General features: G+C 40.9%; 9 protein-coding genes across 23 annotated transcripts in view; 6 read left to right on the top strand and 3 right to left on the bottom strand.

The window, feature by feature from the left end:
* The first annotated feature begins 209 nt into the window (after positions 1–209).
* On the top strand, positions 210–32,193 carry LOC128425962 (NEDD4-like E3 ubiquitin-protein ligase WWP1). 4 transcript variants are annotated; one of them, XM_053412796.1, is made up of 25 exons: positions 210–565; positions 7,823–7,879; positions 10,026–10,117; positions 10,369–10,507; positions 11,992–12,116; positions 12,624–12,776; positions 12,962–13,031; positions 15,050–15,231; positions 16,493–16,925; positions 17,048–17,143; positions 18,359–18,533; positions 21,071–21,125; positions 21,403–21,487; positions 22,455–22,583; positions 23,009–23,081; positions 23,188–23,259; positions 24,083–24,171; positions 24,399–24,558; positions 24,722–24,855; positions 26,137–26,277; positions 26,369–26,489; positions 27,265–27,369; positions 27,561–27,657; positions 29,015–29,087; positions 29,429–32,193. In XM_053412796.1, exons 3-25 carry the CDS (start codon positions 10,048–10,050, stop codon positions 29,526–29,528), a joined length of 2,877 nt encoding a protein of 958 aa, XP_053268771.1. In that variant the 5' UTR covers positions 210–565; positions 7,823–7,879; positions 10,026–10,047; the 3' UTR covers positions 29,529–32,193. The 4 variants fall into 4 exon arrangements, with proteins under 4 accessions (XP_053268771.1, XP_053268770.1, XP_053268772.1 ...); XM_053412795.1 differs by having other exon boundaries at positions 213–565; positions 12,959–13,031; XM_053412797.1 differs by having other exon boundaries at positions 215–565; positions 12,959–13,031; positions 16,721–16,925.
* Positions 32,194–32,874: 681 nt separating this feature from the next.
* On the bottom strand, positions 32,875–38,937 carry rmdn1 (regulator of microtubule dynamics 1). The gene is made up of 10 exons (XM_053412800.1): positions 38,776–38,937; positions 36,707–36,812; positions 36,057–36,141; positions 35,770–35,929; positions 35,534–35,623; positions 35,392–35,447; positions 33,914–34,001; positions 33,731–33,761; positions 33,431–33,564; positions 32,875–33,338 (listed from the first exon to the last, which is right to left on the bottom strand). The coding sequence occupies exons 1-10, from the start codon at positions 38,905–38,907 to the stop codon at positions 33,297–33,299; spliced, it is 924 nt and encodes a 307-aa protein (XP_053268775.1). The 5' UTR covers positions 38,908–38,937; the 3' UTR covers positions 32,875–33,296.
* Positions 38,938–39,389: 452 nt separating this feature from the next.
* LOC128425963 (copine-3) lies at positions 39,390–49,848 on the top strand. The gene is made up of 16 exons (XM_053412799.1): positions 39,390–39,653; positions 40,682–40,845; positions 41,713–41,892; positions 41,975–42,049; positions 43,169–43,240; positions 43,342–43,419; positions 43,503–43,592; positions 44,774–44,872; positions 44,972–45,055; positions 45,163–45,222; positions 45,332–45,465; positions 46,240–46,294; positions 46,661–46,712; positions 46,799–46,932; positions 47,315–47,548; positions 48,497–49,848. The coding sequence occupies exons 2-16, from the start codon at positions 40,687–40,689 to the stop codon at positions 48,614–48,616; spliced, it is 1,626 nt and encodes a 541-aa protein (XP_053268774.1). The 5' UTR covers positions 39,390–39,653; positions 40,682–40,686; the 3' UTR covers positions 48,617–49,848.
* A 2,425-nt stretch (positions 49,849–52,273) lies between these two features.
* On the top strand, positions 52,274–55,065 carry LOC128426171 (uncharacterized). The gene is made up of 3 exons (XM_053413042.1): positions 52,274–52,893; positions 52,985–53,207; positions 54,508–55,065. Exons 1-3 carry the CDS (start codon positions 52,394–52,396, stop codon positions 55,063–55,065), a joined length of 1,281 nt encoding a protein of 426 aa, XP_053269017.1. The 5' UTR covers positions 52,274–52,393.
* A 466-nt stretch (positions 55,066–55,531) lies between these two features.
* LOC128425578 (copine-3) lies at positions 55,532–69,033 on the top strand. 5 transcript variants are annotated; one of them, XM_053412253.1, is made up of 17 exons: positions 55,695–55,858; positions 58,027–58,213; positions 58,607–58,786; positions 58,936–59,010; positions 59,110–59,181; positions 59,739–59,819; positions 60,049–60,138; positions 62,479–62,577; positions 62,718–62,804; positions 62,940–62,999; positions 63,145–63,278; positions 63,889–63,943; positions 64,094–64,145; positions 64,682–64,815; positions 64,952–65,188; positions 65,274–65,388; positions 67,325–67,465. In XM_053412253.1, exons 1-16 carry the CDS (start codon positions 55,821–55,823, stop codon positions 65,382–65,384), a joined length of 1,692 nt encoding a protein of 563 aa, XP_053268228.1. In that variant the 5' UTR covers positions 55,695–55,820; the 3' UTR covers positions 65,385–65,388; positions 67,325–67,465. The 5 variants fall into 5 exon arrangements, with proteins under 5 accessions (XP_053268229.1, XP_053268231.1, XP_053268228.1 ...); XM_053412254.1 differs by lacking the exons at positions 55,695–55,858; positions 65,274–65,388 and adding an exon at positions 55,532–55,688 and having other exon boundaries at positions 67,325–69,033; XM_053412256.1 differs by lacking the exons at positions 55,695–55,858; positions 65,274–65,388 and adding an exon at positions 55,556–55,688 and having other exon boundaries at positions 58,049–58,213; positions 67,325–69,033.
* Positions 69,034–69,208: 175 nt separating this feature from the next.
* On the top strand, positions 69,209–81,540 carry LOC128426021 (copine-3). Of its 2 annotated transcripts, XM_053412873.1 has the most exons (17): positions 69,209–69,338; positions 69,878–70,026; positions 70,293–70,472; positions 70,838–70,912; positions 71,004–71,075; positions 71,179–71,259; positions 72,242–72,331; positions 73,394–73,492; positions 74,121–74,207; positions 74,330–74,389; positions 74,504–74,637; positions 75,785–75,839; positions 75,968–76,019; positions 76,142–76,275; positions 77,024–77,260; positions 78,373–78,485; positions 79,772–79,912. In XM_053412873.1, the coding sequence occupies exons 2-16, from the start codon at positions 69,895–69,897 to the stop codon at positions 78,481–78,483; spliced, it is 1,599 nt and encodes a 532-aa protein (XP_053268848.1). In that variant the 5' UTR covers positions 69,209–69,338; positions 69,878–69,894; the 3' UTR covers positions 78,484–78,485; positions 79,772–79,912. The 2 variants fall into 2 exon arrangements, with proteins under 2 accessions (XP_053268848.1, XP_053268847.1); XM_053412872.1 differs by lacking the exon at positions 78,373–78,485 and having other exon boundaries at positions 79,772–81,540.
* Positions 81,541–81,783: 243 nt separating this feature from the next.
* Positions 81,784–86,490, bottom strand: idi1 (isopentenyl-diphosphate delta isomerase 1). Of its 3 annotated transcripts, none has more exons than XM_053412879.1 (7): positions 86,344–86,490; positions 84,646–84,806; positions 83,638–83,924; positions 83,433–83,525; positions 83,194–83,324; positions 82,985–83,089; positions 81,784–82,430 (listed from the first exon to the last, which is right to left on the bottom strand). In XM_053412879.1, exons 2-7 carry the CDS (start codon positions 84,801–84,803, stop codon positions 82,218–82,220), a joined length of 987 nt encoding a protein of 328 aa, XP_053268854.1. In that variant the 5' UTR covers positions 84,804–84,806; positions 86,344–86,490; the 3' UTR covers positions 81,784–82,217. The 3 variants fall into 3 exon arrangements, with proteins under 3 accessions (XP_053268854.1, XP_053268856.1, XP_053268855.1); XM_053412881.1 differs by having other exon boundaries at positions 83,638–83,810; XM_053412880.1 differs by having other exon boundaries at positions 86,350–86,417.
* LOC128426022 (WD repeat-containing protein 37) lies at positions 86,197–103,841 on the top strand. 5 transcript variants are annotated; one of them, XM_053412876.1, is made up of 14 exons: positions 86,197–86,258; positions 87,672–87,960; positions 90,104–90,200; positions 90,322–90,417; positions 91,053–91,117; positions 93,291–93,429; positions 94,399–94,470; positions 94,615–94,659; positions 94,806–94,882; positions 95,738–95,972; positions 96,103–96,244; positions 100,163–100,297; positions 101,089–101,203; positions 101,284–103,841. In XM_053412876.1, the coding sequence occupies exons 2-14, from the start codon at positions 87,808–87,810 to the stop codon at positions 101,413–101,415; spliced, it is 1,503 nt and encodes a 500-aa protein (XP_053268851.1). In that variant the 5' UTR covers positions 86,197–86,258; positions 87,672–87,807; the 3' UTR covers positions 101,416–103,841. The 5 variants fall into 5 exon arrangements, with proteins under 5 accessions (XP_053268851.1, XP_053268852.1, XP_053268850.1 ...); XM_053412877.1 differs by lacking the exon at positions 86,197–86,258 and adding an exon at positions 86,481–86,619; XM_053412875.1 differs by lacking the exon at positions 86,197–86,258 and adding an exon at positions 86,628–86,774.
* A 5,863-nt stretch (positions 103,842–109,704) lies between these two features.
* The window catches only part of adarb2 (adenosine deaminase RNA specific B2 (inactive)), a 178,766-nt gene continuing 172,552 nt past the window's right edge, over positions 109,705–115,918 (bottom strand). The window contains exons 9-10 of the mRNA XM_053413064.1: positions 111,520–111,701; positions 109,705–109,881 (exon numbers count right to left, since the gene is read on the bottom strand). Of these exons, the coding sequence (XP_053269039.1) occupies positions 109,705–109,881; positions 111,520–111,701 (359 nt within the window). The remainder of the gene's footprint in view (positions 109,882–111,519; positions 111,702–115,918) is intronic.

Below are 115,918 nucleotides of genomic sequence, written 5' to 3'. Positions count from 1 at the left end.
TTAGATATTGACTTTCTTACTTTGCTGTCAAAGCAGAAAGATATTAATATTATTTATTTATTCCTTGTGACCCCTCAGATGCACTTTGAGACCCCCTGGGCTCCTGATCACTACGCCTGGAAACCACTATAATATGCTACAGGAGAAACTGAAAGTGTGAACTGTTGAATGATGAGAGATAAAAACAAGTCTTGAGATTTGAGACAAACATTGACAGTAAAACTTGATTCACTAATGGGAGATGCAAAGTGTCATAGTTTACACACTTGTTATTAAGCACTCCCATGATCCGACCGTGTTGTTTCTGTTGTTTTGCAGGAACAACACGACACACATAGATGTCCAGTGTTGACTGGGGCTGACTCGTGCCCCGTGTTATTACACAGCAGTATTTGGGGTGGCGCGCCTGTCGCCCGACGGTTCGCCGGTCGGAGGCTTCTGCATCAGAGATGGCAAGAGACCCGTAGCGGACTGTGGGGCCTGTCTGGTTGGGTACTTTACCGACAACAGTCACGTTGAGAGAGCCGCAGAGACACGCAGTGTGGGCAGGACGTGGGGCTCACGGGTAAGCTAACACACCACCGCTCGTCCGGCTCAAACAAACAACTTCCTCTCGGTGTCAGAAAGAATTGATGCCACGTCTGAGTTAACGTGAACCAAACTGACTAGCTCCGCGATGGCGGACAATTCGCACGGCTGCTAAGTAGCTAAGTCAGCTAGCACGTCGGCTAGCTGGCAGCAGTCGGATAATAGCTAAGTGTGTGACGTTCGCTTGCTAAACTAGCCGTGTCTGTTGTGTTCTCAAAGATTGAACCAACACATTGTGTTGTTTAATTTGTGTGAAGACGGTGTTATCTGGTTAGCCATCTGGATATCGTAACGCTAGTTGGGGCAGCTAGCGTTAAGCTAGGTACTCCAACAAACAACAGTGAACGGTTATTTTGCTCTGTAGCTAACTGGTAGTTTATTGATAGCTCAGCTAGCTGACTTCAGCTGTAGATGCTGGCTGGTGTCAGTACATGGCTACATGTAGTTAGCCTGCCTCATCTGACAGATGATGCACGTATGCGAACGCAAGTTTACAAAACACTGGCCAAGATTGTATACGTTTACCACACGGAGGCTAGTAGTTAGTTTATGAGCTAACATTAGCAAGTCGGTGGATTATCCAAAGTTAGTCGGTGTGCGTTAATCAAGCCTGAGTTAGTGTGTTTATGATCAGTGTTATCGTTTGAAATAACATGCTTTTGTAAGCTAGGGATAGTTTGAAGGTGTAGACAACCTACTCCCTTATTACTGAATTATCTATGCTGTTGTTTACCGGATTTTGACATGACGAAAAAAACATGGGACATCTTCTAACTTTTAGAGGCGTTGATATTTTGTGTCTGGTGTTTGTGCACAATACCTGAGATAAGACAGGTAAACCTAGGCCTGTGAAGAGGCTGGCATGCTGCTATTTAATACATCATTGCTACAACATATCAGTAGCGCCCCTTCTATAAATATTGGACAGGAACAATGTAACACTTGCACTGTAAGAGTCCCACAAATGCAAAGACGGGATAGCACAGTGGTAACCCAGTAAATATGGACTTAAACTGGGCTCAGATTACAGGAGGGCTAAAATCCAGGCCGATTTTCTGTCACACACTAGAGGGGAATCTTCGCAGTTATTCCTCTCTCTAATCACAAACATGCACACGCTACAAGAGTTGAAAATAATGCCACAACACCCACTACAGGATGTTGTTAAGCTCATCACTCCAGCCCATTAGTGACGCACCTCCTCATGTCACATATCTGACATGATCTCATGAAGAAAAGGGTGCAAAACAAACACAATGGTAACTGGCTTGTTGGGACTCCTTGCTCGGTTGCAGTGATATAAATCCAAAGCAGAACAATTTATGAAATATGAATGAGAAAATGGTTGGTGTGACTAGGTCAACATGGCCTGTCTTATTTTTTCAGTGAGAACTGGGGGGGGGGGGATTTTAATTGTCAGTTTAATATGTGTAGACGAACATCTCGACATGCCTTTCCTGCAACTGAGCTGTCCACTACACTTACAGTAGTTTGTTTTGTGGTCCCTGTTTCAAAAGCTTGGTTCCACTCTTAAACTACTGAGGTAATCATCCCAATTTGAAATCATGAATATCAACATTTTTGATAATTATCAGGGCGGCCCCTATGACTCTGTGGGCGGTTCACAGCCAAGAACGGCTAATATTTGGGTTGAACATCAGTAGCGACCAAGGATCCTCCTTTGACTCTCACAGAGACCTAGTCGCCTGAAATTCCTGCAGCCTGAGCCCAGCTTCAGTCAACACCTGATGGGAATCACCTTCAATAAAGGTTAAGCCCAGGCTGTCTCCATCCAGCTTTTGTGGATATGGGAAACAAAATGGTCAAACACTTATTTCAGTGGCTGAGGAGGGTTTCTGTACACTCCTCATTATTGTATTTTAGGACCAATAGTTAGCTTCCTGGTTGGTGTTTAGTTTGTTGCCACACTGGTAGGTAGATGCAAACAAGAAGCTTTCACTTAAGAAACAACTCTTGCTGGATGGCTCTTAAATTTGTTCCTTTCACCTTTTGAAAGGAAAGAGTAATAGCCTGCCACCACTGTGTGATACTGGTGTGTAATACCAACATAAGGAATAGTAATGTGTATCAAAAACCTAGGAGGAGAGCTCGGTGACAAACTGACACTTTCCCTTTATATAGAGACATTTAAAGGCACTATCCCTGTCTCTTTACTGAGGCTAAACTGTGAAGTAATCAGAAATTTGCTGTAGTGAAACTCTATGTGGGCTAGATGGACTGATGAAAACCTCCTGACGCCTTATATCATAACATTTATTGAGACCATGACTTGTTTTTCGTTAGTTTTTTCCATATTTTATCGATGTGTTGTGTATGCTTGAAAAGATATTTCAATCCTGTTCATGTAAGCGATGAAGTGGGGAACCCTGATATTATGTGTATAGGCCTGGTTGTGTGTGTTGGTGTGTAAATTGTTAAATATGTGGACACTTTAAGACCTTAATAATATTTATTGCAGTGCTGTCATGATACACACTTCTGACTTAGATAACTTTATACGATACTGAAACAATGCCATGGCAAAAAGCTAAATTTCAGGCTTCTGTGACGTCACCCACAGGTTTCCAAAGTGCAGTATTGAAGTTCAAAGTAGGGACCTCAGTGTGTGTGTAGCTGAGCTTGGTCAAATGAATGCTGGTTGCTGAAACAGACCCACCTAGCTTGACGCTACTTCGCTAACTGAGGCTGAGAAGTATGGCTGATTGCTACGCTGTGTTGCTAATCAGCTAGCGATGTGAATTACAGTCTACACAAGACGTCCTCGGATGTTACAACATCCCACATAAATTATGTCTCACAGGGGCCTGAATGAGCACTCAGTGAGCAGATCTAGTTTCTCATTGAATGACCTCCATAGGTTTTAAAGAATTGTCCAAAAAATCCTCACACGGAACGCTAGGTCCATTGAAGAATTTGATACATTAACAAATTCTTATCTTTCTAGGATGTACATTTAGTCTTAACAATTTTATATATCAAAAACTATTGATTAACACTCCACAAGCAACAGTTTAATCAAATCTTGCATTCATGAAACTATTAAAAATATTTAAGGTATGACTTTGATTGAATTGAGCTTTTATAATCATAACAACCCAGTGTTTATTTTTTCTTCTTTGCCACTGGAGACAGCACATGGTCGTCACATCTGTGTCCTTCAGGCTCATCCGCCCCTAATAAAAATAAGAAATAAGAAACATAAAATCATGATATAATTGCAGAGTTACAGGCTGTTACTTATGAAAGAAGTTTTTGTGTTTTGGTTCTTTAGATACTCAATTCTGTATTTGAATGTGGTTTTAAATTTAACTGTGTATTTTCAAGACAGTGAATATACAGTGTGCACTTCATTCGCATTAAAATTATTGTTGTTTGTAAAATAATATTTAACCAAAGGCTTACAGGCACCTTAGACTTGAAATATATTATTTTTAGAGCTGTGAAAAATAACGCGTTAACGCGTTATGATTAAATTACAGGATTAATTCGTTTTTTTTTTTTAACGCATTTAACGCATGCGCAGAAGGACCTTCCAATTCCGCCGCCTCTGCACTAGTCGCCGCTCTAATGCAGTCAGACGGCAGCTGCCATTCAAACAAACAAACAACATGGATAATTCTGATGAACCTGAGGACCTTCTGGACGGGAAGATCGTGTTCCAAAAAAACAAAGATCAAACATTCAGTAAAACCAAGGTGATATGCACACTCTGCGAGAAGACGTTATCGTTTCACCGTAGCAATACCCGCCTAACCACCGCAACGCGAAGCATGTGTTGGTCGGCGAGGGGCGTTCAAGTGGAATGCGCCAAACCAGACTCACTCGCCGGACACATTGTGCAAAAGAAGCGGTCAGCTTTACTGTCAGAGAATTTGAACAAGTTAGTTTGCCTCACCAACTGGCTAAAGACCGAGTAGCTAAGAGGGCCTTTAGAGGCATTAGATTGTATCATGGTGTGGTTAATGGTTGTGTGACAAAAAATATAAAAAATGTCAACCATCCTATGGCTAAGAAGCTCAAATAATTTCTGTTTAATTTAAAAAAAAAAGTTTTATTCAACCACACAATGGCTAAGGAGCCCGAGTTCTGTTTAGGATGAAGATTATATTAATGTTCCATATGGAAAAGCAATGATAACTGCTGAAGAACTGCTGAGTTGCAGCACAAAAGAAAAGTTAAATGTCATAAATCTTGTTTTCACACAAATATTCCGAAAAAATCGGTAATGTGATTAATCATGATTAATCCATAGAAACCTGTGATTAATTTGATTAAAAATTGTAATCATTTCACAGCCCTAATTATTTTTCATTAGGGGAATGTTCACTGTTGTATCAGTTAATTCACATTGTCAGTGACAACACAGAGCAAGCGGTGCCCAAATCAAGTATTAGTAATGTATTAGGGTCATTGCTTTACCAATATCAACCAGCATAACCAGTATAGTCAATCACTGGTGAAGCCTGCCTAGATCACTTAGAGGAAAACTTTACGTAAAGTCATTTAAGTTTAAGATAACCTACTTCAAACAATACATATTTAGACTACTTCAATGTTCAGCAGCGCATATTCAGATCATTTTAGCAAAAGAAAGACATTTGGCAAATTTTCCGTCTTTTTTCACTCGACAATCGAATATGACTCGAATCGACATATTCACTTATTTAACACTAAACTGACATGAATTCAGTAAGTTTTGGGTAAAGTGTAGTCAGCTGAGAATTTTGTGTGCGTAAAGGTCACGTCTCCCTTCCTGTCGAGGTAACTTTGTGAATAGCTTAATTTAGCAGTATCACTGTTACTAGCTGCTGTTTCTCATGTTTAGGGCTGCACCTATCGATTCTTTTTTTTACGATTAAACTAAAGATACATTTTTATTTCTTGGTTAATATAATAATGAATTCATCAAAAACAAAATTTCCTCAAGCAAACGTCCAAAATATCATAATTTCTGACATGCGTCCTGATTCAGTGCCAAATATTTGTTTGTCTCAATAATATTTCAACAATGATTATTCATTTTCACATTGAACTGGAGTTAGTATAATAACAAATATTCTTTTCTCGTTTCAAGTAAAATTATGTTTGCATTTAAAAACTATATAAAGAGCTTTTGAAAAGCCATTTTCTCTTGTTCAGTGAGAGAAGTAATCTTGACCATGTCCTGCCAGGATTTACTATCGTAAAAGACAAAAAAAGCCGCACAGTTTAAAATAAGACTACTGTAAATGTGAGAAAATGTGAAGTTGCGCAGGTCAAAATAGAAACGGCCCGTCCAAAATCTAATATCAATTCAAGAACGGCATCTGGGTCCGTTTACAGACTGCGATCTGCCTATTAGTGACATATGATAGATGATCAATGGCAACTTTTTCGTTTCAGGTTGCTCTTTGGGTGAATCCACGGGTTGACTTGGCACTGCCACCCTCCATTCGACGTGTCGACATACGTTGCGCAAACTATGTATTTACTTAATCGATGATGTAGATGCGTCGCTCCAGTCCTAGTCATGTTAGCTGCCAATTGTGCAATAAAGGTGTTCTGTGGTGAAAAAAGTTTCTGTGGTCAGAAATGTCTCCCCTAAGGTGTAGACTATTATTATATTTCAGCGTGGATGTACAATTAGTCATTTTTTACCAGCATTAGAACATTTTATAATAATGGAAAGGTTTCAGTGCAACAGAGTCCCAGAGCATCCCAGTAACAATAATAACGGCATTAGAAGAGAGTGAGCAGTTGTACTGCTGTAAACAGTGTTTCCTCTCAGTTGACAGCTTTTTTATTGCTTCTGTTGCAATTTGAAAAGCCAGCGAAATAAAGTAGAGATTGAGCTGTCACATAAATTAAGCAGGCAGGAAACTTCAGTAAAATATATTGTTTTTGTATATTTTTTGTGTCTTGGGTGATAGACCACCTGTTAAATATTATTGTGCAACTTACTTTTTACTCAAGAGTTCTTCTTTGCATGTTAATAACCTTTTGACTTGTGGCAATTTAATTTCTCCCCCAAGAAAATAAATTGTATTTAGTCCTTCATGTATAAATTTAGAACAATTGGCAAATTGCTTAAAAATAAACTGTTCAAATTGATCAATGTAAAAAAAAATGCTAGTTGAAACTGAACAATTCAAATTTCTTGTTTTGCTGAAACAGTCAAGATCCCAAGTATACTCACTTCATCATTGTTAAAAAAAGAACCTGCAAATATGAATTTTAAGAAATAGTACATTTTGTGCAGAGACCTAATCAAATTACCTATTAAGGTAATTGGTAACTAATTTTGTATTCATCTAATACATTCTGTGACTAATTATTGCATCTCACACATGCTGTGGCTGGCATGGAAGGATCCACTTGTCGTTTAGATTTGACTTAAACCCTGTTAAAAAATTATCCATATAGGTTAAAAGTATGACCGGTCTTTAGCCTACATGATGAGGTATAGCGTAGGTGTAGGACACCCCGACATGTCCTCCAAGTCCAACTGCAGTCTTGGAGAAGTTCCTCTCTTCAAACCACATGCAGTACATATTGCCGACTTGCAATGATTACGTTGCTGTCAGTTGTTGAGGGTTTCTTAACTATGAGCTAGTGCAATTAAACTTTTTTTCCGCAATATTTTATTTAATGGATACCATCATTTTTAAGAGTGATGTATGACTCTTGGGGGTCATGGTGAAATTTCCAGACTTATTTCATCCATTAACTTGTCACATCCCATCTTTCTACATTGTCGGCTGTCTTCACAAGATATTTTGGAGGAGGATGGCAAGGTTTTAGTTGTTTGACCATCTGCAATGCATTACTACACAAATGCACAGGGAGTTCAAATATCCGAGGAAGCCTCTTCTACTGTGCTGGTTATACAAATATTATGCTTATTGCATTAAATCGTAACTTTCTGCCTGTATAACTTTGTTGTCATCACACTGGGACTCTGACTTATGAGTTTACTTCTGGCATATTTACAATTTTCTGTTTTTTGCTTTCAGCAATTCATGTATTTCAAAGCATGAGGCTCTTCATTCAATATATGTCTCAGTCTTTTTGTAGTCATTTTGACTGCACAATCATGTGTAAGCCACATTTAATGACTTTGATTAGTGATGCCCCAAGTTGACCCAGATCAACATTTATAGAATGATTAACAAATCGGTGTTAGGTCCTTGTTGTGCCTGCTTTGTCCTAAGAGTTGCATCCTTTTTTGTTTCAGAGGAACCATGGGACACGGAGTAGGCTGAACCAGAGGGTCAAGCAGCACACACCAGTTGTAAGTATACAACATATTTTCTCAGCATTATGTTAAAGAAGAATTAATACATTACAAAATGATTTCGGTATTGGTAAATATAACGTGTGTTAAATCATTCAAAATAAACTCTCACAAATAGCTGAGGTCTGTTAGTCGACTAGATTAAAATGTGTTATTAAGAATGAATTGCCTGTTTTTTTTAAATAATTTAAGCGTACATTTTTACACTTGCATATCAAATCAAAAAACAATATAACTTGAGGATTCACTCATCATCACAGACCTGTAGAGCTGTTTATGAAACTTGATAAACAGGTTAAAAGGCCTCCACAGTGTTTTTTTCCATTAATTACCTACCTACATTAATATGGCCGCCATGGTTTAATATGTTCTGCCACAGTTTCATAATGTTCCCATGTTTAACACTTCTCAATAAGATCTCTAACTTAAAGTTTTTAAATGTTTTTTTTTCTCCATTGATTAGAGCATATGGATGCAACTCACACCACATAATGAAGTGTACTGATATATGAATATAACCACTGTGCCCGAAGTCAAATGAAGTATGTTAGTGTTTTCTGAGGACACTCAGGGTTTATGATTCCACTCATGCCAAGTTTTCAAAGGCTCTCGCTCGATCTCTCTCTTTCTCTCTCCCTACGCGTGACAGTGTAAACAGGAAGCAGATTGTCTATTTGCAGTTGGTTGCTTAGTTGAAAATGCTACTAGCAAGGAACGCAAATGGCAAAAAGTAGGGGATTCTTTCCTTGGACTAAGCAGTGGAACTGTTTCTGACAGTAAGTGTTAGCACTGTTTTTCATTCACTGCTGGTAGTTAAGATAAGATCTAAACAGTCAACAAATGTGGATGACTGCATCATCATTTCATCATTAAGTCTAAGTTTCTGCCTGTGTATACTAAAACAGTTACACCAGAGTTTTAAACTGATATTGGGCCAGCAGTGATTTAATTAGTTTTAGGGGCCAACCCTTAATCATTTGTAAAAGGGACGAACAACATATAATCATATCAATATCATTTTTACAGTATTATGGGTCAAGCTCAAACAGCAGTTGCTAGCATGTCCTCAGACTTCTCAAATGTCCTTGAGCCCTGGAAAGTTCACCTGTTTCTTATTTGTGAATTTACTGGCTATGTGCCCTTTGTGTTTGAAGTTTACTTATGATTTCAATCCATCTTTTTTAAACATGCAGGGCATTCTTCGGGTGTTCTAGTGAACTTCAAAAGATTTTAATGATCTTTAATTAGCAAGTGTCTCAAAGGATTTCACCATTCTTATGCTTTTAAATCTCACAGCTGCATTCGTCACAGTAAAAAATATGATCCTTACCTCTCGCCTAGAGCACCTTGTTAGGATGAAAGGCACCACTAGAATGATTCAGGTCTTACTTGTCTACCAGCCATTTTTCTGTCAGCATTGGTGACTCTGTGTCCTCCGTAGGGCCTCTCTATGGTGGAGTCCCTCAGGGTTCTATTCTCGGGCCAATACTGGTTTCTCTTTAAGAGCTTTCCTTAGAGCATGGCGTCTCGTTCCACTGTTTAGGAGGGGCTTGGCTTTTTAAACAAAAATACATCATAGCTTGGATGACTTTAAATGTTGTTATAGTAATTAGTTAAACTGACATCCGTATTTTTTGGTGGTACCCATGATGGACCTATGTACCACCTTCAAAATTTGGTATGATATCGAACAGTGATTTTAACTTGATCAAATTGAATTTGTTGATTAAATTCAGTTTTATCCAGCTGTGGCTCTTATCAAAGGTTACATTTTTATTGTTTAATGATTTGAAGAGGTCATACCTGCACTTACTTCATCTTGACTTGTATACTCTCATTCCACTTAATGTCACTGTTGGCCAGGCCTTCTCTGCACTGTCTGTTTTTTAAAACTCTTCTGTATACCTTTGCTTTTCATTCATATGAGTGTTGTTTTTTATATAATTGTTTATCGTCTTATTGCTTTTATTATTATAGTGTTTCTTGTCTTTTAAACCATTTTTTATGTTGAAATAGTAATTGCTATTTGATTACACAGCCCTTTGTTTAAGTCTTATGTTTTCGGTAATGCTGTGAAAATCAACTGAGACTTGAATTTACTTAACTTACTTTGTCTGTCGGGTTGTGTGTATGTTTTCTGAAGGTTTCCCACTGTGGTGTATGACATGGCCACAGCCTCATCCAGAGCAGAGTCTAGCCATAACCACAGAGGAACATCACAACTTCATGCCATTGGTGAGTCCAAACACAGCAGGCTGTGATGTGTGGGAGTCTCTAAACCGTATCAATCCCTTTAGTGCTCATGCTGACACACCATGTCAACAGGAATTACTGTGTGAAAAATATTTTTTTCTTTTAAACGGGATCCATAACATATATAACATGACACATGACTGTCTGAAAAAGTGCTTGCTATATAGTGAACATATAAAATGTTGAAAGTAAAGATCTCCACTTGTTTCTTTGCCTCCCTCATGTACTGCCAGTTTCCTGTGCCAAGATCAAGAGGAAGAAGAGCCTGTTTGGGACTTCCATTTATGTGGAGGTGACAGCGGAGGGGGAGTCGCGCCGTACAGTAAAGTCCCACAGCTCCTCCAGTCCTAAATGGGATGAGAGGCTAACTCTGTAAGATGCATCAATTTGCATACTGTGTGATTCTGACCGTCTGTGTGTGTCGGAAGCTGCTTTACCCAAAGCAGCTGTATGTGTGAACGCTAATGTCCAAATCAGATTACACGGACATCAAACAGACTTAACCTTGCCAGCTCCAGAGTACAAAGTCTGTGTCATGTCTGATTGAGCCCATATGTGAATGTGTGAATATAGAGAGGGTGAGTGAGTGAGCTGCTTCCTGCATTCTCTACATAAACACCACACCTATTGAGCATTTTCAGTTACCTGCTCAGAGAGAGACTTCAAATGTAAAACAGATCTTTGGTTATTTCCTTTTTTGAAATGTAGCTGTCCCGAACTGAGTGATGGAGAATAAGTAATGAAACCTCTTTACCCAACCTTTATTATTTAGCAGGGATAACATGAGGCACAATGTGAATCCACAGTAACACAAAAATACATCCTGTTTAATAGAATTTCCGTTGAAAAAGTTTGGAATCCCAAACAGCCTGCTTCCATGTAAAAAGCAGTTGAAAATAGAGCAACAGTTCTTTCCTCCTTCTGAGGAGTTATATTAGTGTGAACATGAACTGTATACTTTATGCAACAAACAGAAGGCATTTGAAACAAGTTTTAGGAAATGTATTCTTTTGAAATTCTTAATATGACCAGAAAATCCCTCGGGTGGCTCATCTGATAATTATTGGAACAAGGACAAATGCTGTACAACAACACACAGAGCTCTTTGTATCATTTGAGACACTATTGAGGCCTGCAGCCTGAACACAGCAGACATTTGCAGCTCGTTGACTTCTGAATGTTTTCCAAATGCCTAGGACATCTCCTTGTAAATGCTAATTATCTTGATTGGGTAATTATCACTGGCAAGCCAGAGTGCTGCTTTCTTCATGGTCTTAACTTCGCTCTGTGAATCTTTTGTATACTATGGCCTAAACCTGGCTTAGGGTGTTATCCTAGATATTTCTTTCTAGGCTGACGTGATCAACCATTAATACGGTGACTCTGCCTGTGTAGTGTAGTGCGAGAGGACAGAAAACCCAAAGAGGCAGCTTGTGTGAGTACATCAGTCGCTCAACATGCTAATTTTTTTTGAAGTGGGAACAGAGGTTAGAAAATGGAGAAACTGAAAGTATGAGCCATTATTTCAATTATGGCTCATATTACAACTATGACTACCTATGAATAGTCCAGCTATAAACTTGGTATTTAACTTATTTGGTTGTTTTGACCATATGATGCAAATGTAATTTAGAAGAACGAGAAGCATCTTAATATGTGTGTGGTTTATTTTTGTTATTTTATTCTTATTTGCATTATTTCTTTGTCAAACAAAATGTATTGTTGGGCTTTGCCAAACATCTGTAGAGTTCAGCAAGATGCTAGGAAACTTGTATATTCTATTTATATGTTCAAAAACGAGTCTGATGAATATATAGCCATTACTGCTGTTTGTTTTTGTGTTCCTGACCATCTAGGAATGTAACACCGCACACACAGGTGGATTTCAAAGTATGGAGTCACAACACCTTGAAAGCAGATGCTCTGCTGGGCAAAGCCACACTGGACCTAATGAAAGCACTGGAGCAGCATGACAGAAAATGTATGATCCAATATCCAACAAACTGAACTGTATTGTAATAGAATATTGCCATGTGTTACTACAGTACCAGAGAACAGCAAGTCCATAAAGATAGGATTTGATTAGACTAGTCAACATCAGAGCAATGCATTCTGAATTTGTTCTGTCTTTTTTTACTTTGCTCTTTGTACTTTGTTATCATATGTTCTGTTTACTCTACTATAGTCCAAACAGAATAAACATTCTAGATTAAATACAATAGAATTCTTGGAAAAGTCAGATCATATCATTAAAAAGATGGCACACAAGATTTGCTTTGGTTTTGCTGTTTGGCCTCCGGTTGAGTAATTGTGGCACCCTTAATCTATTAAACCAGTTTGTAGTCTATCAAACACTGCAGATCAGTGTGCTTTTGATTCTTATATTAACACAACAAATATTCTAATGAATTGCTTTGAGCTTTTTGTGGTTGTGTGTCATTCACATTATAATCCCTCATCCCATGACATCTCTGCTTTGGCTCTGCAGTGGAGAATGTGAAGGAGGTGCTGAAGCTGAGTGTGGAGCAGAAGGGAGCCATCGTGCCTGCGGGGGAGCTGACTGTCTACCTAGATGGACTGACCGTTACCGACCAGGAGGAACCAGCACAGCTTACCAACGGCAATACTGCAAATGGCACCAGTGAGCTCAGTACTTGTGTTTTGGATTGGTTGGGATTTCTTTTTTATGTACCATATATAACTAGTGAATGACAATCTGAGGGGAGACAAGAGAAATGAGAAGCGAGAAATGCCCCAAAAAACTTTGCAAAGGACACAAAATACTGTACACATTTTACATTGTTCTTCCAATTCTCTTCCCAGAAGTCCAGCAGAATGGTGATGCCATCCATGAAAATGGAGACTCATCGTCCACTTCCTCAAGGGCTGCTAACAGGTAAACAAACTAAATGAACTACAGATTTTTTATTTAGCTAACAGAAGGCCAACAGCCAGGTAAGAGTTGTATGTTAGCATGATTGTCTTACAATTTGCCCTAATGCATTATATGAAGGTCAATTTACTGATGATACTCATTTTCTTTTGTCGTGCATCTTTTTAAAAACATCTTTCAACTTTTTTTTGCCATCACAGAGGTCTGTCTTTTGTCTCTCTGTGTCCTCTCCATCTGGTTTATCCCCCTGCTCCTGCTTAAATTCATCCGGCTTTATTCTGTTATCAGTCACACTGTAAAAGTGCCCTTCAATGAGGCTAACAGGACTTTTATTTGAAAGCCACAAAGGAGGCGCGTCTGCTCGTAGCACCAGACGAGAGGTTGGTTGGGGGGGGTTAAGATGTTTGTGGCGGCCTGGCTCCTCTCCTCTCCTCTCCTCTGCATTGCAGTTGCTGAGAGGACTGCAAGGCACAAGCAGGGAAGTAGGAAAAACTTAGGGCCTGATCTACTAATGATTTGTGCGTGTAAAACGTTGGCCAAGTTGATTTCACCCGCAAAAAACATGCAAGCTGATCTACTAACGGTGCGCACTGAGGATTGCGTGCAGAATACCACCCACTGTCCATTTAGTGCGTTTGCCTTAATGAATATAGAGTATCTGGTTTTTCTACCCGAGTGTGCAATATATTGGGAGGAGTAAATGCAAATACTTAAATTTAGCACACGCATTGAGATTTACAAAGCCTGAAAATAATCGCGGCTATTGTGACTGCCTCTATATTTAATAAGTTTGGAAGGTAGGTGCTAATCAACACAGCGTTAAATCAGACCATTGAGGTCAGTGACAATTACAAAATTAAGTTAATTGAATAAAAGCTGCTACATTAGTTCACCACTCTTTCTCTACAACATGAAATATTTATGACCAAATTAAAAACAGTTTTTGAAGAAAAAAAGACACATTGTTGATATTATTCCAAGAGTTTAACACAGTGAAACCCAGTTGATCTGCATCGTCTTTGACCAGATTTGACTGACAGTGCCTGCAGCATAAGCAAATATAATAAAAAGTCATGCCAAAGTAGTGTAACCTGGCTCTGCACAACAGTTCGGCATCATCCAGCAGCCTACAGTGTTGTCTGAAAAATCGAGTTATAATTCTGCTGCAAATTTGAAGACAGGGGAAAACGATTTGTTAAAGTTATATCTAATATGGCAGGAGAATAAACCTCTGTGCATCTGATTTGCTTCAAAAACAGTTGCATCCGAATTCCAATTGTGAACGCAGCATGACGGCGGTAATATTTGGTGGGATTTCTTCTGGTATCACTTCCAATGCAGTGTGTCTTACCCAATCCTCAAAACTACTGTGCGAGCTTTTAAGATTTTCCTTCGTCGTACTGATATTGTCTCCCCTTGTGAACAGCTGGTCCTCTGTTATCACCCTGGCCTAGACTAAACCTCAATTTGACTCGTATGGCAGATCTTTTTTTTTTCCTAGTTCGGTCCCTTGACTGTATACAAAGATAAACATCGGTCAGCTCCCAAAGGTGAAGCCCACATCTCAATAGCCCCCTCAGGGCTGGCTGCAGAAGATCTCATAATCCCCCTTTATGTCAGCGGACAGGAAAGGGGCCAGCCCTAGAAAAATCAAACTACACACTGAATAAATATATCCCAAACATGTTTCCTTATCAACCTAATGTATTTCAAAACAGTTTTAGTTTGTAATTTGATGCTGTGAAGATGTGGGGGAGACTTTTATTATTGCCAGCTGTCTCAATTGGCCAGGCGGTTGTGTCGACGGGACCTCAGTACCGTGTCTGAACTCCTGCTCAGACTTTGGCTCCAAATTACGCCATCAGCTCAACATGGCAGCACTGATATCCAGGATAATATGGCTTCATAAATATACTTTTATTTAAGGAATTTACACCTTCATTTTAGCAAAACTGTATACAATGTCAATTATATCAAGTAAAGTATAGAGTTAATAAATGCTTGTGTTCTCTCACCTAAAGCACGGTGAATGGTACTGACTTGGACCCAAGGTCAGATTCTTGTTCGGCCTCCAACGGTGTGGATGCTCAGGTGCCTTCCACCTCCTGTAGCCCTGCCCTCGGTCACATTCTCAATGGAGACACCACACCCAACTCCACCCCAGTCCACCAGCCCTCAGACAGTGACACAGAAAGTAGGACCGGTGAGTTTGAATTATCACTGGTGTGAATTGCCGTAACTTAAATAAAACTCCTGTGTTTTAATTCAAACAGTTTGTTTGTGAGCTTTTCACTGCTTTGTGTGTTTTTTTTCTTCATTTATGACTATGATCACCTTCAGACTGATACTATCACTGAATATGAATCACTTAGGAACTGGACACAATACTTACTGAATGTATATGATAAAGTTCGGATGACCACTATCGGAGCATCTCGGTCTTGGACGTGCATATTTTCAGCCGGTAGTTATTGCGTTGCCTGGGCAGGGTGCTTCATGGTTCACTTAGTCAGCGCACAGAGCAGTACAGAAGAACAGTAGATTCATTTTCATTAAATGGGGCCTGTAATCTCTGCTGCTGTCAGCACCTCTGTGGAAAACTCCCTGGAGGGATAGACAGAAAGAAAGTGGAGAGAAAATAAGCCGAGTGCAGTGTGCTGAGGAGGACAGACAGAGCACCAAGAGCAGACTGGTAACACTGAGCTGAGTTTGGCTGAGGAATATCAATGCGTTATTCATAAAGCCAAAAATGGGTTGTCACATTTGTCAGGAGTCTAAAATACTTCGGATAGTTTGATTTCATGGTAAGTTTCTACATTATTTTGAGAAATTACCAGTTTGAATTTCAAATAAAAACATCCACTCAGTGGTTAAAACCAGTTTGCTCCATTGAGCACGGAGAGTTGTACAGGCTGACTTTTGGTGCGGAGACCAAGACATGCACTGACATACACAGTTTTATTTTAGACAACCGCTCAGAGTAAAGAAGTTTCACAGAGACACTAGCTGATCAATCTCTAAGCCCATCAGCTATTGTCTGACAAGGAATGCGCTTCTGGGGGCAGTGGGCAACATTTTGGGGCTTCCAGAGCTGACATCGGAAATATTCTTTTCAAACCTTCTGTCTTCTTTTCGCTGTACACTGGAAACAAGTATCAAATGTTTCTCCACACAAAACACAAAACTTTTTGTGGGTCTTTTAGGTCAAGAGAACATTTTGGCTAATCTCTATTAACATATATCTATTAAAAAAACGAGAGCCGATTTTGTGAATGTGTGATTAATACTTGCTAATAAGCCAGATGGTTTAATCCGAATGCATTGATATATACATGTATGTAGGTTCCTAGACTACTTGACTTGTTGTAAGATAGACAAATCACAGACATCAAGTCATGGATTTAGAAAGAGTTTATTCCATGCTTTCAAACTGCACCATTGTCTTCCTCTGAATTGCCCTGCAGTCAATGGGGAGTCCTGTGACGTGGCTCTCGGGCCATCATCTGCTACAACGGGTGATGTACTGTCTCATGCAGACGACCACGAAGACTGCAGTCAAGATGCTGTCCCGCCAGACTCTGTCACAGCACCAAACAGCACCTCTCAGCCTCAGCCACCCTCCGCACAGGCTCCAGCCCCCTCCTCTGCTGCTAAACCTCCTGATAGCAATGCTGTTGCTGCTTCCTCCACAGAAACCCCATCAACCACGGGGGCCACCACCGCTACCACCACCACAGCCACCTCATCATCTTCCTCTCCCTCCCCAGCACTTGGAGAAGCAAATGCTTCAGGAGCTGGTGGTGGTAGCCCTAGTAGCAGTGCCACCGAAACTACAGATGGGGCCAAGCCCCAACAACAGACCCCCAATGCTGGAGCTCCAGATCCTCTACCACCAGGGTAAAGATGACCAACACCAGTTTCATGTTAAATATCTATTTTATTTAATGATGATTTATTTACCTTGAAGTGACGATCTAGCCAAGATCATGTAAGTATCAAACAATTGTTGTATCCTTTAGATGGGAGCAGAGGAAAGACCCGCATGGGAGAACGTACTATGTAGACCACAACACCAGGACCACTACTTGGGAGAGACCACAGCCACTACCACCAGGGTGGGTATCTGGCCTTCACTCACTCTTTGTCCTTGGCACCTTTGAGATAAGAATCTGTAACTTTACCAGGTCAATCTCTCTTACTTTTTGCCGAAATAAACACATTCATTCATTCATGTTCACCTTAACACCCCCTCATACAAGATGGCTTCCTTTCAGTTTTTTTAGTCTCCATAGATTAAGACATATTTAATCAGCTGATACTATTTTCAGTGTTTCAAAAGATGCTGAAGGCAGAGTGTCCATTGTAATTGTAATGTAACCTTGAAGGACACTCAGGGTTATTTATTCCATTAATTCCAAGTCTACTGGAGGTTATGTACAAAGTTGATCTGTCTTTCACTCTCTTGCTTACATCCATCATCTTGGAATTTAGGCGGAAAGTTTTATTTTCAACCGCGGAAAAACAAACATTAACCTGATTAATGTAAACTTCCATGCTCTGCCTGCCCAAAACTCCCCCCCTGCGTTGCTGTATCAGCAGAACATCTACACACACCTACACACAACGGGGCAGTCAGAGTGGTGTATGTGCGTGTGTTTACGTATGAGGCATTACGAGTACTTTTAGTTGGGAATGCAGGTGTGAAACTAAAGCAGGTCAAATTTAAATTTAACAGAACAATTTATATTCATTGCAAGATGGTCCATCTATGATCATTACAAGAATCTTATATCATAAGATCACGGTGTAGCTGCTCAACCCTAGTAGGTATTGTATATCGTTGTAAGGGATGTCAGGATTAACCGTTTCATAACCTTATGGTTTCATAACCAAAAAACTCCATCTGAGGACTTTATTGAGACAATAATAGTGGACAAGTAGTACACAATAAACAATGATTAAGAGTGACATCATAATAATAATAATTTTAATATCAAAAATGTCTTTGCATGCTGTGATAATATTATCATGAATTTCATTAGCCATCATATTTATTAATTGAAAATCTAACAATTTGACAGGTAGTCTAGTTTTAGGTGAGTTTTAGTTTAGTGATTTGTTTTTTTAATTAAATGGCGTCAATTTACTAGAAGTTCACACCACATCTTTAATGTATTTGACTGAATGGCCCATAAATCAATGTCAGGTTGAAATAACCCCAGAACTTTTATTAAACCTGTGTAAAACATACATTTGCTTCTCCTGGCCACCTGCTTACAAGCCTGTTTTTGTTTGTCTTTGTCAATTGTCCTGCTCCTTCACTCTGCCAGCTGGGAGCGACGAGTGGATGACCGGGGCCGAATCTATTATGTGGACCACAACACCCGCACCACCACGTGGCAGCGTCCCACCATGGAGTCAGTCCGCAACTTTGAGCAGTGGCAGAGCCAACGCAGCCAACTGCAGGGAGCTATGCACCAGTTCAACCAGAGATACCTCTACTCTGTAAGTAATTCCTGACCATACCCATGTCCCCTCAATCACTGTTTTATTCATACCTGTGAAATGCAGATTCAATTTACAGTATATTAACTGAGTTTGTCATCATACCGTACACATTAACATGACTAATACTTATATTTAAGTGATGGAAACACTCTCTAATATAAAAGAGGGGACACACTACTTTCTGTTGATCTGTACATTTTGTAATGGTTAAGATTTTGGTTGTATTATTGCAATCCAGAACTCCGGTGCATATCTAGAGCTCAGAAATGGTTCCTACGACTTTTTATTATACATACTTGCCATAGGAAAGGTCACACAGGGTTCCCACGGTACCTGGAAACCATGGAAAACATGGAATTTATTTTTTCATTTTCCAGGTTTGGAAAAGTCATGGAAACTGAGCAAAAGTGAACACTTACATGGAAATTGAAACAGTTATCCTGGAAAATTGTATTGGATGATGTGTAAAATAGTAATAAAATGAAACTATTGAGCACAGAATTAAGATAAGTTTATAAAAACCCTTTACATGTGAACAGCTCTTACTGTAGATAGAAATGGATGATCCCATGTTGTAGAACATGCTCTTGGCATCCTATCTGGTGTATTGGATGTTGGAATTTGATGAGGCAACCTGGTGATATGGACTTTAAAAGTATAGTTTCGGATTGGTGGACTTCGGGAATAATAACCGAGAAACATTACTCGCGATCTCAATAGAAGGGTCAAATACATGCATTTCCCAGCCAACACAGGAGCCTTGACATCTACAGTGAAACTTCTTATGCAAGTTTATCCTCAAATGTAAGAAGCTGTGTTTCAACTGTGTGATAAACCTGGGTTTATCAACGTTAGCTAGTAACCTGTGCAATCTTGCTAGCTAGTAAGCTGCAACTTGCTAGCTTCAGCTTACACTAGAATTGTTGACGTAATTTTTACCTTGCTTTTAAAATACTAGAACTATGTTCGATCCCCATATGTATTTCACTCATTGACTTTTCCTAAAACCGTGTTATTCACCACATTTAGGGGAGTTTGTTTTGAATTTGGATTCATTAATGATGGTTAGCAAGCACATGCAGTGCAATCTTGCTAGCTTGCGTTGCTAGCTAACTACCAATACATTTTCACATTAGGCTGTGACATTACTTCTATACTAGTTGACATGACCAGTCTAGTCTTGATCAATTTTGTAACATTCATTCTTATATCTACTTTTAGCTATTTTGTGATTTTTCGTTTTTACTTTAAAAAAATGATACTACTAAATAGGAACATTTGGGGTGAGACATTTTTGAGGTTGCTGTACTGAGGAACCACAGGGGAACCAGCCTTATGTTTTTCCTTTTAGGTTCATTAGTTTGATTTACAAAAGCTTTTACAGAGTAAGGGTAGGCATATTACCTCTTCTACGTAAGACTCATAATCTCAAATGTGTGATGCATTACAGGAGTGAGTGACAATGACACACTGTAGATTCAGGATGAGGAAGAGAAGAGGGGAGAAGATGAAAGAGGAGGATACAAGAGTAGAGGATGACAGAGGAAAAGGGAGAAGAGTGGAGAGGAGTTGAGAAGAGTAGGAAGAGAAGACAGGAGCGGATACGAGAGGGGAGGTGTGGAGAGAAGAAGACAGGATAAGACAGGAGAGGAGTGGAAGAGAGAACAAATATCAATCCCAGTGCTTATGTGTCTCAAAGTTCCCGTTCAATAAATTGTTGGTCATCTACAGATTGTTGCATTATTTCATGCATTGATATACCAATAAGACATAATCTCTAAGCATTTACAATGTAGACTTGACTGGCACATCTTTTAAATCAAGTTAGTAGTCAGGTGTCCTAGGGGGTTGTGTTTGTGAGGGGAGGGGGGCGCGGAAAGCTTCAGGGGCCTATAGATCATTACTTAATATGGTACCTGGAAAATCAGGAGGTAGCATGGAATATTTTTTCAAGGCAAGCGTGGGAACCCTGTCACATACTGTGATGTTCAAAAGCAAGTTTCAGATGAGGAACTGGTGGTCATTTTATTTAGATGAGCCTGGAAATCATAGGACCAGCTTCTAATGATGGTTACAGATTCTGCACCCCTCACTCACTTCTCTATTTGGCATCTAGCTCAACTCATTTATCCCAAAAGTGAGAACTTTGTTCCTCCAGGATTTAAAATATCTGCAGGCCTTAATCTGCTTCTCTTTGTGAGGGTCCCTCTCCCACACCTTTGATCTGAGCAGTGATGTCATCTTCATTGATGATGATTAGCTTACAAAACAAATCAAAAGACAGGCAGCTGGGATTTATTGAGCAGTAACCAGTCACAGAGCCCTTTTTGTCAACACATCAAAACAACATTTTTGGATTATTTTTTGTTTTTCTTTTCGGAAACGTATCCACTTTTCCTGTGGAGGAATACCTATTTTTTATTTATATTTATTTGTTATAGATTTTTTGTTATATCTCACACATTTGGAATACTTTGTCCTCCTTTCCTGGTGTTTTCTGAATGGATGTCTGTTTGTGCATCCCTCATTTCCAGGCATCCATGATGTCTGCTGAGAATGATCCTCTTGGCCCGCTACCTCCTGGTTGGGGTGAGTTCAGATTCTCATACATGTCTCAGGTTGTACTGTACTTGAAGTCAGAAAGAAAAAGGACAGAATGTATCAGTTCACAGCACATTGAAAGTACAAATGCTATGTGATTATGTTTTGTTACTCACACTTCTCTCAACCTCCTTTGCTGAAAATCCTTCTGTTAGCTGTCACTGCTGATTACAGATAGAATCTTGTCATATAATCTGATGATAATCTGTCTAATCTGTCCATTCTGTCTGTTAAACTCACAATTCCTGTGTGTGTTTTATCTCAGAGAGACGTGTTGACTCGAATGACCGAGTGTACTTTGTGAACCATAGCACCAAGACAACGCAGTGGGAAGACCCCCGAACCCAAGGGTGAGCTCAAACCAACAAAATAGAAAGGATGGAAACACACACATTATACAATTTACAACATTAATGTATATTTTGTGAGTACAATGGAATTAAACAGGAAAATAAAATGAGTAATTAAAGATCAGAATTTTTAACATCCTGCACCATCAACCTGGTTTGCCAACATTTACTTTAAAAGTAAAGTTCCACCTGCTTAGACCAGCATCAACCAGTTCCAGGATGTTCTCACTGAAAATACTGGTTGGCTCATTCTACTTTTTATAGGTCTGTATTGATAAGAGTGAGCAGGATCATCACATTATTAAAAGTCACTAACAGTAATGTCTCAGCAATTTGACTAAGCTGTAGAATAAACCATTCAGATCAACAGGTAACCTAGTTTCAGTGAAACAATGATGTATGGTTACATTTAATCTACAAGAACAGGATGTGCAGATCACTGCAACTGTTTTCATTATCTCCACATTCAGATGAAAAAGATTTTTCTTTTACAATCTCTCTTGTTTTTTGCTTTGTCAAATCACATTCAAATCAATATCAGTAACAAAGCCAATGCATTTCACTGTGCAACAATTTTAGTTTTCATGACCTAATTCAGTTGCTATAGGATGCTAGATTTGGCCACATTCTCTTTTGAGGAAATACAAACATAATTATTGTGCCACTTAACCCCAAGGTAATGCTGAAGACAAATATTTATGTAAACTAACGGCATAATAATGATTTTTATTCTCGGCTGCCAGACTTTTTTACTAAGGTTTTATATAGTTGGTTTTCATTTACACAAGGTTTATACAAGGTCAGAACAGGGCCTTTCAGGGTTAAGAATTAGTTTACATTAGGAGTTTGGTTTAGATTAAACATTTAGTTGTGATGGTTAACATAATAATGAGGGGCCATGAAACACATAATGTCAATGAGTGTCCAACCGTGGATAGTTAAACACATATTTTTTGTGTGTGTGTAGGCTACAGAACGAAGACCCCTTGCCTGAAGGTTGGGAGATCCGATACACAAGGGAAGGGGTGCGCTACTTTGTGGATCACAACACCCGAACCACCACTTTCAGCGACCCACGCACTGGAAAGTCCTCCGTGTAAGAGCACAGTTGAAAATCAATTTATTCGTTCATGTGTTATACATTACATGTTACCTGAAGCCATGACAGGGGTTGTATTTGATCAGTAGCCTGTAGAGCTGCAGCCATGTACGTAGGCTGGTACATAAAACATGCTTAATAGGACCAGATGCTTTAATTTAGCCAACATTAATGTAGTTCAAGAAAAAATATATCCACTGGTATTTCATTTTAGGTTTGTATGTCACAAAGAGGCGTTCAGGGAAATCCATATGTCGGTTAGGAAAGTTTGACATGTGTGTTCCATGAAAACATACAAGAGCACATTCCACATGCGCCCCATTTTTCCATTATATGGTGGAGATTCATGTCTCTAGAAAAAAAACTTCTCTCAGCTTCTCTCCACTACATTTTGACCTTTTAAATATTTTTGTTTACCTCAGCACTAAAGGCCCTCAGATCGCTTATGAGCGCAGCTTCAGATGGAAGCTTGCTCATTTTCGCTACTTGTGCCAGGTAATTCATATATTTTTCTCACTCCATCAGTGTTTCTTACGCTCAGTCACACATTGAAATCCTATTTTTGCAGAATGCATTAATATTTCCTCTTGTCATTGTACAGTCCAATGCTCTCCCAAGCCATGTGAAGATCACTGTCTCCAGACAGACGTTGTTCGAAGACTCTTTCCAGCAGGTAGGAGGATCCCTCAACCACATTCCTGTTGTAATTTAAAATAAATAGTTTAGTGCCCGTTCTAAATGTGTTGATGCTCAGGATTCAACTTCAGAATTATTCCTTGTCATTAATGAATCCTCCTTAAACACTTCTTAGATACACTGTCCCTTTATATTGTTTGTGTGTTGATTGTTTTCTGGAAAACTGTCATTTGACCGGCTCTATCTGCAGTGAAGATTTTATGATCACTATTTATAATTACATGAAACAGAATCTGCTTCATTTTTGTTCACTTGTATGGGTCATATATAAGTTTGTATAAGGCTGTTTCAGAGGTCTGTTAAGCAATCTGCACAATCCTCAGACCCAAGATCACTACTTTTCAAAATATCAGCTCTGTAATTCAGCTTGATATTTTGCAGCACAGAACAATGTGCTTCACTTTGAAAAAAAATTGCTAAAGATGAAGTGATTTTATGAATGTTGTTGCCATGATAGAGATCAGCACCAGCGACTCCCATGAATAACTGTCTCAGTCCGATATGGTGAAATGAATATAATACTATTATAAAATGATATGGCGGTCAAATATTATTTCTAACAGGCCACATTTGGCCGAAGGGCCGCAAGTTTCCGGCCACTGCTTTAGATTATCCGAGGACAGGAGAGAAGACATGTTCACCTTGGTTCACAGGATGAAGGCATCCTGCCATCACACACTGACTGCAAGAACCTGTATATCTTTGATAACATAAATACTTTATGTTGAATAGATTTATATGCCTGTGTTATAGCTGAAGTTATGTTTTAACCATCATAGTGTGCGCTTTGTGTCATGTAGATCATGGCGCTCAAGCCCTACGACTTGAGGAGGAGACTGTACGTCATCTTCAGAGGCGAGGAGGGTCTCGACTATGGTGGCTTAGCCCGGTAACTAAAACAAAACAAATTGTTAAATGTGAAATTCACTGCAAACTACCTTTCGGAAAATGTAAGCAACAACTGATCATGTGCTCCTTCTGACCTTGTCCCTCGTCTCATCCTCCATATTTCCCTCTTTCTTTTCCTTGTCTGTTTCTGTTCTAATCCACATCCTGGTCATTCTCTCTTTCATCTTTGCCTTCTTGTCTCCATCTATCACGCACCTATTTTTTCAGAGAGTGGTTCTTCTTGTTGTCCCATGAAGTGCTGAACCCCATGTACTGTCTGTTTGAGTACGCCGGTAAGAGCAACTACTGTCTGCAGATCAACCCAGCGTCAGCTATCAACCCGGACCACCTCTCCTACTTCTGCTTCATAGGCCGCTTCATCGCAATGGCAAGTTCACATACTGGCCACACACACACAAACACATTAATTAAAGACATATGTATGGGTTTGTTATTTCAAACGCAAAATACGGAGAATGTTCATATCTGATTATATGTTATTTTCAGATTCACAGTCATCTAGCCTTATGCTCTTGTATTTATTTCCGCAGGCACTTTTTCATGGCAAGTTCATCGACACAGGCTTCTCTCTGCCTTTCTACAAACGCATGCTGAACAAGAAGCTCATCCTCAAAGATCTCGAGTCCATTGACCCAGAGTTCTACAACTCACTCATATGGATCAGGTAATTTGTCTCCATAACCTTCAGTGTGGCTAGAAAGTTAAGCTAAGCTGCTTTCAGACATGCAGTGATCTCCACAGATCCTTTGTATTATCTCCAGAGGAGGTGCATGTGTGAACTAAAAGTCTCAATAAGAGGCTCTGCCGACTTTCTCAAGCTGGCACCTAGAATAAAGTAGTAGAAATTCAGGAGAATTCTGTGTGAGAACACAGCGGGGGAGCCCTTGCTGAAGCCAGTTGGGGGGTTAATGATGCTTCTAAAATGCGACAAATCCAAAAATGAAAAATACTAAAAGAAAACAAATATCTACAGTGGAAAAAGCGGTGTCACACACATATAAGACACATGAAGATGTCTGGAGAGTTTGTATTGACAAAAGCTGACTCCTGTGTCTGTGTGTTGTAAAGAAAATCAAATGATCTATCGCAGAATTAATGGATTATAATGGTTAATGGTTATAAGCAGAGTTATTGCGGCACTTCCAGCCTCTGCCTGCTGCACCCGGCTGGTCCACCTCTCGTTTGAATAATGCGAAGGGTTTGTTGCTGTTGTGAATGCGTCTGTGCAAAGAACCTCCTGCTGTGTTAAGCATGTGTGAAAGGAAAACTCTGTAAAGTCTGTATCCAATTCCCTGGCTTTGACCCTTCTAAATTACCTTCAAAAAGCCAATTTATTCTTGTTGACTTGAGGGTTTTAAATATCACAGCACCTCACTCTGAAGCCTCTTGCCTCTGGAGCCTTTGATTAAAGAGCTAGTTTGTGAAGTCTTAATTCAATTAGCCATAGAGTTTTCCTCTTCTTATTCGCCTGGAAGACAAGACACTTTTGTCTTTAGTGTCTAGATCAAAATCTCAAATATATGTCAGGGGGTTTTAAGGGCTGTACACTATACAATGTTTTTTGACATGTGTTTTGAATAAAGAAAACCTTCACAATAAAAAACCTTCAGAAGGCTAAAAGGGATAAACCTCAGGAACAGAACCGAAGGACGGATCCTTCTTTCACATACGTGTCAGAAATGGAACAAAACTGTGCTGGAACAGGATTAAGGAAATCAAGTATATAACACCTAACATTAAGTAATAAGTCATAAGGTTTTTTGGGAGTGAAGAATGGTGGCCGAGGAAAACGCTGTGACACCAACCACAAAACCATATCAGTATCAGGTCCATAGCGGGATGAAAGACCAGAGAAACTAGAAGGAGGCGACTCCGATATCTGCAGATAACACTATATTGCCCTCTTATCATGGTGTGACAGCAGCATGATCTCATGTCTCCTCAGGGACAACAACATTGAAGAGTGTGGTCTGGAGATGTACTTCTCAGTGGACATGGAGATCTTGGGAAAGATCACCTCGCATGACCTCAAACCTGACGGCTCCGACGTCCTCGTCACTGAGGAAAACAAGGAGGAGTATATCGGGTACAAATGACAGTTTTACTGTAACAGCAGTAATTTATGTAACCTTTGATCTCAGTTTTAGTGAGTAATTGCCTCTTTTTTTTTTTCACAGTCTGATGGCAGAGTGGAGGTTCTCCCGTGGGGTCGAAGGTCAGACCAAAGCTTTCCTGGATGGCTTCAATGAGGTGGTTCCACTGCAGTGGCTCCAGTACTTTGATGAAAAGGAACTGGAGGTGAGTGGTGCTGTGTATTTTAATCCTCATAATCTACTCCTCTCCCCAGAGCTTTATCCAATTAATCAACATGGTTATTTAATTATGATTTTCACGAGGATAAAGGTTATCTTGCTGTGAAGGATATCGGTCTGTTGGATTCCTGAGAGGCCTTGTTGATGAAGGCAAACGAACAGTTTGTGTCCATAAAACTAATGTAGGCCTGGGGCATGTTCACACTTTTCCTCAGCTGACGCCATAAAAACATATGGAAAGTTAAAAAAAGCAGCTGCTCTGAGTTTGGCCTCCTCTATATACACAACATAAATGAGAGAATCGAGCACAACTAACTGTGGACCTGATGCAGCTGATCAAACTAATAACTGTTAATATCGATAATTCACAGGTGCTGCCTTTAAGTTTGTCTGTAGACCAAAAGTCAGTACTAATCACCAGGCAGCAGAGCCAAAACTCAATGTTATATTTATTATGTCCTACATATGATCTTTTCTTAAGTTTCTTTATTTTTTAAATGTAATAAGCTATATAGAAAAAAAACATTTTTGATTTAATCTTGTTTATGCCTCATTTGGTGTTGTGTAGATCTTTATTCTTAGAACAACAGATGTGGCTACCTGCCAGGACTGGGTGTCAGGTGGGTCCAGGTAGCAAATAGCTTTTCAGGTCAGTTAGGAGGGCCCCGTTAAAGGCCTCAAGGAGGCATTTGTGGGACAAATCCCGTTGTGCCCTGTTTTCTTCATGTCATCTTAGTACTTGCCTGTGTGTGTTTTTCCAGGTGATGCTGTGTGGCATGCAGGAGGTGGACCTTCAAGACTGGCAGAGGAACACAGTGTATCGTCACTACACCAGGAATAGCAAACAGATCATCTGGTTCTGGCAGGTAAAGTCAGATCAACACAAACACACTTTGTTTCTATAACTCTTACCCTCCTTAAGAGAGGAGCAGAACATGCAATGGAACTCCGGTTGATAGGGGTCCTAGTGTGTGAGTGAGTTTGACATTGTGTCTGTCTAGTCAGTATTGTGGGGATCGTAATTTACTGTGTTTTTTTTGTCACACCATGGCTGCAGCTGGTGAAAGAAGTGGACAACGAAGTGCGCCTGCGGCTCATGCAGTTTGTCACTGGAACCTGCAGGCTTCCTCTGGGCGGCTTCGCTGAACTCATGGGTCAGTGACACACACACACACACACAAAGATTAACATGCAACCACTCTACCATATACTACACACATACAGACTATAAGTCTGTGCAATATGTGCACTGTTAAACATGTTTGGAGCTTCAGCATTTACAGTTTACGACAGTAGAAACTACATTAAAGAGCCAAGTCTCAGCTTTAAATTGATTTGTTGGAGATACAGTTTTCTACACACATGCTGCCAAGCGTTAAGAGATCAAAATACACTGGACAAATAGATGAAGTGAAACTAAATCATTAAACTTAATATTTCATGTAAACCATCTGCAATCAATGAAATGTCATCCAATGAGTTTTGATGCATTTGATTGAATCTGACCACAGAATCAGTCCCGTATAACTCTACATCTATCCAGTTGTTTTTATCAGCATTGAAATCATCAATAATAACAAGTTTGTCAGCTCCACTGCAGCCAGAACAGAACCAGCTTAATATTTGACAGATGATGTGGCGGTTTAGGCTCATGAGCTGCTTCTTTTTTCTCTTTTTCCTGTCCATCATTTTTTAAGCCGCTGTTTTCTTTCTGTATTTGTGAATCGCAGCCCGGCCTCTTTGAGGTTTACCACTGGTTTGTATTTTGTGGTAAATCCTCTGAGGTTTTTCGTCATTGAATCTGTCTCTTGCTCATTGATGACGAAGCTTCTCTGTCTACATTCTGGAAAGCGTTCTTGACTTGTTGTGTAGTCATTATTTCTTCTCTCTCTGCCATGTTTTCCCTCTTTTGAGCCTCATTATTATGTTCTCCACCCATCCAGTCACTTCTTCACTCCTCATACTTGCAGACAATTCCAGCTCTATCTAAATGACAGCTGTCATTCAACTCTGAGACACTTCTGAGCTTCTTTCTCCCGGAACTAATGTTGAAACGACACGTCTGCCAAGGAAGTGTCCAGTTACTTTTGATCCCCTTAACTTTGGGCACAATGTGTTTAGAGTGCTGTACTGTATATCCCACACAGATGTAAACCTGTTGGATTTAAGCTGAGACTGAATCTGTCAGAGGTTGAAGTTCTGAAAAATTTCTTGAGACAATGTTCTGGAAAAAATGTGCAGAGCAAGCAGTAGGCAGGAAATGCATCAACAACGGCGTCAGGCCAAATCACCAAAAGTCCTTAATTCTTAGGGTTTTTCCAAGTTGACGTTTTCATTTGCGTCTTCTATTGGTGTGACACCTCATCACTCTGTGAATTGTCATTCTGTATTCTCACATGGGATCACTCTGACATTTTATGGACATTTTTACAGGAAAAGTTCCAAGAAAAAAGCTGCCGCAACTGACGCGGACGGCTGCGTTCTCACCTCATTTTTTCGTTTGCATTGCAGGAAGCAATGGGCCCCAGAAGTTCTGCATTGAGAAGGTGGGGAAGGACACGTGGCTTCCTCGGAGCCACACGTGGTGAGTGGAGCTCTCCACCTGTGATTCCTCCCACACACCGTTTTGCCCAGATGTTATTTAATTATATTACTTTTCACCAGGATTAACACAAATTAGGTTAACTATAATTCAATCAATGAAATAGATAATTAATGGGAGTGATGGCATGACGCAAGAGGAACAGTGGAAGCAATAAGCAGTAAGTTAGACACTGATTGGAGCTGCATCACAATTAATGAAGGAAGCTCTTAATATCCCTTTGCTAATATGCAATCAGGGTTTTGGAACACAGCTTATAACCAGTAAATGTTTCATTGTGCTTGTTCTTACTGATCGTTGGTCTTCACTTTTGGTCTTTTCAGTTTTAACCGTCTGGACTTGCCTCCCTACAAAAGCTTTGAACAGCTGAAAGAGAAGCTGCTCTTTGCCATCGAGGAGACGGAAGGATTTGGCCAAGAATAGAGGGCGGAGTCCTCGTCTCTTTCTCTCCTTCCCCCTTTGCTGTTTAATCATTCAAGTAAAACAAACTAAAAAAACATAATTGCACAAGAAACCCACCAATGTATATAAGCTATTTTCTCATTTAAAACCAAATTTTAATTTGCAGCATTGATTTTGCTGCGGTCCCTCATATATTATATGATAACCCATCGTGAAATATGCAAGAATTCAAGCATTTTATTTCCGCCTCTGATTGAAAACAGAAGTCTTGGATATTTTTTAATTTCCTCTCCACTGCTGACTGGCTTTTTAAAACGGACTGAACGCGTTTTTGAGAGGATTTTATTGTAGAAGCACATTCTACTTCTAAAGCTCTAGTTCTATAGAGCTTAAAAAATGTAAGAGTAGTATTGGGGTCTGGTGCCTGAATTTCTTTATTTCCCTGTTGGACCCATAGTAATTGTTAGTTGTTGTTTTTGTTTTGTTTTTGCGTGATTGCATGGCTGCCTGGGACGATGACCATCATCACCACCACAGATACAGACATGTAGAATGGAACGCTCTGTCTCTGAATGAGCTTTTTTAGCTTCCTCAGCTGAATGTGTTCAGGATGGACTGAAGCAAAGGAGACTAACCCTCAGTGGTTGTGAACACTATTGTCCTGTTCGGGATCAAAACATGAGTCGGGGGGGGAAAAGACTGCAGTGTAAAGCTCCTGCACAAAAGCTACTCTATCAAAAATGAATAGGAAAAGGAAAATCGTCTAAATTAAAATATGAAAGTGTGTTTTTCTGCTGGTGTGTCTGTGTGTGGGGTCAGTGGAGCCTGTGGTTTGGAGGTTAAAGCTAGAGACACTGGACTTTTTCAAGGCCACCTAGACAGCAGCCTGCTGCTTCAGCTTTGCAAACAATACACACAATGATAACAAGAAACGAGCCGAGAATCAATCAGAGGCTAAAAACTGATTGAGTGCCTCAATTGTTGAACACTTGGAGTCTGGATGTGTCTCCATTCTGTGGTTTACAGAGCACCAAACATAGAAATCACATTTACTTTAACATTTCCGCTGGAGGTATCATGCTAGATGATGTATTTAACCATTAATATAAAAGGAAACATGATTATTTTGGGATTAAGTCCAAAAAAAGGCCATCTATACATTCATTAGAATGTTTTCCTTTCTCTACATCTACATGTGTACTGAAAGGAGCTTTAGTCCCCTTCTTGGATGGGAACTCCTGGCATGATTACAAAAATAAGTCCTTATCAAGTCAGCTGATGTCCTCGATTGTCACTGTTTGTTTGATTAACCATTAAAGCGACACTAACGTGCCACAGACCAGACTGTGTGTGTGTGTGTGTGTGTGTGTGTGTGTGTGTGTGTGTGTGTGTGTGTGTGTGTGTGTGTGTGTGTGTGTGTGTGTGTGTGTGTGTGTGTGTGTGTGTGTGTGTGTGTGTGTGTGTGTGAGAGAGTGTGGAATCATTTCACAGTGGAAGCCTGAGGTCTGTCTGAAGCCTGAGGATGCACTGCATCAATGTGCATTGTGTGTTTTTTGTTCATGCTCCGCCTTTATACGGTGGCTGGGACGTCTCACACGAGGGAGCCGAATGCAAAAGCCACAACACAACTGCAAAAGTGACATTATTCATTCAGCCTGTTTCCTTGTCAACATCCATTGTCACTCACTTCTGATTTTTTTCGATGTGTAGCTTTTGTGGTTGTGTTGTGGGGTTTGCATTCCTGTTTTCCTTTTAATGTGCTTGTGTGAGACGTCTCGGCCACCATACCTTTCTCTGCCTGATCCTCTTTTCCACTAACGCTTCAGGGGACATGCTTTTTTTTCTTTCTAAATGTCAAGCCTGACTCCATTGTTTCTAAATGAGAACTCTGGTGTTTATTCTTTCTGTCAGCGGTCTAAAACAAAACGAAAAAACGGGTTTGTCAGTGGCAGGCCATTCTCCTTGTTTTCTACAGCATCGTGTTTCTCCGGATCACTGCGATCAGCAGCAAGCTGCTTTAATGCTTTTCTAGAAGGGGGCTTGTGATTAAAGTCAAGTTATCAGTCTTGTATATAACGTGATGATGAGCTGTCCCTGAGGAAGAGCAGCGAGGAGGACGAGGAGGGGACGCCTGTGTCAAGACAAACATTTACTGTAGCAAAAGGAGCCGACTTTTAAAGAGAATTCAAGCCGCATAACTTTGTGCTTCCTTTTGAACAGAAACCTGTAATCAAAGAAAATCAACTGTATGTGAATATTCATTGTATAAAGATAATGAAAGTAAATAAAGTACTTAAATATTATAATTAATTACACAGAGCCACCACTCCATTGATGGAAATCTGCGATGCCTTTGATCTTATCAGAAATAGATGGGACGTTTCAGGTCGCCTGATCACAGCCAGGAAGTAGGCGTCACATGACCTGGAGCGGTGCAGCTGTTTCAAGACGACTGTTTTATCGGCCGAGTGTGGGACAGTGCAGCAGGTCACCTGAAACTCGTCCAGACTGTAACATATCGCGTGTAGATACACACTGTAAACACCACCTACACTGTACAGAATGCCCCTTTACTGGAGACGATGTGTATAGAAGATTCATTTTTAATCTGCTTTCACCCATTTGAAATGAAGAGAGATGGATTTATGAGATACAAATAAATAAGTGAATAAACTCCCCTCAGTGAGCACGGCTGCTGTCTTTCTTCTTGGTGCGATGGGATAAGAGGCCTTCAGCTCAGGATTCACAAAAAAGGAAACAATGGAAAGTTTTTTCTATTCTGGTCTATAAAATAAATTATAACTGGTATTGTTCTGATTGGATTTTGCCTCTGGAAAAAAGCAGATTTAATAAATGTATCTGACCATCTTTACAGCTACTCTGAATTCATTTCTGAACAGTTTGTCCAGGACTGATGCCTTTAAGAGTCTGAGAGCTGCAGGCTCATCTTGAGTCCCTGGCCCATATCTGAAATCAGATTCCACTGATTAAGTTAACTTGGGGTTTATTGTTATAATTGTGCATTAACCTTCTCTGTTTTCATAAATCTGCCATGAACTCCAAAGCTTTTACCTTTACTAATTGGAAGGAGACATGTAGATGAAGAGCACTGAGTTTGAATATTTTTCCCCACTGGGCTCCACATGGGATTTATTGTATAATGTATAGACAAGATGTGTGTTTGTGTGTTAAGATTAATCGGATTTAAAGCAGCTTCAGTTACTGCTCAGTTTCCTCAAACCTGCTTGTTGCTGCTCACGGCTTCTTTCTTTCTAACACAAACAGATTACAACCCCATTGTATTGTTTGGATTGAAATTAGGCTACCTCATTATCTGGGGAATAAGATGCAGACCGACCAGACAAAACCACTTTAGAGTTAAAAACTTTAACTCTAATTTAATTATAAATTATCAGTTGCAGCAGAAGCAGTGACCAAGGAAATACATTCAGTAAAAGTAGATTTGAAGTCTTCACCAGTCAGGAACGAATTAAATGTTAAAATAGACAAAACAAGTCTGAGATAAGAGTGAAAACAAATAAAATCCAACTGGCAAAACAGCTTCTTGTTACAGTTTGGTTATTAAATATCTCCTAAATAAACATCCTCCAGTGAAAACAAAGTTTTTTAAAACCCAATAGATAGCTATCTTTATCAGATACAGTCTCTGGCTTATTTACTCAAAGGCATGATGGATTCCTGTGTGCAAGGTCACTTCTTCTTCTATTGGGAATTAACTACAATAATAATAATAAGAGGTAAAGGAATTATTAACAGTCCTGGTCTGCGTCATCCTAGTCGCTTCAGCAGGTCGACGGCTTCTTTATGGACCTGCAAAAAAGGAGCAGACCTGAATATTCCCAGAGGTACTTCAACATTTACCTGACGTTCACACAGTAAAATAATTTCATTATTGCACGCACATCTTTGTCTTCCAGTGTGTGAGCAGGGTATTCTTTAGCTTTGGTTAACCACATCAGAGCTTTCTCCTTGTCCTTCATGGCCGAGTAGGTCTTCCCCAGCATCAGCAGGTTTTTACTGTAGAAGTCAGGATCAACTGAGAAGAACAGAGAACACGCTCTTTGAGATTTATGTGCGTTTCAAACCTTTGAAGGCGTCATTTACAAGCATAATGCCGTCGTGTTTTTTCTAAAAGACTGAGTAGCAGCCAGTGGGAGAGCAAGCCGCCGCAGTGAGTCTGTTAGTATGCAGCTGTTCCCCACCTTCCTCAGCTTTCAGGAAGAATTCCAAAGCCTGAAAGAGAAAGACAGAAAAATGGAACTCTGTACAGCTTTGAGAAGATTGTTAATTCTAGTGACAGATCACTGATATGCTCTTCAGCCTCAAGCTGCTCCGACTTCGTGTAACCGGGACGTGACGAGTGATGAAGACAGATGAGGCCTCACCTCCTCGTAGGTGGACACAGGTGGCGAGGAAAAAAGGGCCGCCGCCACCTTGCGCTGATACCACGGCAGCTCGGCAAAAGCGAAGCACCTAAGAAAGACGAGACACGGGATAATTTTACCAGAATAATTAGAGTTCCGTTCACACACACTGAGGTACAATGTGTTTGACCTGAGCATCTCCTTCTAAACCGTTGTTTAAATGTATGGTTTGAGAACTTTTAAAGGTTCAGTGTGTAGAATTTAGTGACATCTAATGGTGAAGTTGCATTTGGCAGCTGAATACGACTCACCTCACCCTCCCCTTTTAAACATGAAAGAGAACCTGTGGTAGCCTTCACATGTCATGATAACAGGAACTCAAACTGTATATATAGTCAGATGACATGACAGCTCCTGGAAATCTAAGATAAAGTGTATTGATTGCCCCCTGTTGGCTGGCTGCAGTATAAATCATGAATCCAGCACCCTCCAAGTTCGCAGAATGGAACATGGACTAAACTTAAAAGTCAAAGTACACGTCCTATATATTTGCTTTGTATCATTTTTGGTAATTCATGTGTTTGTTTTTCCAGTAAATTATGTTTTAATTATTTCCACCAAGGAGGTTATGCCTCCACCTATGCCAGTTTGTTTGTAAGAAGGATTACGCAAAAGCTACCGGATGGATTAACATGAAACTTGGTGGAAGGATGCAGTATGAGCAGATCTGGATCCAGGTATTTTATCAATTTCTTAAAAATTGCTAGATATGGCGGTTTACAACATTTTCCCATAAAATAATGCATGGATCTTAATGAAATATCTTAATGAATATTTGCCATTCCAAATACTTGTTGGATGCTATGAGACTTGCTGGAACATGTGCTATCATGGGGACCTTGCTATACCGTAACAACACTGAGATGCAGTCACTGGCTCCAAATGCACAAGATTTTGTATTTTAGATATTTGGGAGGAAGTGGAGACTCCATCTTTATATACAGTCTATGTACAGGATCAATTTTAACTGGAGGACATGGAGTCTCCTGAACCTGGTTGAGAGTGGATTAAATATGGTTGACTATCATCCATGATCACTATAACGAAAAGGCAGCAGTTCGTGTGGAGTCCTTCCATTTGTGGTAGTGAACTATTGTCCACCACACAACACAGTCACGTCGCGTTCTTTAAACTCAGATTGGCAGACGAGGGGAAACACAACACTGAAGTGATGTTTTGGGGGTTTAGATTAAAACCAGCAGCAGTATATTCCCCTTCGAAAGAACATTTTGTTTTTGTTGGGGGGTGGGGGGTTAACAAACTTTATTTTCTTTTAATTCTTTCCATCCTTTGGGCATCAAATGGTGTCAAATGCTTCACTTTTGTTGACTGAAGAGTCTCCACTTCTGCCAGAGTCAGTTCCTTAAACCTGCCTGTCAAATCTAAAACAGACATGGCCGTTCCGAACTTTAAATCCCCCAAAATAAAGACTAACTCACCAGTAACCCAAGATGTGTAAGGAAGTTGCGTCTTTGGGATTGAGCTCGACGGCCCTCTGGGAAAAAGACACACGTTTCACTTCAGGATATATTCAGTCGGGATACAGTGATGTAATACCGCGCGGGCTCGCTGCCCTCTCACCTCTAGATGTTCCCTGATGATGTACGAGTTCCCGATTTTCACTTTGATTCCCTCGTAATCCCCGACGTCACTGAGGCACACGGCATACCACTGTGTCAGGAGAGGAACATAGCAGAGTTTGAAAGCCCTTATTAAAAATATAACAAACTTTCTCATAAAGGAGTGATAAACATTCTGCTGCCGAAGTTGAATCTGTCCGTGAAGAATATAAGGGGAAACTGAAACCACCGCCTTACTTTGTGGGCAGCGAAACACTGGTCGTCTTTCTCCATTGCCCTCCTGGCGTATTCAAAGGCCTCGAATATCAGCTGCTTCTTCCGCTTGGCCTCCATGTCCGGCAGGAGGGACAGGTCCCGAGACGCCCGGGCCAGCCTCCACAGGACCTCTGCCTCATCACTGGGTGGACATGAGGGTATACAGATGGAGTGTGCGTGTGACAGAGCAGTTAATCACTGTGGTCTGATATTAGATGTAGTGAGTTTTTGAAATCTTTTGCTTTGGTGCCCCCTAGTGGCCTCCTCACCTGTCTTTGTACTGCAGTAGCAGCTGGTAGAGCTTCTCCGTGTCTGCACAGCTGTACAGGTAGTCGGCCTGCTCCAAAACCTCCTCTGCACAAACACACAACAGTTAATTCAGTAGAAAGGAAATCACACGTTTATTTAAAGTAAACCATTAAAGGTATGAAGTCTTCACATCTGTCAAAACTCCAACTCTTCACTCATTCAGACTCGACCGACATCAAACATCTTTTTGATTTGTTTAAGCAAATCAACTTCTTAAAATGTGAATATTTGGTAGTTTCTTGCGGTGGCCCTGAAGTGCAATTTACAACAACAAATCACAACACCAAAAAGGAAAACACAACAACAAATCAATAAAAAACAACAAATTATAAAACACAACAACAAATGACAAATAATAAAACAAAAACATATTCACAAAACACAACAGCAATTAAGGACAAACACCAATAAATCGTGAAAAACAACAACAAATGACAAAACACAAATAAGTAACCACACCAATGTATCATCAAACCACCACATCGACAGAGTGTGTTTTCTATTCGTTATTTGTGATTTGCACTTCAGGGCCACCACAGTTGCCCCATTCTCTGTGATGATGCCAGAATCCATGTTTGAACAATGTGCCAGTTAGCAGTTTGCCAACTACCTTTTCCTGCTGCATGGAGCACGGCTGAACTCTGCACCCAGTGGAAGGCTTCATACCCCAGGCAGGAGAGAGCAGGCAGCCCGAGGACGAGCGCAACACTTCTGCTCTGTGCGTACAAGAAGGTGGTCACAGGTTAAAGCAGTTCTCTGGTGTTATTTATGAGGATCAGTTTGAGTTGACCACGACGTAACCTGAGTCTGCGGGTGACTGCTCTCTTTACAGTAGAGTTTGATAAACTACAGTTAAACCATCAACTGAACCTGCTCTGATGACAGAGCTGCTGCTGACCTCTCACCTACTAAATGACAGCAGCAGCTTTACAAAGTCCTCAGCAGTTAGAACTGTTTGTTCGGTTTATTTACAGGTTGCAAACAAACATCAAGGTGCATAACCGTCATCTACTGTATCTTCTGTATACTCCTTGGTGGGAGTCTTCAAGGGGCATTCTATCATAATAATAAAAACTTTATTTATATAGTAACTTAAAAAAAAAGCTATTACAAAGTTCTATTAAAGAAAAAAAAAGGCGACAACTAAAATAATACATTATTTTAAGTCAAAGACAAGTTGAATAACACAATAAAAAACTGTACAAAGCGATGGTGAAAGAAAGAGATTAAAGAAACACCCAATAAATCAGATTATGTAAGAGCCATCTACTAGAAGTAAGGTTTGAGAGATGATAAAAGCGAACACTGATGTTTCTAGAATGAGTTCCTCATGTTAACTATGCCAGACAATTATTGGGCCAGAACAGCAAATGGAACCAGTCTCCCTCGGTCTGAGGAATTTCTAACACGGTCTTATCTCTCAAGCTACAGGCTGGTGAGGACTGATTAAGAAGCTTAGCCCACTAGCTCCATGTTAACCCATGAAGAGCCTTGGACGTCAAGAACAATATTTTAAAGTCAATTCTTAGTACACACAGTGACCGGAAGCTAAAATAAGATATGATCATGCTTTCATGATATGGCTAGAAGTATGATGACTTCATTTTAAACACACAAAAGCTGGGCAGTCATGTTTTGGCTGAAGCATGTAGTAGCTGCGTTAATAAAAGGCACGAATCCCTCTTTCAAGATTGGAAAAAAGTAACAAAATAGATTATCTAATTCTGGAGTTATACCTAAAAGTTGCAGGGTGTAGAATTTAGTGACATAAAGTGGGCTACTACAAGAAACAAGGTGGCCTCCATAGAGAGACCCCCCCCCCCCCCCCCCCCACCCCGATGTAAATATAAAGCATTTAAACATAAAGGGCCCATTCTAGGGAATATTAAACAACAATTTGTGTAATTTAGATGAAACACACTTGTGAAAACTTGCGAAATTAAATTTCTGTCATTAGATCCCTTTCACCTAAATCTTACACACTGGACCTTTTATTGGCGTAATTGTGTTAAAACTTGCGGGTGAGGTTTTGGTTTAAATCAGCTGAGGGGTTTTAACAGTGGGTACCACATGCTGAGCTTGAGAGGCAAGAGCCGAACTTGTTCTCAGGGCCTGTCAAGCTGGACGACATTCGCTGCCACCCGATCCTTTACGGCAGCTTGGCAATAATAGTACAGAAGAGATCATGTGGCTGATTCGGATGGTTTAAAGGACAAATACACCAGAGTGTCATGCATGCATGCAATACCCCCCCCCCCCCCCCACAGGAAAGGGAACCTGGGGTAGCCTTCCGTTGTCATGACAACTCTTAAGGTGTCTAGTTTGTCCAGTCTGGGCTACTGTCAAAACATGGTGGCCTCTGTTGACAGAACTAGCTCCCTATGTCAATATTAAGTATTTAAATATAAACGGCCCATTCTAGGGTAAAGAAAGCATAGATCCCTACAATATAGATGATACACATGTTCATTTTGCACCAATAGATCCCTTTGACCTAAATCTTACACACTGGACCTTTAAGAAACTGTCATTTAATAGGTGCTGGGTTGATGTGGTCACATGTTTCTCAATGATAACAATATATCATCATATCATTGTCTTATATCGCTGTTATAAACCGCGACACTCGCACAGGTGACAAAACAACAGTGTGATAGAGTGAAGCCGGGTGTTATTTACGGTGAGAGCAGCAGCGGTCTTCCTAGAGGCGGTCCAGTAACACCGGTGTGTTCTCCGGACCCCGGCGCCTTTAGCACCGGACACCTGAGGTAAAGCCCTGCTCACGAACCGCGTCAACACCCGAGCCGCCATCGGGTCCAAGTTCCAAACGTTCGAACCCCTGGTTGTTTATATATACAGTTGTAGCAAGGAGCATTCAAGAGCACGGAGGGAAAACGTTGCTGAATGACGTACCTGCTTCTCGTTTCAGTGTCTTAACAGTGTGACCTGTTGAGTTAAATTCACATAACTTCTCTCTACCGTTGTTTATGTTTTCCAGATTGTAATTTCACGTAGTTTTTAATCAGAATTTCACATCAATATTACGTACAGATTGAGTTCGGGAGATGTATTAGCATTTATAAATGTTATTTCCTAATGACCAGAAAATTAGGCGGTTTATAAAGTCACTAATATCAAACAGCTACAGTTCAACCATAAACGATCAATGAGTTCAACACAGTTAAACAACGGGGGGTCTTTTAGCGGCTAGAATCAATGTTACTCTTGAACGCAGCCCGGGGAACTCTGTGCCGCCTGCTTATGAAGTCGACGGGAAACAAGCACCACTCTTCAAAGTTCCGCTGTACCACTATCCAGGCTGTTGTGCGCACTGGTGCCAGTGGAACATGTCAGTCGCGCAGTCTGAAGTCAGCAGAGACACAATAGCTGCGGGTGTAGCCCCGGAGGAAGAGAACGGGCCGCTGGGAGACTGAGGCCGGAAGAGGAGGAGGGATCTCTGGGCGGCTCCGCTCCCGCTGCTCAGCTGTTCCTGTCAGACAAACGTGTCCGGAGCCACCGCAGGCGCTTCGGGATTCTACCTGTCAACAAGTAAACAGGTAAATAACTCCGAGTCACTTTATAGATCATGAGACAACATGTCAGTGTTTCACTGGTTTGGTTGGTGGTGTTAGTTCTGCTGCAGGAGCCCGCCCCACCCACCACAATGTTCCCGCATGTCACTGTCCAGACTCTTTGACTCTCTTATTATTCATGTAATAGCTGCTTGCACCGAAGCATTAAGCAACGTTAAATATATATTATATCTGAAATGTTGGGAAGTAATTATTATAACATTAATAATACATTTATATATATATAATATTTTGTTAGTCTTTTTGCATTATATTTATATTTCAATATAATGTGCCAGTGTCAGTACAATGTGCAAAACTTCAATATTATTGCAGTATTTCAATATTAGGTGCAATATTTCAATATTATTTGCAATATTTCAGTATTATTTGCTATATTTCAATATCAGGCGCAATATTTCTATATCAGGTGCAATATTTCAATATCAGGTGTAAAATCCCATATTACTTTCTCCTTTATCAGTTCTACTTAGTGCCTCTTTAGTCTATTATTAGTTTATCTGCCTCATGTAACTTGCTTATTTAATTGTTAACATTATTCTCATTTCTATTGTTATATACTACTAGGCACGTGTTTTCTTTTACTTACTTACTTAATAATAATAATAATAATAATAATAATATTAATAACAATAATCTATTATATTGTTGATACAATAACCTTGGAGCAAACTGGCACAACAAAAAGCCATTACAAGGTGCGTCACGAAGAAGACAACAGAAGAATACAAACATCTATTCAAGAGGAATTTCAAATTAAAGACAACAAATCAAGGAGAGCAGACAAAAAATGAAGAATTTAAAGGATTGGAAAAAGTAAAGGATAAAATAAGTATAGCAACCCCCCAAAAAACTTAAAAGAAATTAAAAGCCATTCCAAGTAGAAGTTGTAAGAGCAAAAATATTTAGCAAATGTACCTAAAACAAAAGTGCTTAAGTACAGTACATGACAGTTTCTAATTGAATCTCTCTGACATTATTTGTGTGATAAGCTGCCATGGCCTCAGGGGGAGCCTCAGCCCCAGGAGTCACCCAATGGGCCACTAAGGTGGAGCTGACCATCTCCTGTGAGAACCTCCTGGACATGGACGTCTTCTCCAAGTCCGATCCTCTGTGCGCCTTGTACATCAACACTTCAGGCTCCCACTGGTATGAGGTCTGTATTCGGTTGACTCACCCATGACTCCCAGCTTCCTACACCAGGAGAGCTGCTGCTAAAACAAATACACCAAACTCTCTTTAGAAGGCTTGATATTTTTTACATTTCCTCACTGAATGTTGGAGATAAACACTGGTTTTACCAACTTTTAAGTCTTTGTGACTGATGAACAGTTCAGCATTACTCTGGAACTCACTGGGCCTAAATCTTGAAACTTAAGCTTAGGAGATCAATGGATCTATCAGAGATGAACTCCACAAAATGTCCTTAAAACTGAACCCAGACATTATCTGGAGTTTGTCTTTCACATATATGGAATGTAGCAGGAGATTGTTGAGGTAACACACATTCCATTAAGAGGAAAACGTCCGGAACATTCAGGCTAGGAGTTGCCATGAGTAGAACATGAATGAGATGCGACATGATGTATACGTGTTTTTGTTTACAGCACATTAACACTGGTGTCAGACCTTACTGCCCAGAACTCTTGAATCTTAAGCATGGAACATCCTTTTCATCCCAAAATATTTATATTCTTGTTGTTTTTATCAGTTAGAAATGTCTCTGAAACATCCACTCGCTTTGACATTTTCAGATAATTTTCCTGCTGTACTCTCACATTGACTCAAGTAGACATTTTTTACGGATATTTGACCAGGAGGCCGGTAGGAAAAGTTCTAGAAAATGTCCAGAGCAACTGACTCTAACCTTTGCATTCTCACAAACGGACCCTCTGAAAAGTTTCATGAAAATGTCCTGATACTTTGCATGTTTGAAATCAGTTTTCCACACGTCTCACAGATTGTAGCCGAAGCCCTCTGACCGGAACTCACACTAGATGTTTGTTGTTTCTTTGTGATTCAGTTTGGACGCACCGAGATGATCCTGAACTGCCTGAATCCAAAGTTTGCCAAGAGGTTTGTCATTGACTACTATTTCGAGATGGTGCAGAAGCTGAAGTTTTGCGTGTATGACATCGACAACAGTACCTATGACCTGAGTGATGATGATTTTCTAGGGGAGCTTGAATGCACCCTGGGTCAGGTGAGCGTCACCTTGTACGGTTTTAACACAGATCTTTGCTCCTCCCTGCACATGTCTCTGACGCAGTGTCTTTTGTGTTCAGATTGTTTCCAGCAAGCAGCTGACTCGATCTCTGTTGCTGACAGACAAGAGGCCTGCAGGTCGGGGGACCATAACAGTGAGTGGGCTTATTCCTCCTCTCTAATAGACGTATGTAAGTGCTCAGCTGTGAATGAGACACTCTCCTCCTGCACACAGAGAAACTTGATAGAATAGAATAATAATAAACTTCTTATTGGTTATTAGGAACACTTTTTGGGAAAAAAATAATGAGATGTCAAGTATAAAGTCGCAGAGAAGAAAGAACCACACAGACTTGGAGGGAAGTGCCTCTGATGTGATGAATATGTTCAGTTGACTGCATTGTTGTGTACAGGGGCGTGATTGTCAAAGGCCTTTCGTTGTTTCTCAAGAAACAATGAGGTGGGTTCAAGATTTTGGATCCGAAAGAAGTGAGACTCTGGCGAGCACTGGGTCTCCTTGGTGCTTATTGACTTTTTTTCTCATGATATATAATGATATAATGATATAATATAATGATATAATTTTTTTTCTTAATTTCTTCACTGCGGCCCTAATATACCCTCATATGACACTGTACTTTTACTTACAGCACGTTTACTCGTCCTGTGGGTTTAACTTATGTCTCTAACACCTTTTACTTTGGTTGTACAGAAACTCAGTTTTAAATCTCACCTAAAACTTATATCAGACTTCTTATTTCTTCAATTTAACAAAACCCAAGTTTGAACCCCCAATGAAAAATGGCCCATGTGAAGTTTTAAGGGATTATCGCTGAAAATAGACATAGTGCCGTGCAAGGTTGTAAAAAATGAAAAAGTGGATAGCAAGAAAATTAAAATATGTACAGTACGGTACATTTTTTTATTCATTGGTTACAGTACATGTACAGTGGCTTCAGAAAGTAAACTCACTCTTTACTTAAATTTGTTGTAGATCTATTTTAAATGGATAAAAACGCAGTTTGATTTAATATAATAAAGTCTGGAAAGAGTGAAGGACAGAATATTTGCTGAAGCTACATGTAAATAGGAAGACATTTTATCCAAATTAATTTTTGACTATTCAATGCTTCTCTTAGTTGTTAGTACATGATATAATAACAGTTTTATGGCTGGATTTAAAATATGAACACGCTTTGAATGTGAGTTATCTCTCAATACTACATGCTCCAAAATATAAAACTGAAGGGTTTTAATTCCTTTTTTTACAATAGATCTGTGCTGAAGAAATAACAGACACCAGAGTGGCTGAGTTTGAGGTGTCGGGCCGCAGGATGGACAAAAAGGTACTGAAGCTCATTTTAGGTCTGACATTGTGGTTTCAACTGCCTTTTAATTTCCATTACCTATAAATGCTGTGTGGTATTAATCTGATTTGCTTGTTAAGTATTTGTGGTGGTCCGACCCTTTCCTGGAGTTCTACAAGCAGACAGAGACCGGCTGGCAGCTGGCTCACAGGACAGAGGTGCACACATTTACCAACGGCCCATTCACTTGCTCGCATTGAACTGTTGTGGACATGTGGTTCATTTTAACCTGTTTATGTAGGTTGTGTACGACAACCTAAACCCAATATGGAGACCCTTCCGCATCTCGATGCGATCGCTCTGTGGAGGAGATGTGGAGAAGCCCATTAAGGTAAAGTCTTTTGTCTTTGCTCTGTAAAATGCAGCCTATTAACATGATGTGTTTCCTTAAACTACCCCCACAGCAACGCTTCTTTTGTTGGCTTGATTCACTCTAACAAACTAATTATATATTTTTCTGATTGCATTTTTGTCCCCTTGTCCATTTTAAAGTGCTGCTTGCTACCCGGCTGGATGTGAGTGTGCATGCACGCTTAATGACGTCATCACAGAAAGGTGTGCATTTTTTGCTATGTTCTTTATACTCAGCTTAGTTACTGTGTTTACATCATAGACTGTAAAGATGGACGTCTACACTTCTTCTGAAATCAGTTACTAATCATGATATAGTCCCTATTTAGCGAGTTTGCCATTTTGTATTGCTGATCAAATGTTTAGCGAATTTTGTTCCAACCAATAAAGTGGACTTATTGTTTCCCAAAGGGTATCGTGAAAAGTAGTTTGCCACAGCTAGTTACTAACTGAGCAACATCATGCATTGCAGTCATGGCAGCCATCTTTATATTCGGTCTATGGTTTACACTGATAGTGAAAGGTAATTGGATATTTGTGCATGTGAAGTGGGACCTTTATAATTTAGCATAGGGTTTGACTAGTATTACTAAATGAGGAATCTCCCTTGCTGACCACAGATATGTATTATGTTATTATGATTTTAGAATTTAGGACTACATGGTGAATATCCCTTGTACGTTGGAAGGTAAGATAAGTTACCAGCTACCAGTATATGTAGGCAGGTACAGCAGGTCCAGTTGATGTTATTGGATGATAGTGAGCACCATGATTTTATTAGAGGCTCAGTGAGTAGTTAGGGACATCTAGTGTTGAAGTTGCATTTTGCGGTTGACTAATCCTCCAAGGATAATTTTATATCAAATTTCTGCTAATAGATCCTTTTCACCTAGATCTTACACACCTTTAAGTAAGCATTATATATTTCTGACTGAATTGAAGAGCTTGTTACTGAAGTACAGGTGGATTTTCTCTGGTAGTCTTAAAAATATGTAGGTAAACAGTTTTTTAACAACATTTTTTTAGCATTTACGTATTGAGACATATTCATATTAAATACAAATTGAAATCTATGTTAAGATGGATATAAGCAGCAGTGTTAGTAATGGCTGTAGAAAAGCTGCGTCATCTGTTTCAGTAAGTTTCTCTCGTCGTCCTCAGGTGGTCTGTTACGACCATCGCATCAGTGGCTCCCATGATCTCATCGGAAGCTTTCAAACCACACTGGCAGAGTTGCAAGTGGGAACACACATTTCCCCGGTGAGTCTTTTGTGTGTGTGTTGACTCCAGCCCCACCAATACAAGGCCTTGTTACTTATTAAAACGTGGCTTGAATATGACTTGTCTTCTCACTTGCAGGCTGAATTCGAGTGCATAAACCTGAAAAAGTTGAAGAAGAAAAAGTATAAAAACTCTGGGGTCATTTGCGTCAAGCGCTGCCAGGTAATGGGTTAAAGGTTGTGACTTTTAAGACGTCTACATTTTAACTTGATCTCTGTCAGTCAGTGAATTTTCTGCTGCTTGGGTCCACACACCTTTTGCTTTCTCAGTTGGTGAAGGACTACACCTTCCTGGATTATATCATGGGCGGTTGTCAGATCAACTTCACTGTGAGTTTGGAAACATTGGACACAAGATGTGACGTATTGCATGTTTGCATGTGATCACTGAGAGATTCAGGACGTCTTGACCCCCTAACCTCTCTCGGCTCTGGCCTAGATCGCCATTGACTTCACAGGCTCTAACGGGGATCCAAGCTCTCCACGCTCCCTCCACTACGTCAACCCTGATGGCTACAACGAATACCTGGCAGCCATCTGGGCAGTGGGTAATGTCATCCAGGACTATGACAGGTAAACCTTCAACTGAACTCTTATAGTATAAACAATGCAAAAAAGATGTGCATTTTGGTTTATAATTTACATAAAAATATTTCCTTAATTTAATTTCGATATATTGATTATATGCTGTATCTGTGTTTTCTTTTTCTTCATAGCTATTTATATTTCATTACATTACATATCATTTAGCTGAAGCTTTTAACCAAAGCAACTTACAATAAGTGCATTCAACTATTATTTATGAAAAAAAGATAATAGTTAAACTGTAAACTGTACTAAATCAAATTTCTTTTTCATAATGGTATTTATAATGATAGTATAAGAGTAATTGCCGATTTACATATATGTGTGTGTATTCAAAATGTTTTACCCCCCAATATCAGCATCTTTCTCAAAATCTATATCAGTCAAGATATTTAATCTTCATCTTTTTTACGACCATGCGGCAGAGAACTAAAAACAATTTTACAGACTAAAAGGGAACAAAAATGCTTGAGAAAAAAACGACTGAGATGAAACAAAACAAACTTTCAGAAGTGTTCAAGTGTTGGTATGTCAGTTTAACTGGTTTTAACTGGAACCTCATGTATTTCACTGCAAGACTAAGAATACTACTTGGTTGGATTATTTTATTGTATTAAAGACTAAACCAAACTTTACTAATCATTTACAGTATATCAAACAAGTTAGATACTATTTTTTGCAACAGTCAAACTCTTCTGCAGTTTGTTTAATATGTGCTGATGGTTTACTTATACCTTTTATTTTGTGTATCTTTTTGTGTAGTAACAAAATGTTTCCTGTCTTTGGTTTTGGAGCCAAGATCCCTCCCTCCTGGCAGGTGATAAAAACTCAAATTTAAGGACACGATGAGGTTTTACTTCCTGAGCTTTCACTTTTCTCCAATGAATCAGTTGGATATATTGAAGTAAATTAATGACGAATGGTTTAAATGTGATGTTATAAAGTATTTCTATGTTCCTAAGAGATAATGTTATTTCATTTACCTTGCCGGCAATCGCCTGTAATTTGAATATAGCTGAATTATTGTTATCTAGGTGATCTGAGACTTCTGCAGTTGGGAACACGCAAATTATGAGATGAAGTTGACACCGTTTCCCTGACTTGTTCTATTTTGAAAATCCGAGGTATAAAAGATGAAAAATTGTCACTGACTGTATTTCTAATGATTAATATCCTCACACAGGTTTCCCATGAGTTTCCCATCAATTTTAATCCAGCAAATCCATTCTGTGCAGGTAGGTGTACATTTGTGACAAGAGCACTACCTTTATCAATGCGGCACTGTGCTGCCATATGTACAGCATGTGTGTGCGTGTTGCAGGCATAGAGGGAGTGGTGCAGGCCTACCAGCAGTGTCTACCCCAGCTGAAGCTCTGGGGTCCCACCAACTTTTCTCCGGTTATTGACCACGTCACCTGCTTCGCCAAACAAGCTCTCCGGCAGAACACGGCCTCGGTGAGTAGCTCAAAATCTGCTGTTGAAGTACTCAGTGGTGAATGTGAAATCCAAGCTAACTGATAAATCACATCATTGTTAGAATCAGTTTTGAGAGCAGGACGTATTGGATAATTTCAGAATTTAAATATTATTAATATTTCAATAGTTTTTTCTAGAAGTCTGTAGATTGTGGAAGAGCATAGCAAATATATCAAATAATTTAAAATGGGGATAATACATCAAATTTATAACATTTACAGCAACTTGCCACAAGTATAATCTGAATGAAACCCACTAGTTATACGATTATATTTAAGGATCATGTGGAAACTAATGATGATATGAATGATTGGCTCTTTGTGCTCTTTATAGCTGTTCAGTTCTCTCTGTCCATCTGCAGCAATACTTCGTGCTACTCATCATCACAGACGGAGTGATCACAGACATGGATCAGACATGTGCTGCGATAGTAGAGGCCTCTCGTCTGCCCATGTCTATCATCATAGTGGGCGTGGGCGATGCTGACTTCAGCGCGATGGAGTTCCTCGACAGCGACGACAAGCTGCTGCGTTCGCCGACCGGTGACACCGCTGCGAGAGACATCGTCCAGTTTGTGCCCTTCAGGGATTTCCAAGTAAGCAGCAGCGCAAACCTTTGCATTGATGTAACAGAATTCCAGAGTTTATTAGAAAATATTTAATATTCCAATATCACTTTGAATAATTCTTATATACTGATTTACAAAATATCACTCTTCAACTTTGTTAGTTTAGTTCTTTACATCAGATAAGATAAGATACATTTATTAATCCCACACACATGCACAGACAGACTCATGCAAATAGGGGGAAATTTGTCCTCTGCTTTTGACCCATCTGGTGAACACAGCAGGACACACAGAGCAGTGGGCAGCCATGCACGGCGCCCGGGGAGCAGATGTTGGGGGAGTAAGGTGCCACTCAGGGCCACTTAGACAGTGGGTAGGGAGAGTCCTCTTGGACTTTTTTGGACAGATCCAGGTGGTTTCCATTCAGGTATATTTTTTTGGTTGTCACTCCATGGAGTCGAACCAGAGACCATCCAGCCTGATTTTCTGCCCATAGTCCAATTTTTCTGCCACTAGTCCACCGCCTCTCCTCAGTCTGTATTGCTCCTTGATGTGCGCAGTTAAATGTACGATATGTAGCCACAAGGGGTCTCACAATTAAAACAATACCAAAAGACCATAGTTTGATGACATCGTCAATCAGCGTGGTATCATGGGATTTATTGTCTTCACCCTCTGTCCTTATCCCATAATGATTGCCATTGGTTAACAAGCTACTGGCTAGCAGTGTATTTTTAGTTTTTCTAAGACCTATGTTGTTTGGCCTGGAAGTTACAGCATGGCTGAATCGAATATGACACTAATTAAAGGCGACCAAAATGGATTTTTATATGTGGAATTAAGAAAATGTCCCTATGAACCCAAGTGTGTCCCACTAAGCTACTTAAACCACACAAGTTGGCACAAACACTGTAAGTGTGGGAGTGTGGATGAAGACTAACCCTTGCACTTTCTCATGTGACATTGTCGTTGCAGGGAAACAGTGTGGCCCTCGCCCAGAGCGTCCTGGCAGAGCTGCCCGATCAAGTGTCCTCCTTCTTCAATTCTTACAAGCTAAAGCCCCCAAATATATCCAGTGTTTCTGAGCCGTCTTAGGAAGGTGGGGTAATTATCCCAAATACCTCATATCTACCACATGCCTGCATCTCGTGCACCCTCTTTACTAAGTTGCCTGTATGAATGGTGCAAAGCAACACCATGAATAGTTATTTTATAGCTTGTGCTGTCGCATGTAGAGGAAGAAAATTATGGTCAATCAAAGATTGTATATATTGAGTTTTGAAATTTGTTTTGAATTGTTGAAGATGAATTCCTGTGACATGATGCCTTGTAATGCATGAAATCACCAAGCAATCATAATAAAAGTAATCACACTTTGCACTACGAGCGTAGCACTGTGACATGCTCCGATGGCTCTGTTGATTAAATTGTTGTTTAAATGTTTTTCTGTCCTCTCTCTGTATGATCTTGTCTCTATTGTGACTGTTACTTTGCACACTCTCTAGTCTCTCACTGCTCTAACGTCTTTAAATTGTGTGGGAAAGCTGTGTGGTTGTTCAGTGTTTGTGCGGTGAATAATGTTTGTGTCCAGGCAGTGCGCTGCTGGGAAAGTCTTGTGTCAGCAGCCGCACCTTTCTACAGTCGCACTGAGAGTCATCACGTCTGTTCTCCAGCCACAAAGTAAATGTGATTCAATAAATGTTTGAATGATCAAGGAGAACCGAACATGAGGATCAAAGTAAAGGAGGAAGAGCTGGTTGAGACAGAGGAAATCCAAATTGAGCAGAAGGAGAAATTTGAATCTCTGCAGGAGAGCTGTGAGGAGAAGCCGGAGTTCAGGGTCCTCCTAAATTGGGCCAGCTCAGAGAAAAGGATCTGCAGAAACAGATGAGAAAGTCGGAGGAGAAGTAGTTCATCGAGCAGGTGCTGTCACTCAAGAGAGAAAACATGCAGGAGGAAGAAATATGTCCCCTGATCCAAGTTCCATCAGCTCATTATGATTTGAATCTCATAGATCGTAGGTTTGTTTGAGGTTTAGACTTTGAAAAAGAAAAAGAGTGAAACCTCCCGTCCCGTTAATTTCAGACATGCGGTATAGATAGTCGGAGCGCGTAAAAAGAACGAAAAGACAACTATATTTTAGTTATAGCCTCTCATTTTTTTTTTTTTTTTTTTTTTTTATCTTCATGGCGTATCTGCTCATGTCAATTATCATGTATTTTTAATGAAAATGAAAGGGCAAGCCTGTAAAAAAAAAAAAAAAAGTATACATAATGTAACCATATTTGGAAGCTGATTAAAAATATTCCTTGAGAGGTTATAAGTGACTTCAAGTGGATTCCTGTTCATGGTATTTTTGACTATGCTGAGATACATTTTTGTGTATTTTACTGCAGAATAACAGAAAATTAAAGAGCAAATCTGTGAAAGTGGCCCAATGTATTCCTTGAGATGTTATAAGTGACTTTGAGTGGATTCCTGTACTAAAGTTGCCAATAAATAGCTGTTTATACTTCAAAATGCATTTTTGCCAAGCGTTGAGAAGCCTCCAACACTGGATAGCTGTGATGTTGGCTGGGGGATCCTCCTCTTTGATGAACTGCAGGTCAGTACTGACATGTCAGTATATATCTGGGAGGGAGTGGAGAAATATAATCACTGATGTTCCATTGCTTGTACACCATTAATGGACAATAATCACATTTAGCTAAAACACGACTTAGCTACAATAATGGGAAATTGCAGTCACTGACTGTTCCATTTAGGCCCAATCCCATTTCACTCAGCTAGCGCGCTAGCGTGAGGATGCTAGCTAGCTTTAGCGTGATGTTACTGAGCTGAACGGTTCCTCTCATAACAAAGCATCCTGATAGGGTTGCATAGTATCTTTTCAATTTAAAATGTCATTGATTCACTTCAAGTCATTCACTTTAGTAAGTTGCAGTTTAGTAAGTGAAAACAATGGCATTGGTTAAATTAAGATTTCAACAATGTTCTTACAATGACATCCCAACAAAGTTGAAGCCCATAGAAACAGCTCAGCTAGCCCCTCAATGCACAACTTGGATAAAAGTCTGATTTAAAAAAATTGAGGGTTGTGGACCAGCCCAATTTTGCAGGTGATGGTGTTTTGCACAATGGGACTGGCTAACGCAGTCACTTCAAGTGACAGTCTGCTGCCCCCCACCAGTGAGTAGTGGTGGGGGGACTCTTCCGGCGGATTAAATTGAGAAAAAGATAGAAGACTTGGATAGTGAGGGATTAATACAGCATATGTGTAGGCTATTTTATTTAGTGACTTTATTTTGGAAGGTTTATGTGTAGTTCCTGTTATAAGCCGGTTGTTGGTTGGGACTCTTGTTTTGATAGGGGTTTTAAAGGAAAGGGGTGCTGTTGAGAAAATGTTCGAGAGTGTGGAAAACAAAGATGGAAAGGTAAGAAGCGAATCAGCCATGTCTGTTTTGTAAAAAGCTTTTTTTAACTTTTTGCTGTCTCAGAAAACATTTAACAGCGCCCACTCGAATCGCCATTGGGTCATGTTGGACGCCATTAGGTGATATACTGATGTTGTACATGGAAGCACTTGCTCCTCAGGTACAAAAAGTAACGTCTAATAAATTAAAAGAAAAAAGTAGCCGATTCGTTTTCTAAATGCTACCTGAGGATTCGGATGACGCTTCATCTAGATTCATACATAGCTTCTGGATGATTCAACCCTATTTCTTGTCTTCCGATTCCGTACTTTTACCACCTTTGGAAAGGCAAGTTTTAAAGCACAAAACATTCACACAATATAAAAAGTATTTACTTTTTATCTTACTTTTAATAATACTATAGCATTACAAGTCATTATGTTTGTAAATAGTTTATATTTCACAACATCCTTTACTGCTTCAAAACATTTTGTCATGCAAATGCTTTATCGCCTTATTTAATTTCAAAGGGAAGACACCTGAAAAGAAGCCTCCAAGAAATAGTATCAACTATCGATTCATTGTCTGAACCCCGTGGGAATATAAAGGACTACAGTGTGAACAGTGCAGCTGGATTTTGGAAAAATGTCTGCAGTTTTTTTGAGGTTTCCAACACACTGGTTAATCGCGTGAAGCTCGGTTAGGCATTGCTTGAGAACCAGAAGGTAAAACCTTTTAAATTTATCTATAGAAATTTTGATTAACACATTTTTCTAATGAAGTACCTAATACATGTTATTAACAATAACTGTGATGTGTAATATATGTCATTTTTTCATACAATTATTATGTTTTACATTCTATAGCGCACTTCAGGTGATACCCAAGTGACAAATGACAAGGTTGAGGAGAGACCCACTCCAGAGGAAACATCCGGGAATGAGCCCCAGCACACGGATGTCTTGCCCATACAAACGTAATTGCCAAAGGACTGAGGACCGTTCATCCTTACTGCAGCTTTGGCTTCAAGAGACACTGTGTGAAAAGCCTGTTGTCAAAGACCCAGGCAGCAATTTTCAAGTGCAGTGGCCACTGTTGTTTCTCGGATTGCCCAGTAACTGTGGATGTTATGGTCAAGGACGAAACCACCCTGAAGGCAACAGTTGTTTTCTCCGGGGGAGATGTTTGCCACAATGTCAATGACTTGAAAAGAAGGCCAATCCCTGCTGATGCAAGCAGGTCGGTTGGAGTAGTTCTGGAGACCAAACTGCCCAGGACTGTTTATCTAGAGTCTTTGGTTAGAATCCAGAAAAAGTCATTGAATCTGGATTCAGGGATGACGCCTAACAAAAGACGTTTTAAAAACTATATCTGCAAGCCAAAGAAAGCTGCGTAGACGTCACATAAAATCTTTGCGGATCAAATAAATACAGACAATCAGGTTTTGCAGAAGGTCCTCATGCAGCCTAAAGGAGTGATGTTATGGTCAAAGAAGACTCTTGCAATATTTTATAAAAGGTGTAGGGATGATTTTATCTACTTTGATGCAATAGGAAGTGTGATCCATAAGGAAACTTCGCAAAGTCATCCCTTCTATGTGTATGAGTTGGCGGTGAGAAACCCATTGAAGGGGGCGTCACCACTTCCTGTTGCATCGTATGTTACATGTGACCACACCACAGCATCTGTGACCTACTTCCTGCAGGCGTTTCAGACAGATCTTGTCAGGATGTACAGGGGGAGATCCAACAAAAGGCCTGTGATGATTGTCTGTGATGGCTCTATGGTACTTCTGCAATCACTTGCAATGACATTTTGCAAGTCAAGTCTGGAAAACTTATTGCAGAAGTACCGTCGAATTGTCACTGGACAACATCCCAGTGGAAAGATCGACCTGCCCATTCTTCATCGATGTCTCAGCCACATCATGAAGAATGCCAAGGACCTCTGCAAAAAACAGTATGTATTATTGTCTTATAAATAAGGACCAATACATTTATAACATAAATTACTGATGATAATAACTTTGTTATTTATACTGTGTTTCTAGGAATGCAAAACACTACAAGCTGGCAATGCACACCTTTGGCCTACTTGCATGTAGTTCAAGGCTTCAAGACTTGGATGAGGCTCTTCTCAGTATGACTGTACTCTTCTGCAGTTCTTGCACTGGGAAGAACATTCAAATGCACCTTGAAAACCTGCATGTCTGGATGGAAAAAAGGGGGACCTTGGAGATAGATGACGAACAAATCGTCCCGGAAGACTACAAGGTAATATTGACAAGTATATCTATGGTGCCACTGCACAGGCAGATAACCCATAGTAAGGATTTTATAAAATTCGATTTAGGTTATTCACTGTTGTAAGCACTTTCAATCATTATTTAGCTTTTATAAACAAGTATCAACACCATTTTCATACATTGCTGTGGGCTCACTATTTTGCAAGATGATTCACAGCTTACTTACCATTACTTTTACTAAATTTTCTGTCAAAACTATCAAAATGGAGACTTATGGAAATATGTCAAACATATTTTTACCTCTACATGATCACAAGAGAGCATCACTTAAGTGCCTACTGTGCATAACAAACTGAAACCAGATGTCATTTCAACACCTGTATTAATAATGGTATACCAAATCTCAGAAACGGCTGAGAATCCTACCCATTATTTAGACAGTTTCTCTCTGATCACCCGTGATCAGTTTACAAAAATAATCTCAGGTTCTAAACCATCTTAGATCCGATTCCGACAAAATTACTTAAAGAAATTCTGCCCCTAATAGATAGTTCGTTACTTAATACAATCAATCTGTCATCTGACACTATGAGACGAATTGTAATTTGTGAATATGGGCTATACAAATAAAATTTGATTGATTGATTGATTATCATCAGGTTATGTACCACAGTCTTATAAAATAGCTGTAATCAACCACTACTATCATGTTGAAGTGGAATGAGTGTGTGAAAACAGGAGGTTTCTTCAAAATTGTAATGTGGACATTGCATAGTCAGAGGCTCTATGAACAAGAATCCACTCGAAGTCACTTATAACCTCTCAAGGAATATTTTTAAACAGCTTCCAAATATGGCTACATTATGAAAACATTCGTCCTTTTTTACAGATTTTCCCTTTAATTTTCTCAGTTATTCTGCAGTAAAAATACACAAAAATGTGTCTCAGCATAGTCAGAGACACCACGAACAGGAATCCACTTGAAGTCACTTATAACCTCTCAAGGAATATTTTAATCAGCTTCCAAATATGGTTAAATTATGTAGACAATTTTTTTTTTTTTTACAGACTTGCCCTTTAATTTGCATAAAAAATACATGATAATTGACATGAGCAGATGCACCATGAAGATTTAAAGAAAAATCCAATACAATAGAGTTGGATTTTTCGTAATTTTTGAACGTTTCAGCCAACCATGCTGTTTTACCGTAAAGCCACAGGTAGACGCGCAATAAAAACAAACGGGGGCGGCTGGCTTCCCAGATGACGGCTCACTATACTGCAGTCGTCTTAGTGAGCTGGTGGATGAATACTCCGCCCTGAAGTAGCTGGAGGCTCAATTCACCTTCCTCATGAGGGAGCTGAAGGCTCAATTCACTGCCCTGAAGGAGCTGGTGGATGAAAACCCCCATCTGAGGAAGCAGGTGGATGAAAACCCCCGTCTGAGGAAGCTGGTTGATGAATACTTCACCCTGAAGGAGCGGGAGGCTGAATACTCCGCCCTGAAGGAGCAGACTGCCACCAACAACCTCACCTGGGAAACAGAGAGACATATGGTGGAGCAGATGGAGTCACCTGCCTCACTTTTGTTGAAGTGCCATATGGACTTGATCCCCTTGACTCAACGTGTGGAGTCTGCAAAGGCCAGAGAGAAGGAGCTGGAGGAGGAGCTTGGAGAGATGAACATGAGGATCAAAGTAAAAGAGGAAGAGCTGGTTGAGACAGAGGAAATCCAAATTGAGCAGAAGGAGAAATTGGAATCTCTGCTGGAGAGCTGTGAGGAGAAGCTGGAGTTCAGCATCCTCCAACATTGGGCCAGCTCCGAGAAAAGAGAGGAGCCCCCCCCTCTCCCCTCCCTCCCTTTCTTTCCCTCCACTCCAGACTAACTTTTGCAATGTGCCATATATAAGCACATGAAAAAATACATAAATAAATAGAAACATCAATATTCCATAGTTTTTTATGTATTAACTTATTTATTTCTGCATTTATTAACGCTGGGCAATTTTTGGGGGAATGCAGGATTTGGTGAATGTGCACAGGCGGTAATGCAATATATGATTCTGGTTACAACTGCTGTAATATGGACTATATGTGATGAGGTGGGAATAACTACAATCCCACTCTACCAACGAGGAACGAGACACAATACTTCCTCTGAGATTGTGAGGCTGAGTTTGTATTAGTCAGACTGAGGGATGGGATAAAATAACAACATAGGATTACAGTGTTTTGGGGATTTGAGACTGTAATATATACCCTTGTGTTCCCTGCATGACTTTATCCCACTGCCTCTCCACACATGCACCATTTAACCAAATGTCCATGTTTGTCCCCAAATACAAACTCTGGATAACATTTGTTTTACCAGGTCCAACACCTGTGTGTGCCTCCGCCTGCCGGGTGTCCCTGTTACTGGAAACGAACGCACCGGACACCGCCCACCATCGAAGCCCACTCCTGTCTCTTGATGTTGCTAACGACAGCTCGTTGATAGACGGCTAACCAGGTAGGACTAGTACAGATTCAAAGCTGCTTTTGACTTCACGTTGCTTTCAACGTGAAAACAGACGTCACGCTTTTGCGTCTAAATACCAACTTCCACCCCTGACACGGGGCTTCTGTTACTTTTCTTCTTAGCATGTCACCGTTAGCTGGAAAGAAAACAAGCGTTGACTCGTTAAGTAAACAACACTGAATGAAAGCTAACAACTGTTCTACTTCGTGTATGTGAATATACTTAGATATGTAGTTTAATGTCTCTTTACTGGCGGTCTGTGGTGAGTTCTGACGTTATTCAGCAGCAGCTCGGTCAGTCAGTGAAGTTAGCTTCAGGTTCGCTGGTCATGGGGAATGTTAAGGGAGACGTACACTGACATGTTGTCACTTTCTCTTTTATCAGTGAGAATGTGTTAAGATTCCACGTGTTTAAGCCACGACACCACCTGGACCTGTGTGTGTACGTGTCTGGCAACATCCGCGTGAGACTTGTCAAAAGTGAAGCTGAGTGTTTTTGGATAAGGACCAGGTCAGATGTGGTTTACATGTGGTTTAAGACAGTGATGCGGTTTACACGTGGTTTAAGATGTGCTGACCAGTGGTTTCACACAGTGAAGTGGTTTAGAACAAGTGGTTTAAACAGTGAAAGGTGCTAAAACAACGAGAGTCGGCGGCTGACTTCCCCTCAACCTCCCTCTCATCTCCTGAGTCAGAGGCGAACTTCACTGTGGCCGCGTCAGTAGTGATTTCGATTAACTAACGGTATATAACTAGCAATGTGTGAGTCTGATCTTTATAATGAAAGACTGTTGTTCTTCATCAATCATCGCTTTGATTTGACTTGTATAAACTACAGTCTTCACATTAAGAGAGACAGCAAGCTCAAATCGAGGCAGCGGCACTTCGTAGAGGCACTTCCGGTGGCCACAGAATCTGCCACTGATATGTTAAGGCAGTTACCGCCCTGTTTTGAGGCAGCTCCCTCTGTTGTTGGTTGTTTACTTACTTGTTGTTGTTTTCCGGGGCATGGATGATTCTGCGTAATGATCTTTATCCAGGTGTAATTTTTAGATGTTGATAGAGAATTGAGCTGTTGTTAAAACGATGTAGAATAATCTGCTATATTCGAATGAAAATGCTATAATTTAATGCTTTAATTTAGTTATTATGGTCTGCATTTTCACAAATTACTCAAACATGAACAAATAAAAGGCGATCATTTACACATTGTTACCTTGGTGGAGATGTACTTGAAATTACTGGTTAGCCAGGAAACTATAAATACCAGTTTTCTTCAATATCAGTCAATTTCACTTTATTTTAACAGGATCAACCAGCCTGTATCAATATTGCTGTCCATGGTGATATTGTCAGTTAACTAAATTCATTTAAATACTGAAGACATGACAATAAAACTTGGTTTAAATGTAGAAGATCAGTAGCTGTTTGTTGAGCACAGCTTCGTTAGTCATTTGTCTAGTATATGCACTGATACTTTTACACCATAGAAGTTCATAGCTCATAAAACATATTTTTCAAGTTGAAGCAGTAACAATTAGTCTATTTTAAATGTTCTTTTGGATGTAAGTGAATTTAACTAAGAGTCCTTGGAGAATGTATAAATAAATAAAAGTACAAATAAATACATAAATAAGGAAATAAATAAATAAGAGTTTGTAATTAAACAGGATTCAATGTCTTAAATTTATTTCCCTATTTATTTATTTATATTTAAGTCATTTTTCGTCCTCCATACCCAAGAGCTAACAAACTATCTAATACACTTTCATAAAAGTATATGTCTCATTGAATAAATCACAAACAGCTTTATTGCTCTCAGACAGTCTGGCAACTTTGACAGCTGCCTTTAAACAGTGTGGCAAAAAGGCAGCTGCCTTTACATATCAGTGGCAGTTTCTGTTGACAGTGGAAGTGCCTCTTGGAGCTGCAGATCTCACTATTTAAACTGGCCCTTATATTACTGCAGATTAACGTCATCTTGGCTCTGAGACTTGTGGTAAGTCAGCAGCTCCGGCAACTCTCCCTAAATAATCACAAGATCTTAAAAAAAAAGATCTGCTCTACCCTTAAAGCATATATATTTACATCCAGGAAGCTTAAAGCAGATCTGTTCAACCTATTACTGGGGGCAGACAAAATGTATTCAGATTTCTAGTATTATGTTGTAATAATAATATTTAATGAGGAAAAGTCTCTTTATTACAAGAAATAAGTTATAACTCAACAAGAATAAAGCTGTAATATTATGAGAATCAAGGTTTGGTGTGTTCAATGCTTGCTACTAGTTCTGTAATTTCTGTGGTACTTATTGTGTTTCTGTTTGTCAGTGCCTGTGTGTGTGTCCTTCAGTCTGTAATGGCGGCAGTTGGGAACCCAGGTCCGGGGGCCACACAGTGCGTGACCAAGGTGGCGCTGAGCATCTCCTGTCAGAATCTGCTCGACATGGACACCTTCTCCAAGTCCGACCCGCTGTGCGTGCTTTTTATGAACAGCTCTGGGCCCCACTGGTGTGAGGTAAGTGGGGTTAATAGGTTGTTAGTCCACACACCCACCCCCACACACACACACACACACACACACACACACACACACACACACACACACAAACACACAAACACACACCTCCAGCTGTTCAGTGAATCCTAAAATCAGTGCATGTGCGGGTACATGTAGTTCTCTTTCACTCACTGAAGTGGAGATTTGGATTTACATGATCATAATGCAGTGATATTCACACTTTGTCCATTCACCCAAATGTAAGTTAAAAAACCAAGTATCACTACTGATGTAAAACGCCTGTTGAAACCAAAGTTATTTAGGTCTTAGTTTGTAATTCAAACTTCCGGGTAAGGGTTTGGTTGGTCATAGTTATGCTGTGTCTGACTCTGTGACATGTATCTGTGTTAGATCGGCCGGACAGAGAAAATAAACAACAGCCTTAATCCAAGCTTCTCCAAGACCTTTGTCATCGACTACTACTTTGAGATGGTGCAGAAGCTGAAGTTCGAAGTGTACGACATCGACAGCGAGAACTGCAGTCTGCAAGAGGCTGACTTCCTGGGAGAAGTGGAGTGTACCTTGGGACAGGTGAACGCTCTTCGCTTGCTTCAACAGATCATTCATCACAGTAGTCTTCCAACCTGTTATTATTTTTCTTCACTGTTGTAAGTTCGTCCTGTGGCCTTTCTAGTGATAGCTACAATGACACAAGGTGATTTTATTTCATTTTTTTCTAGGTTGTGTCCTCAAAGAAAATTACACGACCACTTGTCATGAAGAACAAGTCTCCTGCAGGAAAAGGAACCATCACTGTGAGTTGCTTTCATTCAGATTGGAAGATAATTGTATTTGGTTTGAAGTGTAATTGCACTTATTTCACATTTTTAACAGTGTTTTTTCTTGGTTTGCAGATAAGCGGAGAGGAAAGAACAGACAACCGGGTGGTGGAATTTGATATGGCCGCTAGAAAACTGGATAAAAAGGTATTGATGACTACATATGAATATGATAAAGAATTTAGAAACATCAATACAGATGATTTTACTGGGGTTAAAACTTGCTGCTCTTGATATTTTAATAAGAGGAAAACATCAGGTATTTTTGATCAATCGTATAAACTACTACAACTTATCATGCTAATTCAGCTACAGTGAAACAGTGTGGAAAATGAAAGAACTGTGACCGGTCAGCTTGGCTTTCTTGGGTTTTCTCCTCCATTTCGATTGTCAACATTAGACAAGTTGAATGAGAAATATAAATCCTTGTGTATCAGGGATTAATAGAGAGATTGATAGAGTGACATGGATGTCAGTGCAGTCTGTAGTATTAGTAAATTAAAGAATGTAAACATAGCCACTATGGGGGATGTAACTTAAGTTCGATACAGCTTGATCATGTAGTTATCACCTCTACCTGGACATCTGTTAATTACTTTATACGTATACATATTCTGCACACGCTAAGATGTCCCATAACCAGTTGGTAGTAATAAATATTTTTGTTTGGTTCAGCTGTGTGTAACTTTCATGCCCATTTCTAGGATTTCTTTGGGAAGTCCGACCCTTTCCTGGAATTCTTCAAGCAGACAGAAACTGGATGGATGCTGGCTCACAGGACAGAGGTACAGATATATACTAGTTGTACAACATGATATTACTCTGACTCTATGACTTTGTTACTCTGTGAATATGTTACTATGTGGATCATCTACTCTGACTCTGTTATCTGACACACTTGTACCACATGTTGTAAAATTGAGTAGATGATCTGATAGGACTTTGTTGTCATGGAGATACTGGTGGGACATTAAGTGGTCGAAGTGCACCTTGTTAATCTGTGTCATTTTCCAGGTGGTGAAGAAAAACTTAAACCCAACGTGGAAACGATTCCGTGTCCCGCTGCAATCACTCTGCGGAGGAGATGTGGAGAAACCTATAAAGGTACACACACACGGACATTACTTAAACAAATAGCAGAATACAGAATAGTTGATAATTATATAAGTTATTTTGATTATTGATTAATCTGAAAAGTATTTCTCAATTAATTGATTAGTTTTTAGCTCTATACATTTTTTTTTAAATACAACACATTTCTATTGCATTTTTTATATTATTTAGAAAAAAAAAGAAAAGAAGAAGCAACTAAGCGATTATCAAAATATACACTGAAACATTATCTGGTTTTAAATTAACTAATCGTTACAGCTTCATCTGGAAACTAAAGTAAATTTACAATTCTCAGCTTCTCAGTCAGTCATAGTCACAATTATAATGATAATTTCCAAATATACATCAAATGTCTTTAGAGCTTATTTCATACATTAGGTATGATACAGGTAAGTATGAGGTGTTGATGATGTTGTCTCAGCGCAACTTATGCATATCAAAGGGTCAGATAATCTTGGTACAAATTAGGAAATGTGTTTAAGCACTAGTTTACGTGAGTTGTTTTTTGTGTCTGTCCTCTAACCCTGTTAAAGCACACTTATCAGGAACAGATGCTTTCCCATCAACAGTTCAAGTGAGTTTACTGTCAAAACCCTGAGTGCTCTTCATGTGACGGATTCAGTGTATGTGACACGTCAGGTCACACTCCTAGTCACACCTACTTAGATCTTGAGGATTATGCATAGTTAGGCAGAGTGTGACCCATCGGTGAACTTACCTGGTAAATGATCACTTTGTGTGTCTGTGTTTTTCTAGTTGATCAATGCCTAGTGCTCCTTGTCAGCAGTTTGACACAGGGGGAGCTGGGAAATGGGACTAAACATGAATTTAAAGTGAAGATAAATTGTAGGTTTTTGTCGATATCTGTAGTAATATATGCTAGTTATTGGTCGTTCTCCTGTTTCCTAATCATTTGAAGCTTATGTGTGACAGAAGAGTGTGATCTCTGCACAGACAGTATGTTGTTTATCCCAATACAAGGTGCTGACAGCGCAGTGGGTTTGGTGATACATGTACTGACTGTTCACACCCCTTCACAAAGAACCCAAATTATAATTCTGTGCAAACTGAAGCTACGTTCCGTTCAAGAAAGTTATTGCCTTCATGTGATGTCGAAATAATCGTAAAATTAAGTTCCCGACTTCACTTATAAACCAATCCGATTTTTTTCCACATTCTGACTTCAAAACACATGAACCCACTGAAGTAGGAGCAACTTAGGATATACTATATCATTTTCTTCATTGGGCCTCAAACACTTATTCTACATACACTTCATTTCTCCAGGGTTTAAAGAGGAAGTATTTTTCTTCGTCTTTGGCTGGACCAGCTACATCGCAGACCTTGGCATACACTGATAGTCTGATACAATGATTTTATCCTAAATAATAATAATTATTGGATATTGTCAAATATGTCAAATCTTAATCTGAAATCTAACTCGTCAAGTAAAATGAAGTGAGGTATAAAGTATTAAATGTTCAGCCGAAATGAAGAAAAAACATAAACAAATATTCTCCAGACTTCCAGTTGTTTCATTATTTACCTCTAGTGAAGTAAATGTAGACTCCTGCTCTCCACATCACTGCTGGGGGCGGTTAAGTACAATACTTGATTAAATGTACTTAGATACTGTCCACCACTGTCATCAGGTGAGTTCACCAATGGGTCAGGTTGGGGTTTTCCATTCTGACAGATCACTATCTGAACATAAGCTTTCCTAGTTGTTCATCTCGTAGACATATGGCCTTGTCTGTCCTGGCTGCTCCATTCTGTGTCCTGTCTCCTGTTTCCTCTCTCCACACTGAAGACCGGTCCAAAGGAGCGAGTCAGGGGCTGTACTCTCTCTCTTTGCCAGTCAAAAGGCTTGTGTGTGTGTTTTTGTTGTGCCTAGTTCACACTATACAATTAAGCCCAATATAGGATTATCCCAGCCAAATCCGCGTTGCTTTGTGTGTACTCTTCAAAGATGCCGGAGGCTCGCTGACAGTCAACTTTTTTCACTGCTCGCATGGGTTTTTGTAACCAAACGTAGATAGTGTAGTGTGTGACCCCCGTGTAATACAAATTCATGTCTGCAAGACTCCAATATAGTGTGAACAGCGCATTGATCCAATGGCTTACGAAGTCCTATAGACTGAACTTAGACGTTTGAGTAGTGGGGTGTTGCCTTTACATTTGAAGCTTCACACCCATAGCATGCTTTTTGTCTCACCATCTTTAATGTCCACACACTGATGCAAAGTTATCAGCTGAATCTTTTCTTTTTCACTCATGTAATGTCAAAGAGAGTGGACTGATTGTTTTCTCCTGAATGTCTGTGTTTCTCAGGTTGACTGTCTCGACTACAACAACAGCGGATCTCACGACTTCATCGGCTCCTTCCAGGCCACACTCTGCCAAATACAGCAGGCTTCCGAGACGTTCGCGGTGAGCTCTGTGTGCCAGCTCTGAAATTTAAACATGAACAAAACTGAAACATGAAATACAAACCAGATTTGTATTCTTTTAACAAGTGGTGGATATTTATTCCATAACTAACACCCGTGGTGTGTTTTTTGTACTCTCAGGCTGAGTTTGAATGCACCAACAGTAAGAAGAAACAGAAGAAGAAAGGATACAAAAACTCTGGTATCATCGTCATAAAACGGTGCAAGGTACTTTTAGTTTTTCATTTGGAGAACATATCCATATCTGGCGTCATGTTGCATCTTTTAAATCAAACTGAAGATTATTTTTTGTCTTTTCTTTTTAAAGGTTAAGTAATTTGTGTCATCAACATGTATTTGCAGGTTGTGAAGGAGTACACATTCCTGGATTACGTAATGGGTGGCTGCCAGATTAACTTCACTGTGCGTACTCAACATTTTCTGTCAATCTCCTTTTAAAAATAGTCTAAATATTAACCTCATGCTTAAATGTAATGGTATCTTCATTAATACTGTATAATATAATGACCGACTATTATTTGATTTGATGCTTGTATTCATTTACCAGATTGCTGTTGACTTCACTGGTTCCAATGGAGACCCCAAATTCCCTGTATCCCTCCACTACATCAACCCTCAGGGCTATAATGAATACCTGGCAGCCATCTGGGCAGTGGGCAATGTCATCCAGGACTATGACAGGTAAATACAGCAGATTGTTTTCTATGAGGCTTAATGAGCCACCAATATTCCAAACACAGCAAAGGTTGTGTTTTCCTTCCTTTTGAAAATGGATTGATTTAAAAGCAAAGATTTCAGTAAAACTACCAACAGTGAATGTGTTTTCTCTGTGTGTCCCAACACACCGAGAATTCATATCTATACGTCATCTGATTAATGCAGGAGTAGCGCAATCTTGTACCGCCCTCTAAGACTAAGATGTAATTAATGAATTATGTCAATCTCTCTCATGCACTATATCAGTTCCGTTGTAGTAAGTAGGAAAGAGTAGGAAACACTGTGAAAGAGCTGCATGGATGAAATATATGAATATCTAGCAGAATGCCTAATGCAGCATGTGAGTTAAATGGAATCAAACCTATAAAAAAAATCTGACCAAACTAAATTTGGAAAAGTGGGTTTAAAAGGGTGGGTCACTCTGCTCTTTCCATAAAGGTGTTGTATGTCAAATTGAAGCTATAGGTAACACTGATGAAATGTGTTACCTGTCTGAACATCTGAACCGGGCTCTAGACTCGTCCCGTGTTTGTATAAACTGTAACATCTACGCCGCTTTGCTTCCTGTGCACAGTGACAAGATGTTCCCTGCTTTTGGTTTCGGAGCCCAGATCCCTCCGACATGGCAGGTGATTGCTGACTTCAGTTGCAACATCATTGATGTTTATATGGGCCTTTCACTGTGTGACGTTAAGTCTTTGTTAGATGAATCTTTGCACTGATGTACCTCAGCTCACCTCAGATGACTTGGCTTGACTTATAATGGTTTGTGTTCCCAGGTCAGCCACGAGTTTCCCATCAACTTCAATCCATCGAATCCGTTTTGTGCAGGTAACAAGAGACGGATGTGAATTCCCGCTGTGTTTAATGAGATGACTCGATCAAGACTTTGACTTAAGATTCTTAGCAAAATTTCGAGGCACAACTTGAATTTGTTTTCTTTGTGATCAGTCACACAAATATATGTGCATTGGGATATTTGAAGCAAACATTTAACTTAATCAACAACAAATTGGAACAAGTGATCAGTGGGTCTTCAGAAATATGAAAACAACAATTCTGATCATCAAAATCTACTCAAGTGTTCAATATTTGACCAGGCGTAAATGGAATTGCTGTGCGTTTTACATTGTTTTAGATAAAATTAAGAATTTCCTGATGTTGATGATCAGTCATGGATGGCGTGTTTGTTTCAGCACCTCACAAGAAATTTTAATATCTGTGAAGATTGTCCTCGTCCCATAAACTGGAAAGCAATTGATCATCATGTTGTGATGTGCTGACCACTAAATCCACATGGAAATATGTTTTCTAAGTGTGTTTCTGTTCACTCATGTTTGTGTGTGTGCTTTCTTTTTTGCTCGTAGGGATAGAAGGTGTGGTGCAGGCCTACCGGCAGTGTCTGCCTCAGGTGAAGCTTTATGGCCCCACAAACTTTTCTCCAATCATCAACCATGTGGCCAACTTCGGCAGACAAGCCCTGCAGCAGCAAACTGCCTCTGTGAGTTACAGAGTTTAAATTCAATTAACAACAACTGTATTTGTTGTGTGCAAATGTTCATTACTATAGTTTTCCATAAACAACATCGATCAACAACATAATCTCAACCAGTTCTTCTTTCTGTGTTGTTTCCCAGCAATACTTTGTTTTGCTCATCATCACTGACGGAGTGATCACAGACATGGATGAGACCCGCAACGCCATCGTCAACGCCTCTCGTCTGCCAATATCTATCATCATAGTCGGGGTAGGGGGGGCGGACTTCACTAACATGGAGTTCCTGGATGGAGACGATGGAAATTTACGCTCGGCTACAGGCGAGGCTGCCATGAGGGACATTGTGCAGTTTGTGCCATTCCGGCAGTTCCAAAACGTAAGCTAATTTATTAAGTCTTTGTAGGCACGCACCACCTGATCTTCGTTTAATCCTTAAATATTGTCCTCACATCTTATTTCAGGCAGGGACTGCAGCCCTTGCCCAGAGCGTACTGGCAGAGTTGCCTGATCAAGTGGCCTCCTTCTTCAATATATTTGACCTGAAGCCTCCCAACGAATCCACTCCTTCCTAGAAATGTAGGCGTTACCCCTCCTGACTGACCAACCACATTCTCTTTCCCTCACTTGATCCTTAGCTGCATTACTTCAGCTATATAATGAAATCGATCCTCTTTGTGGTTTACACTGTGAAGGGCATTACAGGGCTACAGAGTGGGACCAAAATTCCATCCTTTAATTTGTCGCACAACTGAACCTGATATTTAGCAGATCTGCCTCTGGCCGTGGTCAGACGTGGCATAAACATGCATCTTTGGTGATCCGGTCACAAGTGGACACACGTTGAGATCTGATTCTTTTGGCAGTGTGTAAGCCAATGTGTCCTGGGGCTGATTCAGGCCTTGCCTTCTCAACTGATATCCACACTGGGTCAATTGAATTGTGTCAACTTGCTTTGTCCTGGTCAGAAAGTAAAGAAAATCCCAAAGAGATACTTTACAAGTGCGTCAAACATCGTTTGCCTGGAGGAATAGACCCACTATTCTTTATTTTTTTTATTCCTTTTGTGTTTTTTAATTCCCACGGATTAGGCATTGGAAGTGTGTCACTGGTATAAAATATGACATGTTTTGAAGATGGATATAATGTATATAAATGTACTGTATTAAATGTTTCCATAGTCTAGTACCGACAGTAGGGTGGCGGCGACAAGTCTCCTTTTAGCCTTGATAGAAAGACAGAAGAAGCTGAACATTAGATATAAAAAAGAGAGACTCATCAATTACAATATCTAGATCTGAGTATTGAGATTCATACTCAATGTCTGAACCCTGAAACATGGTGGTAGATAGAAGATTCAGTGGCTTTGATTTTGGATTTGAAAACATCACATTGGGTATATTGTACAGAATTAAAAGCAGTAGTGTACAAGTGATACACTTCTTTAGTTGCCTAGTGCCTACCAGGTAGCAAAGAGGTATGTTAATGACCCCACACCGTACGCAAGTGCAAATCTACACCTTGCATAGGTCAACCTAGGTAGTTGGTCCAGGGAGAGTTGCACTTACCTCCAGTGAAACCATGAGATGTGCCTGTTTTTCAAGAGTTCAATCGGCAGGTAACACACTGGTTGGTACGTTGAGCCACATGGATGGTCCTGCCCAGTATGAGTTACAATGTGACTCCCACATGGACACACTCCTCAGCAAGCTGCCATTAGCTACAGGGATAGCGTTCCTAAATACTGTCTGACAAAGGGCATTATCCTCAGTGCTTGTGATCAGACATACACACTGCCAGACGTAGCCGAACGGCTGGATAGGAAGGCTCAAGTGATCCAGGTTTAATTCCTGTGGCTGTTACTGTGTTGAGTTACTATTCCCTATGTCAAGTTATTATTCTTATTCCGTGTTACAGATATCACTGACAACAAACACACACACAACCAAACATTTACAACAAATACAAGCAAATCTATCACTAACTTTGCCAGGAAAAAAACCATCTCATGCATGGCATAAATGAATGTTCATCTGAGGAGGAGAAGTTGCTGCATTTTCTCTAACTGGACAATTTGGTCAGTTGTGCACAGCCAGAATGCCATCACCCACAGTGCCACTTACAGATACCATCAGCTTGCATGCACTGAGATCTGACTGGTTGTTCAATTCTTAATATAATAGCTGTTCTAACAATCCTATACTAACCTTTGCTTGAATTTTGCATGATCCACGGCATCAACAGATGCCAACAAAAATGCGCTGCTCAATGATGCTAGTATTGCCACTAAAACAAAACTTTGCACAATAATGACAAACTTAAGCATATTGGGGTAATTTAATAGCAGCTTATTATTTTAATGCAATCCCAATATACCTGTAGATACCTGGGGCTCATTTCTGCTGCCTCTCATGTTCGGTTGCTACAGTTCCCCTGCTGTTTCTCTTAAAATCTTGTATACATGCGGCATTTGTAACTCTCACATCTTTCCTCTGTCTCTGCCCCGACTCTTTAGGGTCCTCAAGAATTGCTCGCTCAGACTGTCTTGGCAGAAGTGCCAGGTCAGGTGACGGACTTCTTCAGAGCCACGGGTTTGAGGCCACCCCAGGGCGACACACCTCTCCCTGACCTCTCAACTTCAGCACCCCCCAGTGACGCATCCTGAGAGTCAGCTTTTCTCCTCAATATAACACTTAAAAAGGCTACTTAAACTCTGGAATGTGTGTTTACAGGTCGTTTTCTTTCAAGTGTAATAATTATCATAAGGTCATTAACATACAAGCATGTACAAAGATGTACTAATAATATCGATCTATAGTTGATGAAGCCATATTACCCAGATATTGTCAAATATTTCAATTTTGTAAATATCTCCTAACATTTGTTGACTTCCCTGTAACTTCGATATTTAATACGACACTTATATATGACTATGTGACTCAAGTGCCAGAATTGTTCAGGGCTTATGATTTCTTATTTTATCACTTTGCTTATGAATCAGTTGTAATATGTGTGACTTGGCTCAAGGTCTTTGGTTTCAGTAGAAATACTGAGGCAGCCTTAAACAGCCATCTGCTCAGTCCGAGTTCTTCATGTGTTTCTGCTTATGTGTGTCCATATTAAAGTGAACACACGAAGGCCCAATCCCATTTCGTTCCTATTGGCCCTCCCCCTCTTCCTTTTGCGCAGAGTTTTTTACACCCTCACTTTGAACCTAGGGGTACCGAGAATGCCTTGCAAATCACCGGCAAGCTGGGAGAGAGACCCACAACTGTAGTATTTTGTCCATTAATAAGATTATAAAAATTACAATAATGATTATAATATCCTGCTTTAATATCATTACAATGTATTATGGTAGCTTTTTTCACAACAACCTTAAAAAAAAGGATCCCTAGCGCGCTAGCCTTAGCATGCTAGCAAACTTTATTTCCCCATGATAATCCCGTATTCTAACTTCATATCGCAGCCCCTCCCTTGTGACTCTGTTTCAAGGGGCAAGATAGAACTAAAAATCAAGTGGTAGGGATAGGGCCAAGGGGTGAAATGGGATTGGCAGAAATGTAGCAGTTTACATTGTCATCACAGACCTCTATCAAAGCAATGGTTTTGACAAACCACAGGAAATCTTCCGTGATGTTTACGGATGAGAATTTAACAAATGAATAGATTTAATGTCTTTTGTAGATTTTTCACTACAGAAGTTGCTGCATTGTGTCCTCGCTGCTGTTTTGGCACGTCTCTCTTTCTATTTTTAAATTCACTTTCACATTTGGTTTGAGGTCATATTTGGTGCTTTTATATGATCGTTAAACTGAGAGAATCCCAAGGAGCCATTCTTTACAGTAGTGGACATCTTCATGTGGTAAAACACGTGTTTACATAACATAGTTCAATCTGTCTTAAGAGGAGAAAGTAAAACCTCTAACTTAAAGGACTGTTATGAAAACGACAGTGTATCTTTATATATGATTATGTTTAGTATCACTATGTTAAGTGTATGTTAAGTTTTTTGCACTGATTATCGTGCCAATGCCTTATGTATATCCTTTTGTTTGTCATTGATTTTATCAATATTTTATGTAAATGTTATTTGTAAATGAAGAAAAATCTCATTTCACTAACAAAATGTACTAGTATGAGAGTATTAGTTTTGTTTTATGTTTATGTGCCACCTCCTTAATGTCATGACATTAAAAACATACTTTATGTTTTTTCCCCTCAGATTAACAGCCTCTCGTGTGCATTCTTTGATAACAAATACAACTTTTATAACTAGCAGCAGAACTAGCCACATTAGCAACTCGCCTCCAGCTGACGGGGCAATGCAGCAAACCTCGGGTGGAGACTGTGAACACAAACCACTGACAGGAATCAGGGGGTGGGTTCGTTTAGTGGGCGGGCTTTAGTGCTCAGACCGGGCGGGGATCGATCTGCTGCTCTTCATCCGCTTCGCCCCCCTTCACTGTTTCACTATCACCGCCCGACTCCGTGTTTTCAACCTGTTTCGAACCTCAAAACCCTGAAAGGTGAGTTTTAAAGTAAATTAGTTCGCATGACGTTATCGCAAGTTGGAAACTAGCTAGCTGTCAAACACTAGCTCTGTTTACATGCTAACGTTAGCACCAGCCTCAGTCGCCTGTGGTCCGCACCCACTGGGCTTCGTTACAGCTCATCGAGTCGTATTTTCCATGAGAGTCAGTCCCTGTTTCTCCAGCCTGGGTGTGGGTGAAGCTCTCTTTATATACAGTGTATGGTTATGCTCCGTTAAGCTAAAAGTAGGAGCTAACCGCTACATCAGCATCATTGTATGTTCGTAGCGTGAAGTTAGCTCCCTGTTGTAGTTGTGTTGTTATATTTATGTGTTTGTTTTTCACTGTTATTCTAAGAGGAAGGACGAGGTTGTGTAAATGTCAGTGAGCCTTTTCCTCTTCAGTGTTAAATGTTACTTTTATCACCATTTCCCTGCGCTGGCTTTCACACTACCATGCTAACTTCTGGTAACAAACCGTGTGGCTAACCATCTCCCCACGTCCTCAACTGAACTTTCCCCGTGTGTCCTCTCCAGCTCGTTCCCTGTGAGACATGGCCGCCCAGTGTGTCACTAAGGTGGAGCTGACCGTGTCCTGCGAGCATCTGCTGGACAAAGACATCGGCTCCAAGTCGGACCCCCTGTGTGTCCTGATGATGAGCAGCTCGGACTCCAAGTGGTATGAGGTCAGTGAGGGGACTGGTGGTCAGATTAGTGAACTGGTGTAAAGCTGCTTAGGTGGATCTGAACATGTGTGTGTGTGCGTGTGACAGACTGTAGCTGCTCAGGTCTGCTTGACATGTTTTTTCCGAGGCGTGTCAGTGTAAATAGTTAACCTCATGATGGGAAAGTCCTTATGTAAAGCAGCAGCAGTCACATCATGTCCTGTTTCATCAAAGAAATCTTGCTCCTCTGGCTTCCCTCACTAAGAAAATCCAATCTTTCCTCACAGCTGGGACGCACGGAGCAGGTCCAGAACTGCCTCAGCCCGAAGTTTGCCAAAAAGTTTGTCGTCGACTACTACTTTGAAATAGTGCAGAAGCTGAAGTTTGGTGTTTACGACATCGACAACAAGACCATTGACCTGAGTGATGATGACTTCCTGGGGGAGCTGGAGTGCACCTTGGGCCAGGTGAAGTGTCCCCCCCCCCCCCCCACCCACTCTGTTTGTGGAGGAAGATTACTCACAGTGTTCATGTTTCAGATTTCAGCTCCTTACTACCACATCAGCAGTGGAAGGAACCTTATTATGGTGTAATAAGATGCCACTGTTTCTCCATGACGGACATGGAGCATTAACGTCCCTGATAAACAGTTGCTGTGTTTCCTTTCTCAGTGTAATCTGACCTCAGATGTTCATTCTGCCGGATTTGTTTTTCACTTGGTGTGGAAGGCTGCACTCTTGAACTCATCTGCAGACTAAGCTTGTTTATTCTGCTGCTTCTTCATTATTAAATATAAAATAATGTTTTTGTTTTTTTATTGACCTGTTTCTAGGTTGTCTCCAGTAAAAAGCTGACCCGACCGCTCATCTTGAAGAACAAGTCTCCTGCAGGAAAAGGGACCATCACAGTGAGTGGCAGAGCGCTGGAGAGATGTTTTTTCTATGTTTGGCTGTAATTACTTTTGTTCTGTCATTATACATTTTTTAATTCTGCCATAGATAAATGCAGAAGAAATAAAGGACAGCAGGGTGGCGAATTTCGAGGTGCAAGCAAGGAAACTAGATAACAAGGTCCGGGTGATTCCTTTCAACTCTTACATACTCAGATACATTTTCTTTTTCCGACATTCAGGTTTATCTTAATTGTATGTTTCTTTCTTTTGTTAATATCCAGGATTTCTTTGGGAAGTCTGACCCGTACCTGGAGTTCTACAAGCAGACACCAACTGGATGGCAGCTGGCTCACAGGACGGAGGTAGATACACACTAGCACTGCATGATGGTGCTGCCTCTGGCTGTTTAACAGCTGTATAGGGAGAGCTACAATTCGTATTCAAATATTGATGTGATGGCTGTCGTGGTGATTAAAACTGAATCTATTGACTGAAATGCTTAGTGATTAATGTAAATAATCGCATAATTCAATGTTTGCTGTTAAAAGCAGGTTAAATAGTGGACCAAATAATACATTAACATATGTAGGCATAAGGTAAATGGCTATATATCTATCCCTGCATAGCTCATGCTTTGTGCTTTTGTTTCAACAAACTTAGTTTCTCCCCTGATGCAGAGTGGGGAAGTAAAGACTGCAGACAGATGGATGATGTCCAACACAGAATTATCCCTACTTGAGGGAGACAAAGGGCATCATAAAATATCATGTACTATCATTAATTTCCTCTTCCTTGAAGGGACTAATAAAACTGTTGGGATAGATACAGTGACTTTGTTCCAACACTGATGTCTGTTTGTGTGAAAAGAGGAAGCCCTGATAGCTTGAGCGTTATTATACCACAACCTGTGTGTAATATGTGTGTTGTACCAAACTCACTTTTTTCCAATTAGGAAAGTCCTAACGTTGACATTTTTTTCAAATTTTGTAGATATGTTTGCTGGGTGTCATAAAATGATATGAATGGTTATTGAATTATCCATATTTGAGAAAAGGATTTTGAGGTTGTTGTGGTAGGTGGTTATCAGATGAGGTGGACTTTTCTTGCATAGTTAATTGCATTATTGTAAATAATTAGATTTGATATTAGCAATTAATGTATTTTTCTGTCCTCTTGTTGTTCCACATGTTCTCTTTTAAATTCAAGGGTTCACTCTTAAAACAATAAAAGTATAACAACATGCCCTTTCAGTTCGATTTTGAGAATCTGCCTGTGTTCCATATTATTTAGTTCCTGATATGAAGTATTATGTGTTTGTATAATCTTCACATATTTTGTCCTCAGGTGGTGAATAACAACCTGAATCCTACATGGAAACCCTTTAGAATCCCCCTGCAGTCTCTCTGTGGAGGCGAAATGGACAAATCCATAAAAGTAAGTAACACTTCTTTAACATCAACTCCTCACACAGCTGGAACGCGCACCTTCAACTAGCTCTTTATATTTTATATACGCGTTTAACATGATAAAAAAATTTGCGCCTCTGTTAGGATGCAAACAGTTATTAGTTCTTGTTTTTCTCTGTTGGATCTCCCTCGTAGACTTGTGAAAACGTATATGAGCCCACAGTGTATTCAGTAATAGCTTGATCATATATATTCTTTTAACCTCTTAAGCAAACATGTCACGAAGGAAGGCGTTTCGAAGCGTACGAGACATGTGAGTTACCCAGAGCGTTACAGTGTTTGTCTTTTGTCATCTCGCCATCACTTTAACGGGTGAAGTTTGTGAATGAAGTAGATGGGGATTAATACAAGACACCACCTCATACATGGTGTCCGGCCTGCCGAGTTTCCTTCATCCAACTCGAACCTCTTGTAGAAAACATCTGTCTCAGTGCAACTCGTCTTGTTTACATCGTGTCACTGCCAGCAACTGTGTAGTGCAGCTGTTTCACAGAGAGTCATGTCCTGGATCTCACTTTTGCATGTTTTTTGTTTCCTTTGTTTTCTACCTCTGCTGTGTTTAGTAAACATAAAGGTTCAGTTCACTCAAATGACCAAACTTTCACCTCTTAGCTTTAGAAGTATTTGACTGTGCAGATATGTTGTTATCTGGGATCTTTATTAAGAGTGTGGTAGTTCAGTTTAAGAGGAGGACTTACTGCTTTCACTTTCAGATTTTGTAATGTTCTCGCACAAGACCCTGCAATTGATCTTAAGTAACCCCTGCTTGTGCAAACTGTGCACTGACACTCAGGAAATTCTGTGAGTTGGACAGATTTCCTGCACTGCATCTTCAGCTCTTCTCCTTAATCACAGGAAATCCGTCCAAGTGCACAGCTTGAGCACAAGCAGAGCAAATCTAAGCACAAGTGCACAAGGGTTTTGAGTGACCGCTTTACAAATCGATGCACAAATCTCTGTGTGAACTTTTTTCTCTCTGTCTTGCCAGGTCTGTCACCTTACCATGTATTGTTTTTAAACCTGTTTCCAGGTTGAGTGTTATGACTATGACAACGATGGTTCTCATGATCTCATTGGAGCCTTTGAGACCACGATGACACGCCTCCAAGAAGCAACACAGTCTTCTCCGGTATGAGTGTGTGTGTGTGTGGGGGATGTGTTACATTGTTTTAACGTAGCAACCAAACACAAACAAACAACTAAACCACAGTTCAAATCAGGTTATTATTGCTCATGTTACTTTAATTGTACGTTGTTTTGATAAATATTTTTTTCATTATTAATTAAATATGAGTGGGCTTTGGTGGGTGAAACTTTTTTTTTTTAACTACAATTGCAACCTAGGTGACTTGTGTACTTAAATCATCCAAAGTGTTCCCAACAATTTCAAACCTGGAGAAATCCCCAATTATATTTATGGTATCTGGTCGCCATTTAATTGTATCCACTCTACCAGTGGTTTGCATCTCTGCTATTACTCGTGGAGGAAATTATGTATGACCCAGGAACAACCCACTATTAGCCAGTTAGCCGGCAGTGTTTTCCTTCCACCCTTTGCACCGGATCCATTACTTTACCCATTACTTGTATATGGATCACGATCATTCATTGCCGTCTGCTGCATTACGTGATAAAACTTTAATACATTACCTCATTCGTGAACATGAGTCTTATCAGGTAGAACCGACAATAACAAACCTGCTTTTAAATATTTAAAAGAAAGATCAATAACTTGAGCTGTTCTGTTTCCTCAACAGGCAGAGTTTGATTGCATCAACAGTAAGAAGAAACAGAAGAAGAAAGGCTACAAGAACTCTGGGGTTGTGAGCGTGAAGGTTTGCAAGGTATAGTTCTATGTTTGTCTTGTTGTCCTGTGTGTTAAAGGTGTTATTAGTCGTTGCATGTAGCCTGTGAGACTCCTCGTTCTACAGCATTCCTCTATACAACACCTCTTATATCTTTGTAGGTGGTGAAGGAGTATACGTTCCTGGATTACATCATGGGAGGCTGTCAAATAAACTTCACTGTGAGTCATGGCTTCGCTTTTAATGTCAGCTTTTGTTCACCCATGGCTGATGTCGACTGACTAATGATTTGTGCATTTGTTGTTTCGTTGCATCCCTTGTGCCTCTGTCGTCAGGTGGCTATCGACTTCACTGGCTCCAACGGGGATCCCAGGTCTCCTGACTCTCTCCACTACATCAGTCCTCAGGGAGTGAACGAGTACCTCTCTGCTATCTGGTCCGTGGGCAACGTCATCCAGGACTATGACAGGTACACATGACACGTACAACACAGGTTACATCCATCCTGATACATTATTGTATTAAACCATTTTAGAACACAAGCGTTTAAGCTCAGTATCAGCAACAACCCCCATCCAAACTAACACACCTAAAAATGTTCATTTTGTGACCATTTATTTACATTGGGAATGTGCGTTTCAGTGTAACCAGGAAGCAGCGTGTCTATTCTGCAGCTGGTTGCATACTTAAAGCAAATACTACGAACGAGAAACAACAAACGTGAAATACGGAAACCCTAAACAGAAATGGAATCATACATCATATCTCTTCTGTTTGCCCGAGATAACGGGATAATTAAATTAAGATCACAATCTAATATTTTGTCAATCACTCATATACGGGTAAGCCTATTTCTCCATTTGTTTTGTGCTTTATAAATGATTTATCCTAAATTAGATTTTGAGTAAAAAACTAAATGAATGTAGCTGTTCGGGTAACTTGTTCCTGTGTCAGGCCTTGATTGAAGAAAACTAACCTCTTGCTCATTTGACATTGCTCCACTGAATGAAACACATCCTGTAATCATAGGCTTTAAATACTTATCTCTAAGAAGTCATGAGTTATTTATCCCGTTATCGCTGGAAAACAAAGTTCTTTGTTTCGCTATCACGAGATAAAAACTAAAATGAAGTTATTATCAGGGGAAAACAGAGGAAATAAAATATATGATGCCATGTCCGTTTATGGCTTCCGTAGTGAAAAGTAAGAGCAGGGATTTTGTTTCTTTGGAGGGACGATGAGGTGGAACTGTACGTTTTTACACCTCACCGCTGGTAGTCGAGTTGGTGACCGCGACATCAGTTCCACATGTATCAGTTTCTGTCTTTCTATAGTAAAATACAGCCTTGAAACTTCTCTGTTATAGGCGCTAGAAAAACTCCAGAGGGGGTTGGACAGCAGGCGTGTTTTCAAACTGAAGTGTAGTTGTGTGGATGTAGCCGCAGTCTAGTATGTTTTTAACTCCACATACAGAATTATTGTCTGTGCCAATGAAAGTGATAGTTTCAAAATGACTTCAAAGTATTTTCTGAGACGTCTATGATAAACTATAAAAAAAAGACATCGACATGTACTTATGTTTTTTAAAGCACCACTTTGTTTTCTTTTCTGTGTAGTGACAAGATGTTTCCTGCCTTTGGCTTTGGAGCCCAGGTTCCTCCCACATGGCAGGTAAAGCTTCAATAAAAGATTAGAACTGCATGCAAAGTAAAGCTGATGTTTAAATGCAGTTTGAACGCTGAATTTGTAAAAGTGTGCTTTTACAGAGGAAGTGACACCTGATGGTGTTTGTGTTACAGGTTTCGCACCAGTTTCCTCTCAATTTCAAACCAGAAAATCCATTTTGTGCAGGTGTGTTCACAAATCATTGTATTATATACGAGCAGTTTAATACACATGAGTACTTTATTACTTACAGGAGCATTGTAGCATATTAAAACAAGTCTGGACCCTGTGTATGTGTGTGTGTTCAGGTGTTGAGGGGGTGGTGGAGGCCTACAGGGTCTGTCTGCCCCAGGTCAAACTCTACGGCCCCACCAACTTCTCCCCTATCATCAACCATGTGGCGTGCTTCGCTTCACAAGCCCTCCAGCAGACCACTGCATCTGTGAGTGTTTGTCTTTAGTGCCATTTCCATAAATATAACTGTAAACCTGCGTAACCAGCCCGTGTGGACATATTGTCGCTGTATTTAACAGATCAAGTCGTCCTCCAGCCATCAGATAACTACCTAGGTCACCCTCCTTACACATCCGCAGTTAGTCTTCTGGCTGAAAGACACTTTACTGATCAAACTAGAACAAGATGCTTCTGTTCGCCACATTCTTCTAAACTGAACATGTTCCTCTGGTACCAGCTGATATATTGGGCAGGTTGGAAGGGGGAGCCAGTTAGTACTCATTTCCTAATTCAGTTTCATTCTGTATAATAGAATGTGATTATCACTGGGGTGCAGGGAAATTTGATTATAGCTTGATCCACATCATCAGCTCTACGCTAATAGCATAGTGATAACCTTTGTACGCAATTTTCAGATGCTAGGCTCATAGTTATGGGATTTGTCTGCTCTACTCTATACTCTCTACTCGCCTATTTCTCCCAACCTTCAATTATGGGAAAGTGTATGAGGTGTTGAAGAATTCAGACCTCTGAATTTTGAAACTGATGTAAAAATGGCTTTTGAACAACCAGTTTAAAATGTGCAGGAGGAGGAATGTGAATAAATATGTAGGGATTTTTTGGGGAATATTTTACAGTAGCCAGTATCAGTGATAAAAACCTACATGTGGTGTTGTAAACAGTTCATAGAGCAGTCTAACTATTCTTCTTCTGCCTGTGTTGTTTTCCTCCTGAAGCAATACTTTGTTTTGCTCATCATCACCGACGGAGTGATCACAGACATGGACGACACCCGCAACGCCATCGTCAACGCCTCTCGTCTGCCCATGTCAATCATCATTATCGGAGTAGGGGGGGCGGACTTCAGTGCCATGGAGTTCCTGGATGGAGACGATGGGCGCCTGCGTTCTCAGACTGGCGAGACGGCCATGAGAGACATTGTCCAGTTTGTGCCGTTCAGGCAGTTCCAAAATGTAGGTTACATTCCTTTTAATGAAACATGGAAATGGGAGTGGACTTTTTTTCTTCTTAATAAGCCAACTCATTGCTATAAAACCTGCATGCAAATTTTTTGCTGAGCTCCTTACTGCAACATATCCAGTTTGACTGATTTCAAACTCACAAAAATCAAACCTGGTAGGTCATTTTTTTATCTGATCACAGATAAAATTACTTAATTTAAAAATGTGCTACTTTGGCACTAATGCAGTTGCCTCTCTTAGTCTGTATTTACTATTCTGTGGTCTGGAGCCATGTTCCGTCAACAGCACTCTCTGATTGGTTACACAACAGGGGTAATGGCCTTTCAGCACAGAAAAACACATAGATACGTTGAAGGTTAGCCAGACGATACATTTTCTTATAATGCTGTAATAAACAACACAATTATGAGCAAGTTTATTTGTTGATCCAAGACACTGAGAAAGACAGAGAGGGAAAGAAACCATCACTAACTGCTAAGCTAAGGTAACCATCAAATCCCAATCGTGTGTAAACAACTAGGTTTGGCTGGAAGGTTCCCTGAAATAAGAAGAGAGTTTACGTTTATATGTACAACAGTTATTAATAAGCTGTAATAAGTAATGCTGACATTGTCAACATTAACTGGGATGGGATAAAGAAGCAAAACATGTTAACACACAGAGACACTGAAACACGTTCACGGTCACTCACTAGTGTTACTAGTGACATTTTACTCAAGTAGAAAAGGAAATTACAAAGCAAATAAATAAAATATATTGGGAGTTAATGCTACTGCAGTATACTTTTAAAAGCAGAAAGGAGAGGGGTAAAATGTTGATTTAAGTAATGTTGATTGGAAAAAAGTAATTAAAACAAAACCCGAGTCCATCAACTTTAAGTGGTATTTTTGTGTTGGATTAAATGGTATTCTAAATTTTGATTTATATCTTTTACTAAGACTGTACATTAGTTCCAATTTATAGTCCTTCTCGATTAATAATAACTAGTATCTGTATCCCCTGAAGTAACCATACAAACACTGGCCACCCCACTCATTCTTAGCCACTCAACTTTAGACCTCCTTTAGCTTATTTGTTTGCCTTGTGTATTTATGTCTTTGCAGGCACCCAGCCAGGCTCTTGCCCAAAGTGTATTGGCCGAGTTACCTCAACAAGTGGCCTCCTTCTTCAGTATATTCAAACTGAAGCCTCCCCACGATCCCAGTCCTTCATAGGGGTACCCTGAATATTCTAAGTCGTTAAAGCACACCACAGTCCTAGTCTGTACTTGGCCCATATGCACTTTATTGGCTCATTCACTCACTGCATGAATCACCCCGTCTAATCATTCAAATTTTTTCCCTTCCCGCTTCTCCAACCCTGCTTTGCGCAAGATTCATATTCGTATAAAAGGGAAAACTCCTCTCTCGATCACAAGAGATACAAGTTTCAGTTTGACTATATTTTTCTATTGGATATTTCACAAATGCAATACATTTGCAGCACAGATCAAATAACAGCTTCAAATATTTGCCGTCGATCTCTGGTTGCAGAGTGAGTCAATAGATTCAAGGCTGATACTCATCCCTCAACCACGGCTGGTTTGTAAATGAAATGAGAAGAGCAAGGCTGCCTGAAGTAAAGTGTGTTTTACTACACAGTAGAGAGCATAGCTATGCCTCCAACACGGCCCAACTGCTGGATCCAGATTTTTATTGGGACATTTCCCCTAAATAAAACAAATTCATCAAGACCCATTAATTATTCTGAGAAATAAGGGAAAATGTTGAAATCACAAAAAAATCACAAAAAAAAAAGAAGGAAATCACGGATCTACCCCAATAATTAATAAGACCTCTTTTGATTCATACTTCACCCTTCTACCAAGTTCTAAAAAAACTGGTTCAGTCATTTTTGCGTAATCATGCCAACAAACCGCAAAAATAATTATCTCCTTAAGGGAGGTAACAAACTAAATCCTTTTCTGTCCAGACAAGCTCTTTAGCTCTGTACCAGAAATGTTCTCTGTCAATACAAACACACCTGGAAATGAACATCATGTGATCTCTTCTCGCACACTGGTAAAAAAGGTGTTGCTGTAAAACAGGAAGCAGATTGTCTACTGTAGTTGGATTTCTCTCCTTTAACTGACCATGAGTTGGAACTAAAAGTGAGTCTTAGCATCATTTTTCATTCACTGCTGGTAGTCGAGACTGGTAAGACCCAATCAGGAAGTGGGAAGCTGATGTCTGAGGTCTACGTTTCTGTCCGTCCAGATTAAAACAGGCACAGAGATTACAAATTACAACAGAAGTGATGGGTCTTAAAACTAAGACATTAGTGTGGACAAAGCCAAAGTCACTTCTGAAGTTTATACAAAGAGGTAGAAGTTTTCCTTTCAACTATTCTCATCCGCATGACTTTCTACCTTAACCATGCTCCCTTCATCTAATTAAATCTGTGCTGATAATGATGATAATGAATGCTTTATACCTTTTTAAAATCTCCCTTTTTGCAATACAGGGTCCGAAAGAGGCGCTAGCTAAGAGTGTGTTGGCAGAAGTTCCAGGTCAGCTGGTGGAGTTTTTCAAAGTCATGAAGCTGAGTCCACCCGTCTCCAAACCTGCACAAAACCCTGCACCGAATCCTGCACCAACCCCTGCAGGGACCATCTGACAGTACGAGGAGGAAACCAGAGACGGAGCAGTCCCCTCTCCAACAGATGAAAATCACATCATCAGCTTCATCTCATCAGGCAATTAGGAAAAAACAGCCACTCCTTAAATGACACACACACAAACACACACACACACACACATGCTTCGTGAACACTCCAATCTCCTGACCAGTCTCTCTTCTTAAAGGGTCACAATACATGTAGCTGTTATTAGACATTAACATCCATGTATGTTCATTTTTTAGCATTTATTTTCTCTTAAAAAATTTAAAATCATTAAATCATTCCACCAATTTCGAGGCAATAAGCAGCGAATTGCACATTTGAAGAACTATTTCTTGAAAAAAAAAAGTATGGAATTAGTGAAACCATCAAAGTTTCTATCGTATTTACTAAAACCAGACTCTTTGCAGTCACGTGCTCATTGGAAGGTCTTATTTCCTGATTTCTGTGTTCATGCTTAGAAGGCAGAATGTGAAAAAAATGCTTTAGAGCCTTTAAACATCCCTCTATTTCCAATATCTACATGCCGAAAATAAAAAGGATCAGGTGTGAGAGACGCATAAAAAGAAAACTATTTTCATTAGTTTATAGGTGATGACGTCAGCATATTGTGTAAAAAAAAATTGCCAACTTTCCAAGTTGTTGTCCCGATTTGAGATGACGTTTACAGGAATTGTCCTAGTCGGTAACTGACTGTTCCGGCATCGCATGAACGCAAAAGCACATTTTGTAAAAAGATATTGCATAAACTCCACCCTGGGTTATAAAATACCCTGCTGCTGGTTTTTAATGCTTTATAGGACTGTGCCATTTATATTTTATTTTTATATATTATGCCTATTGGGCTGCAGCATCCAGTTACAAAAGTTCAGTTAAAGAGTCAGTAAGCATAGATAGGTCGCAGTTGTAGATGCACATTTTTTACATACATACTATATGTAGCTTTGTAGTATCTGCTGTATTTGGCACATGGAATATGTATTTGCATACATGCCTCTTGCTGAATATGCTTGCCTATGCACTTACCCATAATAACATGATATTCTACAAAGGTCTAGTACTTTACTCAGTGAAGAGTGTGTGAGTTGTAAATCTCAAGGTGTTAAACCTTTAAGTATGAATCTGAAACATTTTGAGGACTGGGGAAAAAAGATCTCACGGACTGGTACGACCGTTTAACGATTTGATTTAGTTCAGGTTTAGTGTCTTTTCAGGAATCTGTCAGTTTACTAGAAACACCGTGTTAAAGATGTGTGTGATGTTTTTGGAGGCCTCTGTGCTGGTGAACACAAACTGAACATCCGAACCTTAAAAGAGGAGTTTTTATTACAGGACCGTTGGATTGGTTTTAGTAGGGCGTTCCTAATAAACTGACATCTGAGTGTATCAGTATTATGCAAGCTCACTGTAGAAAGGAGATACAGTACAGTTTTATATCCTTTCAATGTCATGTCCATTGTGATGTGAATTATTTTTGTCATGATGTATACCAAGAACTCTATAAAAAACATATGTGATGTTTTGTGCTGAACAGAAATGGATCATGTGCATAAGTGTCAACATCCAAAAAGTGCATCGAGCTTCAAATAAAGATATTCTTCTTCACTTCTAACTGAACTGTGTACTTATTTAACAGTTTTCCAAATCATTACTGAATAAGGTGATATAATTGTGTTGCAACCGAACTACCTGAAAATCTATTCACAGTATTCATTGCTAAAGCTTTATGTTAGCTGATGTGTCACCCAAAACCATTTAATCCTGCAATTGTCTTGTATTTTCCAAAATGTTGTTACCGTCTTTATGAGGCACTGTGAAAATGCTGCGTGATGCCGAGTCATCTACTGCCACCGACCACAATCGTAATTTTATTGTGTAAAAGGGTACAAAGATACAGAGTGTTACATGTTGTGACTGTTCACCTCATTCTAACGACCTGGCACTTGATATCTGATGTTAGGTGTCGTCCGTTCGGTCTGTGACTCCTGATCAGAATCCATTACTTGACAGACGTTCTTTATTAAAGACAAGAGACCTGCTCTACTGACATCATTTCTCATGATAAATGCAACTCAGAGCTACAAGCCTACTATAAACCGCATCCTCTATTATTTTTTACAAGGCTAAACATCCTCTGCCTCCATTTCTTGTGCGAGAACCCCACACGTGCTGCTACAACCCTAACACAACGTAGTCTGTGATGTTATTTTCTGACATCTGGAGGTCTGTGCTTGTGCGTCAGGTGCGGACTGGAATCACTCCGGTAGAGCCTGACCCCGGCTGTGTGTGTTACATGCGGTGGATTTTGTCGTGATCCATGAACTGTTTGAGGCTGTGCAGGTTGTCCCACCACTGGAAGAGGAAGGTCTCAGCGATGAGGCTGAACCAGGGCGTGATCAACAGCTCGTTGCGCTTGGCCTTGTTCAGCATCTCCTTCAGCTCCTCCTTGCTCACGTAGCAGTGGGTTTGGATCTCGTTGGGGTCGGGACTCAAATCCACATCCTTCAGAGAGACAAGAAATCAAAAGACACTGAGTCAGGGCAAAGATCTGTCGCCTAACTTTAAAAGCATCAATGACAAGATGACCGATATCTGCTCTCACATCTGAGAAAACTGACTTCCCACAGCTCAAGCCATGAATAGTCCCTCTGTAACAGACTGCACATAACTGGCTCACTTTTCAGTGTCACTGTTCTATCATCAGTTTGGGTTCGAGTGGTTTTTCGGATGCATTGGAAATGCAAAATAGACCTAGTTCGAGTGCCTTGGAAAGTGAGTAGGGTCCGAAATAATTCATAGCGATGCGGCAGTCGAGCTCGGAGAAAGTAGCTCGACTGCTGATCTTACTTTCTATCACTTTATATATTCATACAAATGCATGTGTAGAGGCTTTGTGTTGTTCAAATTGAATTTGCTGATTTTTTATTTGTGGCCACATGACAGGAAATAGAGTCCGAGTCTTGGAAGTGGTTGAAAACTAAACACCAACAGGGGCTTGGTACGTCACATGTCCTTATGTAACCAAAGTCTAAAACCAGTAGATGTCGCAGTGTCACCTTCTGCATGAAGAGGATGTAGTCGATCTCATGTTCTCCCCAAACACCGTCTGACTGGGCCTTGTAGTGGATTCTTGTTAGATACGTCATTTCTTCTGGTGTCACCTGAGGCACAGGAGATCAGATGTTCACTACAGCTCTCCATAATCCTCGTCCATCCAATGAAGAAGCCGGGACATGCATACAACCACTGCCCCACAGTATATTACCTGATCCATGGGAATACCCAGTTCAGCTTCAAGTCTCCTCTGAGCAGCTCTCCTCACTCCAATAGCATCTTTCTCTTCCACCTCGCTGTCGGTGTGTAAGGGATGACTGCAGCATGTGTTTGTGAAGCAGCCTACAAACAAACACACAGACAAAGACACAGGACATGGTTAAACTTCTAGTAATGCTGGTACTACTTGTGTGTGTGTCAACATAAGTGGTTTAGTGCTGTGCTGCTGACCTGGAAAGGTGATTTTGGCATCAGACCGCTGTTGTAAGAGCAGTTTCTCTTCACTGTTGAAGATGAAGACACTGAAAGCTCTGTGTAGTAAACCTGGTAAAACAAAAACACTGTTTACCACCAGTGCAGATTTAACAGTGGCTAAAAAAGAAGAAGAAGCATACTACAGGTGTGTTCGTGGCATTTCATCATGGAGGACACAGACCTTTATCAATGTTGGAGTTGAGGTGGCAGTTCTTCTTGGTATCGGCTCCGATCTTGCGGTCGTCCTCGTCGATGAGGATGCACTTTTCAGCCAGCAGCTGCACCTGCTTCTCATCCAGGTGATCTGTGGAGATCTCAGGCATCTTGACTGCAGACTGCAGGTGTCTCACCTCACTGCAGAGCGATGGGGAGCAGGGAAACAACAGGGTTTTCAGATCAGAACAGGAGCTGTGCACTTTGGTAATGACCTTCTGAACCCAGCAGGCACTGTGTGACCACTGTGTACCCCTGTACAAAAATGAACGTTCAGGCAAAAGTAAACAAACTAATCCAAACAGATGTTATGCTGTGTTATGGCTTCTCGGACCATTTGCCTACTTAAAAAAACAACCTCTCATCTCTACTATTAACAGTTCAATTTTAATAAGCATTATTGGCATGACATTCACACGTGTTGCCAAAGCGCAAATACAATATTAATTTACAGCTTATTTTTCAATACTATTATTTAAAAACATATACTTAGAAATGAACACAAATATCATAAGTATTTGGATCATCATTAAATAAGTTAAACGCAAATATTTAGATACAAAAAAAATATAAGTATAAATCAAAAAAGACGATTACAAATGTTGCTACTATACAATGAATTCAATAAGTTACAATATGAACATGTTGCACTTAAAGATAAGTTCCAAGGTTAGTCCAGCAGGCAACTTAAACTCCAAACTCCATAGTAATTAGTGCAGCCTTCCATGTGTTGTGTGAGCCGAATTAAAGAGAGCAGGTTCAGAGTCTGAGTTGATGTTCTTAAAGTGGGAACTTTAACCCACACACCAAGCCGCATCCAGTTGAAGATATATTTAAACGGAGTCTGGCAGAAGTGTTCGTGTTGATGTGGGACACCAGGCTATCAATAGCAGCTCAGCTCCGGGTCTCACAGATCTCAGACCTCCATGTCTCGACCTGAGCGGCGGTGAGCGCTGCACACAGAGGCCGGGCTCACCTGGATATCGTCCTGCGGCTGATGGTGGCTGTTAGTCCGGGTCCGCTCCTCAAGGCTGCGGCTCTAAAGGAGACAGGTACGTTTGGTTTGATAGCTGCAGCAGCCGCGCATCCCTGGTAGGACAATCTCCGGAGCACCGCCCACATGGACCGCACCATCACCTGACGAGGAGGAAAACCAATCACAATGAGTGACGCCACGGCTGACGGGGAAAACCGGAGAGGCGTCAAGTCAATCAGGACGGGACTCTGCACTGCTGATCGCACCAGGGGCATGATTGAGGACACATCAACTACTACTCCCAGAGAAAAAATCTGTAGTTTCAAAACGTGTAGTTTCTGACCAACAACAGGATATTGTGATGATTTGTGTGTAGACCGTTAAACTGTCACACATAAGCCTATCTTCTCAGCCGTAACTATGATTGTTACACTGATTATTGAAATATCTAATACCATTTGTTGAGGATCGTTTATTGATGGTTTGAAAAATAATGACACCAAATCTTTAAATTCCGGTCCCACAATCCTCAAAATCCCATAGATAATGCATTAACATTGATAAATCACAGCAAGATCTTGCATTTTAGAGGGTCTGTGTATTTTCTTGAAAACAGCTTGATAATGAAACATTATTCATTGTAGATCCTCAAATTGTCTCAGCACTATATTCATATTGAATGTTTTATTGCTTAGCAAGCGGCAAAGTGATTTTGTGTTGGGAGGTAACGGTGGTGCAATTGTAAAGCAAAGCAAAAAGGGTTTCTAGTTAGATTCCTAGTTTTGCCCACCTGTGACCATCAAAAGATAAAGTAACAAAGATTGACTACATTTTTGTCCATGAAAGTCAAAAATCCAAACAAGCTCAGTTTACTTTCATGTTTAACATAATAAAACCCTTTAATAATTGTGTTTACATTGATTTGTTTATTTATTCATTATTAAGTTAGGAAGGTCACACTGATAGAAAGAGCTTTTCCCAGGGAGTGAAGACTGCGGCACAAACAGCTTAAAACAAAAAATTACAAGCTGTCATTAACTGCTATTTACTACATCCTATGGATGTACTGAGCATTACTTCCCAAGTATTTTTGTTAAATTCTGGTCTGCACTACTCTCATCCTATCCACCATGTAAGTTATGACTGCATACTATGTTGTACTGTGTACAACAGTATGTTTTGAGTCCTTTACGCTGTGTATTTATATGTTCTGTCTGCATATATTTTTACACCGGGGGTCAGAGGGAAACAGCATTTAAATTCCAATTGTCCTGTACATATGGCAGATCTGACAATAAATTTGACTTTGACTGACTTTGATTTTGTAAATACTCAGAAACTACAGGTAAATGTATTAAACTAAGTATATATTTCCCACTGGATGATATTGTAGTTGAATTGTGAAGCATAGTCAAGGAGAAATACGCCAATTACGTAATGTTATATTAAAATAAATGTATTTACTCTCCATTGGATAATATTTTCAGTATGACCCCTACAGTGTTAGGGACCTTGTGATCCAGGTCCAGCAAAATCAGTTCCGGGTTTTGTAGTGAACACGTCATCGGACCACAGCTCAGCCCGCACCACCCAGACCTGACAGCTGAACATAAGTATGCTATGCACTGAGACACACACACAGACACGCAGACCCACTGCCTACACACAGACACACAGACACACAACACAAGCACTTACGCATACACGTATCGGCTGTGTCGCTGCACGATCCGCTTCTTTTCACCTCTTCCTGCTCACAGCGACATTTTAGCAACTCAACAATGACGTCCGAGCTTTCACTGCCTGTTTCTGACGTCACCGCGTCCCATTGGCTGCCGCCGCATTGGCGCGGCAGCTCATTGGCTCAAAGGGGTCCATGTGATGCAAAATAAAAAAAAATACATCGATGTGTCTGAAAAATTGGTTTTAAAATGTTTACTAGTTGTTACACTGAAGCCGGGCGCCCACAACATGGTGAATAATACAAGTTAATATTTCACATCGTCGTTGGGTCGCTCGTCAAGCTCCGCTCTGCTCGCTCCCGGGGGTTAGCCACGTTAGCATCGAGCTAGCCCAGCCTACAGAGCTTCATGCGGGGCGAGGGTGAAGTCAGAGAGGCAGTGACAGCGGTGAGTGTCGATGCTGCTCTGTGGGTGGAAGCCGTGGGATTAAGCGGCGAATAGGAATTTACCGTTTTGCTTTTCTCGGGCCGTTCTCGGGGAAATTGTACAGTCCATCCATGTAGGTATTGTTGCATGTTAATTTGCCTCCCTCAGTGTTTCGCTAACCTTAGCTAAAAAGCTATAGGTCTCTGCTACGTGCAGATGCTAATGACGTTACCGATGATGATAACGCGACCCTCTCATAGCCCCCCAAAACACGCTGTCCTCTTTTCGAGTGGGCTACAATTCACCAAGAAACGCACCTTTTATTCGACCGAATATTTAATATTCCAATAGCTATACTCAGTTTAGGAATAAGAGTTTCAAATGATGTGTCAACAACATTTGAGATTCTAAGTATGCAGCACATTTCTGCTTATATGTAAAGCAGCATTTAAAAAACAATGTGTGTAATAAACTCTCTGTTTACAGACCACTACTATACACTATGTTTGTATATGTGCATTTTATATTCATCAGTAAGTGCAATTTCATCCAATATGTGCATAATTCCTGTCTGTTCACATCATATTTATGTATTTATTCAATATGTGTAATTTAATTTACTCCCATGCAATATCCTAATGTCTGTTTGTGTCATTTTTAGATCTAGTTTTATGTATTTATTACAGTATCCCTACTCAGGGAACCCATACTATTTTAAATTACATCCATGAGCTGGATGCAACATAATTTCACTCTACTGTGAACTTGTCTTGTGTGTGTGGTCTGAAGGACTATACAATTAATCTTAAAATGCTAGATCTATGCAGCTATGAAGCCATGGCTGCACCAGCAAGCACCCTAAACCTATATATTTAGGTTATACCGCTTTACATGACATGACTTCCCTTTTCCCTGCAGGTAGGTGGTGGCAACACGTCGACCTAACCCACCCACCGCCCAACCGGCGAGCTTGGCCTTTGTTTACCTGCTTCACAGGTAGGACGTGAGCAGAGGGGAGGGGAAGAGGGGCAGGGCAACCCAGCAAGTAGGAGGGATGCCGGTGGAGGGCGGAAGCAGCAGCGGCTCTGCATCAGCCACCCGCCACCCCAAGCAGAAACGCAAGGCTCACAGTCTGTCCATCCGGCGCACCAACAGCACCGAGGACAGGCCCCAGGGCGTCCAAAGAGGAGACATGCTGGAGGGACAGGTGAGGGAGATGCATACACACTCACTCCTTTTCACACTCTCTCCCTCTTGCAAATGCACATGCAGCTTGTTAGGCAGGTATTAACATCTGTTGAGGCAAAGCCACAACATTTTTTGCATATTTTTAAATATGCATGCAGAAGTTCATTCAGTCACTCTGTTGTGTTGTAAGGCAGTTTCTATTTGTCATGGGAGCACAGTTCCAGCCGGTTGAGCAGCATTTCATTTTTTACCTGGTGTTACAAGCTCTTCAGCTTGCATTCAATTGTTCACATTTGTTCTTTTTCCTACTGAAAATTTCGTTTTTTTTAGCCCCAACGGAATAAACTTGGTTTGATAGGGGCCATTTAGATTTGACATCTAAACGTATCTTAACTGTCTGGTGTGGATGTGCATGTTGGTGATTGATTATTTCTGCTGAAACAAAAGAAGTGACTGTGAATTTTGAAGCAAACTTGTGCCAACAAGTTAGTGATTAACCATCCTCAAACATTTAAATTGGAGCCACAATTGATTTATTTCTGCCAGAAATGGAAGACTGCTCCACTGTTTGATTGCTCAACATTTTCTTGATGCAAACCAGTTGCAGCAAATAGCACGTCTGTGCTTCCAAGATAATAAAAACGGTGTCTGTTTGATCAAGACTCCATGGTTGTTAACTTTTGGGAGTTGGCTGAAACTCTGACCTCATTGACAGTCATCTCTCAGATAAGATGCACAAAGTCTTTGTGAGTGAATGTCAAGTGGTTTGGATTCTATCATTGCGTCTTCGGAGTTGTTTGGTTTTCAGAGTCAGAATCAGAAGCTCTGGCCGGGATCGCCACTGTGACTGTCCGAAAGGGTGAATTGGGTCCTCAATCAGCCCGATTATGCCCTAGTGTACATACATTTATACAGCATAGTGCTGGGATCTGGGGCTGTATTGATGGACAACCGATGTTCATTATCTAGATATTACATTAAACTATTATGTAAATAATGAATGTGATGCTTGATTTTTGTCTGTATCCAGTAGCCCGTGGAAGCCCTTTCGACTTTACTTTCTCTGCTTGACCCTGTCCTTGAATTATCAGTCTCTAAATCTAGAGCTCAGCTTGCACTGGCTGGTTGTCTCATCAAGTTTTAATATGGCCTGCTTGTCCTGGTCTGATTAGTCTTTTCACCAGGCCTTTTCCCCTCCATTGCTGAGCCATGCCGGCTCTGTTTATGTACCTAGTCCACCCTCCCTCCACACACAGCACAAGTTCCACTTACACAGAAAGCTTTACAATCCCATTAGCTGCACAAAGAATGCATTATCTTTCTCACTTTAAATGCTTTGAAACTAGAGGTTTAAAGGCCATAACTAAGCAGCTTTGAATTCACGAGGACTGCCCGTTGTTTGTTAATTAACGTATTTGGTTTTCCTTCAACAAATGTGTTGACATATGGAGCTGACAGAATGGTCAATTTGTAGGTTTGAGCATGTGCCAGAAGAAAGAGTGTTTAAGTATGCAGTTTCCTCATCTTTCAGATGGTTGTAGAAATTCGATTCAGCTCTCGAAGTGAGCTGTCAAAGGCAGGCTTTTGAGTCCATTGTGTTCAAGGCAGCCTTTACATCTCTTTACATGTCAGTCTGCTTCAGACTGGTGGTCATCTGATAACACGGTGCTTCCAGGAGTTCATCATGGAGGTGAGTCAGTGGAAATGTAGAGTTTGACTGGTTGGACTCCAGCTGGTGTGTAGTCAGATGATTGTTGGCCAGTTATGGTTCTGTTTTCCAACATGTAGTTGAGTATCAGGGCCGTTGGTGGCAGATGACAACGGTTAAATATACTGGATGTGTTTGACAAGAGATTTATGTGTTTTCTGTCTGTCTGTGTATTTTATGAGTCACCTCTCTTTGAACAGCGACTATGCAAGATGTTAGATTAACTGTTATTGATATAGAGACACTTTTTTTCAGTCGGAAGTTGTACTTGCTCAGGTCAGCCGCAGCATCTACAGGTTTGAATATATAATTTTGGGACATTTTGGGGAAATAATGTTAAAGTTCAGATTTATAAGCAAAACATATTACTCAATTTATTTTTGTGATACTGGATTTTAAGGCTAATATTAATCTGAGGATTCTAAAGGTGTTCTTTTTCTTGCCCGGTTTGCAGGATTCCAAGTTGCCTCTCCCCATACGAAGCAATCTTCTCGAACTTTTTGGCCAAATCGAGCGCGAGTTTGAAAACCTTTACATCGAAAACATTGAACGTGAGTAACTGACTTTTCTACCTCACCGTATTGAGCGTCGGGTGTTGATTGACTAACCAGATGGTTTGAGAGCTCAGGCAGTGTTTGCTTACTGATGCCTGTCACTGTGCTAACATTACAGTACGCCGGGAAATCGACTCCCTGAATGAGAGACTGACTGGAGATGGACAAACAATCGAGGGAGGAGATCCCACCAAGGGAGCGCTGAAAACAAAAGGTCCAGTATTTCTTACACACACTTTGTACTTCATAATACGTTTAACAAATGTTGCATTGTACACACACTTTGTACATCACAATACGTTTACCAAATGTGGCATTATACACACACTCTTCTTACCTCATAAAACGTTTTTACAAATGTGGCATTCAAATTAATGTGTTTATCTCTATTAATGTAAACGTGATTTTCTGCCTGGATGACTGACATCGAACATTTGCATCCCTTCAACATTTGAAGATGTGACCTGTAGGGATTTGAAACAAGAGAGCTAATTTATGATCTTTATGACTTAATAAAAGAGTACAGCAGTAAAGAGGAACTGATAACTGACCCTAACACTAAGTCAGGTTGATTGTAGGACTGGTTGAGCCTGACAGGAAGCTAAACCTTAAAAATAGCCTGACAAGGCCAATCTGTAGGGATATATTTCCATGGTAATCCTATTTAAATCTCCTTTACGAAAGAGAATTTCATGAAATAAGCCTGAATGGCTGAAGCAAACCTTTTTTAACTGGTAACTCTTAAAATTACATATTACATGCTAATGGTTCTGCTGCCACAAGTTTCCAGAAATGGTTAACAGTCGTGCACATCAGTGAACCCCTGTTGTTTGTGTCTCCATCACACAGCCAGCCACAGCACAAGTCAACTTTCACAGAAGCTGAAGACGACCTACAAAGCCTCTACCAGCAAGGTAATTGAACCCTGCTTGGTTAACCCATTCTATAGGGCCTGTAAAATACATATGTCATCATCTGTGTAATCATCTGAGATGCTGGGATTGATGGTAACAGATTGTCACAATTAAGGAAGGAAGTGGTTTTGGGCAAGCCATTGTTGTTGAACTTTTACATTTCTGATGTCATGATGGATCAATATGCAGATGTTTGGAAGTTAATTAATCAAACTGTGTCATATTTAGTCTTCTTCTGTTTTTTAAACTCTCATGTAGAGCTTGTACACTTTCCACGGCAAAATATGTGGACCTCGCAACTTCAGTTTGGCCACATGGGAGTTGTGGGGCGGAGATTCATGGGTAACTTCCTGAATGCTCTGTTTGTTTTCACTAAGCATTGTGGGGAAGCAGCTACGGGCCGAGTCTCTCTTTTAACTAAAGTCTGACCTTGACTCCTCATCTCTTCTCTGCTCTGCACTCTGGCATGAGGTCATTCGGGTGAACGGCTGCATTAGTTAAATCTATAAAATGTGTTTCTTTGAGAAATATACTGTTTTTGAAAGTGTCTAATCGGTCAAATGATTCATCACCGAGTCTCCTAGCCAGTAGAGTTGAAGCCTAATCAATTACAAAATATCGGACTGTTTTAACCAAATCCTAGACCTGATTATCAGGAGGAGGGATGGCTACCTCGAAAAGTTCATGTAGCTGAGGACAGAGACTGGGTACAAGGAAACCTACCTTGTCTTCATTTAAAGTGAAAAAAAATATTCAGCCGTAAGCAACTCCAAACTTAATGATTTAGAGTTTATATGAAGCTTTTTTTTATGTAATCTTTACTATAAATAACTATAAATAAATATATTATATTTATTTATAGTTATTTATAGTAAATAAATATATAATATTTATTTATAGTTATTTATAGTAAAGATCAAATATATACCAAATATATACAATTTGAAAACATAGTCTTAGATAAATGTAAACATGAATGCACATCGTTTCTGCATTGTTTACTCTAAATAATAATTAAAATGTTCCTCTCTTTCGCTGTCCCTTTTAAAGCAATTAAACAATATTAATTTAATGTCAATGCAGCCATAGTGTGAGCTGGATGAAGACTGGGACACAGAGATCCTCTCATTGAAAAGAAAGAAACAGAGGATACATGGGATCAAGGGAGGACTTCTTAGATTAACCTCCTGTCAGAACTAGCTGCTACATAATATACGGCTAACCCATCAGCTGGCAAAGAAACATGACCACAAACTAATTCTGTTCCGACTGAAGAGACCTGGAACTAATGATCTGCACTAACTATATCCTTAGTTTACTGCTGGGATGAGCTAATCCTCTTGTTGCTCACTGCTCATCAATGTCTTCTAATGACGAATAAGATGGTAGTATAGTGTAATGTGAGTGTAAACTCAGCAGACAGAATGAGAGAATACATTAACACAGCCTGACACACATGAACCAGATGCTTCGCTGCTGCATCTAACGACTTGCAGTGATCCGAGCTTATTGCAGTGGTCAGCGGTCCGCTTGCAGCAGCATGAACAGTGCAGGTTGTGATCGCTCTCTGACAAGTAAACAGACCAAAAGATCATCTGGTTTTACAGGTGCAAGTGCACAGTGCTTCCATCTACTGGTGCTTGAATTGGCGAATGAGCAGTCCTGATATTTATACTCCAATGACACAGTTTGGTGCAATTTGAAACTACAACCTAATGGCAGTTGCAGAGTCATGCTCTCATGTATAAACAATCCTTGTGTGTGTCATCTAGGATGAAAACACAAAGATTTTCCAGAGAGCTGTCTGGCTGTCGACAGGTCTTGATCTGATCCTTTGGGGATAAACCTGCAGTTAAAAGTGAATCGGCTTCATGATGCCAGAAAAACCTTGAGTTAAGCCCAAAGACATTGGCTAATCTCCCTCTGTGACACTGGCCCTCCGAAACTGTGCCTTATCTGTTCATCTGTTTGTCAGAGAGCAGCAGTAAACTGTGTGACGACTGTCAGAACTATTTCCTGTAGTCTGCGGGATTGTCATGAAGCCACATTTCAGTTAACAAACAAAACCCATAAACCTGTTTTCTGTAACTTTGTTCAGCCCTGTAAGTTAACCAGGATTGATACTCATGCCCCTCTCTTGTTGTCACTCTCTGTCTCACCCCCCACCGATCAGATTGTGTCCAGTTTCAAAGCCACCGCAGGGTCTCGGGCTGTGTGTCAGCTGCTCAAGGAGTATGTGGGTCACCGGGACGGGATCTGGGACCTCAGCGTCACTCGAACTCAACCGGTGGTACTGGGCACCGCCTCTGCAGGTACACCCACTTCACTGACTATTTACATTTACTGCATTCTGGATTTGCTTGGCCTATATGCTGCGTAGTGGCTTTCAATAGGGATAATAAGTCAAGATGAGATGTGCAGTGTTCACATCATTTTACATTACATTTTATAGAAAAAGAAAATCTTAATAGTCCATTTGTAAGTAAATTTGTCCTTGGCTACAAAGCGAAGCATATGGTTTGATAAATTGATTAGCAGAAAGACAAAAGGCAAATTAATTCTGACGCTTGGATGTAATGAGAGAAAAATAAAAGCACAGAGGAGATGATTGATGGGATCTTTTGCAAACAAATCGTCTTGATTGTGTTAATATTCGCGGGACCGCTCTCAAAAAGACTAAACTCAAATTTTTATCAAAATGTATTACTTCCACCAAGGAGGTTAGGTTTGTCTATCTGTCTCTTAGTTAGCAGGTTTCTGCAAAAACTACTGGACCGATTAGTATGAGATTTGGTGGAAGGGTGTGGTAGTGTTCAGGAAATAACCCATTACTTTGTGCAGATCCAGGCCCCTTTTTAACATTGTGAGGTTTTTTTCAACATTTACAATGATTTCTCAGATAATAATTCATGGATCTTGAAGATCAGCCATGCCTCGGGGGAATGATATTTTAAAGTGTGCGTAATTTGGTGCCGATCCAAATATAAATCTCGATCTAGTGAATTTGAATGTGGTTTCATAAGGGGTACTGTTCAGCCATGGCGGAGGTGTTTGATCTCTAAGTGCCATTTTACTTCTTTCCATGTAGCTCAGTTTTTTTCCTGCTTTTTCCTGTTTTTGTTTATTTTACTGAAATGTGCACAATCTCCCCGCGAAGTGGTCTAGAATCTTTTCACCAAATGGAACCACTATGTAAAAACAGCACATTACAACATTAATTAGCTAATATTACTCTAGAAATGTATAAGGCAGCCTCATGTTGTCCCCCTGCTCTCTCACAGACCACTCGGCTCTGCTTTGGAGCATAGAGACTGGGAAATGTCTTCTGAGATATGCTGGTCATGCTGGATCAGGTAAAGAGAAACTTTATTGATTTAAGATATGTAGCAAGTAGTGTTGTGTAATAGGTTTGTATCACAATGTGTGCTGCAAATTACTGTCAACATTTGCTCACAGGAGTCGTTGGTTGATATTTACTTCTCATCCTTTACCCACAGTCAACTCTATCAAGTTCCACCCCACAGAGCAGATGGCCATCACAGGTCAGTATGTGAACACGTGTGTTTATGAAGACGTACGTCATGACAGTTGGACTGACGTATTCCTGCCTCTGCTGCGTTACAGCCGTCCGTTTTGTGTGGATGTGAATTTGCTGCATGTTTGTTGATGTGCACTTCTGTTTGCACAGCCTCTGGGGACCAGACGGCGCACATCTGGCGCTACATGGTGCAGCTTCCTGCCCCCCAGCCACCACCAGATGTCAGTGTGAGTTGCTTTGTACTGTTCTCGTCTCAGGGTTTTTTCTGGAATGTCCTGGAATTTGACAGATGTATTTCTGCCAAAGGATGCATGTCACCGACCGGCTCAGAAGCCGTGACAAAAGAGAGGGAGACTTTGGAAAGCCAAACTTTTAGTTCATTGTAATTATCTGACCATGAACGGAACAAAACTAAGGAAGCAATGAGATGTGGTTATCAGTGAAATCAGTAGTGAGTGTGCGTGGATACATGAGTGAGGCGTATGTGCTGCTGCGGTGAAGATGTTGGTTGAAGACTAAATCAAGACTGCATGAAGTTCAGGTTAGAGAGAGAGAGAGACAGTCTCAACCAGGAGGACAGGCTTTTATAGGAGGAACACTGGGCCAAGGTGATTCCAACTACGGGGCTCTCCGCCCACCAGTTACCTGCTCATCACATCAGAGAACCTCAAGTTAAATAAGGCAGGGGCCGTCACAATGCAGGTGAATATTATGTACATTTACAAATAGGTCATTTTAATTTTCATGGTAAATTAACCTTTCTGCATTAAAATGTGAAAAGACTTAGATCTGTGTTTTATATATGTTGTTGTTTTGGGTTCTCACATTATCCCATAAGTTTCCAGTCATTTTCAATCCTACTGAAATCTGTAATTTAATGATAACTGTATTGAAGTGATAATTGTTATTTCAAGGTAATGGTCGGTTTCAGTTGCATCAACTTCTTTTTGTGCTATAGTCAGCGTTGTGTTTGGCTGCCTGTCACTTATCAAATGAAATATGACCTAGCGGCAGAAATTCCATAATGGGCATCTAATTTCCTGAATCCATCGCTCACTTTCTGGACGTGTGTCCCTCCACAGGCTCCTTGTGATGACGACCAGGACTTGTCAGACCGAGAGGAAGGAGAGGTGGATGGAGAGGGCCCGTGCGAGGTCCCCACCGTCCGGGTGCCTACAGCCACCCTGAAGAGTCACCAGGGTGTAGTGATCGCAGCCGATTGGTTGGTTGGAGGCCGACAAGTGGTGACAGCTTCCTGGGATCGTGCTGCAAACCTGTATGAGGTGGAGACGTCTGAGCTGGTGCACACACTCACTGGTAGGTTAACAGGCTGATACTACACCATAGGCGCTGTTCACACCTGGTATTAACATGCATTTCATTTCTGTTTGCAAAGACAAAATTATGTTATTTATAGTCCGTCTGACACGTGTGTGTGTGTCTACAGGCCATGACCAGGAGCTGACCCACTGCTGTACACACCCTACCCAGCGTCTGGTGGTCACCTCATCCAGAGACACCACCTTCAGACTGTGGGACTTCAGAGACCCGTCCATCCACTCTGTCAACGTCTTCCAGGGACACACTGAGTCAGTCTGACACACACACCTGCACTCCCACTACTACACTCACAATCCTGGTTGATAGAACTAGTTACTGCAGTCTTCATTATGCCCACAGGGTGGTGCTGTAGCATCTCTCTTGTCTGTAAATCCCTTCATCACTTTATGTTATTTTCCTTTTACTGTGCCACATTAATTTACAGACCCAACTGCTCTAAGCCAAATCCTCCACTCTCTTCTCATTCATTACAGAGCGCCTCTCCTTACTTCGGCGGCTTTCTTGTCGTTCTCCGTCTACCTCTGTCCCTCCCTCACTTTCCTGTTCATTTATCTGTCCGTTTCTGCGTTAATCCCCCACTCTGTGTAATTTGGCACTTGCTCGCTGTTAACACTCAATTGCAGACGCTCATTTCAAAACGTTGACTGTCAGGCTTGTCTGTGACTTTCAATGGCAGCACTCTGTAAAGAGTTTAAGAAGAGTGTGTGTGTGTTTGTGTGCATGCGCACACGTCTACATGTGTGTGCTGGCTGGCTGCAAGCCTTTGATTGCAAGTGGGGGATTACATAGAGCTCATTATGTACAACCCCAACATGTATAATTCCTGCAGATCCCACTTTAATTCTCTCCCATAGACAATTGGTGTAATGAGATTAAGCACCAGTGTTTCACAGTTAATGACAGCCCTCCTCCTTCCCATCCCTCCGTCCTTATTTCCTTCCCAAATGGACATTGATCTGCTTTAAAGACCCCCTCAAAAGACATCCCACTGTTAAACCTTGTTAACGTCCATATGCTGTGTTTATGAATGACATAATCAGTCAACATCGTAGCTGAGCATTTTCGATGTGGAACAGCAGTGAACCAATGACAGTTTCATTGATATGAATTCAGACAAGGGTTTCTGAATCTCAGAAAAATATCCCTTCACCATCTTGTCGTATGTTCTAAAACAGCTATGGCGACATTGTCTGAGCAGACTATGGCTGTGTCTTTCTTACCTAAGTAAATTTTACAAAGGTAAAATAACAAAATAAACACTATAAAAATATATATCCATATAGATACAGCGGAGAGCTGGGTTTGCACAGAACTCATTATCTTGTCACACTAATGTTAGTGGACATCACTCTGGTGAGGCCGTTTCAAATGAGTCAGCATGTTCGATATGCTACCATCTACATATCCGATAGCAGTTACGCAATATCGGCTTCTGTACGATCCACTCGTCTAACTCTTAAAGTCTCCTCTCTCCCCTCCCTCTTGTCCTATTGTTGAAGGCTTCATCTGTTTCCTTTACGTAACTGACGTTGATCGTAATTGAGCCTCAAATGCCTTGTTCTGTTTGGTCAAATTCTAAAATCCAATGTGATTCAGTGTATTTGTTATAGGAGACTCAGGAAAAACAGGAAATATTATAATGTAGAGAGAAATCTGTAGCAAAGGGTTTTTCTTTGACATTTTGCTCCAAGATTGCTATAAGAATGAATCACTAACCAAAATAGTGGGAGTTTACTCTCCCTCAAACTTTTTCTACTTTCCAACTTGTTAGATTTTTCTGCTATAGTCAGAACCTCTGTTGCCGTCTCTCTTGCTAATTTCCCTGAACCTCCAATTTGGCGTAATGATGTCACATAAATGGAGACAGCGGTGGAGAGGAGAGTGTTGAATGCTTTAAAAGGCACAAGATGTTGAGAGCTAGAGGGGGAGACCATCCCCATGCTTCCTCCGTCTTCGCTGGCAATTACTGCTAACACTCCCTGACAGCAAACCTCGGCAGCTAAAAGTGCAGCATACACCCTCTGTCCGAACCCCCCACTCTCTCTCTCTCTCTCTGTCTCTCTCCCCCAGTCGTAATTGCAGATTAATGACGAGCACACTTGAGCTAACAAAACCCGCCCAGAGCAAACGAGAGGTGACGGCGGACTTACTCTACAAACAGGATGCCATGTCACGTTTGTCTCTGAAGCCATCGGCGGCAATCTGAGGCATTTGATAGAACTGCATACTTTGTGTGTGCGTGTGCGTGTGCGTGTGCATGTGTGCGTGCATCACCAGATTTGACAGCCTGTCTCTGGAGGATTTCACCAGCACTTACCAGGTGCTTTGCAGCTGTCAGTTTAACTGCAGCACAGCAAAATAACAGCGCACTCTACTCTGATTCACCTGAAGAGTTATTCGGCTTAACGCTCATCCAAAATGATTAACAAAGACTACATTGTGTGATTTTTTTGAAATGCATACACCAGTCATTGAAGGCACTTCTTAGGGAGGAGGGTAAAGTTCACAACCACAGTCACAGTATACATACTCCTGTTTACCTTTCAGATTCATGTACTACAAAATGCTGGTAGGCAAAGAAATAAAAACCAGTACAGAGGATCAGTTTATATGGAACTGTAGTAAAAAAATCAGCATCAGCATTTAATCTACCGCACATCTGATATCTCAAACAATACAGAGACGATCAAACCATCAGGGATCTCCATGACGCAAACTAAGGATACCTGGATTCATTCATTGTGTTTTAAAAGTATGGATGAGAATTCAAAGATGATTCCAAAGTAGTTTAAAAGCGTTTTTACTGTTTATACTTTTGGCCTACGTTGATTTGTTGTTAGTTATATTATTAATATTATTATTTGTATTGATAATATATGTATTATTTAAATATAAAACATGTTGAAAGATACACAGTTTGTGTATCACGATTTTTGTTTAATCTTTCGGACATCTTAACAATATCTCGATAATACTGAAAAGTAGTTTTCATCTCTACTTCCCATGATTCCCTCTGTCCCTCCCTCCCCAGCTCCCTAAGTCTCCAAGCTTGACCTTGGCTGTCAGAGACACTGCAGAGACGCCATTAAGTAACACTACTCCCCTCCCGCTTCCCCACCCATTTTAAATACCCTTTAACCTTAATCAACCTTTTAATCAATTACCTTGTCTGATTACGCTGCACACATACCTCCCACCTCGCACACCTCCTGTCTTTCTCTCTCTCTCTCTCTTTCTCTCTTTCTCTCTCTCTCTCTCTCTCTCTCTCTCTCTCTCTCTCTCTCTCTCTCTCTCTCTCTCTCTCTCTCTCTCTCTCTCTCTCTCTCTCTCTCTCTCTCTCTCTCTCTCTCTCTCGTCTTGTATTCCCAGGTGGGCGTTACCCTGCAACTGTTAGAAGGCGCCTGTAACAATGAAGCGGTTTTCCTGAGCCCCAGCTTCTCTAATAGAACCAAGTTCAGTCCCTTAATTAGCCCTTAATGCTGTGTCAGTTTGAATTAAGGGAGAAGGCAGTTTTGGCAAGAAAATCTAGATGTGGAAACGACTGTGTGTGTGCGTGTGTTTGTGTATACTTGTACAGATATCTTTAAGAGGACCACTTTGAGCCTAAAACGCACAGAGTGAGGACATTTTGGGAAAGTGAGGATATTATGGCCTATCCTCACTTTCTGACACACTATTAATTGGTCGTTTCAGGGTTAAGTCTTGGATTTAGGGTTAAAATTAGGTTTAGGTTAGGGTTAGGCATTTAGTTATGATGGGGCTCGGGAATGCATTATGCCAATGAATGTCCTCACTAAGATAGATGTACAAATATATATGTGTGTGTGTGTGTGAGACTGTGAGAAGAGGAAAAAGCCTCAGAGGAGCGACTGACACACAGTAATAAACTGACTGATGTTAGCCGTCTCCTGAGGTAATGGTTAGACGTGACCTCGCATCACAGCTGGTCGGGATGAAGGCTATGTGGGGGGGTATATTGATATTTTGATGGGGATTAAAAGGAGGAACTATAAAAAAAAAAAGACTTATATGACTTATATATGAATTCTTGAATATTGAATGGTGGAAATTCATTACTATAACTGCTTATATGTATTTTATTGTGTTAATCCTGTCCAAAAAATGAGTAGAAACTTTCCCTGATTTTGTGTGTCTGTGTTTTTCAGCACGGTGACGTCGGCGGTGTTCACGGTGGGCGACAACGTGGTTTCAGGGAGCGACGACCGCACCGTCAAGGTGTGGGATCTGAAGAACATGAGGTCCCCCATAGCCACCATCCGCACTGACTCAGCTGTGAACAGGTGGGTGAAGGGACACGTGTAACTGGATGAGAGCCGGGCCTCGTACCTGTGGATCCGCTTTTAACGGGAGTCATTTTTCTAATGCCTCCACACAGCACCTATAGTAGCCTGAGGTGTTATGTTTTCAGGTTGTCCGTCTATCCCACTCTTAGATTTGGAGTCTCCAATTAACGTAATCCCAATCTGCATGTCTTTGGTGTGACAGTACCCAGAGACAAGTCTCGTACACATGGGGAGAACATGGAATCACCACACAGAAAGACCCTGGAACCACCGTGCCTTCCAAATGTTGTATGAAGTCCACTTAAACTGATACAAATTGGGTGGTGAAAGGTTCAATGATGTAACATTGTGTGAACACATAGACTCAGATGGGGTTTGGTGTTCAAAGGTTACTGTGACCCCAAAACATACCTAATTCTCCAAAACACAAGAAATAAAAAATGTTAAATACCTTTTGATTAGATTCCTTTACAGTCTTCAGCACACATATGCGTCTGCACAGATATGGATATAAACAATTTGCTGTACTGGAACTGTCTAAATGTACAGTTGTCAGTAGTTATCTAAATGCCAGCAGGGAACACATGAGAGTCCAGGGGTAGCTAATGTCAGCTGATCATGCATATGGAGTTGTGTCAAACTAGAAAGTGAAATGTGCCGAAGTAAATTTGTTCTTGAGATATTTTCTGTAAATGAACCAGCTGCAGTGGAACAGGAGGTAAATAAAGACTTTACTGTGAAGAATGAACCAAAATCTGATTAAAAGAGAACTCCATGTGATGTTTCAGGATAAGCGTCTCCGCCAACCAGAGGATCATCGCCCTGCCACATGACAATCGACAGGTCCGACTGTTCGACATGAGCGGAGTGAGGCTGGCCAGACTTCCACGCAGCAACAGGATGGTAAGGAGGAGGGAGGTGTGTGTTGGATTCTTCAGTTAACGTCATTAAAACTAACATTCTACACCTCTGTGTGTGTGTAGGGTCACAGGCGTATGGTGTGCTGCACAGCGTGGAACGAAGAGAACCAGTCGTGCAACCTGTTCACCTGCGGCTTCGACCGCCAGGCCATCGGCTGGAACATCAACATCACTCTTCTGCTGCAGGAGAAGTGATGCGACTGATGCACACACGCACACACTCACAGCAACGCACACAGTGAAGTAGGAGACGATCAGAATCGATCCATGTAAATACAATGTGGTACATACACTGTAATCTGTGGACCTCGTACGTGCTCGTACGGTGAAAGCGTTTACCCTGTGAAACATGGTCGTTGTGCATTTCACGCAGGTGTGAGGTGTGAAATATGTTTTTCATTATTGTCTTTTTTTTGGGGGATGCAGATGTGACACTGATTGACAAGAGCATATTATTCCCCTGGTTAGTATATTCTGTCTCTCAGTGTGCACATGTGCAGAACGACACATCTCCGACACTTTTGTTTTCAGAGTTTGCACCAGGCCACGCCCCTCTGTGTGTTTGTGCCCTTCCTTTGTTTAGCATGGATTGTCGAGCCCCCCCTGTGAAAGAAAAGACAAACTATAATTCTGACTCCACAGTCACAGGCTGCTGTTCACGTCACTGCTTTTTTCTGTTACTGCTGAATGGAGGCTCTCGCATGTAGATAAACTACAGTCATGAGCCCAGGAGAGTTTGTAGAATATGATTTAAAGACATTCTGTATATATGAAGTTGAGGCCTCTGTTGCAGGTTGTTGCTTGTTTCTGAAGATGACGTGAAACGTTTTTATCCTTTTAGTTTAAAACTTAGAATATTTCCTATCATGGAGCCAAACATATCATCATATCACATCCCCGCCTGCACGTTATCTTAACATGTTCCACACAGGACCTGCTCTTTCAAAGATGGAGATTTGTGTCTTTGCCTATTATTACCTTGGATGCTTTCAGTTCACAGCCAGCCTATATATAAATATATTTAATATTTTGAACGTATACTGTAACTCTGCCTTGTTCCATGTTTACAGGAGGTTTTCATTTTTTTTTTAAAGTATTGCTTAAATTCTGCCTTCTGTCAGGATGCAAAGTGTCAAGAGCAAAGTAAACATTGGAAAACATCTGCACTCGGGTTGCTCTGGAATCCTCTAGAGGTGTGAGATGCGTTCATCGTCATCCTAAATGAAATATTCACCACAGGTTGCAAGTGTAGTTAGTTTCATTTTCTGGCCTCATATGTTTTTTTTTCTTCTATTTTTATTCACGAGTGTTGTCTTCGGTTAGAGAGCAGGGCTGCTTCTTCTCCAAACCCTGCGTTCACTCTTAAACAGCCCCTGCTTGTGCTTTGATTTCCTGCCCTCCTGCCTCTCACCTATTCTACCCACACTCCTGCTTGTGAGCCCCCAGGAAACGTCTTCTCCTGAATTGAATGTAATTTTCCACCGTAGCTTTATTTCTTTGAGATTCCTGTACGGGCGGTTACTCTCACCAGCTTCATCCCAATATCCCACCCTCCACACTAACACTTTGGCAAACACCTATGAAAACTATTTGGCATGTGAGCATGAAGAGGAGAGCTGAAGCTGGAGTGCAGGAAATCTTAGCAAAAGTGGAGCATATGAGTGTGAGCGCAGGGTTTGAAGTGAAAGCGTAACGTGAAATGAATACAGTAAGTCCTGTTCTTAAAAACCTCTCTCTCTTGAAAAGCTATTGCCAACTCCGAGCCTGTCTCGCTGTGTCGTGTATTTTAATGAGTGAATTTGTTGCTTTGTGGACATTTCTGCGCTTCGGTAACGTCAACATCAAGTTGTGGTGTTGACACTTTGAATCGAACCCTCAGCCTTGTACCTCGCGCCATTAGCTGTAGATGAAGCCTCTCTGTCTGTTGGATCCCCAAACAGAAGCAATAACCCACCTACTTGATGTTTGAACCCGGAAATCACAGAATCTATACCTGTTACACAAGTGCAATATCCCAAACATGAAGTCATGCTGTAGTTTTTTTTCATCCTCTGATGTTTCGGTGCTGTAAACCTCGGAGTACGTAGCTATGCATTTGCGTTGGACCACTATTCACGACTGTTTCTACCAACAATAGAGCTGGGATGGATTTTTTTTTTTTAAAGTAGCATGAACCTAAAAATGTAATAAACTTATAGAAATACCTTGAAAATGCATGCATTAGCCTTATCCATCTGAGCATCAATGCAATTTCCCAAACGCTTGTTAAATAACTAATTGTGTTCCGCTGCACAGTGCAGATGGGATTTTCACTCCTCTTTCATGCAGGGAACTCCGGCGCCCACTGCTATCGGTGTCATTTTAATCTGCAGGTAGAAAGGCAAGGTATAATTTGCGCCCCACATATGAATTCTAACTCGGAGGAAATATGATTTTGGACTGATACATTAAATTATCGCGTGTCGGATTGGAAGGGTATAAAAAAAAAAGTGGATAGACTTCACTTCATTGTAGTGAGTCATATTCACCTCAAACTTCATTATGTGATCTACTTTGCATACTTTATTGTGACGGGTACGTGCTCTCTGTCACTTTCCAATAAAAATGTGTGATTTCCTTTTTGCAGTCTCTCGTGTCTCCTTCGTCTTAATTAACACCCCCCCCCCCCGCTCTCGTCTCCTATTCACTTCAGAGAGATATGCATCATCTTGAAAGTCGCCCGTTATTCATCAGGATGTAAATGAACGCTGCCTCGGGATAATAACCCCAGTGGCAGCAGGAGCATGAGGTGTACAAACATTTGTGCCGAGCAGCAGGAGTTCTGTTGTTTTACCAAAGGCTGATTAGACGCTTGATATTTTTAGTCTGTGTGAACTCTCTTTGCCAAACAGTCCTGCGGCATAAAGGAAGCTGTACGGCAGCTACACATACTATAGACATGCTGACACCTCTCTGGGTAGCTGCTGTTCCAGTGAAGCTGTAATGCCTGAAACAGGTTCCTATGAGATGTTGTGACAGCAATAAAAATAAACAAGCTAAACGAACGTCGGCCACCATTGATGTTACTTACACCTTTTCTGTCTCTAATCTGACGTGTTACGTTAATGTGCTCAGCTGATTTTCAGTACGTCATATCAAGTGAAAGTTAAAGGTTCAAGTAGACTGATGTTTAATTTTATATTTACTCAAGCAAGAGCTACATCATTTTAAACCATGAGGATATGTGTGCTGAACAAAATTCCAAGATGAGTAAAACTCCTCTCAGCTAACTGCATTACGGTGATGATAGATAGATAGATGATGATAGATGGATACGTTATTAATCCTGTGGGAAATTCAGAATTTGGAAGAATGATGATGGAAGAAGTATACAGATCTCTAATGTAAAGGAGGTATACTAAAGAGTACAAATACTAATTTACAAGTAAAGGTTTTACTTTGAAAAGTACTTAGATTTAAGTGTGTAATTATTATTTATCAGAAAAAAGGGAACTAGCACAAGTATTAAAAGTAATTGCTGCATAAAAATGACTTAACTGCCTCAACAGTCTACTACCCATGTGTTGTTTAAAAAGGATTTTACGTTTGTAGCCGGTAATACAATATAATACAATGCAATCTAATATAATATAATTGTATTAACCCCAAAGGTAATTTGGTTTAGGGCTAAAAAACATGACAAGATACAGAAAAGCCTCCGTTAGAGAGCTGGTCAGTTGTATACAGCTAAAAGTGCAATTTCTTAAAGAACACAACATTTCCTTGAAATATTAAAAGTTATAAATAAAATGGTTCTGGTCAATGTGGAGTTAACCACAGTTATATTGATGTTCAGCACAGTGGTTCCCGGCCTCCTCCAAAAGGTTGCAAGATAAATGTGTGGGCTAATGAGATGATTAATGGAGTAGGACAGAAGAAGAACACAGCTCCGCTACACAAATCTGTTTTCATTTTCTCCAGTCCTGCTGTTTTTGAGAGCTAATCAATAATTCAATCTGTTAAAGCCTTTACACAGTTATTTAAAGGGGCTTTAATCTGATATATTTATCATAATAATGGAGCAAATCACCAATTTTTTTTACCTGGCCGGACAACTAATGCAGCTTCTAAAACCTGCTCAGCAGCAAACGGCAGAAGGACACAGCTGGAGAGCAGCTGGTGAACATGGTGCAGCATTTAGCAGCTAAACAGCCAAGGATTCTATCGGGGGTTTAAAGGGGAACTTGCTCTTTGGTGGAAGTGCCAACAACTCATAAATATCTGAAATGTGCCAAGTGGCTGAAACAACACAACAGGGGTCACAGGCTAAGTGGTGTCAAGAAAATGTTGTGGTGTAAAAGCTAAAACAACTCCCACGGACGTGTAGTGGTTTTGAAATGGAAATAAGTATCTCAAAGTTGTATTTGTGCAAGTAACTTGTACATTGTGTATTTTGTATCTTAGGAGGTCGGTGCATCTTCAGCTAGTGCTCTACACGCCTTAGAAACAGTTTTATAAATACTTCCCTGCACAGTCAATGTACAAGTAAATCCAGAAATCTCCGTCTGTCCATTGTTTAATTTCCCCGCCAAGTGTTCATCCGATTGAGTCAGAACACAACCAAATAGTGTTAGTTGTGTTGGATCAGCAGTGCACGTGTTGTCAAATTGATAAAGACGTTTTTTTAAATTCCTTGTATGTTTTTACCATGTGTCTTCTAAAGTTGCAGTGTATTTAAGAACCAAGGGCTATCAAGCTTTTAATTTAAACATGACTTACTATTCAAAATCTGAAAAATGTGATACAAAGTTACAGTTTAATAAGGTGTCAAAAAAAGCATAAACATGTCATTCTACAGTATTGGATTAAAAATCTCAAAGAAACATTATGTCTTGTCGCCTGGAATATAATCAAAATGCCAGAGTGTAGTATGTCGTCTAAAGTATGATAAGCAAGCCATAGTGTAGTGTTGGGTCCAAAACCACATACAAATGTCCTAGTCCTGTTAGGCATGAAAAACTAAATATCATAGTGTATATTATAGCTTATACTGTGGTAAATCATAAAATACGTCATGGTATAGTCTTCCATAAAAAGTCATAGTACATTAAGTGACAAACTTGTCATAATTCAGTAAGTAAAAACTATGTGGGAGTATAGTAAGTGAAAAAGTGTCACAGTACATTAAGTCCTAGAAAGGTCAAATCACAGTAAATCATGAATCTATAGTAGTAATAGTCTTGTTAGTGAGAATTGTCTAAGGAGGTTTACTCTGTCCAATGGATTACAGCGAGCTGCCTGTGACAAATTGTCAAGTAGCATGTTTTCTGTGGTGCACACAGCTGACTCAACGGCCTCAGGGGGAAGAGTGTGGGGGGGGGGGGGGGGGCGTGGAGGCATATACCTCGAACTCCCCTCGCCTCTTCTTCCTCACTTCATTCTTCCTCAAGGCTAATTTGGTGGCTGGTGTGTATGACACCTGCCACCGAGTCTAACAGAGATAACCACTTCCCCCCTGGATTTCCCCCGGGACCGGCAGGAGGAGGGAGGCCTCTTTAATATTTGTCTGGATGCTCCCGAGGGCCAGTGCTGCCTACAGGAAGGTGATCACGAAGCTGGCAGACCTGAGATGGCCCAATGTCAGTTATTATGAGGAACGATAAAATAACATATTTTAAACATGAATTCAACACAAAAAAAACTGGCAAGACAAGATAAAATTACAAGATTTTGTGGTTTTATTCACATATACAGTACAAACATTCACAATGTATTTGTTACTGAAGTGCAATTTACAGACCTTAGCAGCAATTCCTCATATACTTTAATTTACATCATAATTAGACATTTGAAGATCTCTTCCACATCTTTGTCAATAACTTTTATACATTTTACATATGTACACTCATAGATACAATATTGCCATTCAGACATGCCTTATAGTCTATATCTCTCAAAATAAATCTGTAAATCTGTTTTTTCAAATCGGAGTCATGGTGATGCTGCATGTGGACGAACGATGTCATGTCTGTGGTTATGGATGATGACAGACCGACACTTGGTTAAACACTGTTGTGATGCTCACAGACCAGGATTCAGGTGTAAACAAAGAACCAGACGTTCCATCTGTTCAACATTAACTAATGCAGTAAAGTAATATTCTTGTCCTGTGGTCCATTGTCAAAGTCTCTTATTCAAACATTCATTTACTTCAATTTATATTGTTCTGTAATTTGTTTTTATACTTTGAATTTAATTATATTTTGTAGGGTATTATTTAATACATTTATTTAATCAAATAAAAACAAACTGGTTCACAGAAAACCAAAAGTATTGTTGCACAGCAGAACTAAATGGTCTCTGTGTTGGGTTTCCTATCACACGGTATCTTTACAGTTTTCCTATTTCATGACAGAAAAAAATGACACGTCGACCATCATGACACACACAAATGTGACTGAAGGGGAAAGTCTTGCTAGCAGCGATAAGGACGAAATATTATAACGTTTTAAATGTTTGGGATATTTAACATAAAAATGTTCTGTATGCTCTTGGTACTGGTTTAACTTGGGGGCCTCATGTTAAAATAAATAATAGAGTCAGGACAGAATCTGATCAAACAGCAGCCCACCCAGTTAGGGCTGTTAAACAGTCAAATTTGGTCTAATATCTAATAATATCTAATATATCTATATATATATAGATATATTAATAGGATATCTAATAATTGTAAGGAATACTTGAAATTGGATTTTCAGCGGCTTTAAAAAACTCTAAATCAAATTCACACCTTTTTGAATTGATAAACACTGATTGGCAAATTTTTTTCAAAGAAAGAAAAAATTATGAATCAACCAGAAGCGGGTCACACGTGGGTCAGATTCTCAGTTCAATGCTTACTGTGTGAAAATCCTCCCTCCACTGAAGAGCTTGTTTGTCAGACTGAGAGTTCGACTGTTTCCTCATTTGGAGTTCGTGAAGATCCCAGCATCAGCCGGGCAGGAGAGGAAAACCACAACATGACAAAAGTGCACCACTAGATGTCACTCTAACTATTTGGATTTTACCACTGACTGAGCCGTGCAGGTGACGCCTTCTATTCATTTTCAATACCTTCAAGAGAAATCGCCAGTGACACAACCACACAAGGCATGATCGTCACGAATATAAACATTTAGCTCGGTTGTGTGTTTACATCGGGAAATACGCAAAAATGAGTGCGAGGTAGAAATGTACACGGATCCAGAGTCACGTCGCAGTTCAGAATCGAATAACTCATACATGGGGGGAAAATGGCATTTCAAAATAAAACCCCTCAAGTCGACCAAGGTGCTGAGCAAAGCTGCACGCCACCTCGACTGCTATCGGCTCGGGGTGGTGGTGACACGGCGAGGGAGCGCGAGTCAATGAGGTCAACTAGGCCTCGCTAATGAGTCACAACCCCAACTCGCTCTTATTGGTGATTCAGGTGTTTGGAGAAGGAACAGGACGGGCTGAGGTCAAAAGACAAAGAGGGAGCAGAGATAAACAGACAGGGGAAAACAAGGAAATACACCTCCGCCATCTTCACCGCCACCACCTCAATTTGTACTAAGGCGAGCTGTAATGGCCGTGTTTACGTACCCCACCACGTTTCTTTCCCTCCTCTCTGCCCAGTGGGGTGAGAGCGGGGTAAAAAAAAAAAAAAAAGAGGGTGTATTAACCTGTCGTCGAGTCATGTCGAAATCCGTCGCTTGGAAGGCGGGAGAGCGAGAGAGCGACAAAGAGGAGGCGAGGGGAATAGATGGAGGTAGGAAGAAAATGGAGAGAGGGCAAAGGAGGGAGACAAAAGGAAGGGGAAGTCGGGAGTCAAGGGGTGAGTCAGAGAAGAAGAAAAAAATAGAAATGAGAGAGAGACAGAGAGAGGGGAAGGTGAGGAGGTCTGAAAGCAGGTCTCTTATTCTCACTCTCTCTTTTTCCTTCCTCTTCCTCTATCAGCCGTCACCCTGACAGGGCTGGTAATTGGACGTAGACCCCTCTCGCTCTCTCCCTCTCTCTCTCTCTCTCTCTTTCTCTTTTCTCTCTCTCTCCCCCGTGGCTTGGCTCCTCAGCGGGAGCCTTGGGGCCCGGAAATAGCTGATGACAAGATAGCGGCTGTCTTTCATTCTGCTCAAGGTTACCCCACCCTTCCCTGACGGACAGAGAGGTGCGGTATTTAGGTGTGTGTTTGCTTAAATGTGTGCGTTCGTGGGTCTAAACGATTATTGTTGTTCTCTTTTTCTTTGTCGGCCCCGGTGCCGCCGACCTTCCTCTCGATGCGGGTGAATGACGGTGGGGATGGAGTTGGTGTTTCGGGGTTGAAACTTCTGGGTATGAAGGTTGTGAAACAGGATGTCGGTGAAGAGCACAGAGTCATCTTACTCTAAAAAAATGAAGGTTAAACAAAACACTTCTTCTCTCTCTCTCTCTCTCCATCTCTCACACTCACACTCACACACAAACACACACACACACACACACTCTTCCTCAGACCGCCAGCAGGAACTGTTCCTGCTCAGGCGGTTTCTTGACCCAGGTGCCGAGGCCCGTCTCCTGCAGCGATCGGAACCACTGCTGCTTCACTGTCTGATAGGGGCGCGCCGCCATCTTTGCCTCGCAGTACAGGAGCTGGTCGTCCGCCGAGCCGGACACGTGGATCCCCAACTGATGGCGACCGGGAGAGGAACATAAGATAAAAAAGAGAGAGAGAAAGAGAGAGAAAAACTGGTCAGATAAAAGCGACACAGAGAAAAAAGAAGTTTGGGAGGGAAAAACAAAAAGAAGAATAAAGCCGGGGCACGGGGGCTAAAGGTTTCGTCGGGGGGGGGGGGGAGAGAGAGCAAAAACAAAACGAATGAGCCGGCACAAATGCATTTCGGGTGGGTGGGTGGGGAAGGTGGTGGTGGTGGAGGGGGGCTTCAACAGCTGTGTAATCTCCCCATTTAAATTTCACAAGCAATTGAACATTCTCTGTGCTTTTCTGTGCGTTCCCGTCGTCGCGAGGGGGAAACAATGAAGTTCGGTTGGGGCGACGGGTGAGGGGGGGGGGGGGGGGGGGGAGAGACAGAGTGAGGGAGGGAGAGCGAAAGTTTCTTTTGGAGATTAGTGCGACTGCTCTTGCGTGGCCCTTCCGCACAGCGCACGGGGAGCACTTAGGGCGGGGGCCTCCTCGAGTACTTCTCCAAATAATTATGGTTTCACAGTCATTATGCTTTAACGGCCGCCATTTGGCGACGCAGGCAGTGTATGTTACGTAAAGTTTCAGAATGGAAAATGAAAGTGCCCGCGTGCCGCCTGTTAAAAAAGATCCGATCTGCCAGGTTGTGATAAGCCGCACGTGCAGCAGATGTTACCGGGTGCGACAAATTTATCTACGGCGGAGAGGAGACGCCACGAATCGTCTACAGAGCGTTCACCTGCAGCCACAGAGCTCTGCTGCTGATTTGAATACACAGGTCTGACTGAGTGGATGCTGGCACGGACCTCTATAGTTAATGTTTCTGCATAACCCAGTGTGTGTGTGTGTGTGTGTGTGTGTGTGTTGTGACCACATGATTACTGGCATTAGTTTGCATATTGTTGTTTTCAACAGCTGAGTAATACCTTGTGTTTTCCAGCAGATGATGAAACAGGCTTTTATTCATAGAAGCATCGCACTATTCTTTAGGGCTCATATCAATAACACTGTACATCATCATATATTTTACCGCCAAAGAAAACAAATACACACGCGGAAGTTTTTTTTAATCAACATTCAAATTAGGTGGATTATTTAGCCAAATCAGACACGTCATCTTTCCTGATCCAGCAGAGGGCGATCACTCTCAGCTGGAACTCCGTCAGTGGGCAGTCATATTTCGTTGGTTTGCAGGGACCATGGAAGACGCTAGCAGAATGTGGGGTTTTGCATCGCAAATCGCGAAGTAACGGACAGAGGGGGCGCTGTTTGTCGACTTTGTACCGTGCATGTGGGGATTTATGCGAATATGTTGGAACACATTGGGTCAAATTTGTCGGAACATGATTTTTGGAACTAACTTATTCTGCGACCTGAATAATTCAACACTGTTTTGATGATAATGTTTTTAGTGAGTTTCTGCTTTTATCAGGTTTCTAAAAACCCCAAATGTTCTTCGTGACTCCTCTTTGTGTTTTTTTTCCTTACACACAAAGAGACAAATTTTGGTCCGGATTATTAAACTGAGGATTTCAGTTGCCTAAAACACAACTCAGCCACTGACCAGAAGTTGTTGCTGTCGAGTCGCCTTTCTCTCCTGGTAAATTTAATCTATTTATGCTCACCTTGCGGTACAGCCTGCTCCAGCGCGTGAACAGGGCGTGCTTGCAGAGACGCGATGGAGTCCCTGATTCCCGTCTCCGTCCCGTGGCGGTGCTGACCACCTCCAGCTGCGTGTCGCCCATCGTCCAGTTGACGCTCAGGCACGAGGCCTTTCCCGGCTGCTGGTACTCTGCACTGCTCAGCCCTGTGGGAACGACAAAACAGCAGAGAGAATGACTTGGGTTGTTTAACTGCTGTCGAGGTTTTTCCTCTAAAATTCAAAACATTTGATGTGAGTGTGATTGATTTGTGAAAATCTGAGGGAAAAATGTGAAACCATGTGTTTTTCTTTTCAAACCTTCTGCTTTGCTGTTTCGTTTAACCTTCCTCCACCCTTCCTCGCTCCCCGAGGCTAATGGCAGACATAAAGTTTTGCAGCGCTGCAAAAAGCCAAGTCAACCTGGGCCTGAAACATGAGGCTTTGATACACCCTGAGAGAGGGAGGGAGGGAACAGGAGGTCTATCCAGCACATAAGCAACGTGCTCCTGCCGCTGTGTGGGGGCTCGTGTCCCTGCCGTTAACAGTGGTTGAGTGGTGGCTGCTCTGTGCGCTGTAAATATTGTCAACAGTCACAAAGATCAACTCTCCCCTACACTGGACTGTCCGCCTCTCAGTCCTGCCCTCTCTGAAATAAGTGGCCTTGAAAGACAGAGGTAGAGGAAAAGTGGAACTACATGATCCGTCCAAATCACAGGTGTTGGCAGAGGTGCGAAATGAACCAGGGCTCAGGGCAAAAATGTCCCAGAGGCCTAGTTGTTTCATAGGAAGCCGTTTTCCAGAGTGTTCTGGGTAAGAAGTTCTGATTCAGAGTTTCAGGCCTTTAAAAACATCTGACTGTACAATCTGAAGCAGGAGACCTTACTGATCAACATACTGGTGGTGGTGCAGTGAGGAAACAAGTGTCAGTGTTTCTGGCAGTGGCGAAGACGCATATACTTTTATTTATCATACATTAATTTTTACGGGCACTATGAATATTGATCAGGATGTATGTGCTGTTGCAAGGCTAAATTTAGCTGGTGCAGTTGTTTGGTTTGCTGTAAACCATAAAACGATTTTATGGCTCAACATAAATTAATTTGTACCTCCGAAAATTAAAGGAAAAGTTTTGATAATTTGGGGAAATAATGCTTATTCACTTGTTTTGCTGAGAGTTAACTGGCTTCATTCAGAACTGCAGCTGGCCCAGCTGAAATCTGATTGGCCGCTTAAGTGCCCCTGTCCTGTCGGTTGCCGATTTGTGAGGAATTGTTATTTCCTAATCTTTTCTTAAGAACACAATGTGCAAGTTACAATTTCAAAATAAGATGTGTGGCTTTGCTCAAAGCTACAGAGCTCACAGAAACAATTGATGACATATTGGACATATACGATGGCCCCTCTGTGTCAAATGTGGCCCCTTTGGGCCCCTGATTAAGAAACATCCTAGATCCGGCCCTGCATTAGTTAGACATGGAGTCTGCTACATTCACACGCATGTTGGTAGAAAGGTAAGAGCAGGAAACATGTGTTCATTCATGGTAACCTGCCCTGCTGTAGTGACTGATTTCAGTTTCTAAAAACTATTCTAAAACCAATAGCCACATGCTATAATATAATAAATACTTACAGTATATAAAAAAAATTTGATACAGAAGGCAAATTGCTCACGTGTTTTCAGGTAAAGTTTGACCTTTGACCTCATGAATTAACATTTCAACTCCTTCTTTACCACAGACGTGCTTGTTCTTGTTTTTTCCTTATTGCTGAAAACACTACAGAGGTAGAAACGTTGGGTGCACGATGAGTCACACTGCCACAGACGAGCTCCTCGTGTAGCATCGCTGCTAACAGAGTGTGACAGCTAAGTTCTGCTCGAACACTAAATCCACTCGGAATCTGTAAAACTGTCTCGGGGAGGAAGCGCCGCCTTGGATTTCACCTCGACTTCAAACCCAGTTATTTGTTATATCGGGAGGCTTGACAGAGAATCAGCTGACAGATTTTCGGTGCGACGGGTGAACAACAGCTGCTTCAGATCTCGGCGCCTGACAGACAGCTTGTTATAGTACAATACCTGATGTACAATACCACAGTACATGCCTGCAGATCATCTCCCCTCATGCCACACTCATTTCACCCGTCCTGACTCGCTCTTCCTTTTCTGCAGCACCTCGGAGCCGGGATGAATTGCCTGCCACGGTAACAATGCTCCAAGTCTCTTATTACCATCTCTCCTCTCTTGTGCAAACGCACCTCTTTGAACAAAGGACCCCCCCCCCCTCCCCAATCCATCCTGCCTTCTATCTTTTCTCCCACTCCATTCATGGCTCATTTCATCCATTCAATGGACTTGACATCCTCTGTTTCTGTAATAGCCAATTTGACTTTTCCCTCATTGAATACTTGATCAATTCTCTTCGGGGTAGTGTTTGGCAGGCGGACGTGAAAGAGGCAAAATTAGGGATTCAGAGCTGTACAGTGAGAAGACCCGTGGCTTAATATCTGAGGCTGCTGTGGAGCCCCGATGCTGCACAGCATGTGTACACACTGCATCTATCCTGCGTCACTGGAGTTCAGCATGCTTTGTTTGAAGTTGTTTCTTGCAAGGACGGGGCAGTACAGCGTCTGCATCAAAGCTCAATGATCTGTATATAAGAAAAGGTTGTTGGTTCAAATTCCTGAATCCGCTCTAACAGTCGTGTAAGGCCAGTACTTCACCAGTCAGCCCTAACGATGGGGTCTCACTCACACAACACATGCTACAGTTTAACGCCCTGAGACTTAACATGCATTCAAACATGCACTCAGCTCCGGACATTTCCTCAAACTCTCCGGAGGTGCTGTATGCCAGCAACATCGATGAATGGCTGTTTTTTTTATGGAGACTAGACTGTTCTTGTGCCTAAAGTCGAAGTATCACAGGTGGAGAGGTCCCCCAAGAAGAACCTGGCAGATGAAGATGCTATGCCCACTGAGTTGATTGTTGATCTCATCTCCACTAGGGACCAGCCAACTACTAACCTGGAAACATATTCCAAAAAAGCGTTTGGAGACACTTAAACTGTGAGGGAAATTTACAGTGAGCCAAGGGGCCTGTTGAAGACGTCTCGAATCACAACAGACACAAAACTGAAAAACATGAAGATCAGGATTCAAGAACTTTTGTCGACTCCAACTTTTTACCGTCGCTGTCCAGCCGACCAGGAAAATCTTCTCCATTGTTTTTCATAAGTGAAACGCAAACAGCGCAAAATGTCCAGACACAAATTTCTGGGCATTTTCTGGAATTCATGTCCGAAAATGGCTTTAGTCACATGTTACACTACTCAACTTTGACTATGTGGAATGGCACTTGGGTGGAGCAGGGGAGCAAGCATTCGCACTCCACCAGCAGGCCAACTGGTGGCGAGCGAAGATTACTAATGTTTATTTTATCTACTGTTGTTCTGATTCCTCTTATCCAGAGAACTGACAAAGCCTCGCCACAGTTTCTGCTCCCGCTCCGTAGAAAGCAAACAGCAGGACGTGCGCAGAGGACACACCGGCCCGTCAGTGTGTTTTCAGCCCTCGGGGGTTTCAGGTGGAGCTGCTTTGGCCGGCGTGCGATAAGAGCCGTGCCTCCAACGTGCTTCACGGGAGTTTCCTCCAGGGGTGTTGCTTTTTAAAATAACCCTGGACACACAATGGCCGAGGAGCTCATCAGCGCCGATGAAAGGACGGAGGAGGTGGTGGCGGCAGATCTGCACTCGGACATCTGAATGCAAGCGGAGCTCTCTCTTTTTTCTTTATTTCCTGTCCATCCGTGCTGTCTCCCCCCCCCCCCCCCCCCCCCCCCCCCCACCTCTCCCTCCCTCTCCTGCCGTGCTCCCTTCAGATTGAATGGCTGTCTGATAAGGGCTGTGATTACATTGATTTGGTGTGGGGGCCATCTCCACTCGCTGTCCATCTTCCACCCCTTCCTCCCCCTCCTCCACCCCCTCCCACCTTCAATAGACTGTTGCTACTCAAGGCAGTGCAGGTGCAACGATCCGACAGTTTGGGACACACTCGCAGAGAGGAGGGAAAGGGCCCTGTTTTCGCTGGCGACAGAGGAGGTACGCCCGTTTTGAGTAAAGACGATGTCGTGAGGGCAGGTCTGTGACAATTAAACACAAGTAACGTTTGAACACTTTAGGACATGCACTGAACCACGGATAATCTAAAATCATCTGAAGTAAATGATAACTCAAATATCCGAGTGAGAGGCTCTGGACTTTTTTCCAGAGCTTCCCTGCCAGGCCCCCCTGGTAAAACTCTGGATAATGTGAGTGAGCCCACTACTCCAGCAAGTTTAGAATGCATTAGTTCGGCTTCTTAACATTAAATCACCAGCATCCTTT

This window comes from Pleuronectes platessa, chromosome 20 (assembly GCF_947347685.1).
Source record: "Pleuronectes platessa chromosome 20, fPlePla1.1, whole genome shotgun sequence".
Classification (NCBI taxonomy): Eukaryota; Metazoa; Chordata; class Actinopteri; order Pleuronectiformes; family Pleuronectidae; genus Pleuronectes; species Pleuronectes platessa.
This window is presented reverse-complemented; position numbering and strand designations above follow the sequence as displayed.

What these genes read in the sequence shown, in the direction of transcription:
- LOC128425962 (XM_053412795.1), top strand. Translation starts at nt 10,048, where the DNA reads ATGGCCACAGCCTCATCCAGAGCAGAGTCTAGCCATAACCACAGAGGA. An exon ending in TGACACAGAAAGTAGGACCG is followed by an intron (nt 15,232 to 16,492) that starts GTGAGTTTGAAT and finishes ATTGCCCTGCAG; the next exon opens with TCAATGGGGAGTCCTGTGAC. An exon ending in ATTTTCGCTACTTGTGCCAG is followed by an intron (nt 23,082 to 23,187) that starts GTAATTCATATA and finishes GTCATTGTACAG; the next exon opens with TCCAATGCTCTCCCAAGCCA.
- rmdn1 (XM_053412800.1), bottom strand. Translation starts at nt 38,907, where the DNA reads ATGGCGGCTCGGGTGTTGACGCGGTTCGTGAGCAGGGCTTTACCTCAG. An exon ending in AGTGTTTCGCTGCCCACAAA is followed by an intron (nt 35,624 to 35,769) that starts GTAAGGCGGTGG and finishes CTCCTGACACAG; the next exon opens with TGGTATGCCGTGTGCCTCAG. An exon ending in CTTCCTGAAAGCTGAGGAAG is followed by an intron (nt 33,565 to 33,730) that starts GTGGGGAACAGC and finishes TGTTCTTCTCAG; the next exon opens with TTGATCCTGACTTCTACAGT.
- LOC128425963 (XM_053412799.1), top strand. Translation starts at nt 40,687, where the DNA reads ATGGCCTCAGGGGGAGCCTCAGCCCCAGGAGTCACCCAATGGGCCACT. An exon ending in ATGTGGAGAAGCCCATTAAG is followed by an intron (nt 43,593 to 44,773) that starts GTAAAGTCTTTT and finishes CGTCGTCCTCAG; the next exon opens with GTGGTCTGTTACGACCATCG. An exon ending in GTTGTCAGATCAACTTCACT is followed by an intron (nt 45,223 to 45,331) that starts GTGAGTTTGGAA and finishes GCTCTGGCCTAG; the next exon opens with ATCGCCATTGACTTCACAGG.
- LOC128426171 (XM_053413042.1), top strand. Translation starts at nt 52,394, where the DNA reads ATGCAGCCTAAAGGAGTGATGTTATGGTCAAAGAAGACTCTTGCAATA. An exon ending in AAGGACCTCTGCAAAAAACA is followed by an intron (nt 52,894 to 52,984) that starts GTATGTATTATT and finishes CTGTGTTTCTAG; the next exon opens with GAATGCAAAACACTACAAGC. An exon ending in TCGTCCCGGAAGACTACAAG is followed by an intron (nt 53,208 to 54,507) that starts GTAATATTGACA and finishes GCCCTGAAGTAG; the next exon opens with CTGGAGGCTCAATTCACCTT.
- LOC128425578 (XM_053412252.1), top strand. Translation starts at nt 55,821, where the DNA reads ATGTCACCGTTAGCTGGAAAGAAAACAAGCGTTGACTC. An exon ending in CTAGAAAACTGGATAAAAAG is followed by an intron (nt 59,182 to 59,738) that starts GTATTGATGACT and finishes GCCCATTTCTAG; the next exon opens with GATTTCTTTGGGAAGTCCGA. An exon ending in ATCGAATCCGTTTTGTGCAG is followed by an intron (nt 64,146 to 64,681) that starts GTAACAAGAGAC and finishes TTTTGCTCGTAG; the next exon opens with GGATAGAAGGTGTGGTGCAG.
- LOC128426021 (XM_053412872.1), top strand. Translation starts at nt 69,895, where the DNA reads ATGGCCGCCCAGTGTGTCACTAAGGTGGAGCTGACCGTGTCCTGCGAG. An exon ending in AGAAAATCCATTTTGTGCAG is followed by an intron (nt 76,020 to 76,141) that starts GTGTGTTCACAA and finishes GTGTGTGTTCAG; the next exon opens with GTGTTGAGGGGGTGGTGGAG. An exon ending in CGTTCAGGCAGTTCCAAAAT is followed by an intron (nt 77,261 to 79,771) that starts GTAGGTTACATT and finishes TTTGCAATACAG; the next exon opens with GGTCCGAAAGAGGCGCTAGC.
- idi1 (XM_053412879.1), bottom strand. Translation starts at nt 84,803, where the DNA reads ATGGTGCGGTCCATGTGGGCGGTGCTCCGGAGATTGTCCTACCAGGGA. An exon ending in AGCCGCAGGACGATATCCAG is followed by an intron (nt 83,925 to 84,645) that starts GTGAGCCCGGCC and finishes ATTTTTGTACAG; the next exon opens with GGGTACACAGTGGTCACACA. An exon ending in TGCCAAAATCACCTTTCCAG is followed by an intron (nt 83,325 to 83,432) that starts GTCAGCAGCACA and finishes GTTTGTTTGTAG; the next exon opens with GCTGCTTCACAAACACATGC.
- LOC128426022 (XM_053412876.1), top strand. Translation starts at nt 87,808, where the DNA reads ATGCCGGTGGAGGGCGGAAGCAGCAGCGGCTCTGCATCAGCCACCCGC. An exon ending in GGGAGCGCTGAAAACAAAAG is followed by an intron (nt 90,418 to 91,052) that starts GTCCAGTATTTC and finishes TCCATCACACAG; the next exon opens with CCAGCCACAGCACAAGTCAA. An exon ending in GTCTTCCAGGGACACACTGA is followed by an intron (nt 96,245 to 100,162) that starts GTCAGTCTGACA and finishes TGTGTTTTTCAG; the next exon opens with CACGGTGACGTCGGCGGTGT.